This window comes from Vipera berus, assembly GCF_964194415.1.
Source record: "Vipera berus genome assembly, chromosome: 1".
Lineage (NCBI taxonomy): Eukaryota > Metazoa > Chordata > Lepidosauria > Squamata > Viperidae > Vipera > Vipera berus.
This window is the reverse complement of record NC_138202.1, coordinates 253,093,764-253,219,477: the sequence shown is the minus strand read 5'-3', so window position 1 is coordinate 253,219,477 and position 125,714 is coordinate 253,093,764. Positions and strand designations below refer to the sequence as shown.

General features: G+C 40.4%; 2 protein-coding genes across 4 annotated transcripts in view; both read left to right on the top strand.

Moving 5' to 3' along the window:
• Nucleotides 1–4,148: 4,148 nt before the first annotated feature.
• Nucleotides 4,149–103,061, top strand: PDSS2 (decaprenyl diphosphate synthase subunit 2). Of its 3 annotated transcripts, none has more exons than XR_014026613.1 (9): nucleotides 4,149–4,760; nucleotides 19,897–20,031; nucleotides 40,695–40,893; nucleotides 63,729–63,803; nucleotides 81,711–81,884; nucleotides 84,995–85,126; nucleotides 86,670–86,705; nucleotides 101,289–101,505; nucleotides 102,336–103,061. XR_014026613.1 is itself a non-coding variant. In XM_081329177.1 (8 exons), exons 1-8 carry the CDS (start codon nucleotides 4,468–4,470, stop codon nucleotides 101,445–101,447), a joined length of 1,203 nt encoding a protein of 400 aa, XP_081185303.1. In that variant the 5' UTR covers nucleotides 4,149–4,467; the 3' UTR covers nucleotides 101,448–103,061. The 3 variants fall into 3 exon arrangements, 1 of the variants encoding a protein (XP_081185303.1); XR_014026614.1 differs by having other exon boundaries at nucleotides 101,289–102,069; XM_081329177.1 differs by having other exon boundaries at nucleotides 101,289–103,061.
• A 16,606-nt stretch (nucleotides 103,062–119,667) lies between these two features.
• Nucleotides 119,668–125,714, top strand: part of BEND3 (BEN domain containing 3) — an 18,849-nt gene continuing 12,802 nt past the window's right edge. The window contains exon 1 of the mRNA XM_081315344.1: nucleotides 119,668–119,797. The gene's annotated coding sequence lies outside the window, so the exon portion shown is untranslated. The remainder of the gene's footprint in view (nucleotides 119,798–125,714) is intronic.

Here is a 125,714-nt window from a genome sequence, read left to right as displayed (position 1 = left end):
TATTTCAGTGTCTTGCTACAGTTGGCAGATTTTAAGTTTGAAATGAATTACAAGTATAAAGTTACCTCATTTGATTAGAAATCTCTTATATATGTAAGGTAAATTGTATAAATTTACTTATATGTAAGGGTGTAGGTCTATACATATGTTGTACATAGTATGTTTAAATGTGTGTTATATGTGTACACTTTGAGAGCAAACAATGAAATTTCATTTTTAATGTGTGCCATTGTGCCGATGGTAAAAAATGACAATAAAGGTTATCTATCTATCTATCTATCTATCTATCTATCTATCTATCTATCTATCTATCTATCCATCCATCCATCCATCCATCCATCCATCTACATTTCACCAGTATATTTTCTTTTCTCAATCAAGCTTCCCTGTGTCTGTGTAAAGGGTGTTTTATTTATTGTATGGGTAGCCTTCGATATACAACAGTTCATTTAGTGACCATTCAGTTACAATGGCACTGAAAAAAAGGGACTTTTCACACTTACGACCGTTGCAGCCTCCCCATGGTCACATGACCAAAATTTAGATGCTTGGCAACTGACTCACATTTATTTTGCAGTCTCCTGAGCACATGTGATCACCTTTTGCGGCCTTCTGACAAGCAAAGTCAATGGAGAAGCCAGATTCACTTAACAGGGTTACTAACTTAACAACTGCTGTGATTCACTTGACAACTGTGGCAAGAAAAGTAATTACGGTAATAAAATAGGGCAAAACTCAGCTAGCAACATAAATTTTGGGCTGAATTGTGGTCGCAAGTCGAGGACTGCCTGTACTTTATAATGTCTAAAATAAAATATAAAACTGTTTCCTCAATATTTCATACAAACTCTTTTCCTTCTCTTACTCTTTTGCTTTCTTAAGATATTTAGAATTAATATTGTGTTCCATGTGCCAAAAATGGGCCAGCTAACCAACTTACTTCTATTTTATAAATTAAATGTTATATAAGCATGTTGTGTAAACTACATGCTTGCTTAGGTATATGTAAAATAAACACATTAATCTGTGTGAATGTCAATACTTAGTTTTTCCTACATATAGGAATGTAGGTATACCCAGTGAACTAATTCTATTTTCCATTGAGACTCTTGTGAGTTAATAATCTGGTTAATTAACCTAGGCTATAAGGTTTTCATTAAACATATCAATTTACAATTTGTGGTGGCTTCAGCATTTATCTGGAGATCATGTATAGTATCATTATGGTGTGGGACTTTTTAGGAATAGGAGAAGAAAACTTAACATTACTGAATATATAAATCCTTTTAGAAAAGATGTCATGAAGTAAGAACTAAAATAATTAAACCATTCTTTAGCAGAAGTATGACTACATACCTCACTGCAATCTATAATACGCATTTACAAATCGTATCCTATAAAATAACTAATTATCTTTTGTTTAACAGGTATGATTTACATGTTAGTTGGTTTTACAATTTGTTCTTTGGGAATTCTAGTAGTTTGGAGGGTGTTTAGATGCTCAGATTGGGATATGATGTATTACTTTGGCCATCATAGTCTTTAACCTAGGTTTCTCTTTCCAGGAACTCCTTCAATGGGTTCAATCTGTTCCCATAATTCTCAGTCAGCATGAGGCTGATAGGGATGTGTAGGAAGTATCCGGTGCAAATTCCTAGTATAATTATTTAAGATTCATAAAAAACCCCACAGGAGATATTAAACTCTAAATTGTTTCAGAAAATGAACGAAACCTGGCAATTGTCTTGCTCTTAAAAGTAGTTGCATTACTCTTGAGGGCTGATTTTCCCCACTATGATGTTACACTTTGAAAGACTATGGCAATCAGTGGACTAACTAGAAAATATTACTGTAAGATATTAATGCATCCTTTAACCATGAATTGTGTTGAGTATATGTTCTCTATATAATTGTACTGTTCAGATGTGTACTATATGCTTCATTAAACTTTGTAGTATTTCAGTTTGCTTAAAGGAAACAAAATCAATAAACATAAGGTAAATAAACATACTGGAGCACCTGATGCCGGTGACACTTATTGAGCAGCATAAAAGTGCATTAAATAAATAATACAGCTTACTTATTTTCAATCCACACTTGAAAAGTGTCTGTGCTTTAAAAAAAAGTGTTCACCATTTGTCATGAACATCAGTTCAAAATTTTATTGGGGTGTGTGCTTCTGCATAGCACTGCTCAGTATGGTTTAGCAATATGGCGATATACAGTAGTGGCCAAAATTGTGGAAACCTTTTGGGAAAAGTGCACAGTAGAAATGCCACTTTTGGTTAAGTTTCCACCAATTTTTCTTTTAATTTCTTTATAACTGTAGCCTTGTTCACTTAATAATACTATTTTTCATCGCTTTCTGGGCAGTCAACTCTTTGCACCATTACTTTAATTTTATTATGTTTTACAAGCTCACTAAATGAAAGAAAAAAAAAACCCAACTTGATAGCAATCACATAACACACTGACAAATGAATACATGACATCAGTAACTAAATCCTACTGTGATCTGATTGGCTCATAGCCAAAACAAGATGACACCTGATTGGCTCTCTAAACACTCATGCTCACTGGCTACAATCAGATGAAGGAAAGCTACCTGATATCAACCTAAGCAGGTTGTGCTTCCTTTTTTTCTGGTTATTTGGCTATAACCTTTCATAGAGTATAGTACAGATAATTGAACAAACTTTGTTGCATTACATTCTTGATTAAATTATCTTTTCATTGATATATAATTTTATGGTACTACTCCATAAAATGTGTGTGTGTGTGTGTATGTATAGGTATATATATAAACAGCCTTAAAATTTGAGCACATCAGAAATTGTTTGAAGTTATATAAAAAGAATTGGAATAGTAGAATCTCCTCTACAGATAAAGTATATATGCTATAAATGAGTCACATATTTTTCTTTGTACAGTTTTATTCCTGGGATTGTTACATACTTTCACTAAACAACACTTCTTAAAAGGCAGCATTCTCCATTTTATTAGCAAACTAGTGGCATAATAGTGTGCCACTGTCACTTCCTGAACAAACATATCCAACTGTTTGCATAATACATTTATTTATGATGGACAGAATTAACAAATGTTGAGGGTTATGTGATACACGTAACCATAAATTAAGTATGCAGAATGGATTTACATAACATGCTATGAAAAATAAGGATGACTAGTTTATGGGTTAGGGTTCATGCAAATACAGCGTAGCAGCTGGGAAAACCTTTTACCATTCATTTGTAGAAATATGAACACAAGTGCAATCTATGTTCTCTTATAAAGAACTAAGGACATTTGAACTGATAGTATCTTATGCATAGGTAGACAGCTTATTCATGTAATACACCATAGATATATATGCTATAACTTTTTTTTTTACAAAAAGTTCCTATAGTTAAAACAATAGCTCATAATTTTGAGCTGGAAAAAGTGTTCTTCATGAGGAAATTTGTAACTTTAACTTTACTCTGAGTAAGTGCAATTGATTTCACTAGTATTTGCTGAAATGTAATTAACCCAAGAGTGACCGACTCCTGTCATTGGAAGTCAGATGTCATAAAATTTAATAATAACGTGCTTCAAGAGAATAATTTTAAGTATGGAGACGTTTCACTGAAGAGATTTACTTTAATCTAAACGCGCGCGTAACTGCACTATACTCAAATCAGATTCCTCGAGCTGGGACTGTTATTGAACAAATTATTCAGCGAGTCAATGAAACTAAAAAAGCCGCGAACTGGATGGGTTCAAAAATACCAGCGATCTAACGATGATTTCTCATGGCATCCTTCTTCTACGAAGATCCTACAGAAGAGGCGGTGATTCTTAGTAGAACTCAAGGAATAATTTCAGAATATTTACTATGTAGCCGGAATGCAGATTGTATTTCAGGAATCACGAACTTTGCGCTCCGCTTTACGGTGAGCCTGGAGGACCACACCTACGACAATTTGGAACTCAGAGCTCGACACTCAGGAACTGTACTAACTACTCGCCTTCCTCCAGAGATTACTGCGCTCCCAGGCAATACCGTAAGGTACAGAAACGGTGCAAAAAATGTAACTTCCCTGATTTTCCTGTCTGTCATTTTGCGACACTTAAGATGGCTGCCTCCAGGAGATTAGTGTGTGCCGCTTCGGTACCGGGAAGGCTACTTAGAGCAGCGTTTCCACCCCGCCCACCGACTTTAAGGAGTTTATAAAGCCGTAGTAGTGCTAATTCTCCTCTCTGGTAGGACGAAGAAGATTCCCAAGAAGGAGCGGAGCAGAAGCGTAAGGCGCGCATAAATACGAGCGGAGAGAAGTAAAACTATTAAGAGGTTGGAGGACCGGAGTAAGACTTGATACCGATGATCAGACCTGTAGCGGGTCCTGCTTGTTTGTTGTACAGATACAATTTGGGGACAGACAAGTAGCAGCAAGAGCTGCCTGGGTGACTTTGGCTTTCTGGGAAGTAATGATGCGCCCCGTGTTGCTGTCACCTTGTGTTAAAACTTGCTCCCGGATACTTGCCCAGTTCTGGGCTGAAGGAGGTGGAAAGCCCAGGCAGCGGCGATGCCTCTTCTCCACTTCTCCGTCGCTTTCTTCGGCTTCCTATTGGAGCAAAGTGGTTTCGGAGGCCGAGAAAATTGTGGGCTACCCGACCTCTTTCATGAGCCTTCGGTGCCTCTTGAGCGACGAGCTGAGCAACATCGCCATGCAGATGCGCAAATTGGTGGGAACCAACCACCCCTTGCTTAACACGGCCAGGTAAGCGTTCAACTGGTCTTTGTTGGCCAATATATTTCTAGTAAGCTTTTGAAGGAGTGCTTCTTACATCCAAATGCTCATATTCCCCTCCTTCGACTTCTGATAGCATTTTAACTATTAACACTGCCTGCCATAATTAGAACTCTTATGCTGTCCCAAACTCCTTGTATCTCTTGTATCTGAATATATAATACTTCCTTATTTAGAGTCTGATTATTGGTCTACCTGTGTTGACTGACTGGCTGTCTGAAATCGTTTTAAATTAGAGTTGCATGGAATTAACTCTAGAACAGATGTTATGTTGCTTCTGAATGTCATGCATGGTTTAGAGCAAAGAGCATTAAGATATGCTAACTTCCTGATAAGATTACAGTCTGGTGCAGAGGTTCATAGGAAATTAATTTTATCAAGACTTTTCTGCTGGAGATTTATAATTTTGTTCCCTCTCTCTTTGAAAAAAATAAAAAAAATGTTCATGTGACGTGGAGAGTTGGCACCGTGTGATTTTTTTTGACCATTGGAACTGCATTATGATAAGACTGCATTATAATTTGCATGCATTATATTATATACACTGACTCATCATTTCTATCTTTGTGTTTATTCTTTTATGAAATAGATGGGATCATGCTTTCATTTACTTACAATGGATTTCTAAAATGCTGACAAAAGTAGTTTGGGACAACTTCAGGTAGTCCTCAATTTACAACCACTATTGAGCCAAAAATTTATGTTGCTAAGTGAGACAGCTGTTAAATTGCCCTATTTTATGACCTTTCTTGCCAGAGTTGTTAAGTTAGTCACATAATGATTAAGTGAAACTGGTTTCCCCATTGACTTGTTAGAAGGTCACAAAAAAAGATCACATGACTTTGGGACACTGCACTCATCTTAAATATGAGCCAGTTGTCAAGTGTTCAAATTTTGATCACATGGCCATAGGGATGCTGCAAGTGTTGTGTGATAAATGGTCATAAGCCACTTTTTTCAGTGCTTCTATAATTTGAATGGTCACTAAATGAATGGTTGTAAGTCAAAGACTACCTGTATTTTCCAAAGATAGGTATGATAATAGTGTTATTGCATCATAAAGAAATTTATCAAAAGTACCTTTAATATATAATATAAAGAATCAGAAAAAATATAGGAACTAAGTACAGTGATTTCAAAAAATGGAGAAAAATACTATTTCATTCTCTAGCTTACATAGGTAAAATCATTTTATAAGGCTTTTTTGAAATTATTAGTGTACCAAATATATTTTCACTTTTTGTAGGCTTCAGTGGCACTTCTACACACTTGGATTAATTTCTCAGGAAGAACCATGAAACATAATATTGAGACTACTTTGCCTCAGTGAATTGAATGTCTTGGTATTAAGTTTGGATATTATGTCCTAGTACATTCTAAGGCAGTGGCCCCCAGTCTTTTGGGCACCAGGGACCAGTTCCGTGGCCTGGAGGAGGCGTTTCATGTGCTGCCTGCATCCTGTGGATGGGCTTTCGCTTGTTTGCACGGACTGGTTTTTGACATGCCAAGACCGGTGCTGGTCCATGGACCCCTGTTGGTGACCCCTGTTCTAAGGAACTTGATTTAAGGATATATCACTGAAAATTAAACTATTTGGTGATGCTCAGTAATTTGTTAATACAACCATTTTGGGGAAAAAATGTTTTATTTGATTCAGTATAATTGATTAAAAGCAGTAGTGGGATTCAAATATGTGAACAACCGGTTCTCTGGGTGGATGCTGCTTCCGTAAGTCCATTCTGGGCCTGGGCAACAAAAAATTAGCTACCGGTTCTGCTGAAGTGGTGCGAACTGGCTGAATCCCACCACTGATTAAAAGATAGCTGATGACCCAATGAATTTTTCTATTCCTTAGCATATATTTCCTTTTGTCATTTAAAATGGGTAGGTATGTAAGCACCACAGAATTCACTCTTGGTCGTTTCTTTTTTCCATTGTAATATCTTATGTGGAGAAGTATAGAGTTCTCAGGCAAGTATTGATCAAAGGTTAGCCATAGAAATATTTTCAGAATCTAATAAAGTAAAGCAAAATAGTTGATAAAATTAAAAGAATGTAAGCAGTTATTGGAGAGCACTAATTATAAAGTGATAGCTCCTCCCCCAATGGATATTAATGAATATATTAGTATTGTTTTATATTCTGACTCATTGTATTTACTTCATTGGTTTGCAGTTTTCCCATGTTCTTTAGCAGGAGATGTTGAATGTGCTAGTACATATCTCTACCTCTTAACTGTGGAATATTACAATTCAGTCATTAATAGATTAGAAATCTTAAAATTCTTACTAAAATAACTAGCTTTCATTTTATAAAGACAGTTACTGAGGCCTTACACTTTCTTTAAAATTTAGAATGTTAAGTTGTATAAGGTAATTAGTAAGAATCGCCTTCAGTTCTTTAAATGTTTCCCCTAAATATCTGCGTACTATTATGATCAGATCAAGAGCAGAACTGTTATTAATTTTCTATCTTTAAAGGTTAACTCCAATTTTTCTATGATGAAGGGTGGCTATGCTAAATTATTTGTAATGTATTTTGATACATATATTTAATGTTACTGTGGAATTTTAACCCTTTTACCTTGTTTTTGTTTGCTATCATTATTGTAAATGGCCAAGAATCTGGTGATTGTGGCAGGTGTAAATACTGTCAATTAGCAGGAGGTGTGACAAAAATGCCAATATTGGACTCGCCAATTTTGATGAACTACTTGTTGGAAGATATAAAAATGTATAGGAACACTTCTGGAACTCAAATGTAGCTTGGCCAACTAAAATTGGGTAGGTATGCATGGACATACAATTTTTGGTTTAGAATATAAAAAAATAAACCTGTAGTTATTATATATATATATATATATATATATATATATATATATATATATATATATATATATATATATATATATATATATATATATATATATATGTATATATATGTATGTATGTATGTATATGTATATGTATATGTATATGTATATGTATATGTATATGTAGATTCATATATATATATATCTCTAAATGAAAAGAATAGGAAGCCTGGGAGATGCTTTCTGAATAGAGGGCTGTTAGTGTATGTTTGTATCTTTCCAGGTAGCTTCTCCTGATCTTTTTGTTGCTTAGTAAAAAAAAGTATGTCTCACTGTGGGTGGCTCTTATACACTTGTTTCAGATTTCTGCGTGGGATTTCAGCAGAGTTCTATATAGGTGCTGTACAGTGTTGGTCCTCTTTCATTCTCTCTCTATGTGTATTCTAAAACAGCAAATATGGGTAGCAGAAGATTTGTAACTCAGCCTACCAAGACACTTGGAATGGATTGTACTGGGTTTGTTTATAGGACTGTGTTATTCACCAAAGAATTTGGCAGCTACTATATCAATATATAACACCATAATTCTTTACCATCCCAATTTATATATAGGATTACATAGCCACCAGAGAGAATATTTGAATACATTGTAATACAGTATTTGTCTCAAATCCATGTCAGGAAGATGCTCAGATGCCATAACTCATTTGCCCTGAAAATTTGTCTACATTATGAGCATGATTTAGTTGGATTTCATTTTAATGCACAAGTATATTTTGGTTCATGTGGCAATTGTGAATTTATATATTGACACTATATTAACATTCAATTATCCTAATTTTCTGAGTCTTGCAACACTTTGTTTCAGAACATGGTTTTCTAAAGTCACAACATTTCATTGGGTAACCATACTGATTCAGCCATTACCTGCACCAGCTTAGATTTAACTTGGCATTTAGATATATGAATAGTTAAACTTAAAGAATTCTAGAACTAGAAGTTTATTTGAATAACATATGTCATCTAATTTTGCCTTGCATTCCATTCTTATCCTAGAGATTCTTCAGATTTAACAAAGTTGCTTGAGGTTTTGCAGTTCTTTTCTTCTGATAGCTGGGTATGGTTTTTCAGGCAAATAGCTCAAGACTACTGGCAGATACTAGATTTTTGTAATAAAGTGGTTTTTATATTTTCAACTTTTCCCTAACATTTATAATAAACTTAAATTTTGCTTTTCTTTGTGGTGCCTCCTCAAACTGATACCCTTGGCTAGTTCAGTCTGTTTTCAAAGATCTTATATTTACACAGAGATTTGGTCAATTCAGTGACTCGCGTGGGATTTATACAGCAATAACATACTGGTACCCTTGAGAAAATCTATTAAAATTGCTTTTGTCAAAGTAAGATGACCAAGATGCAATGCCAAGTGAAGAATAGAAGAGGAAGAATGGGAATGTTGAAGTGAACAAAGTCAGCAAAATATTTGCAAAGAATATAGCCATTCCTCAAGTAGCAATTTTTTTTACAAATATGATAATAATAAAGTTTCCAGCTAATGTGTGCTCTTACAACTAAATTTCTCTTGGAGTGAAAGTAATGCTGACATCACTCTATAAGAGAACTTTATCTGAAAGTGACATCAGGAACCAGCAATCTTTTCTGTATCTCTCTTTGTCTTCAGTTATGTGGTTTGCTTAATGAATATTTCACTTGGTGACCATTTTACTTCTGTTTTAAGGAACAGATTGCAGTTGCCAAATAAGAAGAGGATATATACCAAACACTTTTTCTGAGGATTCCTGAAAAATTAGATAAAACAATTATGAAAAAAAAAGAAAAATCTGTAATGTGATGGTGGGAAATAAAGGGCAAATCAGAATAGCCAGAACCAAAATTCTAGAAGATTTTAACTCAAAATGAATGTTTAGTCTCAGTGTATTGAAGGAAAACTATAGGATTTAAAAACTGTTAATGTTATTTTTGCTTAAGGTACCATTTTCTTTAAGGCAATAGGTGTCAAGACTTTCTGTTTACCACTTGGAGCCTATTGAAACCCTACTGAAGTCAGGAATATTCCTTATCAATTCTGCTGTAGGTAGAGAAACCATGCATTCCTTCTACAGTAGCAGTAAATGCTCATGTCCTTGCTTCTTGCCTCTTTTTATTCTGGTATAGAATGAACACTACATCTTGTACTGGAATCAGATTAACACAGGTACATACATGCAACCAACCAGTAATATTTCCAAATTATTAGATAATATATATCCATACGTAGAATGGCACAGACGTTGGAGTTCAATCCTAGGCAGCAGCAGATGTTTCTCTATCAGGATGCCAAGAGACAATATTTGCTGCGAACTCCAAGTAGGCATCAGGAAGGGCATTTGGCTAGTAATCGCTCAACTTCATTCAGTTGGCCCAACTCCACCTCAGATAAAGGGATTAAAGAGTCATAAAAATAAAAAAAATACCTCCATACTTAGACAAAATGTTACAAATGAATGGAGAAATCTCATGCTGCTGCTACCTTTTCTTGAGTCCTTATATTCATATGCCTTTCTTTGAAGCCAAGTATAAATCTTGACTGGGTATCCTTCTCTATTCAAGTGAACTGCTGCTTTCTTCTATATGCTGCAGTCCTATTGTAGATTCATACTTTTATTAAAGATTTTTTAAAAATATAAAAACTAATAATTATATAAACTAAAGTTTCCGGTTTTCTGTACAGCAGTTATGAGTACAAGTGTAAGTTTACCTCTTACTCTAAGGTTACAATTTACCTCTTTTCTTTCTAAAATCTATTTGGTTTAATCAAACCATAAACCATACGTTCATTTTTTTCTGTTTCATGAAAAGAAATCTATAAGGGATTTCCAGTCAGCAATACATGTAGATACTGTATTTCCTCAGATCAAAGGAGTCAGTACGGCTGTTCCCAGCAAGATGCATCATTTTCATCAACCATTTGTCCATTGCAAATAATACCAAATTTTTCCCATTTTTTGCATACAATAATCTCCCTGCAGGTATGTACACAAAGTTCTATGACTTTTTCCAGCTGTTTGTCTACCAGTCCCAAAAGGAAAACTTCTGGTTTCAATTGTATATTAATCTTTTAGGATCCTCTGAATCCGTGTATGTACTTGATTGCAGTATTTTCTAGCTTATTTTAGACATGCACCAAAGACCCTTCTTCTCATTTCCAGCATAAATTTGAAGTGCCTTTATACATTCTAGACAATTTGTTTGATGACAAATACCAACGTACATTATCTTATAAAAATTCTTTTTAAGATTATAATATACATTTCAGTCCTTTCAACCACATATTTGCCCATTTCTCCATATGTGTATTATAACCAAAAATTTTAGCCCATTTTATCCTACAGCTTTTCAATAAAGGTGTATACATTTTAGCAATTACATGTTCACCATTTGTGTACAATTCTGTTTTATGCTCAGAATGTTTAAAATCATAAATTCTTTTGTCTATTTTACATCTTTCTAATAATTGTATATAAGAGAACCATTGATAATTATTGTATATCCCTCTACCACCAGTTCTCATGATTTTATTTTACATACTTCTTGACCAAATTCTGATATGATATTTGTGTTTTCTTATTATTTGCTTTTTGTGCTGAGAAGCATGAGGGTATTTGGGGGAACAACCTGGGTTTGTATCTATTTTATATTCTCAACAGGGCATATCTAACATAATGGTTTTTAAAATCTGAATTAACCTTAATCACAGATATCCACGCTAGCCAAATCTCAGGTCATGTCCTTTTACGTTCAAAGCCTTGTTTTTCAGAGTAAAACCAGTCCTCTTCTTTCCTTTGCATCTTGTAGCAACTTATATTTAACTCATAGTTTTTTTCCTATACCACATACATTTAGAGATATTCTTCTGCTACTGTTTAAATGGTGCAGCAATTGTCAAAACAGTTATTGTTTGAAATGAAAACATCATTCAAGAAGACATTTTTATCACAGGAATTCTCCCAAACAATGACACTTGTAATTACACCCATCTTCATTCCATATCTTAACTCAATTATTTTGAAATAGCATATAGTTCATATTTGTCATAATGATACCCAAATACTTTATCTTTTCAATATTAATCCTGTTTTATTTATCAGTTCTGTTTGATTTTCTGTTTTCATATTTTTGTTAACATCTTCATCTTCTGTTTACTAATTTTAAAACCTGCTAATGTACCATTTTTAAAATTTCCCATTAATATTTCAATCCTCTTTAAAGGATCTTCCAGAACCAGCACTGAATCATCTGTAAAAACCCTTAATTCATATGTTTCTTTTTTAATCTTTACTCCCACAATCCTCTCATATTGTCTTTTCCCTTTTCAATATTTCCAGAACTAAAATAAACAATTAAATTGCAATGTCTTTATAAAGCTGCATTGCCTTCAGAAAGCCTTAGGAAAGATAGCAGTGGGAGACTAGGCTGAAGCAGCCATACTGAAAGATGAAGCCAATATGTAAGCAGGGTGGACAAAAGCCAGGAATCTTGTCTAAAAGATCCCTTTGGGAAGGTAGTTAAGAAGGAATCAAGTTGTTAAGGAAACAAAGGGAAAAATATCACCTGAACCAGGCCAAAAAAGGTGGGTTTGAGTACATTGAAAATCCCGCCCCCCCCAAGTCCCATCGACAGCTACGAAGCTTGTAAGTTAATAAAGCAAATCCTGTGAATTAAAAAGCAAGGACCTTTGAGGTAAATGGGCTCCTGAAGCCTGTTCATTCTTCGAGTCATTTTTGAACCCAGACTTGGTGGCTTCCATCCCTCTAGCTCAGAGGTGGGCAACTATGGCCCTTTTATGACCTGTGGATTTCAACTCCCAGAATTCCTGAGTCAGCTATGGTGGCTCAGGAATTCTGGGAGTTGTACTTCACAGATTGTAAAGCGGGGGTCCACCTCTGCTCTAGCTAGGCTGTTGAACGGGACATGGGTAAGTGTGGATGAATGTGTGCATGTAAGAAAGAAGAAATGTACATTATAACCAGTAAAGTTTTGTTGTTATTTTAAGTTCACTGAGTCTCCGTGTATTCCAAATGTAGTGGGGAGAGGCCCGGAACCCTGGAGCTTTGAGGAAGAGGCGGAGAAAAGAAAGAAGGGGGATTCTGTCAGGTTTTGGGCAGGAAGACTTTTGAGGGGAGAGTTGGCTGGAATCATGAAAGGGGAAAGGAGATGGGGGAGGCAAGGTGACCCAGATGAGTAGCTAAGCAAGTGACCAGAGAGGGCGCCAAGCATAACACAGGCAAACTGAGGCGAGTGGGCAAGCCAGTGACCAAAGGGTGGCACCAGATGTACCAGCAGATGGCAGAGGCGAGCTGACCAGATGAGTGGGGAAGCCAGTGACAGAGAGGTGCCAGACACCCAAGTGGAGAGTGGAGCTGGGTGAGTGAGCTGGATGAGTGGAGGTGCCTGGGGGAGAAACCATAGTGGAGTGACATCCAGAATGATGGACCCGGTGAGTGACTGGGTAGCAGGGAAGAGCCTGGGTAGCTGTAGAAAGGGGATAGAAGAATCTGAGCTCGAACAGCCCTTTCAAGGGTGGTGCTTCATAAAGAATCCGTTGTGCCTCACTGTTTGGTTGAAAGTGATTTGAATGTGTCCTTAATTACTTCCCTGGCTGTTGATCAAAGCTGTGTGCCTAATATGCTCTAACCGCAACCTATCTGGAAAATCCAGGTAGAAAGTAAGTGGGGGGCTTACAAGATCGGCTTGCTTCAATAGGCTGAAAGTGTGACTGTAAGCCGAACATGGAAGCCTGTGTGACAGCCCAGCTTTATGAGGACTGCATAGCATTTTAAAAGCTCAGGGAGTCACATGTAGGAAATCTCCACTACGGAAGCTGAAGGAGAAAACAAAGGCAGTGAGTGCTTCTGCTTTGGCTGCGGTGACTAGGCACAAAAGGTGAGAGATTGGTGTGGGGAATTGGGACAAACAAATAATTGCTGGCATTTCGTGGGGCTGTAGCTTGGCGCTGCACTGCTGGGGTGGGGTGGGGAGTCATGTGACAAAGAAGTTGGAGTGTCAGGGGTAGCATGGTGGTTGCAGGTCCCAAAAGGAGACAGCAGTGAGCCATTTCTGCTTCAGTTATGGCGGGGTACGAGAAGGTAGCTGGGCAAATGAATGCTTGGGGTAGACTGGATTGACGGAGATTTTCTGGGGGATTGCAAACAGCCCCAAAACTGCATGATTTTGGGACTGTTTGCCGCCCCAGAAGGCAGAGTGCAGAGCAGTCAAAGAGCAGAGTTGGAGGCACTCCTTATCTCATTGAAGTTCCTAGCTGGAAGGGATCATGCCCAGAATGGCTTGGATGGGGCTGAAAATTGCTTAACAACTTGTGATTCCTGGTTCTTGACTGCAACTGGGGTGGGGTGTGTGTGTGTGTGTGTGCCAGGATTGCCACTGTTAAGTCACTGCAGTCACATGACATCTCACCTCACTGAGTTATGACAGCCTTCCCAGTCCCAATTGTGATTGTAAATCCACTACTTGTAGCTTCACATCATATCTAGCTAGAACATCAAATGGTTTGAGTTTGTAGATGGTAGATGAGCAGAGTGTGATTGTGAACAGTTTAGTTTCGTGTTCACATGAACATATTTCTTTTATGATTTTCTTTAAGAGAATGAAGCCTGCAAGGGAAGAGAAGAGGAAAAGAAGTGGTACTGCAGTTTTGAGGGCCCTTGCATTGTTCATGTAACTGTAATCCTGATTTGGTATTAAGTCTGAAAGGGACCAATTTATCAGCTCCCATTTCATTAAGTGTTCCATTCAGGTTTTTATAGCTCTCCTGACATAGATTCATTCTTTTGTGTTAAACACTTTATTGTGAAAATGTGGGTGTTAGAAGAAATTTAAGAAAAGATAGCTAATTAACAAAAGATACCTAAGAAACAAAACATTGAGAGAATAAAAATTTACCAACATTTGACTAACAGTAAGTTCTGTGGGTAGTATACCTGGATTGTTAAATAATTCAAATATACAGTACTATAGTACTAAAGTTTTTATTGACATGCTGGCAAAGAAACACAGGCATTCTTTTTTTGCCATCTGTTTATAATGCTATATAAAGAAAATGATGCTGGTTGCTGTGGAAACCAACATTTCCAAAACCACAAGTTGCTTAAATGTCTCACCTTTTGAAATCTTGAGCTCTCTCAGGGATGAACACATCTATGGGAAATGTATCAGAATTTTCAAGTTACTTTTCCACAAATTATTAACTGTAAAGGGTTCAATATCTACACTGTGTGAAAAATCGAATCTTTCTTCACAGTTAATAAATCGCTTGATATTGCGGAAACAATACTTTAGTTACTGAAACTGTCATCTGCTTTTGTACACAATAATATGTGGATGATGGGATTACGCAACAGACTAAAAGTATAATGTAGGTTTTACAACCTGGAATTTTTGCATAGGTGCTTTTTTTGTACATGTTTACTTTTTTTTTGTCTTTGAGCTTCTTCAGTAAGCATCATGTATGCTTGTGCTCCTGATTGCTTCATATTATAATCTGACTCAAATAAGAGGTGAAAATGGTTGAAAATGTTTTACATTTTGGAAACTACCAGATGTAACTCAGCTATAGTAGAGTCTCACAGCTCAGTATTTCTTAGTGAGATATCTTGAGTGACAGATATATTAACTGAGTAGTTTCTAAGCCATCACTTAAAATTTCTGAAAGACACAAATGCTTTAACAGGGCAAAAAGAAATGCTTTTTATATGTGCTAATAGAAATTGTAGAGCACTCTTTCAGATGCCTTCCACAGCTCTGATACCTACTAGAGAGCTGTCCAGAAATCCAAGTTCAGAAGGTAACTGTAGGAAACATGTTCAAGTAAGCTGCATCATTTACTAGGCTTATGCAGCTCCCCTCCACAGTTAATGTACAATCATTGTGAAAATATGTTTTGAATAAGAGGTTCCTGATAGTTCCTGTGTGTGCATTTATAACTGGTACAAATAATCTCAACCCAGCCATGGTTTCTCAGTCTTTCCTTTCCCTTTAATTCATTTGCTTTTCCATCATATATTTGTTTTGCAACTTCTTGTTGTTGTTAGCTGCGAAGTCGTTTCCGACCCATCGCGACCCTCTGGACAACGTTCCTCCAGGCCTTCCTGTCCTCTACCATCTTCTGGAGTCCCTTTAAGCTCACGCCTACTGCTTCAGTGACTCCATCCAGCCACCTCATTCTCTGTCGTCCCTTTCTTCTATTGCCCTCAATCTTTCCCAGCATTAGGCTCTTCTCCAGTGAGTCCTTCCTTCTCATTAGGTGGCCAAAGTATTTGAGTTTTAGCTTCAGGATCTGGCCTTCTAAAGAGCAGTCAGGGTTGATCTCCTCTAGGACTGACCGGTTTGATCGCCTTGCAGTCCAAGGTACTCGCAGGAGTCTTCTCCAGCACCACAGTTCAAAGGCCTCAATTCTTTGGCGCTCAGCCTTTCTTATGGTCCAACTTTCACTGCCATACATTGCAACTGGGAAGACCATCGCCTTGACTATACGCACTTGCAACTTCTAGTTTATTCTTTCTAAATAACCAATTTATATCCGTGTATTTCTTTCATACTGTTCACTCCCTGTTGTTTTCAGTCCACAGTCATTCAGCATCCATTAATTCGTGATCCTTTCTTCTCATGTTTTTCCAATACACTTAAGTACTTTGTTCCCATGTTAAATTTATTTTTATGTTTCTACTGACTCTTGACTCTGTACTACCCTCTTTGTTAGATATGAGACAATCTATACAGAGCTATTTTCGCATTTTTCAATATTTTATTCTTTATAAGAGACTATGTACTTACTGAGTATTATTCTACTAGCATTTGTATGTCTTAAAATTTCTTAATATTTAATGAACATTCCACTAAGGCATAGAAATTCATTTATACCCTCTATATTTTTAGACATATGTTGTAGGTAATTTGCAATTATTCACTTTATTTTCCTTGTCACATGCAACACAAATTTAATGTATTCTGTAAATGCTGCCATTAAAGTTACGCTGTATTTTTTAAATGTGGATGTGAATTGTTAATCATGTTTCAATTTCTTCCTTGAATTCTTCTAAAAAATTTAAAAAGTATGTCTTTAGTCTTTACACTGTACACTGATTTGTCTGATAATCTGTAGATATGATTGCTAAAATGTAATTGTTGAATGGCCTTTATAAAAAATATCCTCCAAATTCTAAATGTTTGCCCCTCCTTTTGCCAAAAATGTTTCAATGAGTGGAAACCACTGGAATTATAAGCTTATCTCTTATCTCTGCTGAGAAGAGAAATAGCTCTGAACATTGGAAGTTGAAGTACTGTATGCAGAGCTTCCATAAGAATGCTTATGCTTGGTTGATTTATTCTCTTAAACAGATGGACAGTAGTAGGAGGTGTAATTCTTTTAGCATAAAAAATATTATCCCGTGTTACTGCATGTGTGGGTGGTGCGAGTCTTTGTATCGGCACACTTCAGTAGTGTGCTTGTTTCTAAGCGAGGCTTTCCCTCTTCATTTCAAGTCAAGAGCACAAAAGAGTTCTGCATTTACATAGCAATTTGTTAATTTTAAAACTTATTTTTGTCACAAGAATAGCACTGAGAATAACTGTGGTTTTCCTCCAGTTGTTTAATTGCTCTGTAAACCTGGATTTGCAGTGGATCGTTGTACAGGTCTAATTCAATTTAGCCTGAAGGCATAGCGTTTAATAATAACAAGAGGGATAAACTAGAATTAAGCCAGCTACATTATATCTTGTGAGTTTATATTTACACTTGTGGTAATATTTTGCCCAAGGTTTTAGGAAGGAATCTGATTCTGATGTTAAGTTGTGCGTGTCTGTGCCCAGTTCCATTTGTGCTACTTCCAGCTGCTTTTTTCCCCTAGAGGAACCTGTCTTCTGCTACGTACCCATCAAGAATAATTGCACCATCTGGAAGACTTATGTACCTGTGACATGGGTTGAATATCTCTAGGGACATGGATTCAGGTAGAATGTGAATATGACCCCTGAAGCCATTTCAAGTGATTGCCGTAGCTTCTGATTACTAAAGGAGGATTACCGTAGGGCTTATTTGCTTCAAATCTCTTGCAATTAACTTTAGCGAAGACTGAGTCCGTGTCTTTAATATAAGTCTGTTTATAACTTTGGAGGGCTAGAAAAGAAGTTTTAATTCTTAGCTCGGATTTGGAAAGGAAGCATAAATAACCACATGGAACACTAGATGGTTTAGGTCACATGCATGGATATTATATGAATTTGTGCCTATGTTCTTGCTTAATAGTGTCCACTATTTCTCTGCACGGAGTTGCTATGAATTAGCTATTTTCTCACAAAAATGAAATATTTCAGAGATTGGTGCTTCACTGTCTCTATATTCTATTTTTATGTATTTTCTGTCATATGGTAATTGACTTCATTTACATTTTCATTCAATCTCAGTGAAGATGGATATGTAGACCGAACTTTGCTTCTAAGTTTAGAATTTTGAGCACCTAGTTTGAATACTGATTTCATTTAAATCAGTTATACAACTTGAAAAATACCTTCAGGGTTAACTGCTTAACTGTCCTGTCTCTAATGGCATAGTATATTAATTTTATTTGCATTTTTACACCCTTCTGTATATGCTATATAAAACAAAACTTCCTCTTGAATATAATGCCTCTAATACACAAACTGTTGCTTTAGGAGTTTCGTAACAATGAGAAATACTAAATACAGATACAATGAGTCAAAGATCAAATATATATCAAGAAGTTTGGAGGAGATGGATAAATTATATTCAAAACAAATATGGGACCAAAAAGTTCCATTTAGCTTATGAGTAGATTTTAGTGGGATATTGTTATTGGTACTTTGTTTGTAGTTATGTTAAAGAGGAGTTAAAGCACATTATGAATTTGGTTAATTGTATATTATGCATAATTTTTATTTAGAATATGATTATTGTAACTATAATCCTGTATTTAGCTCTGGGAAGTGGGGGGGAAAGTGGGCGGGTTTGGGGTGGGAGGGATTTGGGGATATATTGTAAAATTTTGTTTTTGTAAAACTCTTTAATAAAAAAAAGAAGTTCTAATAAGCAGAATCAAATGGGGGAAATACATAATGATTTTCCCAGAACCACATTTTATTCACTTTTCTTTTTTTCTGTTTAAAGACAACAAAGTCTGCTGCATTTGGCTAGTTTAACATTGTTATTTCAAAAAATAAAAAGATTTCCAAAGTTTATATAGTGTTCTTGGCAAATAATAATTAAAATTATTGTTGTTAGCCGCCCTGAGTCCTTCAGGAGATAGGGCGGGATATAAATCCCATTAATAAATAAATAAAATAAATAAAATAATTTGTCACTGCTTTTTGAATGGGAAACATTGAGAAAGTGGCCTGAATCATTGTTTAAAGTATCTTTACATGATCGAAAAATGACCATCATTCAGCATGTTCAAAATAACCTGCTCAGTATTCAAATGGTTATTCAAATTCAGGTACGGTAGTCCTCAACTTACAGTGACAACAGAGCCCAACATTTCTATTGCTAAGCAAGACAGTTGTTAAGTGATTTATGCCACTTTACAACATTTTTGCCACAGTTGTTAAGTGAATATTATGACTGTTAAGTGAATTTAGCTTCCTCCTTTGCTTGTTGTGAGCCAGCTGAAAAGGTTTCAAATGATGATCTTTGCTTTAGCTTCCTTCCTTTGCTTGTTGTGAGCCAGCTGAGAAGGTTTCAAATGATGATCACATGACCCCGGGATGGTGCAGCTGTCATAAATACATGCCAGTTATCAAGCACCCGGATTTTGATCACGTGAGCAAGGGGATTTTGCAACAGTTGCAAGTGTGAAAATGGTCATAAGTCACTTTTTTCAGTGCTGTTGAACAGTCACTAATGGAATTGTGGTTGTAAATCTGGGACTACCTTTAAGTGCCTTGCCATCTTTTCCCCCAATATCATTTACTGCAAAAGTAAGCAGTTTGCAGCTTACTGGCCCCAGAGCCTTGCAACCCCCAGAACTCCCTGGAATTGGTAGGGCTGAAAATAACTGTGCTGTTGTAACTTTGAATGGGCACTAAATGAATGGATGTAAGTTGAGGACTACCTGTGTAATTCACTGAAGCCTCCATTTGGGAATATTATATGAACAATGTTAATGCCTGATATTCTATGAAGCTAACACATTTGACAGAAAGTAAATTTAGGAGAATTCTATAGACTATTTAGACTTATTTTTCTTTTCTTTTCTTTTCTAGAGGCTTTGTGTCTGACACCAGGAACAATATGCAGATGAGAGGCTTAGTGGTTTTACTTGTGTCTAAGGCTGCTGGCCCCAACTTGTCCACAGAAGACTCCATTCAGAATGACATTGTCAGTGGGATATATTCCAGGCAAGTATTTGGATAATCCAAAGGGTCATATAAATTGTCATCTTTCTGTCAATATATATTTACTTTAGATGGAAGGATGGATGGGTGGATGGATGGATGATGGATGGATCGATAAATTGATAAGAGTGGTAAATAAGAATCAGCAGTGTTCTATTTTAAACATTTCTATAGTATGGAAAAATATTTCCAGTGTGTATCTAAATTATATATTGTTTGTGCTTTATATTGCACTCTTAAAAAGCATATTTAGTTGCAATGAGAAATATCTTCACAGAACTGTTCCTGAGGTTGTAGGAAATATTTTTAAAAATGTGTTATTAACCTTATCTTGTTTCATCCCAACAACCTTGTGAAATAGATTGGACTAATAAGTTCCTCGACTAACCATTGTGGTACCCTTGTCATATCTTAATTAGCTATGCAACTAGGCAATTACTTGATGTGTCTATTTGACTATATGTGGCTAGCTATGAAAACTTTCTTTAAATGTCAGTGATGATACATGGAAACTAATGCCTTCCTTACATACCCTGAAACCAGGCAAGCCTGTTATATTTCATGTTTAGCATGAAGCTATTTTTTAACATTCTGAGTAGCCTGAAAATTGTTTTATTGTAAATGCTGGAAAGCAAGAAAAAGCTTAGCTGTTAAAAATTCCCATCATTCTTTTGAAATGGAAATTAAATTCAAGCAACAATAGATTTTGCTTTTCATTTTTATTATTTCTCTCATAAAAGAGGGGAGAAGTATGTCAGGAAAAGGTCTGAACTTCCCTATAATTTGAAGAAAATCGTGTAAATGTTTGCTTGTCTAAAAATTGCTACAGTTTTATCACATTACTTTTGTTCTAAACACTTAATTCATGAACATTCCAGGAGAAATGTTGGGTGGATTATTGGCCAGTTGTTGGATGTTTGAAACTGACCAACTTTTCAAAATCCATGAACTGTCTCTAATATCCTTTATTGCTATTTACCAAAGTAATGAGTGTGAAATCTCATGTGGTTGTTTCAGTGATTAGTAAGCTAGGGGTCATCATTCAGGGCAATCACACATTACTTTCTCTGATTTTCGTTAATGAAAGCAGCAACAGAATGATGCTGTCTAAATAAAAAAGAGCATGGGGAATGGTCAGAGACTCACTTGACTAATTTTCCTATTCGAAATGTATTGCCCATTGCCTTTCTTTTAGAACAAAAATAAAGCTGTAGAAAGGTATTAACTTTATTTTTTTTGCTTTACTTAAATGTTCATGATATTTTCAGTTTAAAAGTAAACTGAAATCTTAGACTATTGCTATCCAAAAGATCTTCATTAGCCTAGATCAAGGGTCCCCAACCCCTGGTCCGTGGACCGGTACCGGGCCGCCACATGCCAGCAACCGGTCTGCACAAACAAGCAAAACCCCATCCGTAGGATGCAAGCAGCACACAAAACCGGGACCTAAAAAACCTGGCTCTTTGAGCTATCTGGTCTGGACTGAGGGGTTTAATGTTTTTAAATTGTGATTTAATTTTTGCGGCTAGACTTAATTTAATTTTATTTTAATTTTATATTGGATTGTTTTTAAATTTTGCCTTGTAAACCGCCCTGAGTCCTTTGGGAATAGGGCGGTATATCAACCAATCAACCAACCAACCAACCAACCAACCAACCAACCAACCAACCAACCAACTAAATAAATAAATAAATAAATAAATATTAAAAAAAAACCATGCCCCCTCTGGTCCATGGAAAAATCTCTCTCCATGGAACTGGTCCCTGGTGCCCAAAAGGTTAAGTGAGCAGTGTTCCTTATTGTGAGTACAGGTAGTCCTCGACTTATAATAGTTCATTTAGTGACCGTTCAAAGTTACAATGGCACTGAAAAAAGTGACTTATGACCATTTTTCACAGTTACAGCCTTTGCAGCATCCCCATGTAGTCATATGATCAAAATTCAGACACGTGGCAACTGGTTCATACTTATGACCATTACAGCGTCTCAGGGTCATGTGATCACTTTTTGCAACCTTCTGACAAGCAAAGATAATGGGGAAGCCAGATTCACTTAACAACCAGGTTATTAACTTATCAACTGAAGTGATTCACTTAACAACTGTGGCCAGATATGTGGTAAAATGGGACAAAACTCATTTGACGAATTCTCACTTAACAACATAAATTTTGGGCTCAATTGGGTTGTAAGTCAAGGATTACCTGTACCCCATTTCTAACTCTTATCTAGTAAAGGCTCTTTCAGTCTGAAATTAATTTCAGAAATAAGTATCTATAATGGCTTCATGAAGTCTTCTTAACCACTGGCCTTATCCATGCATATTTCTTATGGAGCATTTAATGTATAAATAATATATGCACCTTATTAATTTTAATACATACAAAATTCTGCAACAGCCAAATAACATTTTACGTGGCTCAATTTAATAATTTTATGAAACTGGGCCAAAGTAGTAAATTAATATTTAACTACGAACTTCTGAATTAATAGTATCTCTTCTAGTAAAATTCTAATTCTTCCGTCCTCGTTCATATCATAGTTCTAACGCTGAAGAGTAATTTCTGTATTTTTATCAGTTGATATTACAAAACTGTCTTTCTTCTCATTATTAGATGCTACAATTTTAGGAACACTAAAGTAGTCGACTGAGATTCAGTGGTTTGGTAGAGGGGTAGGAATAAGTGGTTAAAATTCCATGGTTAGCTAACTTTAAAATTAAAGCCAAAGAAATTTCTATTCTGAGTTTATACAGGTAGTCCTCGATTTATGACCACAACTGAGCTCAACATTTCTGTTGCTAAGCAAGACACTTAATTGAATTTTGTTCCATTTACAACCTTTCTTGCGACAGTAGTGGCCAAAAGTGTGGAAACGTTTGGGAAAAGTGTATTTTTGAGGTTTGATGGCTAATAACACCCCTTTTTTGGAGTAGTACCATAAAATTATATATCAATGGAAAGATAATTTAATCAAGAATGTAATGCAACATAGTTTGTTCAATTATCTGTACTGTATTCTATGAAAAGGTACAGCCAAATAACCAGAAAAAGGAAGCACAACCTTCTTAGGTTGATACCAGGTAGCTTTCCTTCCATCTGATTGTAGCCAATGAGCATGAGTGTTTAGAGAGCCAATCCTGTGTCATCTTGTTTTGGCAATGAGCCAATCAGATCACAGTAGGATTCAGTTATGGATGTCATGCATTAAAGCTGAGAGGAGGACATTTTTCAGTGTGTTATGTGATCGCTATCAAGTTGGTTGGGTTTTTTTGTGTTCTTTCATGTAGTGAGCTTGTAAAATGTAACAAAAGTTAACGTAATGGTGCAAAGAGTTGACTGGTTGCCCAGAAAACGATGAAAAATAGTAATATTAAGTGAGCAAGGCTACAGTTATAAAGAAATTAGAAGAAAAATTGGTGGAAACCTAACCAAAGGTGGCATTTCTACTGTATACTTTTCCCAAAAGGTTTCCACAATTTTGGCCACTACTGTACAGTTGTTAAGTGAATCACTGCAGTTTTTAAATTAGTAACACGGTTGTTAAATGAATCTGGCTTCCCCAATGACGTTGCTTGTCAGAAGGTTGCAAAAGGTGATCACATGACCCCGGGACACTGCAACTGTCATAGATACAAGACAGTTGCCAAGCATCTTAATTTTGATCTTGTGCCCAAAGGGATGCTGCAGTGCTTGTCAGTATGAAAAAGAGTCATAAGTCACTTTTTTCAGTGCTGTTGTAACTTCAAATGGTCCCTAAACTATGGTTGTAAGTCAAGAAATACCTGTATGCACTGTGTGGCAAATTTACAAAAACGTACTTGATTTGGTGCAGGGTTTGGTAAATTTGTAGACTTTTTTCTTTATAATTTAAAAGACTTAACTGAGAACCAGGGTTGTGTGAAAGAGATGTAACTTTCAGCTGTACATACAAAACTTGAAAAATGTAGAGATAATTTTTAAAAACTTAAATATCCTGCTGCATATATTATTTTTATTTTATTTTCTGAAATGTCATGAGCTATTCTTACTCATTTTCCTCAGAAATTAAACTGGAGACTCCCCAGAAATGCTCTGTAGCTAGGCTTCAACTTGGATGAAGAACGGTATTTCTATCACCAGCTTTTAATAGAATTTCATATAATTTTTGGTTATGTATTTCAAGCCTGAGTGTAGTGCCATAATAGCTGCTAGTTGACATTCATTCATTTTGTATGTTAGGAATTCCTATTTTTGGCTCATTTAATAGTTCTGGGTTTTGGAAAATGAGGGGTCTATGCAGTTTGTAAAAGTATGCATGATTTTCACTAGAACTGAAGTAATTATGAAGGTACTGCTGCAGTTCTGAAGAACAAGATGTTAGAGAAAGTTGAATTGTAAGACTGAGCTGCATATATTAGAGTAATATGTCACATTTATAGGGTTGTTAATTGTTCTTTGACCTCTAGATTTGTTAATGAAAGGCTATAACAGTAGATTCCAACCTCTGCTGCTGTATATTAGGACTCGTTCACACACACTGTTTTGTGCAGTTTTGTTGGCCTAATCTATCTCCTCAGCAATGTTGCCTTTTAATTAACATATATCTTGTCAGTGACAAGTATCTTGAGACACAATTACTAAGCGCAGAAATGTTTAAACTCTTGAGCAGTTTTTGGCACTAACCATTCCTCACAAAATAGATTAATTGAAAGACCTAAGTGAAAATGTTATTTGTACAGTGCATACCTTCTAGAAAATTATTGAGGGAAGATTGGAACAATTTTAGAACAATTTTTTCTTGCTGCAGTAGGTCAAGGGTCAATTCTTTCCAGAATTGCAAAACTGATAAGGATTGACTCCCTTTGGCAAGAACAGTTATTGTGATCTTGATCAGGGACTCATGGAAATGTCATTTTTTTAGATAAAGATCAGGTTACACTGCAGATAACAGTATTGCAGAATTACACAGAGATTTAAAAAATTCTCAAACTGTTGCTCCCCATAATAAGTACCCCGTATATACTTGAGTATAAGCCGACTCGAGTATAAGCCGAGACCCCCAATTTCACCCCCCAAAACTGGAAAAAGTTATTGACTCGAGTATAAGCCGATCCGCCGTTCTGCAAGCCTCCGCCGCCGGCGGAGGCTGGATCCGCGCTCTGCAAGCCTCTGCCGCCAGCAGAGGCTCGATCCGCCATTTTGCAAGCCTGAATACACAGGAATACCCTGTGTGGCCGCGGCTCTCGGGGAAGCCCTGGCTGTCCGCTTCCTCGCTCCACGCTGCCATTCGGGGCCCGCGCGTTCCCTGGGCAAATCGCGGCGCCCAGCAGGCGAGGAAACACGCCCGCTCCAGTTGCCCCCCCTTCCCTCAGGAGACGCGAAGCAAGTGACCGCCCGGAGCTTACCGAGGACTTGCGCGCGGCCGAGGCTTCGGTGCTTCCAGGATCGCGCGCACCTCTCCCAAGCCGCCGCCGTCCGGAGACCTGCCGAAGTTTGGGGAGGTTTGGGGAGGTGCGCGCGCACCTCCCCAAACCTCCCCAAACGTCGGCAGGTCTCCGGACCTCCGCGCCCTGCCTGCCTGCTTCTTTCCGCTGCGGAAAGAAGCAGGCAGGCAGGGCGCGGAGGTCCGGAGACCTGCCGACGTTTGGGGAGGTTTGGGGAGGCGCGCACCTCCCCAAACCTCCCCAAACTTCGGCAGGTCTCCGGACGGCGGTGGCTTGGGAGAGGTGCGCGCGATCCCGGAAGCACCAAAGCCTCGGCCGCGCACAAGTCCTCGGTAAGTTTTTTTGTTGACTGGAGTATAAGCCGAAGTGGAATTTTTCAGCCCAAAAAGTGGGCTGAAAAATTCGGCTTATACTCAAGTATATACGGTATATACTCCACATGTAAGTGTGGGCTCATATGGACACTGCAACAAAAATACTATACTGAAATCAATTAGGTAAGTATGTGTTTATTTTATTTATGAAAGTTGCCCAATTCCAGAAGATTCTGGATCAAATACTACATCAAAAGCAATAAAAACCAATACAACAAAGGAAATGAATCAAAAGGAAAAAAACAAAGAGCAGTGCACCTTTTGGAAGAAAACCCATCAACTAACATATAACATTCTAAAATTGCAAAGGTCTGTGGATAAAGCCAGATTTTTTAAAAGATTTTAAAGGTGGGGAGCATACAGGTAGTCCTTGCTTCTTGACCACTCGTTCAGTGACCGTTTGAAGTTACAATGATGCTGAAAAAAGGAGACTTGCAAAGTTGTGGTCTTCACAGCACCCCCATGATCATGTGATCATGATTTGGATGTTTGGCAACTGCCTTGCACTTAACAATACTTGCAGCCTACTGCAGTCATGTATTTCCATTAGCCAGCTTCCCTGCCAGCTTCCCACAAGCAAAGTCAATGGGGAAGCTGATAGGGAAGGTTGCAAGCCATTTTGGTAAGTCACTCACACCCTCCCACACCTGGCAGCTGCCACCTTTGCCCCTACTGCACTCACACTGCGCTTTACGTTCTGGCTTGATTGCAACCCATCTGTTGTGATTCAGGGTCAGCCTGTGGGTTCGGCAGTTGGGTCGGACGATTCAGAGGAGGAGGGGGGGTGTTGGAGAGCCTGCAGAGGACAGCCCTGAGGCTTCGCAGAGCCCTCAGCCAGGCCCCTTTCATCTGGTCACCACGCAGACCCAGCTGTGTGACCCTGACAGCGTGGATGAAGATGACCCACAGCTGGCCCTGTTCAAGGACGCCTGACGCAGGAGGCAGTCAATCAGGAGTAAACAGAGGAAGGCAATGGGGAACCTCGGAAGGAGGCAGAGAGAAGCCACGCCTTGAACTGTTTAAAAGGGGAATGTGTGGGAGGGCTGGTTTGCTGAAGGCAACCGTTTGAATAGCTCCTGTTTCATGGTTCGTGTTTTGGTTTTGCTGTGCTTGCTTTGTTTTGTTTCAATAAATTTGGCAGGCTTAGTTCCAGCCTCTTGCCTTTTTGTAAAGGGGTTGTCCCTGCCTTTTCTGCAGGGCCGGTAGTAGGCTGGTACAGAACACCATCTGGGACTCGCTTAGTGACTCACAATCCTCGCTTAACAGTGGCAATGGGGATTTTTCCATTTTCCATGTTTAACTGAGAACTACCTGCTGGTGTCTCCAGGGTACGCTGTTCCAAATGGCAGATACCATGATAGAAAAGGTCTACTTCCTATGTTCTGTCATTGTAGGGAGCCACATCATGCACACTGTGTCTGATTGTTCATGGTGGACAGAAATTATCAGAGAGAAGCAGCCCCTCAGATAACCAGGCCCTATGCCATGAAAGCTTTATAGCTGAGAACCATCCCCTTGAATTGCACTTGAAAACTAACTGGCAAGCGGTGCCACTTACAGTTCAGCAGCATTAGACTGCGCCACCACATTCTGGATTAGCTGCAGTTTCTGTAGAGTGCACTGCACTGGTCCACTAATGGGGTGACTAGGGCATGACTGACTGTTGGGAGGGCCCACGAAATGGATCGTGGCAAAGGTCCTCCTGGGTACACCTGTCACCTGCTCTTTGAATTGGAGGTTCAAGAAAACCCTCACATTGTCATGAATGGGGAAGTGCTACACTCTCTGATGCGAATGCCTGGATGAGCCCCCAGCTGTTTTCTTGACCAGGTTTTTCCAAAGGGGTTTTCCCTTCCTAGGTCAGACAGAATATGACTCACCCGAGTTAACCTTTCTGGCTTTGTGTCCAAGATAGGACTAGAATTCATAGTCAGATAGTTTACAACCTCATCCTTAAGGGCTCTTGATAGAAGATAGTTGCTTGAATATTTCAAGATGCATCTGATTAATATGACCTTGTCCTGAAGGCAGCAGCAGTTTCCTGGCTCACAAAGGGTTGTTATCCTTCCCTGCTGCTGATTAGAATGGTGCCCTGTTGATGGGGGAAGGAGCTCAAAGGCTATTTACTGGCTCCCTTAACTATTTACTATCAAAGCATTTATTTTATAAGATCCATCTGCTTCAGGATGACATTGTCCATAGAGCACAGAAAACTTATCTTTTGGTAGGGTAAAACCCCATACCTAAGGGCCTAGAAGACAACAAATGCTTAAATGTTGTGAAGAAAATGTGGGGTAATCTTGATATTTTTGTAGTTCATAATTTATGGTGTGCTTTCAGGATTTGCCCTTTAATGAATGCTTGTTCTCAAAGCTATAACCACCAAAGTGGTTTGTTGTTGTTTTTTACCGATAAAACACTCCTCTTGGTGCTCAGAACTGGCGAGGACCCATCATGTCTGTCTGAGATATTAAAATTTACAGGTTTAAAAGAAAATTAACATTGCGGATAGGCTTAAACTCTTGAAAAATAATCATCTGAGCTAAGTGGATTTTTTTTATATTTTTGTGGTTTGAACAATGGTCAATTAACATTTTAAACATTTGTACTGCTACATTTATCTCTTAGTAATGGAGTGAAAGGTCTCTATAAACAATTGAAATAAAAGAAGTTGTTTGACACTTGTTAGAAAGTAACCAGTATAATTGGGCAATTCACTCAGGAAACATGTTTTTTTTAAAGTTTACCCTGCAGCATGGAATTTACATGTACACACACATTTAAGAAAGAAATGTGTTGATAACTAGACCATTATCATTTGTGATTGAGTATTTTCTCCCTCTGACCAATTGTTTCATAGTTTCATAGCAGTGGCTCAGTGGGTTAGGACGCTGAGCTTGTCGATCAGAAGGTCAGCAGTTTGGCGGGTCGAATCCCGAGTGCCGCGTAGCAGAGTAAGCGCCTGTTACTCGTCCCAGCTTCTGCCAACCTAGCAGTTCGAGAGCACGTAAAAATGCAAGTAGAAAAATAGGGACCACTACGGTGGGAAGGTAACAGCGTTCCGTGCGCCTTTGGCGTCTAGTCATGCCAGCCACATGACGTCCTCGGACAAGCGCTGGCTCTTCGGCTTTGAAACGGAGATGAGCACCGGCCCCTAGAGTCGGAAACGACTAGCACGCATGTGCGGGGGAACCTTTACCTTTACCTTTACCTTTATTTTCTCCCTCTGACCAATTGTTTCATAGTTTGGAAATCAAGCAGTAAGTTTGGCCAAACTTGTGCTAGCATGTTCCAGTAATACATTTTTCCCTCATGTGAATAAGAGACATTTTTATTACACTGTTTTTATTATGTGTTTGACTCCTGGGATGCTTAGCTGTTTCAGTTTGCTTGATTTGAGGAACGAAACAAATATTTTGAAACAACTGCCACTTAAATCCAGAAATGTATTTCTGCTCATGCATTGTTAGAACTAAATCCATTGGTATTATCCCTTTTCAGTTACATTGATGTAGTTATGTATTTTAAAAAGCTGTGTGGAAATATTTCGGGGAAACACTTGGACAGATGAGCATCTGTTCACAGGCTTGGTAGTGTCTGTACATAATTGGCAATGCATATTAATGGGAATCTGTGTACTTTCATTCGGTTTGTCTAAGGCAGTCATTGCATATAAACTTAACTGAGTTGCTTAAAATTGAGCCTAAAGCAGAATGCCCTCCCTCCAAAGAAAAGATATAAACAAGGATCACACACAAAAATAATAAACGACCTGATTTCCAAATACTAGCAAATGTAGTTGCTAGTTGTCTAATTCTTTTTTTTTCCATTATGGTGAGGAGTTCACCATACACAAGCTCTGATGGCTGCTCATGTGATGAAGGCATTCACTTTTGTTTGTGTCAGCTTTGTTAAATTTGTTGAACTTGCTCTTTGGAAATGTTGGTCCCTGATTATCAAAGGAGTCCCTGACTTTTGCGGTCAGTGGGCACATTTGACACGCTGGTAGCTTATCCCAGGTAGTCAAAGAAAATAGCTGCCATGGAAAGGGCTGGGTGGGGGGTGGGGGTGGTCCATTCAAAAAATGGTTGCCACAGTGAGTGTCCATTGCAGAACTCTCATTTATCAGAATGCAGACCTGCACAATTTCTTGATACCATCTTCTAAAAAGGCCTTGCCTGGGACTCACTATCAACTCCTTTTTTTTCTGTCCAAGTTGCCCCATCTGCAACAAAGTGTTAGACTCCAGCCACTCACAAGTTTTACTTTCTAACTATGCCTATTGGCCTCAGTATAATCCAAGAATAGTTTTGAAAATAAAGATGACGAATATTCTTTGCTTGGGGCATGCTAGCATGCTTTCTGACTTTTGCTTAAAAAAAAAGTTAGGTGTCTTCTAGCACTAAGTTACAGATTCCCAGATTGACCTTTTGCAGTTTGCAAACTGTTGCAGAAGCTGTTCATATTTCTGGTTAAATGGTCCCCAGGGACTATTTTCCGGTGATGTTTTACTACTATTTTCAACATTAGGGCTACCATGTCTGGACTGCAAAAATGTAAACAATCACTAGATGGAAGCAAAGAGTTGATTTTCCTGTTATTCCTTTTCTGCTATTTAGGCAATCATAGAGGATATTGCAGTTTAGATATTGTAGCTCTCAAAATTATTGGTATTGTTATTTGACAATGTTGATATTTTTGAATTATTTTATCATATTGTATAGTTTGTTGTAAGGGACGCGCTGGCTCAGTGGGTTAGGACACTGAGCTTGTTGACCAGATGGTCGGCAGTTTGGCGGGTCGAATCCCGAGTGCCGGGTAACAGAGTGAGCGCCTGTTACTTGTCCCAGCTTCTGCCAACCTAGCAGTTCGAAAGCACGTAAAAATGCAAGTAGAAAAATAGGGACCACTATGGTGGGAAGGTAACAGCGTTCTGTGCGCCTTTGGCGTCTAGTCATGCCAGCCACATGACCACGGAGACGTCCTCGGACAAGCGCTGGCTCTTCGGCTTTGAAACGGAGATGAGCACCGGCCCCTAGAGTCGGAAACAACTAGCACGCATGTGCGGGGGAACCTTTACCTTTACTTTACCTATGGTATGTTGTGCTATATGCCATTTATAATTAGATTGAAGCAGCAGAAAAGCATTCATAATAAAATAAATAAAAACCGAGAGCCTTTTAAGACTCCAGCTGTGGAAATACATGAGACTGATATAATAAGTTGTCCTTTAAAGACAATATTCTACTGAAAGCTTTTTTGGATACAAAGGAAGCTCTTGATTCCTTAAATACGAGCATTTTCTTTCAAGTATTTCATTGTCAAAGCTGATCCAAGAAATACAGTATCACACTGCAACACATATGTCACACTGACTTTTTTGGTAGTTAGCAATTTTCATGAATTACGCATTATGGATGAAAGAAATTTCAAGACAGATAAAAAAGGAAATATTAATAACCATACTATACATAATATCTATATGTATGGTGGCTTGAATGAAAGTTGCAATTTCATTCAACTGAAATTGCCTACCCTCAGAGTAGTGGACAATTTCAGCAAAATTAAGTATTATATTATTTGAAAGATTGACGGTCTCTGAAAGAATGTGCCATAAACATTAATTCATCTTTATGATGCCAGAGGTTTCCTTATTGGGTCTGATATTTCCTTACTGTGTCTTGATTCTTTGTTTAGTAGTGAAAGATAATCATATCACTTTTGCTACCTATAATAGTGAAACACCCACATAAAAAGCAGGAGTGCCAAATTCAGTAAATCTTGAAGTAAATTCTTTCATAGAAAAATATGCTCCCATCCAGAACAGGTGTACAGTATACAATCATCTCCTTCCACACCCAAAGAGTAGATAAGATAGGATACTGTCTTATCTGTGATAAATTTCTCGTGTTTAGTTTTCTGTGAATGTATTCAAACAATAATACTTAGCAAGAAAAAAACATGACTTTTTTGAGGTTTTGCTAGTTTAAAATACATTTATTTAGAACAATCTGACTACTAACTCATTTTTAAAGTAAAAGAAACAATACGTGGTCAGTATATTCCTGTTGTACTTAAAACTCAGTTCACTAATTCCTTAAAATGTGCTAGAGCGCTTTAATCCACTATTGCTATATCATAAAAAGACAGGATAATTTTGTTCCTGACCGTAATGGTTTTAACCTTGTGTACTAATTTGAATTTGCTTGTGAAAGTAGAATCTTAAATGAGATACAAATGAAGAAAAAATTGCTACTGGTGGCAGTCTTATGTCTAATGAGTACTGTGTAATAAACCATAACCTCTTGAACAATGCTGTAGAAATCTGTATGATTATTTTGGATGGATAGTCCTTGTATACGGCTCATTACCATCTGGCATAATATGTATTGATATAGTCTGTAATTGTGAACTATTTGACATGCTGTTTTTAACAAATGTGACTTGCCTGGTTAGGACTTGTATATAGGGAAATGTAACAAGAGAATTACAGACGATCAGGCTTGCCACACATCATGGCTTGTAAGCCGCCCTGAGTCTTCGGAGAAGGGCGGGATATAAATGGAATAAAAATAAAAATAAATAATAAAATAAGAAGTAGAATGAAGGTCTACATAAGGTTCCAGTCCAATATCCATGTATCCAGATAAAGGCCATCTCTACAACTAACAACTGCCAACCTAGCAGTTCGAAAGCACATAAAAATACAAGTAGAAAAATAGGGACCACTACGGTGGGAAGGTAACAGCGTTCCGTGTGCCTTTGGCGTCTAGTCATGCCGGCCACATGACCACGGAGACGTCCTCGGACAAGCGCTGGCTCTTCGGCTATGAAACGGAGATGAGCACCGGCCCCTAGAGTCGGAAACGACTAGCACGCATGTGCGGGAGAACCTTTACCTTTACCTTTATACAACTAAGAACCATATAGGGATCCACCTCCACAGATCCTTACCCTCTTTCTCCTAGAACAGATGGTCTGCTCTGTCAGTTCTGAAAGTGAGGATTGTATTTTGGGAATAAATCTAGCCTGAACAGGTGATACTGATAGTATTTAGAGGCATCTTTGCCAACCATCTGTGCTGCATTACCTTGGCCATGCTGGATTAGGGCTTTCCCCTCTTTCCTTGTAGCCATCTGTTTGCAAGTGGCTGACTTGATGCTAGAATCATGTTTTCTACATCAGACGTGCATATTCTCATGTCTATCATTATTCCATGCCCACAAATTTACATTTATTTCATTTTCATATGTTATTTTCCAGAAGGGTGTATAAGTGAGGCTATCTGTCAGCGCAGCAGGCATCATTAAGACAGCAAGTCTGCCCATCCTTTGTAGTATTTTCTGAACCAGATGTGGAAGTTTGCAAGCAGACAGAAGGAATCAATAATCTTTTGAGGAAATCCCCGCAGTAGAATTTTGTTTGCAAAAGGGTTGAAGAGTTTCTGGTTAACTAGTCCAGCGTTTCTATTACTAACTTTATTTGTTAAGTTACATTATCTCATAGCAGGCGGACATTAAATACAGTATAGTAAAAAAATATCTAGCAGTTTCCTTTACGGTATTAATTATAAAAGCCCCTGATCTTGATGCAAATGCCCAAGGTCAGCTGTTTGCACTCTGAAAAGTTTATTAAGTAACTAATTGCACCTGAATATGGATGGCAAGGAGTCTTCAATAAGCATGTCATAGAAAGCGAAGACAGAAATCCTCCATGTAATCAGTAGTGAGACTGCGCTTGGATTACTATGTGTACTTCTGGTCATTATAATTTTTTATTTATGTAGCGCATGGCATACAATGCCAAGGAAATCTAGACATGCCAGACACAATGCAGTCCTGACAGCCTAGATTGCTAGTCGATGGCTAGCGTGCTTATCCTTTTTTTTTTAATTGAAAAGTTTTACAAAATTTTAATAATAGACCCCCCTCCCCATCAACCCTCTCCCCTTCCCTCCCCCCCCCCCCGGACTTCCCAAAGCAGAATACAGGGTATTACATATAGCAATCTTATGCAAACATATGCTAAATATCTATTACGTGCTTGCAGGCTTATCCTTGATGTACTGCAGGGAGGGGCGAAGTAGATTTACACCAATTAGCTATCAGCGCTCGGGTTGCTGGCTCGCCTCCCCTTGTGTTGCAATGTTCCACACCCAGCTGGGTCCAACACTCGCTTCTGCTCTCTGTAGACACGAACGCAGCTAGGTCATAACAATGATTAAGTGGAAATACATTTTTGTAAGTATGAATTATTTTCATGTAATTTGCAATGACATCTGGCTTTAACTTGAAAACTTTTTTTAATAAACAAAGGAAACAAACATTTTGCCAAAATAAGTTTTTGATCTCCTATTTACAAGGATATATTACTTCTACTAAGAGCTACGTTATTTGATTATGTATAGGTAGTCCTTCAGTAACAACCACGACTGGGACCAGAATTCCCAATGCTAAGCAAAGTGGTTGTTAAGTGAGTTACGCTTGACTTTGAGAGGTCCTTAGTGCTGTCATTTCAAACCTGAGCTACAAATATTCTCCTTCATTGATACTTGACTTTACAACTTCTTTGCCAGGGTTATTAAAGAAATCACTGCACTATTTAAGTGAATCACATGGTTATTAAGCAAACCGGGCTTCCCCCATTGACTGGAACAGTCGCAAATGGCAATCATATGACCCCAGGATGCTACAACTGTCATAGATATATGCTGATTGCAAAGCTCCCAAATTTTGACCATGTGACCCTGGGTATACTGGGATGAGCTTAAGAGTGTAACTCAAGGAATACTTTAACCCAGGCATGTCAAACTCACGACGTCACATGATGTCGCATGACATATCGTAGGTTTTTCACCATTGCCGGCAATGGGGTGGGCGCGGTTTCGGAGTGACGCATCCGGCCCGTGGGCTGGCAGTTTGACAGGCCTGCTTTAACCTTTTAAATAACAAATCCTAAATATTTTCTTTCTACCAGTATCTAGTATTTAGATTCACAGTAACCATCTATCAAATGAGCTGAAAAATCCTTGCCTATTCATAGTAGTACCACTTTACAATGTCTGTGCCACACTTGGAATATTGCATCCACTTTTGGTTGCTGTGATATAAAAAAAGATGTTGAGACTTTAGAGTGCAGAGAAGAGCAACAAAGATGATTAGGGGACGGGAGGCTAAAACATATAAAGAACGGTTGCAGGAATCAAGTATGTCTAGTCTAGTGAAAAGAAGGACTAGGGGTGACACGATAGCAGTGTTCCAATATTTGAGGGGCTGCCACAAGGAAGAGGGGGGGTCAACCTATTCTCCAAAGCAACTGAAGGCAGGATAAGAAGCAATGGATGGAAACTAAGAAATTTTCTGACAGTTAGAACAATTAATCAGTGAAACGAGTGCTTCCGGAGTTGTGGATGCTCAGACACTGGAGGTTTTTAAGAAGAGTAGTATATTTCTGGGGAAAGGAACAAAATGATAGTTGGTCCAAGCCTGGTACAGTCTATGGAAATACTAAGTAGTTCTTCTTTTTAAAGAAAACCCACTTGAAAATGTAACTAATAAAAATATCCAGAATGAATTAGTACATGTGTGAAATGTTTTGTTTGCCGTCTTCTCACTTGGAATAACCGGAGCTCAATGTTCCAGGAGTTGCTTGTTCATTACTGGAAGGCTATCATCCATCAAATAGTTTTTGATATCTCAGATGGCCCCCAAATAGGTCGACTGGAGGGGGAAATGAAACGTTCTGGGAAAAGAAGACATGCTTCAGAAAGCAAGTTATCTTTTTCATATACATAAAAATCCAGGACATACTTATTTTAATAATGAATACATATAACAAACATTGTGGCTTTTCCACTTTCTGTAGTGTTTACACTGGTTTTAAATACTGTACTTTGAATATATATATAGAATGCACAACATGCTGTGGTTGCATGCATAATTCTGCTTGTATGTGTGAAGAGTTGGCAAATATGTGTCTGTGTGTGTCTGTGTGTGTAAAATAAAAGTTTAGTTTTATGAATAGGATTACTTTCTAAAAACAGGCATATATTTGAGAACATTATAAAAGTGTAAAATTGATTCAACTTTTTTTTTATTGAAAAGTTTTACAGTACATTTTTAAATACAAAACCCCTCCCTCTCCCCAAACCTCCCCAACTCTCCCCTCCCCTCCCCTCCCCCAACTTCCCAGAGCTAAATACAGGGTATAAAAATACAAACAAACATAATCTAAAATATGCAAACAACAATAAAATATTAAATTCTATCGCACTTTAACTCTTAATAAAATAACTACAAGCTAGTTATACATCATATAAATCCACTACTTATTCAAATGCTAAGTGAAACTTTTTAGTCCCATATTTATTCTGGATATAAATTGATTCAACTTTTAATTTATTGTTTTATTCATATTGCTGCATTACGGTGGTTATGCATTTTGTTATACTGTAGTGAGGTTTCTAGAATGCATGCTGATGTATACATAATGTTTGATCATTGTTGTTAATCAATGCCATTGATTACTACATAACCTGGTACTGACATAAGACAGGGCTTTTCAAATGGAAGAGAAGAATAAATATTGAGAGAATTCAAATATTGATCAGTGATAGATTATTACAGTCTGAATTTTCAAGGTTGTTCCTTTCTTTTTGTGTCTCAAATATGTATCTGTAATCGTAGTTTTCATGCATAAGTTTATGTTTCCTTAATTAATGGTAGAAGTATAAGGTCAATTTGAGAGTTAGCTATGGTTTTGTTTGTGTTTAAATTTTCTCGCCATGTTTCTTCAACATACAATTTTTGGCACATCTATATACAAGTATTAAATCAAACTTATTGTATAGCAGGATACGAGGCAAAAGTTGTTTGCCTGTGGAATTAATGTTTAGGAATAATTAGATGGAGTTCAGTATGGAACTGTTTATTCTACATTGGAGTAGACTGAAAATATTTGACACAGTTATTAATTTTGAAGTAAAATAAGTGCAAAAGGCAAAGGGCTGCATATCATTGAATTAGTTGTTGCTGTTGTTGTTAGCTGCGAAGTCGTGTCCGACCCATCGTGACCCCATGGACAATGGTCCTCCAGGCCTTCCTGTCCTGTACCATCTTCTGGAGTCCATTTAAGCTCACACCTACTGCTTCAGTGATTCCATCCACCTCATTCTCTGTTGTCCCCTCCTTCTCTTGCCCTCAACCTTTCCCAGCATTAGGCTCTTCTCCAGTGAGTCCTTCCTTCTCATTAGGTGGCCAAAGTATTTGAGTTTCAACTTCAGGATTTGGCCTTCTAAAGAGCAGTCAGGGTTGATCTCCTCTAGGACTGACCGGTTTGATCGACTTGCAGTCTAAGGGACTCGCAGGAGTCTTCTCCAGCACCATAGTTCAAAGGCCTCAATTCTTTGGCACTCGGCCTTTCTTATGGTCCAACTTTCATGGCCATACATTGCAACTGGGAAGACCATAGATTGTTGGGGGCAATTAAGCTGACTTTGTAATAATGCCGCTTGGGGTGTGTGTGAAAGCCCTAATAAGCAGGCATATACATAGAATGAAGGCTACTGCTAAGCTTGTAAGCCGCCCTGAGTCTTCGGAGAAGGGCGGGATACAAATGGAATTAAAATAAAAATAAAAAAATAGGCTTGACTATACGCACTTTTGTTGACAGGGTGATGTCTCTGCTTTTTAGTGTGCTGTCTAGATTGAATTAGTAGTTTTATTCTAAAAATGTATGAAGAGTAGCATGACTATTTCGTGGCAAAGAAAGGAACCTCTGCTCTCTCTCTCTCTCTTTTCTTCCTTTAAATATGTCCCAGGATTGAATACTGATACAGAAAGATAGGGTGATAGTCCCCACTTAGTCAAATGGCCACTATGTAAGACTCTTGGTTTAGGCAATATTGTTTTTCTTAATGTTACTTCTTCGTGCCATGCATTAACTTCCATCTACGTACAATATTTTCTCTATGATTATCTTCATTGATTGATTTGTGGAGAGATCATTTGATAAGATTGCAATGTTATGTTTGTGTATTAATTATGAATGCCTTAATGAACTCAGCAAAGCTTGTCTTGGATTAAACATACATAGTAGGGATTATTTTTTTTCTTCTCTTTTACAACCAATGTCCAGAGTTGTAAACCTGAAGACATTGTAGAATTTTGTAAGCTGCCCAAAGTTACCTATGTATGAGTTGGGCAGCTATATAATTTTTTAAATAAATAATAAATAAAGAGAACAGAGATATAGAAGGGAGAAGAAAAGAGTCAACTCCATATAGCAGAGGTCCCCAACCTTTTGGACACCAGGGACCAGTTCTGTGGAGAAAGGTTTTTACGCAGCCTGGAGGGTGCGTGGTTTTGTGTGCTGCTTGCATCTCGTGGATGAGCTTTGCACAATGATGTCATGACACTAGTGAAATAATTGTGTCTTGTATTGGGTGTCTTATTTTTGCTTTCAGTTGTCCAATTACTGGGCAATGTGATTGAGAAAGAGGAGTTGCTTACAATTATTTTTCTATACATATTCCATAGAATTGGCTTGTAAATTATGCATTTAAAAGCTCTATAAATACCATACACTTAGCCTTCATTGATCAAATAAATAAAATTCCCTCTCAGTCTACGTATTTTGTACCATACTTAAAACTTGTGATTTTAAAAGTAATTGTTTTATAATTAATGTGGAGGTGGATGCAGTAATTATTAATTCCTTGAATGCTCCAGGATTTATATGGAAATGTTTTCCTTTAAAGATTAATCTGAATTGAATTGCTGAAAAAAAAAATCTGATGTTCTCTAGATCTCCAGATCCTTGGAAATTGCGTACAGCTATTTAATAATTTCTGACTCTACCAGAATTCTATGCTGTTTCAATTAAAAATAAAGGAACCTGAAGAGGAATTCTAATGTAGTTAGCTAAATGTTATAGATGCTATTTGGAGAGTAAACAGAAAGGAAGGGTAAAATGGAAAGGGAACGTTGGAAATTTTTTACATTTATACATTGTTGAGGGACGCGGTGGCTCAGTGAGTTAGGACGCTGAGCTTGTCGATCAGAAGGTCGGCAGTTTGGCGGGTCGAATCCCGAGTGCCAGGTAACAGAGTGAGCGCCTGTTACTCGTCCCAGCTTCTGCCAACCTAGCAGTTCGAAAGCACGTAAAAATGCAAGTAGAAAAATAGGGACCACTACGGTGGGAAGGTAACAGCGTTCCATGTGCCTTTGGCGTCTAGTCATGCCGGCCACATGACCACGGAGACGTCCTCGGACAAGCGCTGGCTCTTTGGCTTTGAAACGGAGGTGAGCACCGGCCCCTAGAGTCGGAAACGACTAGCATGCATGTGCGGGGGAACCTTTACCTTTACCTTATACAACACAACAACTTTATTGATTAGCCCTTGGGCCAAATCAAAGTGCAAAGTTCCAGCAACAAACCGTCACCAAAACTTGATAAAAGCAATCCAAAATGGAATTTGATAAAATACAATTTAAAATGGAATTAAAATAAAATACAATTTAAGATGAAATAGTAATAAAATACAATCTAAAATAAAATTGTAATAATGTACAATAATTTTAAGATATAGATAAAATATGATAACATTATATTTCGGAGTCGCCCTTGCAATCTACCCCAATCAGTCCCACATATGCAGATCTTAATCGGATCATTTTGTTTAAATACTGTGCTACGTTAAATGTTATTTTCAAGTTCTGACTGGACATAAGGTACCGGTAAGTTATTTTGATATGGGGATCCCAATGGGTCATTCGTTTGGTATATAGACCAAGATACCTGTCTCTCACCCTTATACATTGTTGAAGCTTTTTGTGATCAGCTGAACAATGAGAATTTTATTTTCTTCATTAAAAGCTTAATAGGGGAAGAAAAAGAACAGTAGTAATTTGGGTTCAATAGCTAAGGGTGGTTTTTCAGGTAAAAAAAAAAGAGCCTGTTCTCCTCAGGATATTAATATGTACCTTTGGGAAAAACAAGCTATCTGTTGAGGAAGCTGCAGCTTTATGTCCTCATCACTAGAGATCTCCATATGCCCTTGGATCTTCCGAAGTCAGAAATGGCAGATCTCACTTGCTGAGACCAGAGGGCTCTCATTGTGATTCATGGCAGGTATTCAGCTCAATCTGCCCAGAGCAAATCTGTTTAATGTTGATCAGCTGTCCATCTGATAAGTTGAATTGATATGGACATTTTCCTGGGAGGACTGCCCTGACAATGACAGCAGGAGCATCAGGATGCCTTATTAGTCTGTCTTCTTCCTCTCACTCACATCAACAGTAGAATATATTAACCCTTCCTTAGACCTTGGATTATAGCAGAATGCAGTTTTCTTTTCTAGAATATAAATGGTTTGTATTTCTGTTTCATTCTGGAATACAGCAAAGATTAACCATGATTAGAATGTTTCTGTCCCATGCCGCCCTGTGTGCCTCCATAATTTGATATATAGCAATACCAGCCTAGCTATTGAATCAATACTACTAACCGCTGAAATAGGATACAAAATGATGGTATGCCCATAAGACTACAGTATTTTGGTCAATTTTTACATCCTTAACTTTTTTTTCTTCTTAATAGTTGTTGACGCATTAAAGTTGTTAATCCACATTTGAAGAATGGAGGAAGGATTTACATTTTAAATTATTTCAGGTTTTCCAAGAAATAAAGATTCTGCTTCCGACAGAAATTGTAATCAAAAGTGATCACGGGCCAAATAGGGCCAAACAGAGTGAATGTTACATTTGCACTAATAAATACCCAGTTCTGCTCAAAGTTTTTTTTTATAATATCTGTGAATCATGCACTGGTTGTGCAACTAATTGTATTACATCTGATCTTTACTTTAAAGTCAACGAGCTCTTGCAGAGATCACAGAGTTGATCCACACAGCTTTCCTTGTGCATCGTGGAATAGTAAACATTGCTGAACTGACATCCTCAGATGGAGCATTGAAAGATATGCAATTTGGAAATAAAATGGCTGTCCTGAGTGGTGATTTTCTTCTAGCAAATGCCTGTACAAGTCTTGCTCAGCTGCAAAATACTAAGGTAATATGATTCCTGTGGTTTTAAATGAAAGCATTTTAGTGTGTGTTTTATTTCAAAAACTGCTCAATTGCTGCTTTTTGTGAGCTTGTTTTTTTAAAACCTTAGTGCTTTGAAGCATTCAGTGTCACTTTACATTGTACATACATCCCCCATCTGAAATTTTACTAGATATGAAGTGTCAGCTATGTCAGATGAACTGAATATGTACAATGTATACTATGACATTCTGTCTCGTATTGATTATCAAAGAATCACTAGTGCAGGGGTAGGCAACCTTGGCTCTTTTATGACTCATGGATTTCAACTCCCAGATTTCCTGAGCCAGAATAACTGGCTCAGGAATTCTGGGAGTTGAAGTCCATGAGTCATAAAAGAGCCAAGGTTGCCTACCCCTGCACTAGTGAGATTAGTAGGAAGATCTGTCTTTGCAGAAAGAGTGAATTAAAGTAAATGTATTATAGCAGTTTTGATTCATTCTTGAGCATCTTTTCAAGACATGAAAAAGTGTAAACATGTGGAACAAGTGAACACTGATGGGCTGGCAGCAGATGTTCATTAGTAGAATAGGATTTTTATGAGAAGAATGATCACAAGAATCACAGGCCATGCTACCTGTTTCATTCAATATAGCCAAGTTACAGTCTACAGCAGAGGTGTCAAACTGCCGGCCTGCGGGTCTGATGTGTCACGCGGAAGCCGTGCCCACCCCAGCTCCGGCAAAGGGAAAATAGTCATGATATGTCACAACGTGTCACCTGACACGGTAATTTGACAACCCTGGTCTACAGTATAAACATATTCTTTGCATGTCTGTCAAACATGTATTTTGTGAATTGGCTACTTTACCAAATCCGTTTTGGAAATTAGAAGAATAGCCATGGATTTTAATAAAGTAGAAATGCTTTATGTTATTCTGTATCAAATACTATTTCTAGGCAAAGAGATGTAATTATTTTTAGCTTGCCACAGTTCAGATTTTAAACACAGTGACCTACAGAATTATGTGACTTCTCAACTAATTAAGCTGCTTGTTCTGAAAGTTATGCCAAAACATATTATCATTTTGTTCCTACTTTAGACAAATGAAAACTTAAGAAACTTATACATAACCCTAGGTGGAATCCACTCAGTATTTATCAGCTCATTGTCTCATGTCTTAAAAATGTGATAAAATATAAACTATGAAAACCTTGATAGATTGGTTTGCTATTATAAAAGATACCTTTTTATTTATTATACAGTTATGTTCTTAAAAGCCAAAAGTTCTTCCTCTGTTGTTTTTCTGCCATATAAGATATACATGCAGCTAGTATATTTACTTAATTTTATTTATTTACTTTCTTAATTACTTGGGTTTATTATACCTTGGTTGTTACCAGTTCTCTAGCTATTCTAAACTACATTCTAGTTCAGAAAATAGATTAATAGAATAATAAATAATAATTACCCTAAAAATATGAATCTGGGTACATTCAGATTGAGAAAAATAATCAAACGTCAGGATAAATATAAACAAACTGTTTAATAAACTTAGCTTTGGTTGGCTAACTGCTGATGTCGTCAGAGTAAAATGCCGGAGGTTTGGGAGCTCGCTTATGAAATGGGCTGTTTTTGCGCTCTGCTCATAGAGCGAGTTACGGGTCTACCCAACCCGTTTGGCCGTATTACTTCTAGTTGTCTCGCATCCGTCCGTGTGCTTCTGGATTCAGGAATCGTCGCCCCTCTCGTTGTTACACTCCCTGCCTGCCTCGTTCATGTCTGAATACTCGTTACTGCCATTCTATGGTAAGGGATCCAGCTCTTTCATCCTCCTGTTTACCCGGAGGTGAGGTGGTTGGCGATTTGTTTGCTCTGATTCCCTGTGCAACTGTTCATGTTGTTTTAGCATTTGGAATGCTGGTAGAACGGCAAAATGTCACAATGAATGGAGGGGCGGAGGTACGAATAGGATCTATCACAAGATCCAGGGGAGGACAGCAGGCCAACTTAATCGGGACGATGCACACAGCGGGAGAGCCACCAACTGGCGCAGCTGCCGGCACAACCAGGCAAAACAATAAGAGGACTGATCCAGCAATGACGCTGGACGACCGTGTGCCTCAGGATGGACATGACCGGCAGACGGGGCGGGCAGGAGGAAGGAAAGTGACAAGACTGAAGCGGATGCTGGCTGGCATGGCAGAACCGGGATTGATGCAGTTAACTGGGAGAGCGAGGGGCGGGCAGACCTGTGACCCGCTCAATGACTAGATCATTAACATCCAAATAACTATAAGAATGAGTGTCTCCAGATACCAGCTCACACTTTGACAACGTTGACAGTGGTTTGATGAAAGCTCAGTTCGTAACAGAGTGAGCGCCTGTTACTCGTCCCAGCTTCTGCCAACCTAGCAGTTCGAAAGCACGTAAAAATGCAAGTAGAAAAATAGGGACCACTATGATGGGAAGGTAACAGCGTTCCGTGCGCCTTTGGCGTCTAGTCATGCCAGCCACATGACCACGGAGACGTCCCCGGACAAGCGCTGGCTCTTCGGCTTTGAAACGGAGATGAGCACCGGCCCCTAGAGTCGGAAACGACTAGCACGCATGTGCGGGGGAACCTTTACCTTTACCTTTATTGTCCTGGAGATCAGTGACTTTGGCAGTTTTAAATGAGTATACCTGGGGCTCACGTTTTTAGAACAATTAAGGATATGTATGTATGTATGTATGTATGTATGTATGTATATGTATGTGTGTGTGCATAATTACTAGAACTGCATAATTACACAATCACCCCCCACCGCGGAATGTAAAAAAGAGGAAGAACAACTATTTAGAGCCTCTGGCATGAAAACACAGGCAATGAGAAGAGCAATGACTATAGCTAACAGGACTGACAGTAATCTTCTTCCGACAGCAGACACTCAGAGAAAATCACACTCCATAGGAACGAATGCGAGGTGACTCGAAAGAATACGGCTGGTTGAAACAAACAGAGCGGTGACGCGCTCTATGAGTGGAGTGCAGAAACGCTGATAATATAAATGCAGTCTCCCCACTCCGATGATTTCATCCTGATGACGTTGATAGCCAACGAAAGCTTGATTTTTTAATAAAACTGTTTTAGTTTTCTACCTTATCCCAGTGTTCAGATTTCTTGTTCTGATTTAAATATGCCTGGGATTCGTATTTTAGTGTGTATGTATGTGTGTGTATTTATATGTATATGTGTGTGTGTTTATTAGTATAAAGTAATAATAAAGTGACACAATTCAAATTATACTATCTCAAGGAATAAAAAATTGTGAAAATAGTCACAAATGTTTAAGTGTTTAGCTATATACGTGTCAGATATCATGAATATTCAAATTACACTTGTCTTTTTAATGCTCCTCTAACATCTTCTCTGCATTATGCTTGCCTTTCCATTTGTTATTTATAATCCCTGCAGAACTTCAGTCTTAACTTGGGGAGCTGTTAGAGATAAAAACTGATTCCATGCTGTCCCCAGTTAAGAAAATTCTATAGACATATTACAGACAGATATAGAAAAACAGAATCAGCATTAGTTTTTGCATATAGGGGCAAAGAATACATCTTATCATTTTTTGTTCATTATTATGAATTGCTCACATTGGAATTTTCCTTCAAAATGGCTGTTAATCAGCATCTGACTGCTGTCATTTTAATGAAATATTTGTATCTTAAAGACTAGGCTGCTTTCTTTACTTGGCAAAAACGTGCAGGATAAATTCATGAAAGTTCTGCTTCATGCAGTTTTTGAACTTTTAAATCTTACTATACCACTTGTGATCTCTATATTTTGCAATCTGTTAACAAGGATAACTTAGAAATTTAAATGATTTGTGAATTCATTACAGTAGTAACAATGCTAGCCATGGGAATATACAGTGAGCGAATAAGTACAGGTTTGTTTATTGATTATTGTTGCAAATAGTATAATATATGTATCTAAGATTTCTAATGTTATTTTGCAGTACAAGTCCAAAATTAATTGTATCATGATCTTATACCAAATTGTCAGAGCTTTTCTACAAAGCATTTATCTTGTTTCTATCAAGGTTGACAATTATATGTGAAAATTTTGGCTTATAATGAAATGCAAAGCTATTTTATAATTATCAAGGGTAAAATTAGCAAAGTCAATTATTTTCCCTTCAGATCTTTCCCAGTAGATGTTAAAAGAGTGCATGGTAATTGCCTTAGGTAGCACTATGATTCTTAAATAATCATCACTTTAAAAATGTTGCTAATCTTGTCACAATGTATCTTTTTGCAAAATACTATATAAATATGTCACTGTTGAGTGAATCTATTGAAATGTCAGTTATAAATTGCATGCAGTTGTTGCAAGCAAAAACAGATTGTATCTACAATTTTAAATCATGTTATGACTTTTCTCAATTCTTACCCTGCACATATCCTTTTCATAGTAGCATATGAAGATCATGTTTAGAAAGTGACAATTTTCAAACTTTTTGGTCTAACTAAAATTACTATTTTCAGTTCTGGAATCCTATTTTCTTGTCTTTTCATTGTGCACTGTGTAACAGCTAAATTAATGTGTAATTTCAGAGTGTAAACAGGGCTGTCAAATTCATTATCTCTTGAAAAAATATATAGTTAACAGTGATAAAGTATCTGATAGTTGGGAGTACTCTGAAACAGAACAGTGGGATGTTACAGGATGGAAAGTGAAGAAAACCCTATACTAATGGATTTTGGTCTTTATTGCATATTTATTTCACTATCTTAGCATTTCTATTTATTAGTTAAACTTGTTCATTCTTAAATGGGTGTAGATTAGATATAAATTCTGAGTCGAAAGAACAATATATAACAAATATAACTATTTACCGACATGGTGGTTTGTTGTGTAAGTTTTGAAATCACATTGCATTCAAAGTGTAAATCATTTGCAAAGTGATTGGAATAGTTGTTATAAACTTGACTGAACTGTTTCAAACTCAAATGGGGTGCTTTCCATTCAGTTGGCTTGAGTTCAGAGTGAGTTGAACACTACTAGTGGCCTGCATCCAGTGGCGTAGCGTGGGTTGTCAGCACCCGGGGCAAGGCAAGTAATTTGCGCCCCCTAACCCGTGGATTTTAGCACTCGAGTCTCTTCCACTAGATTAGTTAAAGAAACCCTTACCCCCTAAGCACATGTATTGTTTGTTATGAAAATACTGATGTAATTAAAGTAAAATGCATCTAATGCGCCCCCCCAGATGTTGCGCCCGGTGCGCCCGGCCCCCCCTGCACCCCCCACGCTACGCCACTGCCTGCATCCCATGGCTATAAAAAAGGTGCTTCTTGGATTAATCCTCCTGAATGGTATACATCAGAATCTCTACAATTGCCTAATAAAGTAAAAATGTTGTATGGAACATAGCATTTCATATATATGGAATAGCTTCAATTGATTAATATGTGGCAGTATTGTTTTGTTAAGCATTAGTTGTTTAAAAATAACCAATTACACAGATGTACTACTTATAGAGTGGATGAATTTCCATATGCTAACTTTACATATTTCTAAAGGCAAAAATATGTTGCTTACCAAATAAACTGTTTGTTTACATAAATAGCATTGATTTATGCAAACAGTGCTTCCTTCCGCACAGAATCCAATAAACCATTTCATTTGTAAAGCAAACTGGCAGTGTTGGGAAGTTTCTGATTTTAAAGACAACAATATCAGCTGTATCCACAGAAGGGGTATTCTGTTTGTGAAGATACTTTGGATATAGACATGGTTGTGTTTGAAAGACATTGTTCTGCTTTTTTGCATAGCTTTTTTCTCTAGCTTGTTCCAAATGGAGCACTCTGGTTTGTATGATAAGCTAGCAAATTGTCCATATGGCCATCTGTGGTTTTCTGGCAATGCTGATTGGTAAGAGGGGAATTTTGGCTGGCCATGATGCTTGAATGTTCGTGTGGCAGGTCTAGCCAAAAATTCTATTATGAATGAAGCTGGTAGAAAATACTGATGTATCATAAATGGCCATGTCAATTTAAGAATCTGTAATATATGCCCAACCTTGCTTAATAATAAATAAATTTGATTGTGAAGTTAACTTCAGGATATTTAAAAAAGCAATAATTGCATCTTTAACATATTATCGTAACTTGCCATTAATTTTAAAACTAAATATGGTATCAGTAACTGGAAGCAAAAGAAAAGAAACAAATATTAGCTTTAATTAAACCAATTATTCTCATTCATATACAAATGTATAACGTAATCCAATTAGTTGGGCATATTTTTGATGAGGGATATTTAAATCTGTAGGTTCTCTTTTTATCACTTATTGTAGAAAAGGAACAAAACCATAAGTGAAAATTATATTTTTGTTAGGAATTTCATATGATCTGGAGAGGGACACTTTTGAATTAGTCTTGACTCCTGCTTGGAGAGGTTTATACAATTTTCTTGGCAAGATTTTCAGGAGAAGTTTGCTTTTGCCTTCTTTCTAGAGTGGAGAGAGAGAGAAAGACTGGCCAAGGTTCACCCAGCTGGCTTTGTGCCTAGGGTGGGATATGAACTCACAGCTTTCCAGTCTCTAGTCTGCTGCCTTAACTGCTGCTGCACCACTGTTTCCTGATGCAAGCAACAGGACTACTGCATAGACTCAACAGAGAAATAAGATTTGTGATTTAAAATTAAAACAGAGGCTGAATTTGCAGAGGCAAATAGATTTTTCAAATAAAAACCAGAATTTCAGTACCCTCTTCCATGGACAAAGCATATGCATAGCTATTGCAGGACATTTGGGGTGAAATTTCAGGAAGCCCGTCAATATTGACTGCTTCTCATATTCTTCTGCCTGCATGGAGATAAACAATATTCTGTGCGCTCTGGAGGCTCAGTAGAACATCTTGTGTCATATTTTTTTTAATAAAAGTTTCTTGCTTTATTGAAGATCTCAGCAAAGAAGAATAGATCTCAACTTCTGGAGAATTTATATTTGCAACTATACTGATCTTAGATTTACTGAGTGAATGACTACATCTACATTAGCAGTTTATTATAGTTTAATTCAAGCGTCTGATTTTGATTAATAATTATCTCTAAGATTGAATTGTGGTTTCTTCCAAAATTAATCCCATCAAATAAGCATTAGATTTTAAGCACTCCATTTAGCTAAATTGCATTGCAGTTTTCACCATAGTGTTAGCAATGTATTTCTGTTTGTTATACATCATGTTGAAAACACATTTTAATTTCTACTGTAATATTATAAACTTCATAATAAATTCAGGCCAAATTTTACTTGATGCTTACTTCTATTTTGAAATGAATAAATCTTATGTTTCACAAATTCACCGATGACTTACATGTTACATGTCTTAGGTATGAAAGTATGCGGAAGACTTAATACAATCAATATAGAGATATAATTATAATTACCATAGCATACTGGCACATCTCAGGTCAATAATAAATTTTACCTGAAATTCCATTATTTAGAAATGTAAATCATTACTATTTTTGATTGTTAGTATACTCAAACCCTTGCTCCAAGAAAAAAAGTATTTGGGGCGTACTGTGAAGAATGAAATCATGATCTAAAATCACCTATAAGATACTAAGGCAGACATGTCAAACACAAGGCCCGGGGGCCGGATCCGGCCCGCGAAGTGGTTTCATGTGGCCCGCGAAGCCATCCTGGAAACAGTGAGGGAACGGCCCCCACTGCCTTGGCCCTGGCCCAGAGACCCTCCTCCTGCCAGAGACCCTCAGATCTGTCCCACTCCTGCCCAGGCCCCCATAGGCACCCTTGATGCGAACGATGTAGAGCTGACCACGCCCACCCAGTAGGCCACACCCACTCTAGCCACGCCCACCCAGTAGGCCACGCCCACCCTGGCCATTACCCACCCGGCCCCTTGAGGGCAACCGCAATGCTGATGCGGCCCTCAATGAAATTGAGTTTGACACCCCTGTACTAAGGTGAACAACAAGCCAAATGCAACTATCTGGGAAAGTACACCGAAAATAGAATTAACACTTGAAAAAAAAGTATATTGATGCAATTGAAGCTTATGCCAGAAGTATTTTTTTTCATTAGTAAGTAGTATCGTTGAGCTTCAAATCATAAGAGAGAGACTCATTTGGCAGTTTAATGGTATTTTGTTTGAAGGGGGGAAAAAAGCTTTTTCAACACCTTCTTGTTACTGTCTCTGCATCCTTTGAAAAAATGTTCCTGATAGACCTTGGTACCATATGGAATAGTGTTAGATTCCGTGTGAATCAGCTACAGATGTATCATCAGTGGGGGAGAAATGAACTACCGCTATATCAGCAGATGACTTCTGCTACTGCTGGGACCTTGTTGGACCAAAACTAGTATTTTTCAACATCTCTGATTGCTCAGAGGGATTTCTAATGCATTTTCTTTTTCCCCCTCTCCTCATTAAACTCATAAAGACCAAAACCTGCTAAAAGTTGTAGTATTGGTTTCTGTACATTTGTAGTGCAATAACAAAATGACACCCTAATTTGTAAATGAGTACATTCACATACAGTATTATTAAACCTAGGTTACTCTAGAGTGCCAGCTGGAAGAGAAGAGGCGACAAAAGGAGGGAGAAACCTGGTATACTAAATTACTAATTTTGGCAGTCCTAGGGCCCAGATTGCTTTGTGATGAGAATCCTGGCCAATATGAATATGAGATTATTTTAGAGATCCAGACTATACAAATCTGGATTACCATGAGCTGTCAGCAAAGAGATACAGGGAACCTTTTGCTGTTATCAAGATTTTGCAGCTCAGATCTGGTAGTCCTGGCTTTAACAAAAGAAAAAAAATGTGTGGCCAGTTCCCTTACACCAGGGGTGTCAAACTGCCGGCCCACGGGCCGGATGCATCATCCAGAAGCCACACCCACACCATTGCCGGCAATGGCAAAACCGTCCCGATACGTTGTGCGACGTCACGTGATGTCACGAGGTTGACATGTCTGCCTTACACCCTTAAAGCAAACATACAGTTACATGTGTAAATAATGCAAACATATATTATGCTGTATGAAGGGAAAGCTCACTGTTAAGCATTATGAATGTCCAGCAAGCTCCAAAATGCAGATATGTCTAGCCATTTCTCTTCATTGCGGAAAATATTCCACACTGGATCTGCTGTTACACTCCACAAAATACAGATCAAAATTTTCACGATGAAGAGAAAGGCAAGACTCAGCAATATTATCCTCCACACTGATCATTCTAGGGATGACTAGAAAAAAACTCAGGTCCGAAATCTATATAGCTGCTGGCAACAGATGTAGACAGTATTGAGCTAAATGGCCCAAGAGTCTGGTTCAGTATTAGGTATGCTAACTTGATATAGGTTCCTGTTCTAAAACATTTGATCCATTTTGTGACAACTCCTGGGAAGCTATCAGCATTGCAAAAAACAACAACAACCCTACTTCTGTTTCTGTAATATACTAATCCACAGAGAACACACACACAAAAGGACTTCTGGGAAATAATGGTGAACTGAAAGCTAAAACTGAAACTAAACTAAATTAAACTGCATTAAAAGTGTAGCCAACAATCATAGCAGAATGAAGAGCCAGTGAGTAAATTGGTTTCATAATTTCTCTCTGGACAAAGAGATGACTTGAGATCATCCACAAGTGCTCCATACAGTTGCTCCACACAAAGAGGCTGCTGTTGAAAACTCGGAGACAAAGTGCCTTTAAGAACAAAGGGTTTGCATCCTTCCTTCTGTAATCACTTTCAGAAATTGCTTGTTCACTGCTTTTTAGCTAATATGAACCTTTGTATTGAATTTGGGAAGTACGGTACCTATTTCTGACTCATGGGTTCAACGTGTAAAATTGAATTGTAAAGTTTTTTTGGGGAGGGGGGGAACATTTGCTTCATAATGAATAAGAAACATAAGTGGGAGAGTAGAGAGAAGGAAATGAATCTCTGGTCTTGTCCTGCCAGCAGCAAGGGTATTTTTAATGGAGAGAGAGTCCTGGATCTGTTGTTTGCAATGTTCATTCAAACTAAACCACAACAATGAAAATAGCTGCATCTGGTGAACCTGAGCTAAAAGGAACTGCTTCAAGTAAGCTAGAAGGTACTCTTTGATATATTATTTTAAAGCCTGTATTTCAGGCTCAAATAAAATGATAATATAAGCATTGTTAGAAATGAATATATACATTTCTGCTACAAGGGAAAGTTAACATGTATCTCTCAATAATTCACATAACTTTTTCTAAAGAGCTACAAGAGTTGACTTGGGTTAGCATTGTCATTACAAGCGTGTGTGTGCACGCATGTGTATTCCTTCAACCGATCTCACTCTGAATACTAAACTCCTTACTTGAATATATTTCCCACCCATTCAGCCTATAAACAGAAGCTAAATCTCCCCTTGAGAGCATTCAACTTTCTACATGATAGTTTTTAATGCTGTTTTTATTAAGAGAAAAGTAATAAATTTGAACTTGATTGCTTCTACTTCTGCAGTAAATGCTTAAGTGCCAGTCAGCAGTTTCTCTCAGAAGCAGCTAATAGAAAGGATTGAAATGTCTTTAATCACTCACCATTTGAAATGACAGAAATCAGTAATATAGTTCATGCTCTGTGATATAACTTGTCTTCATTTCTTTTTGTAGTCAACTTTTAAGAAATATAACAGACTCCTTGACTGTAACTGTTCAGTGTGAACCAAATCTGACTAAATAAACTCGGCTTATATATAAATTTAAATAATATAATAAACCAAGGACTCCATAAAATAAAATAATCCAGCCTTCTAATAATTGAATGCTAGATATTATGATCCTTTTCGGGCAAGATCCAGCCAGTGTTAACTAATGATTAGGTACCTTCCTCCAATCTGTTGAAAACAAAACTCAAAACTCTTATCTTCAACCAGTATTATGCAAACTTGGGGATACAAACAAGCTGAAAATTAGCATACCTTCAGAGTGTTAGGTTGCCAACTAAATATATCTTCTTTTAAATTAACTGATGACTGCCTTCTCTTAGTACCTATATATTGAAATTCTAAGACTTCAGTCAGTGATCTTTGTAAGCTGTACTTTGAGATATCAGGAAGTTATTCTAGAATCATTTGAATGCAAAACTTGTGTTCCATCACTGATGAATGGTACTTCCTTAATTAATTGTTCATGATTGCTATATGTTCAATGATAACTAATATATATGTGTATCTGGACACTATGAGTGATATGGGTTATATATTTATATTTTATGATAAAAACAGCATTCTGTATGAATGCCTGTTCATAAAACCTAATGGGTGCTCATCTCCAGTAACTTCCATATGGTTTGCATCCTATGTTTTGCTTTTAAGATAACAACAGCTGATCCATTGCAGATTTGAATCCAAAATAATTAGAATTACCTCAAGTTATTACTTCTGACAATTTCTGTGCTGACAGGCTTTGATTTTAAGCTAGTGTGTCTACTTGTTTGTTCTGTTCCAAATAAATGCCACTGAAGAGTTCTGTTCTTGTGCATCTTGCTGATGATTCTCTTATTTTCTTTTCATAGCTATAATGAAGAAATAGTAATTGAACTCATCTATTAAACCAGAGGTCCCCAACCTTTTGGGTACTAGGGACTGGTTTCGTGGAGAGAGGTTTTTCTGCAGACCAGAGGGAGCGTGGTTTCATGTACTGCCTGCATCCTGCGTATGGGGCTTTGCTTGTTTGTGTGGACCGGTTTCTGGCATGCCATGGACCGGTGCCAGTCCACGGACCGGGGGTTGGGGAACCCTGCACTAAACGAAGTACAATTAATTTTATATTCCAGAAGAGCAAAAATAGCTATCACACAAACAAAAAGTCAAAGGAATGGGCATCCCTAACTAATACATATTCTGTGAACAGCCACAGCTAATTGAATACTAATATTTCTAGATAGATGCCCAAGAATGGTGGGGAAACTGCAATTACAGATCTAAATGATGGGCAAATATCTATAGCCCACCTGATCTACAAGACAAGTGGATTATAACTCTTAACAAATTCAAAGTCAAATCAGTCAGATTGGGTTTCATTTGAATTAAATGATAAATGATGTTTGGTAAATTATTTATTTTGTTTGTTTTTCTTTAATAGAAGTATATCCCACCTTTCTTCCTGGAGCTAACATACTGTTTTTCAATGTTTTCATTATAATAATCTTGTGAGGTAAATTTGGCTGAGAGAGAGCAGCAACAGGCCCATGGTCAACCAGTGGCTAGTGGTGGTCTTGTATCTGCATCTCCCTGTTGTCAACTTTACAACGAACCTGGCTGCATCCATCTTGCTTGTTCTAGGTTGCCACATGAATGGGTGCAGAGTATCTTTGCTAGTCTAAATAATTCTGTGTCCCATGGGAACCAAGGTCATTTTATTGGTTATGTTAGAGGATTGAGCGTTACGTTAGAAAGCGTGCCAAACTTTTCTGTTGGGGAACGTGGATGATTGCATAGCACTGGGGTGAGAAGTTTGAGTTTGTAATAGACTTTGTAACTCTTTGGAGGGAATTTCAGACTTGGATTCACTTTTGAACATGCCAATATTTTGTATCCAATAAACATCTTCTTTGAGGAATCTTCTAGCCTTGGATTTCTGGTTTATTTGGTTCCATCTACTGGAACTGTGACACCTGTCCTCGTTCAGCATTTTTAGTGCTATACCATGTAGGATGAGATGTTATTTTTCAAATAAAACCAGTATGTTTTGCTAAGTAGGAATCAGATGTGGCTCATCATGCAACTGAGTCATTAGCCAAAATTATGGAAACTTTCAGTATTCTACATAGCCATGTCTGGCTCTGTTCCCGTGGAATGATACTGTAAGCCAGGGCTGGAATTAGGTACCTTCTCTTTGATGAGAACAGATTACTAAACAATATGACTGAGGATATACTGCACAGGGTATAAAACCTTGAACAGCAACATACAAATTTGAAGTTGCAGAAATTTTGCTTCTCCCTCTCCTGCTGTTGGTCATTATGACTCTCTCACACCATGACTGAGGATCACCAGTCTTTCATATAGAAAGAGTATACCACACCCAGGGCCTTTCGCTGCTTGCTGGCACCATGAATACATCCTGCATACCAGACCCATCGTTGCCAGGTTCCAGGTGGCATCTTTGACTTTAATGTTGCCATTATTGGCTGTTCATGCACTGCCTAATTCTTAGATGAAGACATTATATTTATTTTTTCCAATCATTAGAAGCCTTACTCCATTCTTTAGATGTCTTATTACATTCAGGTGTTGTTGTTTTTTAATCAGGACATACAGCATTCTTTTCTTAGGACTGTTATTTATTTATTACTGCCCTTCCAAAGTCTATTTGAAATTTATGGTCTTTCTCTGTCTCTTTCTCTCTCTCTCTCCCCCTCCCCCCCATTCCCAATCTCATGAGCTGGTCAAATAACCAGGCTGCACATGAACAAGAGTAGCATCAGCAGCCTATCTCTGCTGATAGTCTGATAGAGTTCTGCTGGGTAATTCCAGGGGCTGTAAATCTGCATCCTGTAGCTTGTATAATTGCTCCCAATTTGATACAGCCTTTAGAACAGGGGTGTCAAACTCACAACGTCACGTGACGTGTCACGACGTATCACGACTTTTTCTCTATTGCCGGCAATGGGGTGGGCGCAGTTTCGGCATGACGCATCCGGCCCCTGGGCCGGCAGTTTGACACCCCTGCTTTTGAAGAACTATGCTCTCTTTCATTACCTTATGAGAAGCAGATCTATTCCAGGCCAGAAAATTTCTATGTACCCATGTATCTGAATCCCAGAGAGCACATTTAGGAAAAAACTGGGTACTTACCCATACTGAAGCACTTTTAAGTGATCATCTGTGAATCCACATAGCCATCTTCCTACTCTGCTTGGTCTCATTTGACCTTGCCTCTGAATCCATTGTGGTGTCTTAAGTACTGAAGAGGTCAGAACCTATGCTAATTCATGCAGTTCACATAGGAAAGGTGCTCCAGTTAAATATTCTGCAACCTCTAATAAATTTCAAAAGAAGTCTTCTGCAGAAAAATAAACTAAGTGTATACGTTTATAAATGACACTCGGGAAACTGCAATTACATATAGGAAAAGAACTAGTTCTTTTTCTATGTCGTGCTGGCAAGAATTTGAGTCTACTTGTTTCTATTTTCAGTGAATAGAAATGGGAGAGAAAGAAATGAAACCGAGGTTTAGTATGTCTTGCAGATCAGAACCATAACTATAGTGAGCTTTGTACAATAGGTGTTGAGTAACAACAACTGCTGAATTCTGTGCCATGATCAACATCCCATGCAGATTTTAATGATGCAAAACATGCATTTGATGGGGAGATATTTCCTTGTTGCGATTCCTTAAATGCTGCTTCAATACAGAAAAGTGTGTTTTCATGAAACTGATCTGAATTAAACCAGCTTTGGTTTTACCAAGTGAGTTTATTTACTTAACATACTTTTTACCTGCTAATGGAAAACATTAGTCTTGATTTACTTCATTGGCCCCTAGAGTAGAACTTATATTGCCATGATAGGAAGTAATGGTAGGGGGGAAAAAGTCTTTAGGTGGATGAAACTTCCTGTAAAATCGTTAGACATGAGGCAGTATTTATTTCAGCAGCTTAATACTAATATTATAATTCACATGCTTACTGAATATCTGATACGTTACTGCCTTGAGCTGCATTACCAATATGGATATGGGCACATATCAAATTCTCTATTTCCAAGAAGGCTGAAAAGTATTGTCCCAGATAGATGTCATTGTGAAGGTCTTTTTCTTCCATTTACTTATGACCAGAGAACTTGGATATGTAGCAAAACAAATAGTAAATGAGGAAGAGTTTTATTTTCTAGGAATATTTTCAGAAATTTTAAGCCATAGATTACTGACTTTAAGTCATTTTGTACACAATCCATAAATTAACCCTCTCTGAATTAGGGAACAGTTTGCAGCTTTGAATATCCACCAGCTGATTTATGTTTACCTTTTGTGAAAGAGCTTTAGTAAACTAAACTTAAAGAGATCATTCCCTTTTAGAATGATAGAAATGTATGTCAAAGTTTTTTAAAAATATAATAGGGTATTAAAATAATTAATAGGCAAAATAGTGGAAGTTGTACTACCTGGAGAAAATAGAACAAAAGAGAAAGAACTGGAGAAAATCACAAAATGTAAACACCTGCAAATAGAACGACTGTGGCAAAAGAAAACAAAGACAGTACGAATAGCAATAGGTGCCTTGGGTGCAATCCCAACAACATGTGGAGCACCATTTGAACACATCAGCATTGACAAAATCAGTTGCAAAAGGCAGTTTACATCTTGCGACAATACCTTTTTTTTTATTGAAAAGTTTTATCATACATTTTATCTTTAACAAACCCCCCTACCCTACCCCTCCCCTATCCCTCCCTCCTTACCCCTCCCCCCTCCCCCCCCCGACTTCCCAGAGCTAAGTACAAGGTATAAAAAACAAAAAAAAAGAATCATAAACAACCATATGCTAACAACCGTAAACTCTAAAATCTATCACTCTCTAGCTCATATAGGATGCGACAATACCTTTAATACCATCAAACAACATCTGCCTATTCCAGGTCCTTGATAGGTGGATAAAAATGCCAAATCCAGTCTAAACATCTGACTAATTGTGCAACCAACCATAATCATAATACAGCCAGTTTGTGTTGTGATTCAGGGTCAGCCTGTGGGTTCGGCAGTTGGGTCGGACGACTCAGAGGAGGAGGGGGGTGTTGAAGACCTTGCTGAGGGGGTTGAAGATCTTGCTGATGATAGCCCTCAGGCAGGCCCCTCCCACTTGGTCACCATGGAGACCCAGCTGTGTGAGCCTGACAGTGTGGATGAAGATGACTCACAGCTGGCCCTGTTCAAGGACACCCGACGCAGGAGGCAGTCAAGTAGGAGTAAACAGAGGAAGGCTGTGGGGCTTCTCGGAAGGAGGCAGAGAGAGGCCACGCCCTGAACTCTTTATAAAGGGAATGTGTGGGGAGGGCTGGTTTGCTGAAAGCAACCGCTCAGATAGTGTTTCAAAGCTCCTGTATCTTGGTTCGTGTCTTGTTTGTTTTTTGTAGTAATAAATTTGGCAGACGTTATTCCAGCCTCTTGCCGTTTGTAAAGGGGTTGCCTTTTCTGCAGGGCCGGTAGCAGGCTGGTACAGAACAGTTTGGTGTGGTGGAATCAGGCTTGAAACTGGGAGACTGTGAGTCCTAGTCCCACCTTAGGCACAAAGACAACTGGGTGACCTTGGTTGGCCCAGTCCCCCTCTTTCAGACAATTACCAAGAGTCAACACTGACTCCAAGGTACTAAATAAATAAGCAACCTGACTCAGAGTAACAGGGTTTGAAGGGACCTTGGAGGCCTTCTAGTATAACTCCTTGCTCAAGCAGGAGATCCTGACAATGATTGTCCAATCTCTTCTTAAAAACCTCCAGTGATGAAGCACCCCACACTTCTGAAGGTAAGCCATTTGAAAGTTTAATTATTCTAATTGTGAGGAGATTTCTTCTTATATCTTATGTAGGTTGGTTCTCCTGGATTAGTTTCCATCCATTGATTCTTGTTCTTCCTTCATGTACTTTGGAGAATAAGTTGACCCCCCTTTTCTTTGTGACAGCTCCTTAGATATTGAAACATCACTTGTAGTCCTTTTCATTAAACTACACATACCCAATTCCTGCGACAATTCTTCCTGTGTTTTAGCCTCTAGTCCCCTAATCATCTTTGTTGCTGTTCTTTGCTCTCTATTTTTAGGCTCTCAATATCTTTTTAATATTGTGGTGGCCAAAACAGGATGCAGTATTCCAAGTGTGATCTTACCAAGGCATTATAAAGTGGTACTAACACTTCATGTGATCTTGATTCTATTCTTCCGTTAACGTAGCCTAAGACTGAGTTAGCTTTTTTGGCGGCTACAGCACATTGCTTGTTGTTGTTAGCTGCGAAGTCGTATCCAACACATCATGACCCCATGGACAATGTTCCTCCAGGCCTTCCTGTCCTCTACCATCTTCTGGAGTCCATTTAAGCTCACACCTACTGCTTCAGTGACTCCATCCAGCCACCTCATTCTCTGTCGTCCCCTTCCTCTCTTTCCCAGCATTAGGCTCTTCTATTTAAGTGATTGTCATAGTGACTCTGGCCAGTTTACAATTGTAAACTTCCTTAGCAGATGGTTGGTTTTTCCAAGCACAACAAGTAACACAAAAGGTAAAGTTTTTGCCTTTTGCTAAAGTTGCTAAAATAATTGTCCATGTTCAACTGTATGTGTGTGTGTGTGTGTGTGTGTATGTATACACACACACACACACACACACACACATACACACATACACATATATATAAAGGTAAAGGTTCCCCCGCACATGCATGCTAGTCGTTTCCGACTCTAGGGGCCGGTGCTCATCTCCGTTTCAAAGCCGAAGAGCCAGCGCTTGTCCGAGGACGTCTCCGTGGTCATGTGGCCGGCATGACTATATATATATATATATATATAAATATATATATATATAAAGAGGTACAAATAATGAAAGCAAGTGGCTGAAACAGAGGAAGTTCAGAGTAGAAGCTTCTACTACCGTGTTTCCCTGAAAATAAGACTCATCCAGAAAATAAGCCCTAGCCTGATTTTTTGGGGTGGGCCTAATATAAGCCCTACCCAAAAATAAGCCCGGAGGGGGTGGGCATGGCCAGCACACAAGGCGGCAAGCGCATTAGGTTGACCATGTCTGGCAGCAGCTGCAGCCTGTTAGCTCCTTGGAGCAGCGCAAGTAAGCCCAAAGGCAGAGGCGGGGGGAGGCAGGCAATCTGGACATGCTACGCGGCCACCTGGCTCATGGGAGGCTCACGTGGCAGCTCCGGCAGCAGGCGAAGGCAGAGTCATGGGAGGGAGGCAGGCAATTCAGATGTGCTGCATGGCTCCCTGACTCACAGGAAGCTCGTGGGGCAGCACCGGCAGCATGTGGAGGCAGAGGCACGGGGGGTATGCGATTGTGCCATGCGGCTGCCTGTCCCAGGCAAGCTAAGAGACGGTGGAACAGAGTGGGCGGCGCATCAGGATCACCTGCCTCCCCCCCCCCATGCCTCTCCCTCTACCTGGCTCCACCGCACACTTTCTGCCCAGAGGGAGAGTGGAAGCTTTGTCTACTTGCAAATGGGGTGCTTGTAAACGGAGCAATTTGCTCCGTTTCCAAGCACCCTTTTGCAAGCAGATAAAGCTTCTAGTCTCCGTCACTTCTCCATCTGAGCAAAACGTATTTGGGTGCCTATAGGGCGCTTGGAAACAGAGCGTTCTCTCTGTTGCCAAGTGCCCCATTTGTAAGCACACGAAGCTTCCAGTGTCCATCATTTCTCCATCAGGGTGGAAAATGTATGGGCGCCTATGAGGATCTTGGAAACAGCGATTTGTTCCATTTCCAAGCGCCCCATAGGCACCCAAACACTTTTCGCCCAGACGGAGAACAGATGGAAACTGGAAGCTTCATCTGCTTGCAAAAGGAAAGAATGTGGCATGCGGAGGGAGGTGGCAGAGGAGGCTTGCACCGTCCCGTCCTTTGGTTTCTCCTGCCTGCCCGCACCGCTCTCCTCGCCTGAAGGCGCATTCTGCCAGCACTGCCCTCACCTCCAGAGCATCTGCTCTGGGAAGCCCTATAAACCATTGCGGGCAAGCAGACAGTGGGAGTCCTAATAACTTGATAACTTTATTGTCACTTTGAATGTACACCAATCGGCATACATCAAAATGAAATTTCGTTGCATACAGCTCTCAAAGGGTCACCACCTCCGATATATACTCCTTGTTCGGGGCCTGCTCAAATTTCACATTGTCCATTTTAGTTTCTAGGGAGTGAACGATGGCAAACAGGACAGATGGAAATGGGGCTCCATGTGGATTAGCCCTCAAATTCGCTTGTATTCTGACAACCTCGCCTTCTTTCCTTTTTCTGATCCTGACTCTTCCACCCTTTCCTTAAAGAGGCCTTGTTTCTTTTCGCCCCTGGAGCACGCTGCTGCCGCCACCACCAACTCCTCCAAAAGCCTCTCTTCCTCTGGGCCTGCCGACAGCCTCATCCAGTTCCTTCGCTCCATAAGCTCCAGGTCCTCTCTGCCTCCTCTGGAAACAGTCCTGATTTGCAGTAGAATCCATCACTGGGCTAGCAGTCAGATCTTGCTGCTGGTAGAACAAATTCAAACAGCGCCAACGACTTTTAACGGTCTCACCAACAGTTCCAAAACAACTAGAAACTCGCCAGGCCAGCCAAGATTGTCGGTCGTATGTCGTATGTTACCTTAGTTCCACCATGTTGCTCAAACACATTAAAATCTTCCTGATCATGTGGCCTATAGCCCTTACTATCCCTCTCAAAACTATTTGCCTTCAAGAGCCAATGCAGCCGCAGCCATTCCAGGCGCCGCCATCTTAGAATGGGTCTTTTGGTCCCCCCCCAAAAAAAACAAAAATAAATAAGACCCGGTCCTATTTGGGGGGAAACACAGTATCACTTCAAGGAATGAGAGAGATATTATGCTAGGCCCTGACTTCTGCATGTAGAGTGGGGGAATTTGCAATAGAGAACTCTCCATATCCATGAAGGCTCTTCACATGAATAGAGATGCAGAAATATTGAGGTTCTCAATCTGTGGAGAGTCAGAAGTCCATAGAGGCTCTTTATTGCAGATGCTCCTCCTCCATTCATGACAGAAAAAGGGATTAGCATATCCACTGACACAGTTTAAAGTCCAAATGGAAGTTACCAAGGAAGAAGAATTTGAAAAACTCACTGAGGATTTCTCTGTAAAAAGATAAGTAATGATTCCGTAAAAGCAGATTATTCAGAATTATCTATCACCATCTAAATGTGCAGCTTCAAAAGCAGATTTATCTTCCCCCCCTACACACATAATAGTGGTATTATGGAATCATCCAACAGTGAGATTCAACTTAAGGTAGGTTAACTTAGTTTGAGCCAAGGACAAATTTATATAACCCTAAAATGCTTCTAAGATTTTTTTCTGGTGTGCATATCTTCAGCATTTTTTCCCCCTGAAAGTAAAAACTTGAAAATTGTTGTTGCAGTCTCAGATAATCCTATATACTGAAACCAACTAAAACCCACCTCAAATAATCCTGTGTACGGAAACCAACTGTATACTAAAACCAACTAGAAACCAATGAAAATTTAACATTTTCCATGTTGACCAGCAGCAACTCTGTAATATTTCACAGAGAAGGTCTAGTTAGGCATTGGACAAGCCTGGGATTGAATTTGTACTCTTCTGCATGTGAATGATACGTTCTACCACTGAGTTATCATCCATTTTGAAAGATCATTTGTCTAGAACAGGGGTAGGCAACCTCGGCTCTTTTATGACTCATGGACTTCAACTCCCAGAATTCCTGGGAGTTGAAGTCCATGAGTCATAAAAGAGCCGAGGTTGCCTACCCCTGGTCTAGAAATTGGACCAAAGTCTGGGTGGCTCTTGTGTTACATCTTAAACACCAGGCCTTTAAATAATATATAATTTCTTGTTCCAACACACACTTTACTTTAGAGGGGGCTTTGTCGGGAGTTGAATTTGGGGAGGACAGAGATAACATGTGTGAAGCTGAAAGCACTTGCCAATCAGAATAAGGGCTCTTAGGGGTGAAGACATAGTTGTATTATTTAGAATTTAGCTTGCCAGTAAGTTAATACAGCGGTAGGCAATTTGTAGGACCTCTATTACTCATTCGCAGGAAAGGCATACTAAAATCGTACCCAAAAAAAATAGATTTACTTAGGTTCTTCTACAAATTTATTCTCTCCAAATCACCATAGCATGGAATTTGCTTCCATGTGTGTTGATTAAAGTAAAGGATTCTTCTCTGGGTCAAGTTCTGTCTAGAGTTTCAGAGAAGGGGGGGCTCTGGCTATTCACAGCTAGGTGCATTGTTAAAGCTCATACTATCACTTTGACATTTAGAGGTAGGACTCAGTGTCTTTGTAAATTCTTCTTCTTCATATTACTGCCATGTCTCTGGGCTCCAACCGTTTCACAAACCATAATATTTTTTAGTGAGTGATTGATCTGTATTATGTGTCTCGGCCATCAGAGGAATCTTGAGATGTTGCTTGTATAAAATGTAATACAATCTGACACTGAGTGTTTGGTTACATGCTTTCATAGACCCATTGGCGATACACAATCCTCCTGGATTTGGGCCTAAGGCTTATCTGATACCTTCCCAAAAAGTCCCTCATTTTCTCTGTTCCCCACTTAAATAACTCAACACATCTGGGTTAACACTGTAGGATCATTGTCCTTTCAGTTCTCCTGCAGCTCAGATTGCTACAATATTTCCTTAAGTATCTGATTACTGAAAGGGCAAGGCAAAATTTCTCTCTGAAAAGGAGGCTGTTCTTAAATAGACTTAGAAATTAATTCCCATGCATCATTTTTTTAAAAAAAGATTAATTGGTTCCATTTGCAAAGGTGTCTTGCTAAGCATGTTTGTTTAAGAGATCAAAAGCATACTGCTGTGCATGTTTACTCAGAAGCAAACCATATAAGGCTAAGTGTGGCTTTCTTTCATATCTAAAGTATATAGGCTTTTAATCTAAACATAATAGAATGAGGGGCAGACTTATATATCAAGCTATAATGGTCATCAAGAATGTTAAGAGGTTTAGAGAAGTTACTTTTGGGCCTTTATTTTCCATACTGGCTTCTGTTACAAGAATGATAAAAACCTGAAACTGAATACTCTTAATTCAATAATAAATGGACACCATTTTAGGGAAGAGGGAGGGAGAACTTGATACAGACCCATATACCTAGGAAATTAATCATGGAAGAATAAACCTATAGCAGGCAGGATAGCCGTAAGGTAGATATATATTATATATATTGCTCTAAATCCTCCAATACTGTTCTAGCTAAGGGGGTTCAAAATCAGAGCTCTGATTTCTTATACTAATTCCAGTGAGACCATAATCTAGCTGAAACTATGTTTAGGTGTTTTTTTTTTGGATTCTATTCAGTTTTTAATGGGAACATCTGAGAACCTTAAAGATAATAGTTTGCTAAATAACACATAGGCAAAAGTTTTTTATGCACAAGTCACTGTTCTTTCTGGGATAGGCTGCTAAATGCAAGTATAGTGTGTCCAGTATATGAAATGAGTTATAAAGATTAACTGTTTGAGGTTTTAAAAACAAATGCATTAGGTATAAGAGGCTGAATTTTTAATAGTTCCCAGAAGGTTGTTATGATCTCTGTATGCCTGGTAACTTATTTAATTTATATTTTAATATAGTGGTTTTCCAACTTTGTAGTACCATAACCTTCTAATGTGAAAGATGTATTTATGCAAAACTCCCCCATGAATAAAACTAATACTTTATTGGTGTTAGGTTTGGGCAAGAAATAAGTATACTGTTTTTAATAATTACATTTTAATCTATATATCACACAGCCTTGTAGTATAGCAGCTGCCCACATGGGCTTTTTCAAGCAAAATAAGGACCTACCATAGGGTGAATTTTGACAGTATTCCCATTTCCCTGCACAAAGCCTGATTTAGGTTTTTTTAATCTTTAATTGCTCATAATCCCCTGGGGGAAGTCTCAACCTATAATTTGAGAACTCCTCACTTTAATAACTTTGCTTTTTTAAAAATTAACTTGAAATGTAGTTTAAAAAAAATAAGGTGCCTTCAGGATACAGATGCTTTTTTATTTAAGCCTCCCTGTGTTCTTAGTTTAGCATCCTTTAGTAACTCTGTAATTATCTTGCTTGAAACTTGTTCTTTTTCTTTCAGGTGGTAGAGATTATGTCAAGTGCCATTGGCGAATTAATACAAGGAATATATTATGAAAATTCAAGCTCAGGAAAGGTAAATCGATAGTTCAGAACTGTACTTGTGTTTAAATCACTTTCTCCCTCTTACTTTAAAAAATAAAGCTTGGGTTAATCTGAGTAAAGACTTCCCTTCACGTTGTTATTATTATGGGTGCACAACTTTTCAGAGCATAGCTCCATCAATCAGATGCTTGAATGTATAAAATATCTCTTCTTTTTCTTGAAATGTTTTGTGTTTCTAAATAGAGGCAGTCCTTCACTTGTGACCACAATTTAGCCCAATGTTTCTGTTACTAACGAAGTTGTTAAGTGAGTCATACCCCATTTTACGACCTTTTTGACATGGTTGTTAAGCAAATCACTATAGTTCTTAAGTGAATCTGGCTTCCCCCAATGACTTTGCTTGTCAGATGTTCACAAATGGTAACCACATAATCACTCTGGGAGAGTGCAACTGTCATAAGTACATGCCAGTTGCCAAGCATCTGAATTTGATTACATGGCCATGAGGATGCTGCAATGGTCATCAGTGTGAAAACTAGTCATAAGTCACTTTTTTCAGTGCTGTTGTAACTTTGAAGGGTCACTAAACAAATGGGTTGTAAGTTGAGGACTACCTGCATAAGGCTGTCTTGTTAGAAGGCCCTTGAGAAGGTTGCAAATGGCATTCATGTTACTCAATGACCATTCAAGTTGAGTTGGAGTTTAAAAAAGCTACTTACGACCCATCTTCAAGGTTACAACTTCCAGACACATATCTGGGCACACTCGTGTGATTGCCATTTCAGGCAGCTTGGCTCACCTTAAAGACTGCAGCATCTTGCGATTGTGTGACTAGGATTTGCAATATTTTTTCACATTTTCCCACAGAAAATGGCAAAAACCCCATCCATTGAAAATGCTGGATTAGCTCAAGGACTGTGGTATCTCGTTAACTATCACAAAAGTCATCATGACATCAAGTCTATCGTGTAGTGACTTGCTTAACAGTCACAACAACTTACAACCAAAATTCCAGCCTTCACTGTAACTGTAGGTAGAGGATTGCCTATGTACATCTCTTTGGAAGTTCTGTATAGTAGTATAATTTTATCTTTGTAGTACCTGCCAAAGCCCTTTCAGACAAAGCTAGATTTCTTGATGTGTTATAGTAATTGTCTAAAAAAAATGGAGAAAAGATTGCATGGCAAAAGGCAGAATAGAATGAAGGTCAGCTTGAAGCTCAAGTTTACCTCTAAATAATAGTAATCAAAGAAAGTTGTGCTCTCTTATTATCTATCTTCATTTCATTTTTCTTTCTCTTTTTACATTTAATTTTCTCTTTTAAGGCATATTTCGTGATATAAGGATGGAGCCCTCTCTTTTTCTCATTTAAATATGGTTTTCTGTGGAATTTGAATAAAATACAATACATTTTATGCGTCCATTTATTCTAACCCTTTTTATCACAAACATCAAAGGCATATATTAATAGACCAATAAAATATGTCCTGTCATGTCCAACAAGCAGTAAGACATCTGCTAAGTGAGACATCAATCACATGCAAGTTGTTTGCAGGGTTACTGTGTTGCTGCTGAAGACTCACAATTTTATTGGCTTTTTTCCTACACAGATGGGAAAATAAAGATTGTTGAATCATCTCACTTATAGCTGAAGGACTGAATGATCCAAATTGCAGTGTTTTTTTCCCCAGCCTGTGCATTGTTCTGACTTAGATTTAACTGAAGTTTGTAATGCCATATTGTCTGTGTGACAGAGTGTGACGAACAGCAGTGTCACAAATTAGGATGTACTTCAAATCATGTAGAATCGGTTTTTTTTAGAAACTTTAGTTTATTGCAGTTCGTGCATTTCATTTTGAAACATTTTTATAATTACCGTATATACTTGAGTATAAGCTGAATTTTTCAGCCCACTTTTTGGGCTGAAAAAATCCACTTCGGCTTATACTCCAGTGAACAAAAAAAAGAACTGTCCCTTCGTTCGGGCCAGGCTGCTGAGAGAAGGGAGCGGCAGAGCCTTGCAGAGCTGGTAGAGGTGGCGGCAGTCCAGCGTTGTTTCTCCCCCTCGTGCGTGCGTGTGTGTGTCAGACCCACGGGAATGGCTGGTAGGGAAGCGGCATTCCGGCATTCCCCCCCTTCCTGTGTGTCGAGCCCACGGGGCTTGACACACAGAGAAACGCAAATGCCGGACTGCCGCCACCTTTACTAGCCATTCCTGCGGGTCTGACACACACACACACACACACACGCCGCCGGGCTCGGCTCCTCGGCAGGAGGGGCAGCCCCCGCCGCGCCCCCCTCCCCACCCGGCCCGCAGCGCCGCGCCGCCGCCGCTTCCTCCGGGCAAGTCGGGGGGGCTTGCGGGGCGAAGGCACTGGCCGGGGGGCAGGCAGGGCGGGAGGGCGGCTGGCTGGAGCGCACAGGAGCGCAGGGCAGGCTCTCTCCGCCGGGACACAGGCGGCGGCGGCTGGCTGTGGCTTTGGGGCGGCGCCGCTGGTCCCGGGCAAGGCAGCGGGCGAGCGAGCGAGCGGGCGAGGCAGCGGGCGAGCGAGCGAGCGAGCGGGCGAGGCAGCGGGCGAGCGAGCGAGCGTGCTCCGCAGGGCAGGCTCTCTCCGCCGGGACACGGGCGGCGGCGGCTGGCTGTGGCTTTGGGGCGGCGCCGCTGGTCCCGGGCGAGGCAGCGAGCGAGCGAGTGTGCTCCGCAGGGCAGGCTCTCTCCGCCGGGACACGGGCGGCGGCGGCTGGCTGTGGCTTCGGGGCAGCGCTGAGCTGCGCGGCCGCCCTCCCGCCCTGCCTGCCCCCCGGCCGGTGCCTTCGCCCTGCAAGCCCCCCCGACTTGCCCGGAGGAAGCGGCGGCGGCGCGGCGCTGTGAGCCGGGAGGGGAGGGGGGCGCGGCGGGGGCTGCCCCTCCTGCCGAGGAGCCGAGCCCGGCGGCGTGTGTGTGTGTGTGTGTGTGTGTGTGTGTCAGACCCGCAGGAATGGCTAGTAAAGGTGGTTTCAGGCCCCGTCCGACGAGCCACCCAAAGATTGACACCGGAACGGGAGCTGGTTCTTCTAAGCCGTGTTTATTATCCGCATAAACATTCGCTCAAAGACAAATGAAGTCAGCGTTGACTTTACAGCACAGTCAACGCTGTTAAATAACCGGCAAGGCTAACTCCCACCACCACACCCTTAATTACACCACCACGCCCCCACCCTACTTAAACCCCGCCTCCCATGGTCCCCTCCTTTTGGCTCCCGTCCCACCACCAATGCAGCCGGTAAGTTATCCCCCCAGCCTAAACCTCCCTCTTTTCCCCCAGAGCTCTGCCTAGACTCTTCTTTTCCCCCATCACCCCAGATCGCCGCGAGCTGCTCGCTCAACCCCTTCCCGGCCCACCGGTTGTCTCCGTCACCCCCTGACCCACCCAGGCACTCATTCTTGCCCTGCGGCTCGGCCGCTGGGCAGCCACCGCCTAGTTCTTCGTACGGCCCCTTCCCGGCCTGTAAGCAGCCTCTGGAACCCGGCTGGCTGGTCCGCGGCCTCCCCAGCTGACAGGCGGCCCGCTGCTGCGCCGTTCTTCTCGCTGACCCATTCCCCGATCCGTCGGAGTAGCGTGGGCGTGGCCAGCCGTTTCCGGAACCCGGCAGCATGGCGAGGAGGCGAGGATGCCTGCGAACGACCCTGCGGCCTGGCAAGTTGCTCCGGGCGGTTACCGGTCCGCTGGGGAGGGCCGTGCGCTGACCCGGCCCTCCAGGAGACGACGGGCGACGGCGGGAGGCTTTGGGTGGGTCAGCTACCTGTTGCAACAACCCCAAAGGCTTCCCAACTTGGGGCTTTGTAGTGGCACAAATATGGCAACGCCGTACATACTGCTCGATGTCACTCTTCATGCGGGGCCACCAGAATTGACGACGTGCCAGATGTAAGGTTTTCACAAACCCGAAATGTCCCGCCTGTTTGGCGTCGTGACACCCATGCAGAACGCGTGGCCGCACGGTTTCGGGTACATACAGTCGTGTTCCATGCCACGCTAAACCGTCCCGCATAGTTAATAGTCCCGGATTACTCCGCAACCAGGCATCCTCCTGCAAGGTCCTTTGGATGGCCTGGTTCAAATTCTCCTCCGATACCTGTCTAGCACTCTCCGACCCAATCCCCTCAGTTGCCAGTGTCGGGATGAGTGCCTGCACCACCTCCTCCCTCTTGCTGTCAAACTGAGGCATGCGTGACAAGGCATCTGCCAGAAAGTTCCGACCCCCCGGCACATACTTCAGCACAAAACGGAAGCGACGGAAGTATAAGGCCCATCGGACATGTTTAGGCGACAAGCGACGAGGGGTTTGTAGGGCTTCCAGGTTTTTATGGTCCGTCCACAGTTCGAACGGACGGGAGGCCCCCTCCAGAAGATGTCGCCAGGTTTCCAAAGCCCAACGGACCGCATAAGCCTCCTTCTCCCACACCACCCAGGCCCGTTCAGTGGGAGTCAGTTTCTTAGAGGCATAAGCACACGGCTGCAGGACCCCGGCACTGTTCCGCTGAAGGAGGACGGCCCCAAGAGCAACATCGCTCGCATCCGCCTGTACGACATAAGCCAGCTTGGGGTCGGGATGTCTCAAAACGGGCTCTTTAGCAAAGAGGGACTTTAGTTCCTCGAACGCCCGCTGACACGCGGTGGACCACTCCAATTTCAACCCCGGACGCGGGCGTGTCTTCAACTGTCGTGTGCGCAGTAGATCTGTTAACGGCAGGGCGATAGCTGCGAAACGTGGGATGAATTGTCTATAAAAGTTGGCAAAGCCAAGGAAACTTTGCAACTGCCGCCGAGTCTGCGGAGCCTGCCACTGTTGAATGGCTTGTACCTTTTTAGGGTCCATCTCCACCCCCGCCGCCGATATACGATACCCAAGGTAGTCCAGCTGGGCCTTATGGAACTCACACTTGGACAGTTTAACATAGAGCTGCGCTTCCAGCAGTCTTGACAACACCTGCCGCACAAGAAGCACATGCTCCTCCAATGTGTCCGAGTAAATCAGGATGTCGTCCAAGTATACCAAAACACCCCGATACAGGAACTCATGCAAGACCTGATTGATCAATTGCATGAACACAGCGGGAGCTCCCTGTAGGCCAAATGGCATCACTCGGAACTGAAAACTGCCAAGAGGACAATTAAACGCGGTCTTCCATTCGTCCCCGGCTTTGATCCTCACCCGGTAATAGGCTTCCCTGAGGTCCAACTTGGTGAATACCCGGCCTGTCGCCAAATGGGCCAGCATGTCCTTCATCAAAGGAAGGGGATAGAGGTGCTCCACGCACACCGCATTAACCCCCCGGTAGTCCACACACAAGCGCAAGCCCCCATCCTTCTTTTCACGAAAAAGAACTGGCGCCGCCACCCGGGATCGTGCTGGTTGAATAAATCCTCTTTCCAAGTTCTTATCTATGTACCGCCGTAACTCCTGCATCTCTTTTGGAGACATGGCGTACATACGGGGCTTAGGTAGTCTGGCCCCAGGTTCGAACTCAATAGCACAATCCGTCGGCCGATGGGGTGATAACGAATCGCACTCCCGCTCATCGAAGACGTCCATTAAATCCGAGTAGTCCCGGGGTACATGCACCTTCGAATCATCCGTGACCCCGCAAACCTTCTCCCGCGTCCCCGTGTCCTCCGGCCCCAGGAAGGAATGGTGGAGAGGGGGCTCGGGCCCCAGACCCACCCGAAGATGACGACTACCCCCCTCCCACCAAATCGTGGGGCCCCATTTATCAAGCCACGTAAGGCCCAGAATAAGAGCTTCAGTCATAGAGGGCACCACAACAAAACGCAAAACTTCCCAGTGGCCCCCAATTCCAGCCGGACAGGTTCGGTGACGTGGGTGATAGGAGCCCCCCCAAGGAGCGACCCATCCACTTGTTGGAAACGCAGAGGGGTTACCAGTCGTTGCAACCGGATACCCACTGCAGCCACTGTTTTCCGGTTGATTAGACACCGGGTGCTCCCCGAATCGACCAAAGCCCTAACCGCCCGCCTTTGCCCAGACACGGGGCTCACCAACACCACGGGGAACACAAAAGGGCACACCGGAGCGCTTACCATCGGATCATCCTCCAGCTCCAGATCCTCAAGGTCTTCCGTCGGCGCGGTCTGGGTAGTTACGGGCCCGGTTGCCAAAGGAGGTGTCGTGTCCCGACGGCTGTCGTCAGCGGCTTGATAAGCAGTTCGGGACCGCTCCGAGGTCTTCCTAGCAGGCAAAGCCCGTGTCGAAGTTGCTGGAGGAACCATCCGGGCTGGCGGGAGCGGGCATTCAGCCGCCCGGTGACCCGGCTGGTCACATCGGAAACACCTAATACCAGGACGTGGTGGTGGTACAGGGTTGGCCTTGGCCACCGGCAGGCCGGGCCGCTCCTCCACCTTCACCCTTTCGGCCGGCCGCCGGGCCCCGGTCATCCCCTCAGACCTTCCTCGAGTATCCTGCAAGCCAATGTCCAGCTCAATAGCCACCCGGAACCAGTCCTGCAGACGGGCCGGAACCCCTCTTACCACACAAGCTCGTCGCAAAGCACTATCCAGTCCAGCCTTAAAGTGGTGCACAAGAAGGCGTTCAGGCCATGACCGTAGCCTCCCGGCCACCTTCCGGAACTCCCCAACGTAACGTACTGCCGGTCTTCCTTGTTGGCGCAGATCCAACACTTCGGCCTCGGCACGGAGCACCCGTGAGATATCCTCAAAACGGGCCCGTAAAGCCTCCAGGAAAAGACCAAGGTCCCCGAGCTCACGGGCATGATCGCCGTATAGGTCAGCCGCCCAGGCCGCAGCCTCTCCTTGTAGACACGCTGTGACAGCCACTACCATCGCCCACTGGGACGTATAGGCCGGGCCGTATTGGTCCATGTGATTAATCACCTGCCCCAAAAACATTGCCAGGCGGTCTGGATGACCATCATAGACCACGGTCAGGGGCGGAGGACCCCACGCCAGCCCTTGACCCCAAGGACCCAGCGGCATCCCCTGGGCTGGAACCCCCCCATCTGGTCGTAACGGCTGCTGTCTTGGTCTTCCGGTTACGCTGTCCCAGGGAGTCGTGCCGCTTGGTACCGCCGTAGTGGGAGCCGAAACCCCGGGACCTCTGGGAACCTCAGGCTGGCGAGCTGATCCCTGGTACCTTGGGCTGTCCATACGAAAGCGGGGTGGGCTAGACCGCCGAGCAAGGCCACCTGGGAGGGACCACTGCCCCTGGTCAGACTCATCTGGAACAGACCAAAGCCCAGGCTCCCGACCCCTCACTTCCCCGAACCGCTCTCTGAGAACCTCCATAGTACGGTTGCCCGGAACGGTGGAGTAACTCCATTCTTCACCGCTGTCCTCCACGAAACACCGCTCCCTCCACTCAGTAGACGCACCTTTAGGCCGGTTCATCAAGCCTTGGCCGAGTCCTCGATGATCCCCATCAGAATACGTCCACCGATCGCTGCTGCGACTCCGCACTGCAGCCTCCTGAGGCCCCGGACCAGAGCCTTCGAGTGGAGGGGGTTTTTCCTTCCGCCGCACCGAGGGCAACGCCTCCTCCCCCACCTCCACCGACTCCAAGAGCCCAGCCGCAGCTCCAGCTTCCTCCTGCCCCTCAGCCAGTGGTGCAGCATCCTCCGTGCCTTCTGCCATAGCAAACTTCTGAGGAAAGAGCTCCCCGCAAAGTAAGAAAAAGGAACGCTGACTTACTTTCAGGCCCCGTCCGACGAGCCACCCAAAGATTGACACCGGAACGGGAGCTGGTTCTTCTAAGCCGTGTTTATTATCCGCATAAACATTCGCTCAAAGACAAATGAAGTCAGCGTTGACTTTACAGCACAGTCAACGCTGTTAAATAACCGGCAAGGCTAACTCCCACCACCACACCCTTAATTACACCACCACGCCCCCACCCTACTTAAACCCCGCCTCCCATGGTCCCCTCCTTTTGGCTCCCGTCCCACCACCAATGCAGCCGGTAAGTTATCCCCCCAGCCTAAACCTCCCTCTTTTCCCCCAGAGCTCTGCCTAGACTCTTCTTTTCCCCCACCACCCCAGATCGCCGCGAGCTGCTCGCTCAACCCCTTCCCGGCCCACCGGTTGTCTCCGTCACCCCCTGACCCACCCAGGCACCCATTCTTGCCCTGCGGCTCGGCCGCTGGGCAGCCACCGCCTAGTTCTTCGTACGGCCCCTTCCCGGCCTGTAAGCAGCCTCTGGAACCCGGCTGGCTGGTCCGCGGCCTCCCCAGCTGACAGGCGGCCCGCTGCTGCGCCGTTCTTCTCGCTGACCCATTCCCCGATCCGTCGGAGTAGCGTGGGCGTGGCCAGCCGTTTCCGGAACCCGGCAGCATGGCGAGGAGGCGAGGATGCCTGCGAACGACCCTGCGGCCTGGCAAGTTGCTCCGGGCGGTTACCGGTCCGCTGGGGAGGGCCGTGCGCTGACCCGGCCCTCCAGGAGACGACGGGCGACGGCGGGAGGCTTTGGGGCCTGGTGGGTTGCCCTGCGGGAGCCTGGCAGTCTGGTGAGTCACCCCGCGGCCCGTCCGAATGTCGGGCGTGCTCGGCCCGACAGGTGGTGGCAGTCCGGCATTTGCGTTTCTCTGTGTGTCAAGCCCCGTGGGCTCGACACACAGGAAGGGGGGGAATGCCGGAATGCCGCTTCCCTACCAGCCATTCCCGTGGGTCTGACACACACGCGCGCACGAGGAGGGAAACAACGCTTGACTGAGGGAAACAACGCTTGACTGCCCCCCCCCCACACACACACATGCGCACGAGGAGGGAAACAACGCTTGACTGAGGAGGGAAACACACACACACACACACGAGGAGGGAAACAACGCTTGACTGAGGGAAACAACGCTTGACTGCCCCCCCCCCCACACACACATGCGCACGAGGAGGGAAACAAGGCTTGACTGAGGAGGGAAACACACACACACACACACACACACACGCACGAGGAGGGAAACAACGCTTGACTGAGGGAAACAACGCTTGACTGCCCCCCACACACACACACACATGCGCACGAGGAGGGAAACAACGCTTGACTGAGGAGGGAAACACACACACACACACACGCGCGCACGAGGAGGGAAATAACGCTTGACTGAGGAGGGAAACAACACTTGACTGCCACACACACACACACACACACACACACACGCACGAGGAGGGAAACAACGCTTGACTGCCGCCTCCCTAGCAGACCTCCCCATTCCTGTTAGAAATGGATCCCAGTACTTCTAATCCTGCACCAAAACAAAAACGCAGGTCATACGAAGCTGCTTTCAAACTAAAGGTTGTGTCAAGAGCAGAAAAAAGCAATAACAGTATTGCAAGTAGGGAATTTGGTGTTGATGAAAAACAAGTGAGGGAGTGGCGGAAAATGAAAGCTGACTTGGAAAAGATTCCAAAGGCAAAAAAAGCTCGACGTGGTTTAACAACTCCATATGGGGCTCTAGAGACTGAATTGCATAAATGGGTTATGGAGTGTCGTCAAAATGGTTACTGCGTAACACGCATGGGAATTCGCTTACGTGCCCTTCAAATGGCTAAAGATGACAAATTAAAAGTACCAGGCATTGAAAATTTTGTTGCGTCAGCAGGATGGTGTACTGGCTTCATGAATAGGCATGGCCTATGTTTGCGGCAAAGAACAAAGATTTCACAGAAGTTGCCAAAAGACCTTGATGAAAAAGTGATGTCATTCCATTCATTCATCATAAAACAAAGAAAGATCCATAACTATGACCTGGGAGATATTGGGAATATGGATGAAACACCTATGACCTTTGATCTTCCAAGCAACAGAACCGTGGCAAGTTTGGGAGACAAAACTGTTTTACTCAGAACCACAGGTAATGAGAAAAACCATTTTACAGTTGTTCTGTCATGTTTGGCTAATGGAACTAAGCTGCGGCCTGTCATTATTTTTAAAAGAAAGACCTTGCCTAAAAAGGTCAAATTCCCACCACGAATTACAGTGCGCCCACATGTTAAAGGCTGGAAGGATGAAGATGGAACAAAAAAGTGGCTGGAAGAAGTTTGGAATGGACGACCAGGAGCAGCCTTAAAGAAAAAACCATCATTGCTAGTTTGGGATATGTTCAGAGCCCACACATCTGATGACATAAAAACATTGGCAAAGTCTTCTCAAGTTACTTTAGCCGTTATTCCAGGTGGGCTTACATCTGTATTACAGCCCTTAGATGTGTGTTTAAATAAACCTTTCAAAGACCGTGTGCGAAAGATGTGGTGCGAATGGATGTCATCTGGTCAAGCCTGACTAACAAAAGGTGGAAATATGATGAAGCCTGACATAGAACTGATAGCAAAGTGGGTTCGTGATGCATGGGAAGAGATTCCAGAGGACATGGTGAAGCACGCCTTCAAGAAATGTGGCATAAGTAATGCTATGGATGGCAGTGAAGACAGTGCTTTGTATGAGGACGACAGCTGTGATAGTGATGACAGCGAACTCTGTGACAATGTATATGATGATAACCTCACACCAGCTACAGCTGAAGCTCTGTTTGGAGATACAGATGAGGAGGAAGAATCCAGTTTTGAAGGATTTTGATGCTTGTGTTTTAGCTTGGTTGCTTATTGAGTTAAGGTTTTTGTACATTTAAAGTTATTGTTAATACTTTAATGTTATATATTGTTTTTGTTGAATATACTGATAATATATTGTTTTTGTTGACCCTCTTTTCCACATGCCTCAATTAAAGCAATTTTATTGTTATCTACCTGTATTTTTATTTTTGAAATTTACCGTGAGCTGCTGCATTTCCCAGCCTCGGCTTATACTCGAGTCAATAACTTTTTTCCAGTTTTTTGGGGTAAAATTAGGGGTCTCGGCTTATGCTCGAGTCGGCTTATACTCAAGTATATACGGTATTTTCTATTCTTTTCTCCACAGCCTGATGGCTTGGAAAAGTCACTCAAGTTCCATTGGCTGCATTTCATTGGGACAAAAGAAGTGAACTAAGATAGGGTAAAGAAGGCACATGTTGTGATACGGGTAGTCCTTGCTTACCGACCACTTGTTTAGCAACCATTCAAAGTTACGACAGTATTGAAAAGGAGATTTGCAAGTGGTTCTTGCAGTTGCAGCCACAAAGTTATGTGATTGCAATTCAGGCCCTTGGCAAACTGCACATTTATGATGGCTGCAGCATCCCATAGTCATGTGATCACTATTTGTGACCCTCATAGATGGCTTTTAACAAGCAAAGTCCATGAGGAACCCCAGCAAGAGTTACCTGTTGTGTTCACATGACATCATACTTAGTGATCCACAGTAATTTGCTTAACAACTGCAACTGGAACTGATGTTGTAAGTCAGCATTGGTCACAAGACATTTCATTTAATGACTGTATCCCTTAGCAATGGGAATTGCTGGTCCCTATTGTTAGTAAGTGAGGACGACCTGTACCTCTATATTTAAAATTATTTCAAGCTCAACTTTTTTTAAGTACGGGTAGTCCTCAATTAACAGTAGTTCATTTAGTGACCATTCAGAGTTAGAACAGCACTGAAAAAAGTGACTTACGACTGTTTTTCCTACTTGCAATTATTGCAGCATCCCCATGGACATGTGATCAAAATTCAAACACTTGGCAACCGACTCATATTTATGACAGCTGCAGTGTCCCGCAGTCATGCAGTCGCCTGTTTGTGACCTTCTAACAAGCAGAATCAATGGGGAAGCCAGATTCATTTGATAAATGTATGACTAACTTAACAACTGCAGAGATTCACTTAGCCGCTGTGACAAGGAAGGTCGTAAAATGGGGCAAAACTCACAACTACCGTACCACTTCACAACAGAAATGTTGGGCTCAATTGGGGTCATAAGTGGAGGACCACCTGTACTCTGGACTTCACCCAGGGTCTCTTTGTGCTTTCCCCCCCTCTACCTCCTAGTGTCCCGAGTCTGCCTGGAAAATCCCACTGACCTCCGGAAAGATATCTGGGGAGGGGGCACGCGTATTGCATATTCTTGGCAGACAGCCAAAAAATAATTTTTTTTGCAAGTGATATGAAGTAAGCTGAGTAATTGGGATCTATTACATTATACTGTAGCAGTGCTGGCAGAAAAGCCCATTTGATAGTCAGACTCGAGTGGCGTTTGATAGTCAAGAGAAAGTTGGATTGGAAGGATGTTTCAGGGCTTGAGGATATAGCTTAGATTGAGAATATTTTGCATGAGTTACAGGGACAGGAGACAAATTACCACAGTGACCGGCAGAGGGAGATAAGATGGGAAATCCTGGATGGAGTTCTAGGAGAAGGAGATGCCGTCCTCTTCAGAATTAATTGCTTCTTCCTACGTTCTCTGTGGTGCTGCTGGGTATCTTTGCTTCAGGCTTCTGTTAGCTAATACCAAGTTTGTTTGTAATAAGACCGTAATTCTCCACAACTTACTAATTGAGGAACAAGTGGACCTGCTTGGCCTGCATATGTGAGACCTATCTGTATGAGAATGGGGGCAATGCTTAGCCATAGAAAGGACTAGATAGAATTTACAAGAAAAACGAAAGATGGAATCAGAATAGCCTATTTCCAAATTCTAAATCTTTCTCCTAATACTTAGTCCAGTTTAGCCTGTATGTTTTCTGTATTTAATAATATCAAACAAAACAGTTTCACCCCCATTACATGAACTGTCATATTTTTGCTTTCATTTTAAAATGTGGTTGCAATAAACGTCGGCAGAAATGTTATCTTTTTATTTGCATCCTAAATATATTTTTGGAACTGTAAATTATACTGAGACTTTACAGACTACTCCTGAATTATGTATGTGTCATAACTTATCATACTATACGGTGTTTCTATTAGTACTGTGAAAGTTTCAGCTTCATTTATAAAAGATCTTTTGGCGTATATGAAGGTACAAAGGAAAGCAGAGTTGGGGGGGGCCTGTCCTGTATTGCAGAGGTCCTCAACCTATGGGCTGCGGCTTCTTGGCTACCGAGCTGCATGAGTAGCTGGGCAGTGCACACCCGTGTGCGCATGCTCACCCCCCCTCGTGCCACCGTTGCCGTAAGTGTTGTGCAGGCAGTGGCAGCATCACTAGTATTGCACAGATGGTGGCAGCGCCTCAAGTGGCAGGTGGCCCACAGTGTGATCCTTGCGCAGTGACGGTGGCGCGATCCTCGTGCCAGGGCATCACTGCGGGCCACAGCACGAGCCTCATATGGGGGCGCCATTGTTGCAGACCGCGGCACGATCCTCGCACTGGTAGTAGCATCGCCGGGAGCCTGGAGCGGTAGCGCCATAAGCCTCATACAGGCGCCGCCATTGCTGAGAGTCTCATGCGCATGCTTGCAGCCCCATTTGTGTGGTGCACATGCTCGCAGCCTGTTTTTACCTGCGTGTGCATGTGTGGCCACATTCACGTTTGCACATGCGTGCATAAGGTGCCTGCCCCTTCGTCTCTCACTGGGCCACCAAAGCAAAAAGGTTGGAGACCCCTGCTGTATTGGATGGGAGAGTATTGAGAGCATAGGGACAGTTACTGAAACAAAGCACACTTCCCAGGTCCCATGGGATGGCAAAGTTTAAAAGAGGAACATGGGGCAAATCCTCCCTATTGGAGCTGGTTGACTGGGCAGATATTCTTGGAAGAAGGTTGTCCTCCATGGTTTAGGTCAAGTGTTTTTCCAACTTGGCAAATTTAATATGTGTGGATTTCAACTCCCAGACTTCTCCAGCTAGAATATTGAATGAAGGCAAGTTCTATGTTCGTGCTTCTGGGCATTCCAAAATATCTTTTTGAATTCAAAAGTGAGGGATTGCATTGCTGTAATTCTTACACCTAATGAGAAGGAAGGACTCACTGGAGAAGAGCCTAATGCTGGGAAAGGTTGAGGGCAAGAGAAGAAGGGGACGACAGAGAATGAGGTGGCTGGATGGAGTCACTGAAGCAGTAGGCGTGAGCCTAAATGGACTCCAGAAGATGGTAGAGGACAGGAAGGCCTGGAGGAACGTTGTACATGGGGTCGCGATGGGTCGGACACGACTTCGCAGCTAACAACAATTCTTACAAGAGAAAATTAGTTCTTATAAAGTGTGAAGTTTAAAATATAAATGGCTAAAATCTCATGGGGTATATGAAAATATAGAAATCTCATAATATTTGGCTATCTTCAGGAAATTTCACCCATCGTATTTTTTCCCCAACATTGTAATATCAGAGGCATTATTGTGTATGCTGATGCCATCTTGCTATTCCTTAGAAATATCCTAAGAGAAAGCAGCTTCCCTGTTTTGTGTATATATGCACACATCTTTATTGATAGATAAGCCTTATGAAAAAATCTTCTCAGGACCTCCTACATTGGAGTGTACGTAGTGATCATTTTCATAGCATTTTATTCAGTAATTATTCTTTAAGGCTCAAGACAAAGATATTTTTATAACAGCAATTAGTATGGACTGTTAGAGAAATGTTTGGGTCTGCCAATTATTTTCAGGATGGGGACCACCCATTGCTATGCATTTATACTAGTTACTTTTAAATAAATTTGACATTATAGGAAACTACTTATTTCACATGTGGGCAGACAATCCTTGCAGAATGTTAATTAAAATAAATGAAGCAGTTGATTTGCATTCTTTATTAATAGGTACTCAAACTGAATGCCTTCTTTGGATGCAGTTCCTTTTTTTTCCATGTTTAGATCAAACTTTAAACTGCCAAAATGAAGCCACCTTCTTGGCTTTGTCATTAGCCAAAAATAAGCCATTCTTGGTACATGTTTCTGGTAGTAGCCAACATAACAGCTACCATGTTTCTCTCTACATTCACACAGCGTGTTATTATCTGCTAAGAGCCTTCACTTGGCATATTGATTGACACTTGACACTTAGGCACTCCAAATCTCAACCTATTCAGGGTCCTCCAAGTACTATAAGGGAGATTGGATTCTTCAGCCAGATCCTCCTTTAATGTTATTACTTGATGGTCTTCTTCCTCCATCTTTTTAACTTGATTTTGTTTTTGTGTACCCTCAAGAATGTTTGTTCGTGCCATAAAGCTGTTCCTAGATGTGAGTCCGCGGGCTTGGGGCCATTCAGAGGATGTCAAGGATCATTCTCTTGCTTAGTTTTCTCAGCATCCGCTGCTACCTTTTTCTTGATCGTGAGCAGTGCCAGCCAGAGGATATATCTTCTCAATTGCTATAGGTTTGAGACATCCTGTCACTGCTTCATTAATGGTGATATCAACTTGTTTCACATGTGCAGATGTGCGCCACTCTGGAGCAGCATATTCTGCTGCAGAGACACTCAAGGCCAAAGCTGATGTGCGCAACATAGATGGTTGAATTCCCTTCATGGTGTAATACATTCTTAATTCTACAAGGGCTACCATAGCATAGACTTCCCAGCTATCTCATCAAAAATTGATCCTTATGTGGCCACTGCTGTATCGTCTGCATAGATCTGTAGTGGCAAACCTATGGCACGCGTGCCACAGGTGGCATGCAGAGCCCTCTCCGTGGGAACATGCTCCGTCGCCCCATTCCTAGCCCTTCAGCTGGGTTTTATAAAACCTTTCCTCTTTAGGACTCCAGTGCCGTATGCAAAAAAAAAGGTTCAATCAATCAATCAATTTCAACTTCTCATGGGGAAAAAAAGATCTCGCAAAATTGGAATTGATTGATTGAACTTTTTAGTCCCACCAAGTCTGCAGTTACCACCAGAGCCACGCCCACCCAGTGGGCCATGCCCACCCAATGGGCCACGCCCACCCAGCACCCGACGATACATAAGTGGGTTTTGGGTTGCAGTTTGGGCACTCGGTCTCTAAAAGGTTCGCCATCACTGGCATAGATGAATAGATGTGTGTTGTTGGAGACTGGTTAATCATTCGTATATATGTTATACAATGTCAGAAACACTACATTTCCTTGTGGCAGCCTGTTCTTCTGCATCTTCCACTTCTCTTCTTACCATTCACATAAACTTTCCAGTTCTGGAGGAAGTTGCCTGATGCAGTTGCTACATTTCTGCAAATCATAACAGCAAGACATTTATACTGAGCCTAGTGAGATTATTCATTTTAGGTAAAATGTAAAAAATGAAAAATGAACATGTGCCTTACTTGACAACAAACTCGACTCCTTTCAAAATCTGTTCCTTTTGTCAGTCCTATGATTCTTCTGCATAACTAAAGATCAAGGTTTAACAGTGTTTAAATGAAATCATAGTCATTTAAATAAAAATGAATAAAATCACTTTTCAGAATGAGATGGTCAGCATCTAAATTAATAAGCAAATAGTAATTCAGATTTCAGGTGAACATGCAGTTGACTAACGGGTTTTTAAAGCACGTGTCTTGATACCTATTCCTGTGTTGTCCTCATTCACCAATTCCAAAACTTTTCATCTTCAAGGCTCATTGCATAAAATAGCAGATAATTAACATTTTATTTGGGTGTCCATTCTTATCTATGCTTGAAATCCAGGAAATGTTCTAAACTTAAACGTGATTGCCATTTACTGAACTACCACACATAGAAGACTAAATGTGTGGTTTCCCTTATTGCCTTCTCTTTTTCCATTATCACCTCCTTCATGGAAGTTGAAAACAATGAAATGAAATGATAACGTTCAGCAAGCTGGCTTTGAGGAATTGTACTACTTTTCCCATCAGTCTCATATTATCTCCTTGCAACACAGCACTCTTTGGCAGTGGCCACAAAGGAGGAAGATTACAACTGAATGCAGGGATTTTATATCATTTCTTACCAATTTCATGTCAGATAATACCTTGCTAGAAATTACAGTGTCATGCAAATTTAGTTCTCTCTTTTGAGCAACTTAATTGAAGTACCTCATAGAGCCAGAATTGTGTAGATGGCATAATCACTTTTTGCCTGGATTTTTAGCTGTCTTCCAGTCCATCCTGAAGGCAGTGACCACATAGATTCTGTGCTTTTTTGCAGTTATTTACTCTTGATAGAGACCATTAAATCTCTTCATGGTGGATAATAGACAAGAAAGAGGTCATGGCAGTAATAAAAAGTTCTAGATATAATCAAAATATTAGTGAACCATTTTGAATAATTATATCATATCAACCTACAGTGTATGGATATTACATTTCCTATAAAAATGGGCATGAGCGCAGGTTCTTTATGGGATTTTTCTTTATCAGGGGATCTCAGGTTAAATCAGTAGTATCTAGGGTTCTGAAAGCTTCTTCCTAAGATCTTGAGTAGCAGTAGTTGTTGTACTATCCAGGCAAATTTAAATGTGTTTATAAAGGACTTAGTATGAAGGCAGCTTTATAATTGTACAAATAACTCAGGGCCAAGATTCATAGCTAAGGCAGGACTTCAATTTATGGTTTCTTGCTTTCTAGCCTGGTGCCTTAACCACTAAACGAAACTGGCCTTTATTTGTATATTTATGTCTTATGTCCTGAAACTCCTTTTGTTACTATTCCTTTGAAGCAGCAGAAGGGGACGATTCTAGAAAGAAAGCAAGAAAGTGTTCAGTTTCCTCTGTCCATCACAAAGCTTTTCATGTAATCACTACTTTTTATAGACTTATATTTTCTTCCAGGCTAATATTTAAATTTTTGTTTTCTTTTGCTTTGTAATCATACTTACATTAGTAGTGTGATAATTAGTAGTTAGTTATAATTCAGTCACTTTACAATCCCAGCATAGAGATCGGTATAGAGATCACAGGAATTTATAGCTTGGTTTATAAGTTAAGGGAGACATATGCTAGAGGGAGAAAGATATTGAGAATATTCCTCAGAAGCCTAACGTTTTTGAAAACCATTTGTTTCTATAATTTCTGTTCCTTAAGCCAGCCAAATGAATTGCTTCAAGTGGCATGTATTAAATAAGTACATTGTTCTACCATTGTTGATTATTTTTAGAATGTGTAACATCTTTCTTTGTGTTTCTAGGAAAACATTCTTACAGACGACATCAGAATATCAGATTGGAAAGAGCAGGTTTTCCAATCTCATTGTGTTTTGCTGGCAAAAAGCTGCAAGGCTGCAATGGAATTGGCAAAGCATGCTGCAGGAATTCAGAAGATGGCGTTTAATTATGGCAAGCACATGTCTATGTGTCATAAGGTATCACTTCCCTCTTCTTTAAAAGCTTCCCAAATGGCCAAGCAGCCAGCATTCTTTTTCAAGAAGCATGTCTTTCTGTAGATAATATATGTTTCTTAAAAAAATAAAAATAAAACCCTTACACGTTTAGTTCATTTGTGGCTAAACTGCATGGAAAGATACTTATATGACGTATTTAGCATATCACAGCATTCATTTCACTGTACTATGTCAATATACTTACAGCCTTTAAAACTGAGACAGCTGTCAAAGTAGCCAACTAATCCCAGGAAGCTAATGTGAGTGAATAGGAAGAAAGAGCAGAAGGTTTACAGGGAGCTCAGTGTGGAATTAAAGAGAATTGGGGAGTTATGATAGCTGCTTGAGCATCTGTGAAAGGGGACGAAAGAGGGTGCTTGGCCGCCCTGGAAATTCTCAATGTATTTATCTAGAAAATTGCATCCCATTTTATTCATAGTATGTGTGGCAGGTAGTAACTGTAATGTATTACCACAAACAAATTGAAACCACCAGCATAAAGACTCAGTTAAAATATTAGAATAACCATAGTTCAATAGCCAGTGCTTTTTTTGTAAAAGAAAAAGGTGCCGGAACTCACACATGTCATACAACCCGCCTTGCCTACCCTACAAGGTTCCATCCAAAAAAGGTGCTGGAACTCCGTTCTGAGCGTTCTATGAGGGGAAAAAAGCCCTGTCAATAGCTATGTAAAGATCATCTGAAACGAGAAACTTTTTAACTGACATTTGAATGAGTGTTGAAGATGTTCTTCATGAAATAATTTCTGCCCTTATTTGGTGATTCTTAACAGACACTTGTTTCAATATAGTACACACTCACCCACCCCCTCCCAATTTGATCCGTAAGAGGCCAAAGCAACCTGAGGTTGAAAGGTTTAATTATAAAACAGGGAGAGAGAGAAAGGAATGACTGACTATTCTGGGTAAATGGAACCATTTCTCTCCTTCCACACTTGCTGTTTGGCCCTCCTGTTGCTCTGGCGGCGGAGGCCTTTATCTTCCTTTCCCAAGCAGACACTGAGAAGGGAAAGATGGCTATTATCACATTTTAATTTAGTCTTGGGAGCCAGCGTAACAGGGTTGCAGCATTTGCAGCTGCGTTGGTTTCTGCTGTCACACAACAGTCCCCTGGCTACCATCCCCTTGCCAATCTTCTATGCTAAATCTTGTTGAATTTGGAGCTGTATGCGATCTTGCCTTCACCTTTGAATGCTCAAGGCTGAGAAGACAAGAGAAGAGAAGCCGGATAGGGCAGATGAGGGACAACATTGATTGCTGCAGAGGTTGACAGAAGAGAGATTGTGTATCCTTGTTGAACTACCCATCTAAGGCATAGACAGTCTCCTCTTCAGATATCTTATATAGGACATAACTTGGAGTTTAGAGCTACCGTATCTGGGCTGTATTCTGGATGCCCATTAGATGGCAGCAATGAGCTTGACAGGGTAGCGTGGAGAGCATTTGCCTATAAAGTTGCCAAGAGTCGGCACAAGACTGAACTGTTAAAAGTAACTACAGTATGTATGGTGAAACAAGTAAAGATAGGGTCAAATAAGAATGAATGGATGATACACCTGAAGGCAGGACAAAAAGCAACGGATGGAAACTAACCAAAGAGAGAAGCAACCTAGAACTAAGGAGAAATTTCCTGACAGTTAGAACAATTAATCAGTGGAACAACTTACCTCCAAAAGCTGTGAATGCTCCAACACTGGAAGTTTTTAAGAAGAGACTGGACAACCATTTGTCTGAAATGGTATATAGGGTTACCTGCCTGAGTAGGGGGTTGGACTAGATGACCTCCAAGGTACCTTCCAACTTCTTCTTCTTCTTCTTCTTCTTCTTCTTCTTCTTCTTCTTCTTCTTCTTCTTCTTCTTCTTCTTCTTCTTCTTCTTCTTCTTCTTCTTCTTCTTCTTCTTCTTCTTCTCCTCCTCCTCCTCCTCCTCCTCCTCCTCCTCCATCATCATCATCATCATCATCATCATCATCATCATCATTATTATTATTATTATTATTATTATTATTATTATTATTATTATTATTATTATTATTATATAGATTGAACACAAAATTGTGCAACCAGTAGAAGAGAAATATGTTGAGCTTTGCCACATAAGGAGAATGAATGAGGGTCAAACAAATGTACAAAGTGAATAAGTTGAGAGGAAGTGGGAGAGTGACACAATCATGTTTGGATGGGATTAATGGGACTTTCAAAATGAGAGACAAATTGTTTAAAGAAGAAAAAGCAGTTTGTAGATTAGTGTGTACTGTAGACACAACAGAAACAAGGTTGGAAGTTATATGGCAGGGGTCTTCAAACTTGTCCCTTTTATGACTTGGCCCTTTATGACTAGCTGAGGAATTCTGGGAGTTGAAGTCCACAAGTCATAAAAGGGTCAAGTTTTGAAGACCCCTGTTATAGGGAATGGTGTTGGGGTAAGATTGGTTTAGTTAAATTTCCACTTCTTTGCTCTTCTGCCTTTGTTTTTGGGGTGTTTTTTTGCACTTTGTATTATATTGCTTAACCTGAAGAGAATAGCCCACAAATATATAGATAACAACATCTGAGAGCTGATTCAAATCACATATGATTAATATTGCCAGTAGTCTATATTACTTTCTCTCTGATTAATGAGTTATTGACATTCACTCCTACTGAAGGATAAAATAGGAGTTAACCCTCTTTTCAGCTCAGGGTATCCACATAAAAAAAAGTCATTTCAAATGTCACCAGATTTGGTTTACTTTTTAAAGTTCACTTTGTGGCCTACAAGTCCAAACCACCAAGATTTGAAGTAAAATTATGTATATGGAGGTAGTGTCCTGGCAAGAACAGAATCTGACTTCCATTCTGGATATTTACAGAGATCCTATTCTATTTATCTAGTATTGTACATGCTCAGGTTCTCACAGACTTCTTCAAAATTTGCATCTTGTTATATTAAACCCCTAAATAGTGTGCATTGGTACAAGGCATTTTTTCTTGTCTTTTGCAATTTGCATGTTTAAAACTTCACATAATATTAGTTGTTGTTAAATGCATTTCCTGTGGATAATTACTCTTAACTTTAATCCCCTTCTTTCAGCTAAATGCTGATATTCAGCCATTTATTGATGGAAATTCAAATGGTTCCGTGCCATTTAACTTAAATTCTGCTCCTGCAATATTCCATCAAGAGTTTGTTGGAAGAGAAGTCTGGATTAAGCAAATTAAAGAGGTAAATAAGTAGTTATGTCTATAGTGGCTATGTTTGTACATCTTGCAATATCATAATCATCCCCTCCTATTAATTTGTTTTTTAAAAAATCATAGTTAACATTAATCACAGCTATAGAGTCTGAATCCAACTATACAGTTCCACAAAAGGTATTATTGTTATAATTCTCTTTTTTCTTCCATTTGAAGAATATTAAGCATTTATAAAAAGAAACAGTTTTCCTATTTCTGCATGTTTATTATTTAGTAGACCTAGAAATTAAATGTGCTACTGTTGAGTGTGTTTATGTGCATAAAGTCTATGATTCTTATGGTAATTTCTTTTTAAAATTCATCCGGTTACACTCAATTTTATTAAAATACAAAAATAAATGTAATTTAAAATATGCTTGCCTTCCCTACAGTTTTAGTTTTACAATAATTGAATATTTCTAGCATAAAGCAGAGGGAATGAGCTGCTCATGCATATATGATTATAATTCAAAACACAGCTGGTTGGGCACGTGTTAGCCTACTAGCTTTGATATTATTGCTTGCTTATGATTGTGCTTCCTTCCCAAAAGCTATCTCAATAGGAGCATTTTAATGTAAGCCTTGATATTAGTCTTTTAATATATGACTCTTTCTTCAATGGGTAGTTTAAATGAGAAATAGAGTGAAACTCCCCACCTTGCTCCCTTCCTTCTTCTCTTTCTGGGGAACCCTTCAAAAAGTTTGACAGTGTGTATTTTCTACGTTGCAAGCCCTGTCTTTATAGAAGGTTGATCCTTCTGAGCTGCATTTGCTACTATAGGTTGCATGCAGAGGTGGATGTAATTTGCTTGTTCCCATTCTTTCTCATGAGACTGTAATTGCATAGAGGAAAGTAATGCGGAATATGGCTAAGGGCCATGCTTCATTGATCCATAAACTCATCACAGTCTTTCTCGGAAACGAAAGAAAGAGTTCCACTTGAGAAGTGGTTGAACGAACTACGGTAGTTTCTTTTGTAGCGTGTATCATGTCCATTCTCTGAAAGATGTCAGTAGAACAGGAATTAGTAGACACCTGACAAGCCAAATGTGAGTCCTTAAACCTGATGAAATATATATTTTCTATTTAGCACAGGAGCACGATGGCTCAGTAGTAAAAAGAAGCTGAACTTGTCAGCTGGAGAACTCATAGCCTGGGTTCAAGACCCGAGCTCCATGCGATGGGGTGAGCTCCTGTTACTTGCCCCTAGTCCTGCCCACCTAGCAGTTCTGAAGCATGCAAATGCAAGTAGATTAATTGGTACCACTTTGGTGGGAAGGTAACAGCGTTCCGTGCTGCCTTTGGCATAAAGCTGGGCTGGACACATGACCATGGAAATTATCCTCAGACAATGCTGCTCCCTCGGCCAAGAAACAGAGAGGAGTACCATGCCCTAGAGTTGGACATGACTGACAGGAAAACCTTCACCTATTTAGCACAACATGTTAGATCTTTCTTAGAGTTTTGTGCAGCTTATAATTTACAGGGTTGTAATAATGTAATTTTTATTTGTTTTTCTTACATGGTTTAAGACTCAAGGCAAAGGAGACTTAATAGACTATAGCAAGGTGAGTAGCTAAAATATGTCTTCGTTCTAAAGACTTGTTAACTTTTATGTTTGAAGGAATATATAAATGAGCCTTGCTATTAACCATGATATATTTTATTTCATCTCAGATTTCAATCACAAATTTCCTCGTAAAGCAGCTTATAACAATTACGGTACAATGTGTGTGATACAAGTATATAAAATGCAATCATGGGACAGGATCGGATTTTCAGCTGAGTCTGATTTCAGGCATGATAGACTCAAGAACTGGATGTACTTACGAAGTAGCACAACAATCAGGTGTACAGCCAGTGGTGGGATTCAGCCAGTTCACACCAGCTCGGCAGAACCGGTAGCTAATTTTTTGTTGCCCAGGCCCAGAATGGACTTTCGGAAGCGGCATCCACACAGAGAACTGGTTGTTCACATATTTGAATCCCACCGCCGTGTACAGCCAACAAATATTCCTATATCCAAGTTTGTTTCTTAATTGCTCCTGTGTATTAATTACTGAGATGCAATTATTGTTGTTCCTGTTTTTAGAAGGCTTATTAGGATCAGATTCGGAAGCCTTTAGGCCAATTATATATCTTACTTTTGGGGATCTCCTGCAACTTCAGCTTATATGCATCGCTACCAGAGATATTCTCTGCCAATCTTATTTGCCAGTCCCCTATCCCAGAATTTAACCGTAACAAAAGAGTTAGGGTTATAGGAAGGGCTTCCACTAGGTTGGACTTACATGAATGGACATATGCATTAAAATAACTGCTGCTTCACAACATTTGGTAAAGGAACCATTTTGCTGAGTCTCATTTGGCTGAGGAATTCTGGGAGCTGAAGTCCACAAGTCTTATAGTTGACAAGGTTGCAGACCCCTGTTATAGCTCAACCTCCTGCTGTTGTTTTTTTTAACCCTTTCTCATTGTTACTTTTGCTTTTGAGTGCTAAAGAGCACCTGGGAGACAGACAGGAGGCAAGGGTTTCAGCCGTAATGAGCAAGGCTTAAAGATCAATAGAACTGTGGATTCCATAACTGCCTTAAGGCATGGTGAATTTGCTAGTATAGCCAAATGATACAAAGATAGTCCTCGACTTACAACAGTTCGTTTAGTGACTGTTCAAAGTTACAATGGCACTTAAAAAAGTGACTTATGACCATTTCTCACACTTCACTACCATTGCAGCATCCCCACGGTCAGGTAATCAAAATTCAGATGCTCATGTTATGCAACTCATATTATAATGGTTGCAGTGTCCCTAAGTCATGTCATCACTTTTTGCAATCTTCTGGCAAGCAAAGTCAATGGGGAAGTCAGATTCATTTAACAACCTTGTTACTAACTAAACAACTGAAAAGAAAGGTTATAAAATGGGGCAAAACTCACTTTAAAATGGTCTCATTTAGTGACAGAAGATTTGGGCTCAGTTGTGGTCATTAGTTAAGACTACCTGTGTACATTTTGATCCTGTGCCTATCAGCATCCAAGCTATATCGTCCTGTAATTCCACAGTGAAAACTACAAATGACTCTTTGAGAAGGTCACCGTAGTGAACTGTAATAAGAATGCCTAGAGTGAATATTTTCTGACCTACATCCAAAACATGCTTCATATAGTAGTTAGATATACCGTTCCAAGCATAGCATTTAATAATAAAATAATAAATAATAATAAACCTTTATTGTCAAAGTACAACATGTGTACATTGAGATTAGCTGAGCCTCCCCCCCCCCGTGCTCTCTCCCCCCAACACACAGTGACAACAAACCCTCCATCCCACCACACCATGTAAACCAACTACACAACACACCGGCCTCCCAAGTCAATTCTGCATAAGATTATGTCCCATTTAAAAGCCTAACAGCCCACGGATAAAAGCTATTTTTCAGCCTGTTGGTACGGCTGGCTACATTCCTATATCTCCTACCGGATGGTAGGAGAGTAAAGAGATACCGTCCAGGGTGTGAGTCATCCCTGAGGATCTTCCTCACTCTTCCAAGACAACGAGCCCTGGCGATGTCATCCAGTGGTGTCAGGGAACAGCCCACAATGTCTTGTGCTGTGCTCACTACCCTCTGTAATACTTTCCTATCCGCGGCTGTCAGACCAGCATACCAAACCACAATACCATACGAGAGGACGCTCTCTATAGTAGACCGGTAAAAGAGGGTCATTAGCTGTTGTTCTACCCTGTTCTTCTGCAAGACCCTAAGAAAGTGAAGCCTCTTTTTCATACATTTATAGGAATGTATGAAATATAATACCTTTAACGAGGACATTTAGTTAAAACTATTGTCTTTATCACTTTGCTTGAGTTTTATGTATCTTAAGTTTCAAACCCTGTCTAATACTGTAGATTCGACTTAAGAACTGAGTCGAGCTGAGATTGACTGAGGAACCAAACTTACTAATGTTTAATTGTCTGAATCTTGTTGATGGAAGTTGAAGCAATTTTTCAATTCTTATTGTGGGACAGGAAGAAAGCATGCCTACCATTTAATACACATAGGGAATCCATAAGATTCATAATCCATATGGATAAAAAACCATGTTGAAATTGTGATGGAAATTCTGTGTTATGGTTAATAATTATAATGCTATATTGTTCCATAAAATACCCTGCTATTTTACTCATAACAAAGACAAAGAAAAGGGAAAGTGTTAACTCTGCACAGTTAATCACAGTAAAGATTACTTGAGACTGTAATCAATCCTACCGTCTATTTTCAGTTTGATACACATGATGCTATTGTGGGAAATACATTGGGAGCTAAAGTTTCTTTTGGCAGGAATGCCAAAATTGTCAATAACCAACTGCTACCTCACAATAAACATGAGGAACTCAGAGCAAGGTGTCCATTAAACCGTGGGAAAGGCAGGAGAAAGAGGCACTGGCTTAAATTGGGAGGGTGCAATAACTGTTGCATCTACATTTTACAGAAGGCAGTCAATTAATTTAAGTGGCTTCAGTCTAATGTGCAATAAAGATTCTTAATTAGCGCTGCCATATCAAATGTCCAGGTAGTTTCTGCTGAATCAGAGCTAGTTCAAGGAGGGACCCAACAGCTAGTTTGCCCCATGCTGAAGTTCCTCTTCCATAATATAGAATTGTTTAAATTAACAAGTTTTAACTTGGTTTTCTCACTCCAAAAATGCAAAGTCCCATTGATCTTTCATGCTAACATGTCCTTTGTATTCTGCAGGATCCTTTTTCTGTAGTTGATTTTGGCTCATTTCAAAAGCCCACTTGATTTGATTTGATTTGATTAAATTTATATGCCGCCCTTCTCCCTGAGGACTCAGGGCGGCTCACAACAATAAAAATTAAAAAACATAGAGTAAAAAATTTAAAAGAGAATTAAACAATAAATGCAAAATTATGAGACGATTTAACCCAGTAAAAAGCCTAATTAAAAACCGTAGTCAGTCCAGGCCCGCTTGTTGGAACAACCAGGTCTTCAGGTCAAGGCGGAAGGACCGAAGGTCAGGGGCCGTCTGCAGCTCCGGGGGCAGTTCATTCCAGAGGGTCGGTGTGCCCACAGAGAAGGCTCTCCCCCTGGGGGTCGCCAGCCAGCATTGCCTGGCCAACGGCACCCTGAGAAGACCGACTGTGGGAGCGAACCGGGCGATGGGAGGTTGACAATGGCAGCAGGTAGTCTCGCAAGTACCCTGGGCCTAAGCCATGTAGGGCTTTAAAGGTTATTACCAGCACCTTAAATCGCACTCGGAGGGTAACCGGAAGCCAATGCAGCTCGCACAGGAGTGGAGTAACATGGGAGTACCGAGATACTCCCATAAGCACCTGCACGGCCGCATTTTGCACTAGTTGAAGCCTCCGGGTGCTCTTCAAGGGCAGCCCCATGTAAAGAGCATTGCAGTAATCCAGGCGAGAAGTGACGAGGGTGTGGGTAACCGTGCATAGGGCATCTTGGTCCAAAAAGGGGCGCAACTGGCGCACTAGGCGAACCTGTGTGAAGGCCCCCCTGGTCACGGCCGTTAGATGATCTTCCAAATTAAGCCGTGAATCCAGGAGGACACCCAAGTTGCGAGCCCTTTCTGAGGGGGGCAATACCTCCCCCCCATCAAAAGAGATGGAACTTGTTGGACAATACGAGATGCCGGTATCCACAGCCACTCGGTCTTGGAGGGGTTAAGCCTGAGTCTGTTCCTTCCCATCCAGACCCGCACCACCTCCAGGCACTGGGACATCACGTCAAGGGCATCACTGGGTTGGCTCGGGGTGGAGATGAACAACTGGGTATCATCTGCATATTGGTGATACCTCACCCCAAAACCACGGATGATCTCACCCAGCGGCTTCATATAGATGTTAAACAGGAGGGGGAGAGAACCGACCCCTGAGGCACCCCACAAGTGAGGGGCCTCGGGGTAGATCTCTGTCCCCCTGCCAATACAAACTGCGAGCGGCCCGAGAGGTAGGAGGAGAACCACCATAAAACAGTGCCTCCCACTCCCAACCCCTCGAGCCGTCGCAGCAGGATACCATGGTCGATGGTATCAAAAGCTGCTGAGAGGTCAAGTAGGACCAGGACAGAGGAACAGCCCCTGTCCCGGGCCCGCCATAGATCATCCACCAGTGCGACCAATGCTGTTTACGTGCTGTAGCCAGGTCTGAAACTGGACTGGTATGGGTCCAGATAGTCCGCTTCATCCAGGAATTGCGGGAGCTGACGCACCACAACACTCTCAACAACCTTCGCTACAAAGCGAAGGTTGGAGACAGGATGGTAGTTATTCAACGAGGCTGGGTCCAGGGTAGGCTTCTTGAGGAGGGGCCTCACCACCGCCTCTTTTAAGGCAAGGGAAGACACCCTCCATCAAAGAAGCATTGACAACTGCCTGGAGCCAGCCCCCTGTCACCTCCCAGGTGGCCGAAACCATCCAGGAGGGACTTGGGTCCAGTAAACAAGTTGTAGTGCTCAGTCTACGCATGATCCTGTCCACATCATCCAGAGTCACAGGGTCAAACTCACCCCAAATGGTATAATCAAGACCTGCCCTCTCCACTCCACTGGATTCCGCCCACTCGGAGTCCAAGCCAGTCCGGATCTGAGCAATTTTGTCCTGCAGATACTGTACAAATTCCTCAGCCCTACCCTGCAAGGGGTCATCCCTTGGTCCCTGATTAAACAGGGAGCAGGTCACTCTAAACAGGGCGGCTGGGCAGTTATCTGCGGACACAATGAGAGCGGAAAAGTAGACACGCTTTGCCGCTTCCATTGCCACTAGGTAAGACTTAAGTTCTTAGCTGTGTTCGATCAGATTCGGATCCGCTGGACCTCCAACAGCTCTCTAGGCGTCTTTGAGTTACTACTATGGGAAAGCCATTTATTGATTCTTAATCAATCTGTTAAAACTAGTCAAATATTCTAGAGAATTGTGAAAATCAATTATCCTTGATGACATGTTTGATATTCTATTCCAGGGTGGGGTGGGGAATTCTTTGGACTTCCATAAACAAAAAGGAATAAAGATATAGGTTAAATGTAAAAACATTAGAAGCAGTGTTTGAAATTGCTCTACTGAAATGTAGGTCCTCAAAACTTGTATACTACCTGTGTAGATGTAGTCTTAGCAGATGTAGTCTCTTCTTTTGATCAGAAATTAAGAAAAAGAACAATACTGGTAATAGCTATATATAAGGAAATGACAAAGTGTTCCTGAAAATAACCTGATGTAAATAAATGTAAATAAATATAACAAGTATTGGTTGGATGTACATGGTATCTTGAATTGCAAGCATTTTAATTCATGGGAGAAATTTTAGTTGCATGATTAAATAGAAATTTACAGCACTGCTAGTCTCTTAATCTGTAGCAATAATCAGATTACTGATGATTGCTCAAAATAGTGATCTGTTAGTACCTCCATTTCCACGTTAGTTAGTTCCTGTGTGCAAAGCAGTCACTTTTTTTTTTTAGAAAGCCCAGTGCAAGTGTAATTCATACACACAGAGAGATTAACCAGGGACATTTTTTTCAAAGCAGCTGGGTTGGCAATGCAAAAATTATGGCTTCTGTTTTGAAAAATATAGTGATTCAAAAGGTGCTTTGTTTGCATTAATTTTTAAATACATGTTTAGTATTCTTCCAGAAAAGCACTAAACCCACCTTCCAAGCAGCCTAAACTACAATGAACAAAAGGGGGGGGAGGGAACGGGGTCGCAGTTTTGAAGCAATAGGGAGAAAGCCAAGTCTTTCCTGTTCCATGACACAGCCACCACCATCACAGCTACCAGATAAGTACTATTTGGGTCCAAATCTTCGAGCTGAGATTGACTTAAGAACCAAACAGATAAAGAGGGAGAGTTTAGTTTGAAATGGTTTTGGAAGACCATGCCCAGAGAGCTGAGGGGAAGGACTTTTTCCTCAGCAACAGCCCAAAATGGCTAATTGATGCCAGGCTGATCTGATTGCCCTACAGTCACCTTAACAGCATCACTGATAAACACAAAAAGCATATCAGATTGTGTCCACGGCTATGTAAAACGTCGTGCCTGCTTAAGCACTACTTTAAGTACACTAAGGCTGCCTTAGGTACGGTTGGGGATGAACTGAAGGCAGCACCATGGGGACTTAGAAATAAAAAGGTCCATTTTTGAATCCTCGTCCAATATCTAACCACTTCCGGACATGTCCACCATAAGTGATAATACGTGCCAATCCCTTTACCACACTTCCAACAATCGGCCGACAATCCGGGGAACATTTTGAAAAGTCTAGCCGGAGGGAGATGCCATCTATAAAGCATTTTGTATATGTTCTCCTTATATGACGTGGAAACCACCAGCCTCATATTAATCCACCAAATCTCTTCCCATTGCTCAAGTGGAAGTGCATAACCAAAATTCTTCCCCCAGGCAATCATCGCGTCTTTTACCACCTCCTCCCCTACTACCCTGGTTAGCAATAATTTATAGCACTTAGATATCATCTCTTTCTCCGGACCCAGCAGAATTCCTGCAGATTCAGATAAATACCCCTTCCTTCCTTATCCTTCTTATACCTTGACTGAATCTGCAGGTAGGCCCACCACTCCAGTTGAAACCCTTGCTGAGCCAAATCTTGTTGCGTTTTGAGTTCTCCCCCGCTATCTAAAAGTTCTTTGTAAGTTGGTCTTCTTCCCTTCTTGAGTAGGGTCAGATGGGTCAAGGCTTCCAAGGTCGATAACCAACACGGAATTTGCACATAGTACTTGGCCCTTATCTTATCCCAATTCCGAATCAGTATATCCCTTATGTAATGACGAGTAAACTGTTTGCTTGGAGGAGTACCTTCCCTCCAAAGAGCAGCATGCCATCCCTGCAACAAATCAAATCCTTCCAAACTCAACAATCAATTATTCCTTAAACTTATCCATTCCTTGCCCCATTCCTCAGGGAAAGGGCGGTATATAAATGCAATAAATAATAATAATAATAAACTAAAAGGGTAGCCTGATAGTAAAGTTCCCAATTCGGCAGGCCAAGGCCCCCTCTTTCCTTACAGTAATTTCTTGCATCATTTTTTCCCCAATCCTGGGCCATTTCCCCTGCTATACGAATCTAGAAACTACCCCCTCTGACTCTTTTAAAAATTTCATCGAAAGTTTAACCGGTGCTGTCTGGAAAAGAAAATTCCATTTCGGCAAAATATAAGATTTCACCGTGGCTACCCTTCCTAATAATGACAACTGTATCCTACCCCATTTTCCCAAGTCCATTTTTGTTTGTATCAGTAATTTAGAATAATTATCCTCCCTAATACTTGAATATCTTCCTGTCAACCAAATTCCTAAATATTTCACCTTCTTCAGGATTTTAAACCCTGTAATGTCCTCTAACATCTGTTTACTTCTATTTGAAAGATTTTTTGTTATTTTTGAGGATTCAAAAATGGATAGAGGAAATTACAGGGTGTTTAGTTGATCTTAAACCAGAGACGTATCTGCTTGGCTTCAGACCTGGAAATATTAAGAGGGGAATATGGTATTTAGTTTTACATATCTTAATGGCGGTGAGGATTGGGTATGCTCAATTTTGGAAGACAAATTATACACCACCGGATGAAGCTATAATTAGGAGAATACTTGATTGTGCAGAAGCAGATACATTGACCAAGAAGTTGAAGGGTAAAGAAGAGACACCAGCATTTCTATCATGGAATAAATGGTATATTTGGATGGATAAAAGATTAAAGAAATGAGGGTGGCTTGGAGGTTGGTCAAAAATGAAGTGATATAGCTTCTGTTAATGAATAAGCTTTGGAGTTGGATAGTTATAAGAGACTTAATGAGTGGAATATAATTGTCAGTTTAGAAGTAGATATAATTTGAAATTTTTGAAATGGTTTTCAATTTTGTGATTTCTTCGTTTTCTGTATATTGTAAATGTTTTTTTTTGTCTTTGTTGGTGTATGGTGTGTTTTTAACACGAAATGTAAATAAAGATTTATTTTTTTAAAAAAAAGAAATAAAGAGGTTGTTGAGGACTGTTTGTGCCATGTCTGGGTACACATGGGGAAAGGCCCAGTGGTGGGATTCAACCGGTTATCTGTGTAGATGCTGCTTCCGGAAGTCCATTCTGGGCCTGGGCAACAAAAAATTAGCTACCGGTTCTGCCGAAGTGGTGCAAACTGGCTGAATCCCACCACTGGAAAGGCCCTTGGATAAAATGGCATGTATTTTATTTTATTTTATTGCATTTACACAATTACACTGTCAGGCCATAATTAAAAGTAATGTTAAGAACTTGACTGTACTCAGTTTCACAAATAAGTACATTTGAATAGTTTGGGAATAATTTTTTAACTTTGCAGTATGATTCTATAAGCAGATTTGGAGCAGTGCTTTTCCCATATTAATGCATTTCTTTGATAATGTATATCCATAAGCAATTTATGCAACTGTTTCAGTTGGCTATTTTGTTTTTAAAAAATCAGTCTTATTGAACCTTCCTTCTTTGCCATTTAGACTTCATAGATTCACACTTTGTGATCCAAATAAAGATTAAGAATCCAGATTTGGCAGCACAAATCACCTGTAGATTGTTTCCTAATTTCCCTGGAGCCCTTGATACATTCTCATTAGAAGCGGAAATTCCTTTGAAACTTGAGGATGTGTTGCTGCAGACCACACTAGAAAAAGGAAATTAGCAAAATCCCATATCCTATTCTTAGTGAGAGAATCTCTTCATTGACTCAAAAGTTTTCTATAGCTCAAACAAGAATTTCTATTTTTAATGGTAAAATCTGGATCCAGCCCAGTAAGCATAGTTTTGTAGTAAAGTTATACTCCCTGTATATAATAAAAGAGCTAAACTGTTAAATATTTGGCAGTATCTTTCCAATTTTGTGTTTTAACAGGAAGAGCTGTATTATAGCCGAGCCAAAAAGTTGTATAAAATGAAGCACTTTAAATAAATGTTTGTCCAGCTGCCATTTAAAAAAGGAGGAAGAGGTTAAGGAGAGAAGCCACAAACACCAATCAGATCTGTAGTAAGAAATACGGAAACCTTCCAACTGTAACAAGGAAAAGTAAATCTATTAGCTACAAATTGTATTGGCCTTGTTTCAGGCTAACAGCTTGGTAGACGAAATATCAGCACTTAGCGAGGCAGAAGGTTCTCCACAAGAGAAAAACAAAATTAGAAAAGCATGGCAAACTCTTAATAGATTAGTTAGTTGCTTGACCACAAATCAATTTTAGGTTTGCTTTTCTCTCTCTCTCTCTCTCTCTCTCTTCTCTTTAGCAAGTTACGAGGTTTGATATAGGATGCCATGTAAGTGCCCAATAAAGAAGGTTGAGAGCTTAAATGAGAGTGCGAGAGAGCAGGGAAAATGATTGGTTTGAGTGAAAGTCAGGTCACCAATTAGAGCAGGAAACCCTTACTTCTGGAGAGCTATTTTGTGAGTTTGTTCTGTTCTAAAGATGGATAGGCTTGGATTCTATTTATATTTGAGAGACTCTTGTAGCTGTACACATTTGCTTTCATGATTATGGTAGATGCAGAGTTTATTCAGATGTGGGGGCAGCAAGAAGGATGGAGTTCCAAATAAAGAATGCACTTTTGCAGTGTGAGCTTGCAAAAAAACAACAACAAGGGTAGCTGGGTTTGAACTATTCCTTTTTCTACTTTTTCAGTTTGGACAGACTTTCGTAGCGCCCTGTCAATGTCTCTTCTATATAGGAAAATAAGAATCAACAGATTTTTCTCAATATTGGGCGTGAATTTTCTGAATATTTTTGTTCAATCTAGCTGGAACTGGAAGTGGAATTTTCATTTCAATATTCTCACCTTAAATAATAATTAAAAAAACCACAATTTTAAGGCAGTCAGTGCCACTGACAATCCTTTCTAGTGAAGCTTAAATGCATATATTTACTTCTAGAAATATACATTGCAAGAGTGAAAAATGTCATTTTTGGATAGGTTAAATATCAAGCACTAAAAATGGTATTAGGGAAAAACTAATTATCGTTCTAAATTACCTAAAGCATGTGGTATGCTTTAGGTAATTTAGAACAATAATTAGTTTTGTTGATTATGAAAAGCAGTATATGAAACTACTGCTTTTTTTAAAAGTTAGAACCTAATCCTTTTTGGCCATACAGTCTAGAAGAAAGGCTCCTTAAACTAGAGAATCGAGGCCTTAAAGCAGGGGTGTCAAACTGCCGGCCCGCGGGCCGGAGCGTCACGGAGAAACCGCGTCCATCCCATTTTCGGCAATGGGAAAAAGTTCCGATACGTCGCGCGACGTCACGTGACATTGCGAGTTTGACATGCCTGCCTTAAAGAAAATAGAGTTATGTTATGATAAAGTAGCCAAATCTCATGTTCAAATCAGTGTGTGCTAGATTCCATTCAATTTTTTGCAAAAACTTCACTTCTGCTAAGACTTAGAAAGTAATTCCTGTGTAAGTAAAAATTCTGTTGAATGTGACTTCAGACATTTGCTGTTAGAAAGCAATAGAGTAATTGTTTTACTTATGTGTACTGCTGTTTTTAGTTGATTGTAGAGATAATTTTTATTGTACTCTATTGACTTAGGTCAGCAATTTTGGTTTATTTAAAAATTAGACATGATATAAATAAATAGATAAAAGTACATTGTATCTCAGTTCAAGGACACTTGGAGAAAGCAATTATGGAACATCTCAGGTTTCTAAGATACATTAAATTACAGGATCTGTGGCTGGCCGTAACCTTTCTATCTGAACATGACCACCTCCCTAAAAGTGATATCTCAATCTTGTTGTTAACTCCATTTGAGATAAATGCCCTCTTATTTCAACAAAAGATCAGCTGCTTCTTTTAAAGTACAAGTGCCTGTTAATAGCTGAAAGTAGAAAACACATTTGTGGTATTAACTATCCATTTCTTACTTGAATATGTTTATTATATAAGAATATGACTTGCTTTGTTCACTTTAGAAGAAATAAGGCTATATGTATGTCCAATAATTAAATGCCCATGTGGCAGGATGATAAATCATTTATTTTGTATTCTAAGTTTTGAAATGGATGTCAGTTGGACACAGTTAAGAAAAAGGGAAAGGAAGATGATTTAGTATAAGTCATCTTTTCCTTGTAGCATATACCAATTGTCCCTTCGTGATAACTATGTATAAACAAACTTAGAAAGAATACCCATGCAAAAGCTTCAACAAATAGGAAACAAAGTCACTGGTTAACAGAGGTACTGGAAAGTCACAGCATCTCATCTGTAAACATCATCACAGGATTGTTGGGAGGATATAAAATAGAGTTGCTTTGTGAGGGAGATGCGTGGTTTCCTAATGAGAAAGAGATAAAGAGACATGATGGATGGATGGGTGGATGGATGGATGGATGGATGGATGGATGGATGGATGGATAGGATCATGGACATCGATTTAAGATCATTGGAATAAAGTACAATATAAATATCCTCTCTATGTCACAAAATTAAGCACACAAATAATTACAATAAAATTTAAAGATAATAAAAATAGAAGGCAAACATAAAAAGGTTTTGATCAATGCTATTTATACCTCTGTTAGGACTGTTTCACAATCAGAAATCCATAAAGGGTGGAGGATGTAAAATGAAATCAAGAGATCAATTGACTGCAGGGGGATTTAGTTTTCAGTGGTTAAGAGAAAGATTTAAGGTGGACAACATTTGGAATTGAATAGCACAGGACAGAATTTGAAACGTAACCATGTGCATATGAATATGTAACACTTAAAATTATACATTAGTTGAACTTTGAAACAGAAGAACAAGTGAAAGAGTATGATAAAATGGGCTAAGCACTCTGGATATAATTTATTGATAAAACTGGGAAAATATGTTGCTGAAAAGACTGAAATGTACATTATGTTATAATATAAAAGAGATTTATAAAATGATGTATTAGAACAGAGGTCCTCAACCCCCAGTCCGTGGACCGGCACTGGGCCGCGGCATAACAGAAACTGGGCCACAGAAACAAGTGAAGTCCCATTCATGGGGTGCAGGCAGCACACAAAACCACGCCGCCTCCGGTCCACGGAAAAACCTCTCCCCACAGAACCGGTCCCTGTGCCTAAAAGGTTGGGGGCCTCTGTATTTGAACAAATACCTAGAATGTGTAAAGGTACTTCAAATTTATGTTGGAAATGTAGAGAATATGAAGGGTCATTTTATCGTGCTTGGAGGATTTGCAAAAAAGTCATAAAATTTGGGGTTCAGATACATAGAATGATATAAATAATTTTGAAGATTAATATTCAATTGAAACCAGAACTGTTCTTATTTGTTCTAATGGATAGTCAATAAGAAAAGAGTTGTGGTAGATTGTTCTTGTATATGATAACTGCTGTGAGATTATTATATGCATAAAAATGGAAATGCTCTGAAATACCCACAATGGCTGGTAAAGATGACAGAATTAGCCAAGATGGCAAAATTGACTTGACTAGAGGAAGAACAGTAATTACATTTATTAGTGATTGGACATTTTGCTGAAGGAAGAAAAAATGAACTTTTGATTTATGGGTTTAATAATTAGAAAGGGTAAACCACTGAAAGAAGGAGGCTATTTTGTAAGTTTATGGAGACAGGGTAAAACATAAATGTACTTACAATTGCTACTAAGATGGCCGAAACCTTTCCCATTTCCCCTTCCCTTTCTTCTCTGCTGTATTTCTTTTCACTTTTTTTACTCATTACTTTTCTTTAACTTTCCTTTTCCCTTTTGAAATTCATATTTTTATTCTTTAACATTTCTTTAATCAAATTATATTTTTTAAAAAATAATAATCAGATAACCATGATAGAAAAGGCTTGTTGTCTGTGTTTCTCCTGATGTTGAAATGTAAGTTAGCAGGAAAGCAATGTTGTTTCCATTCAAGATGAAGGTTCCCTCTTCTCTTTTGCGGAAACAGAAGCTCATATAAGTGTGTTGCAAATTCCAACACTTCAAATACTATTTAATCCAGCTACATTATTAAACATATGCTTCATATTTTCTAGTTGAATTTATGATCCAAGAATATTAACTTAAGGTAGGCAAGCTGGTACCCATCTTATGTTTCAAACTACAGCTCTCAAATATTTTGAGTCTTGACTAAAATGACAGTTATAGTCTGAAACATCTGGACGTATCCTTAAATCCAAGAAGAAACTGTTGCTCATTTGTTCTTATGACTTTTTAATATCATTTCTTTAGTTTTTAGAATTTTTTTCCAGAGAAATAGGTGTATTAAACTTTTGCTGTGAAAATGCCAGTGTTTCGGCATTGTAAATACTAAGTTACTTATTTATAGCAAAATTTTGCACTGAGTACAACTTAGGATTCAGAAACCTTGTGCCATTATGTATATTTAACCTCTAAGGTGCCACAAGGTTGTTCTATGCTGCAGGATTGTTAATTGTTCATAATGAAATATTTTTACCAAAGTTTCAAAAAATTCTGTACAGTGCAAGATGAGCCTAAAGACCTGAATGATTGCCCTTAAAATAAAACAATTGTATTTGGTGGAACATTCCCAAGAACTGAAATGTATGTACATTATTTTTGGTTCTTGCTTAAACTTATTGAGTTTTTGGTTCAGAAAAAAACGTACTCCAGAGGAAAGAGCTTTGAATATTATTACCATCTTCGAAAATTTATTCTGAAATCTGTATCCACTTTAAATTAAAAAAATATGTAAATAGTGCAATACGTATTGTTTTGGAACATGCAACATGAAAATTATACTATAGTAATGTACTTGCTGGTAGTGAAATTTAATTCAAAATGTATATTCATGTATTCATTAAATACAGAGTACTTTGTTTTATCCTTTTTAGTTAATTACACATCACACAGATGAATATTTGAAACCTTTTAGGGTAGTTATGTTGTAACTGTAATAAAATGGCTTAATATCTTTGGTTATCTGTAAATGATGGGCTAATTTAAATCAATTAAATGGTTTCATTGATTAGAGGATACCAATATAATTTAAGTAACATAGTTAAATACGCCTTTGAAATCCAGTTCATGAAACTACAGAATCCACAGTGTTTTCTTAAACATTCTGCATAGAGTTATTTCTGTCCAAGCTGATAATACTCTGCATGTGTTTTCTCACAGTTGCAAGATGCAATCAAGGCTAGCAAAGGTGTGACTTCAGCTATTGACCTATGTCGTTGCCATGGAAACAGCGCACTGGAAGCTCTAGAATGTTTCCCTCCCTCTGAGGCCAGATCTGCCTTAGAAAACATTGTTTACGCTGTGACAAGATTTTCATAATGCAGAATTGGAAAAAAAAGACTGCTGTTCATTTGTGGAAACGAGCCAAACAGAACAGGTGATTGCAAAAGTCAGATCTGCCATTGCTAGGGATCCAAATGCATTTGTGGCTTTAAAAAAAAGTGTTTCTGTTCCATTCACTACATTCCCAAATGAACACATCTCCTTCAGAACTGCTACAAACAAAATTAGGGAAAAAAGGTCAAACAGTTTTCAGTTGTCATGCCAGAAGCACACTTGAGGCTGCACTGGTAGAAATAATTAATGACACTAGCTTCTGTGACCTCAGCAAATGGACAGGAAATAAGTCCTTATTGATTGGACATAGTCAGGGATGGCGCCAGCATGGTGGCCTGTGGTTTTCCTACAGAAGAGAAGACAGAGGGGGCCATGAAGCTGCAGGTGTTGGGAGCAGTGGTTTCCACATTTATTAGAAAGCTGGGTACTTAAAAGTAGAATTTATGTAGCAATTTATCAACACAAAAAGGGGCTTGCTGAATTGGCAGAAAGGAGCGGATTTTTATCCGACTACACGAAACGTTTCTGTAGGGGTTTCTCTGTGCACTGAAATATAAAATAACCTTGTAACTATTATGTTTAAACAGGTTGCTGAAAGAGCATTGTAAGTATGGAAAGCCCTTATTGTGATGTTGAACTGTTTTTGAAATTCTGTTCTGTTCTTTTTGTGTTTGTGCAATTCTGATTAAAAATGGAGCTTTAAACAGTGATCGCTTTTTCTATATTGTACAAAAACAAATACTGTATTTTCTTACACTTATCAAGAAATTTACTGAGTTTTCATTTTTGCCAAATGTTAAATCAATTTTTGCTTCAGTTCTCTATCATAAAGGATTAAGTGATAGTTCTTTCTCTCTTCCCTCTGTACAGGATTTCATTCCCTGAATGGATGTATAAGAAGTGTTTTAACCTTACTGTGTCAAATGTTAAAGTCCAATTACAGAGAGAATACATGGTATATCAGAAGCCTGCAATCAGACACTGTCTCTATTTTGTTCATAGGAGATGAATTTTGTGGTTTGCATGCTTGCAATCTGAGAACATCGTTGACAAGAAGGCTGAGTTTACATAAATGATCCAGATTGAGACTCAGCTACCTTTCTTCCTTGTGTGGTGTAATTACAGCCCAATCTGGAGACAGCTAGCACAGCAAACAGATTTCGTTACATTGCTCTTTCAAACACTAAGTGGAGTTATTTTAGTTATTTTTTTTTCTCTGTATCTCTCTAGTGATGTGTCATACACCTTCTGCATAATGGCAAATATTTCACCAACAGAAACATTATTTTTTAAAGTTGAAGATTTAGTTTCACTTAGGAGATGCACGTGAGGAATTAATGCATTTTCAAACCTTGACTAGCTAGACTGGACTTCTAGTACTTTTCTTGTTTACAAAAATATTATCACACTGTTAGTATTTAGTAATTACATGAATAAATCAAACTACTTCTGTCCTAAGGAACATTCAGTTTTGAAGGATGGATGGATAGACAGATGGATAGCAATTTTTTTGTTTCCAATATATTTTATCATTAAGGGTTACTTTTAAAAAATTAGCACATGTAACATAATAATTTGAAATTTATGAAATTATTATCAACATTAGACTACATGTGCCACCAATCTAATCTTACAGCAGTCCTTGTAATAAATATGTAAATAGTACCCACAAAAAGGACACAGAAACATTACAGCTAAGTTATTAAGATATTCAGATTCTGATAAAAGTAGATGGGAAACTGCAATAGCCACAAAATTGTCAGAATTTTTAAGTACTCCAGTTTTTATTTAACAATATTATCTTCTTAGCCTAACAATTGCTTGATCTATGGAGGACTTTGTGGCTACAGATACAGTTGCAAGAAAAAGTATGTGAACCCTTTGAGATTACGTGGAGTTTTGCATGAATTGGCCATAAAATGCGCTCTAAACGTCATGTAAGTCACAACAATAGTAAAACACAGTCTGCTTAAAATAATACTACACAAACTAGCTGTTGTCATGTTTTAATTGAACATAAGATGGAAACATTCACAGTGCAGGGTGGAAAAAGTATGTGAACCCCTAGCCTAACGACTTCTCCAAGAGCTAATTGGAGCCAGGAGTGAGCCAACCTTGACTCCAATCAGTGTGATGATATTGGATGTGTTGCTGACAGCTGTCCTGCCCTTTAAAAACACACACCTGTTTTGGGTTTACTGGTCTCAAGAAGCAGTGTCTGATGTGAACCATGCCTCGCAGAAAAGAGCTCTCAGAAGACCTACGATCAAGAATTGTCGACTTGCATGAAGCTGGAAAGGGTTACAAAAGTATCTCCAAAAGCCTTGATGTTCATGTGTCCACGGTAAGACAGACTGTCTACAAATGGAGAAAGTTTAGCACTGTTGCTACTCTCCCTAGGCGTGGTCGTCCTGTAAAAATGACTGCAAGAGCACCGCATAATGCTTAAAGAGGTAAAGAAGAATCCTAGAGTGTCAGCTAAAGACCTACAGAAATCTCTGGCACATGCTAACATTTTTGTTGACACATCTACAATAAGGAAAACATTAAACAAGAATGGAGTACATGGGAGGACACCACGGAGGAAGCCATTGCTGTCCAAAAAAAATATTGCAGCACGTTTGAAGTTTGCAAAAGAACACCTGGATGTTCCACAGCACTACTGGCAAAATATACTGTGGACAGATGAAACCAAAATTGAGTTTGGGAAAAACACACAACACTGTGTGGAGAAAAAAAGGCACAGCACACCAACATCAAAACCTCATCCCCACTGTAAAACATGGCGGAGGGAGCATCATGGTTTGGGGCTGCTTTGCTGCCTCAGGGCCTGGATGGATTGTTGACATTGATGGGAAAATGAATTCCAGAGTTTATCAGGACATTTTGCAGGAAAACGTACAACCATCTGTCTGCCAACTGAAGCTCCACAGAGGATGGGTGATGCAACAGGACAATGACCCAAAGCATACAAGTAATTCAACAAAACAATGGCTTCAACAGAACAGAATACGCCTTCTGGAGTGGCCCAGTCAAAGTCCTGACCTCAGCCCGATTGAAATGCTGTGGCATGACCTTAAGAGAGTGGTCCAAAATTACTCCAGATCGTTGTGCAGGTCTGATCTGCAACTACAGGAAATGTTTGGTTGAGGTTATTGCTGCCAAAGGAGGGTCAACCAGTTATTAAGTCCAAAGGTTCACATACTTTTTCCACCCTGCACTGTGAATGTTGCCATCTTATGTTCAATTAAAACATGACAACAGCTGTTTGTGTAGTATTATTTTAAGCAGACTGTGTTTTTCTATTGTTGTGACTTACATGAAGTTTAGAGCGCATTTTATGGCCAATTCATGCAGAGCGCATTTTATGGCCAATTCATGCAAAACTCCACGTAATCCCAAAGGGTTCACATACTTTTTCTTGCAACTGTACATATTTATCATCTGAGAAGATACACAAAGGACCTCAGGAGGAAGTTATGTCATGTGAACAGAAAACTCCTCATGCAATCTTAATTTTTCTATACTTTCAGGAATCTGAAAACAGGAGTGTTTGGTATTATACTGTAGTATTTAGCTTCCACTACATTTTTTAAAAAAAATCTGAATTGGATTCTGAATCTTCAGAATAATTTAAATACACCAAAATGAAATATATTGTAAGTCACCCAGAGTTACCATGTGGCAAAATAGGTGACTAATAGGTGGGAGCTTTGTACATCTACATACTTCAGAGGGAGGGGATATGTGGCTAATCATGGTTGTGATGACATTGATACTTGTCAGTAGTTGTTCCTTGACATTGACATTTTAGAAATCATGCTTAATTTTGATATAAACCTTTTATTCATCTTTAAAAGTTTGTTTTCTAAGTATTAATGCTAATAATCTAGTCAATATTGTATAAATACTGTAAATATAATGAATTAACTGTGTTTTATAATAATAAAGTAAAATTAAAGAAGAAAAAAACTCCCCTTGATACTTGTACAGGAGTACTACATACCATACTTTAGGCAGAGAACACATGCTAGATCAAGAGAAGCCACCAATATTAGCACCTAATAGCAGTAAGAATGCTTTAAAGAAAATGATCATTTTCTCATGGAAATAATTTCATTTTAGAGATATTTGCAGATATCTTGGAACAGATTGAAAAAATAATGCATTGGCAGGCAAAATCAAGTTTTATTGGAGAGTTCAGTGAAAAACATCTGCCAATTGAACTATAGAAAGTTGAAGATATATTTGAATAGATTTTCTGTCATGTCTTACAACTGCAAAATCATAAGTTGCCAATTTCTATACAAACTTGCTTCTAATGAAGTTTTCTTGCTCTGATATGTAAACCAATACCTGGTTCAATATATAACTGAAGATTAAAAAGGGCAAGAAAATCAATTATGTAAATAAGTATAAATTTTAAAAAATAGTACAATGCATCTGCAAAAGATAACATAATCTTCCACTCAAAGTTTGCTGGTGTGTATCATAATATTCTACTTATTCACAGGATTTTTATATCTGATTTTATTTTATATTTCAGGCATTGGAATCCTAATCTCTGAGAGCAAATCATAATCTCTGTCTCCTGAATCTATGATGGTTTCTTTCAAAAAATTGTTAACTATTTTAGGAAACATGACCAAGTGGCTCAGTTCTGTTGGGAATGTGTTAGAAAGCACTCCATTTCCTGAATTAAGTTTTTCAGTCTGTAACACTGTAATTAGTACAGGCAGAATGCAGAATCTGATCCATTCTGTAAATCTTTTTGAGATAGCTGAAACCTAAGAAAAACAATCAGCAGTGTACTGATGGAAAATGTAGCATATTCCTTGCTAACACCACATCTAAATCCTACTGACCTTTATTATGTTTACTTTCAAAGACAGATTTTTTTTCCTAAGTGGCACACTATTTGTATGGTACATGCAGAGTTTTTATTCAATGTTTCTATTAAAACACTTCATAATGAAAGTGTCTTAGGTTACTTCTGTCATTTATTAGGAGTGGTATTATATTTGGAAAGACCTCGGGGTGAAACCAAGTGTTTCCATATATAATTATTAACAAGGGACTCATAAATACTTCTGTATTAGGTCAATGTATCCTCTATGCCCAACAGGACATCAATATCCTTTTTGTTTATTGAAGGATTATTAAGAAATGAAATTGTCAAGCATGTAACAATTCATCCTCTAATTCTATAAAGTGTTTGAATGCAATACAAAACTTGGTGGCCTTGATCAGTAAATTCACATGGCTTAAATCTAAAAGAAAATAAATCTAATGAAGTGGGAATGAGTATATATTAAAAGAAAATACATTGTTTTTGTAATTGTTTTTCATACTCTTCTAAGATTACTCATATGCTGTATTATGGTCAAAGATCCACATAAGGAAAGAGGTACAAAGAATTAAAAAGCATAAAAATGCAACCAAATAAAAATATTAAAATTCATATTAAAAGCTGAAAATATATATTTTTGTATGTATGTTGTGTTATATATGTATTGTGATCTACACATATTCTAGACCCATTACCTCCTCCTACCCCTCCTCTTTTGATTGCTTTTAATTTTTTCTTTTAGCTTTTTAATATTTGTTATTAAATAAAAATATGTTTATTTTGATGTATCTTTTATGCTTCTTAATTGTTTGTACCCCGTTATCCTTTGACAGTGATAAAGATTTGATTTGGTGATATGCTATATAAAGTCATTCTCTGCATTAGTGAAAAGAATACTTTGGCTCCCCCATGTGTAACAGATTCTCTCACATCCACAAAATTTCTGAATAAATTATGTCAATGCCTTTTTAATGCTTGTGCTTGAATAATTTTTCCATAATAGAAAAAATGAGTGTTTTTTAAACATCTTTAATGATACTTGTCAATAATAGATTATTTAATTGTATAACCTGTGCTGCTTGATAAAGTACATCATTTTGTGAACACCATTTAAAATATTTTACTTGTTGCAATATAAGAGATTTGATAGTTTTAAAAAACAAGGTGGGGATAGACAGAATTTTATCTCCCTTCAAATCGACCAATGAAATTGATAGGAAAATGTACGTATAATTACAGAATGTAGTAAACCTATAAAATAAACCTGTACAAGATATGATAATTAGGGCAGCTAATTTTAATGGTTTTAAAAGGGAGCTGGATTAATTCATGGAGGATAGTCTATATTTGGATACTAGACTTGAGATTCAATGTTATCTCTGGATTTCAAACAATTTCAATTTCAAGCAAAAGCTGCAAGTCTCAAAGGTGCTTTTTCAAAAGGAACTGGACTACGTTTTTTTTCCTTGACGAAGAAAGCATTTCACTTATCATCCAAGAAGCTTTATCAGTTCTGACTGGATGGTGGGGAGAATGGAAGGGTTAGTTCTGACAGGATGGGGGAGGGATGGAAGGATCATATTTTTTTTTTTGCAGTCATCTGGTTGTTACCACTCTCTGAGAGCTGTTGAGTTTACTTGCGGCTTTATCTGCACCCTCAGGGTCACCTGAATCAGAGTGCAAATGGGTGTGGAGTCTTCTTGGAACTGCCGAAAGGACTGCATTGTAGACAGGAGATAAGTGGTGTATTTCCTCTCCCTCTGTTGTGGGAGAGCTGTTCAATTTTAACATAGATGGCCTCTTTTACCCTTTCAGACCAATGGCCCTCTCTATTCAGAATGTGGATAATGTCTTCAAAAGAGTGACCTTTGTCTTTCAAATGTAGATGTACCACTGAATCTTGTCCTCATCGTTGTGCCGTGTATCTGTGAAGTGGTTTTGTTTCTCCAGCGTACAGATCTGCACATCTCACTGCATTGAATTGCATTTATCACATTGCTCAAATTGTGTTTTATCCTTGGGGTGGACAAGCTTGTGTTTTAGTGTATTCTTGGATTTAAAGCGTGCATGTATGCTGTGTTGGTTGAAAATTCTCCAGAGCTTTTCAGATGTTCCTGCAGTATATGGAATTGACATTGCTTCGTCTGTTGTTCTCTTCTTTGTCTGTTATGGAGGAGCTCCTGCCGGGACTTTTGCTGGCTTTGATAAAGGCCCAGTTGGGATTGCTACAAATGCTGCTCTATGATGGGCTGTGGCTCAATGTAATATAGCTATTCTTAAATGTGCCCTGTATTTGGATGATTGGGCTATGTCCTCTCACTATTTAAAGATCAGGGAAATAAAATTAATTCTCCTGTTTATAATACAAAACAGTCTACAAAGTTGTTTCAATGAGAAAGGAAAATACATTTATGGGACCTTCTTTCAGCTTCCCTTTTTATAAAATAAATGATTGAGATTTCAGAAAAACCTGTCCAATTTCATTCTGTGTTTCTGGTAGGTTCTTATCTGAGCCTACTTTCTATTCATATGCACCCAGACTCTTCACTGTTCTAGTATTTATAATCTACTAAACAATGACAACGTGCAACAGTAAAAAGGTATGCATTTCATATGCAAATCAGTGGCAATAATTTTACACAATTGCTAACTTGCTTGCATCATTATGTTAACAGAAGCATAACAAAGCGGATGCCACAAAGAATGTTACCAAAATGTGCTTTTTTCTGAAAAAGACTTGCCCTCCTCTTTATGTTTTACTGTAGTCAATATTGCAGTTTAGACACTGATAACAAATAAGACAGAAATATATTATTGGCTGTATTCATATTAATAAACATACTTAATAGTTTAAACTATTACATTAACTTCCCAATCTGAAATGGTTCTGCCAGCACATCACCTTGCAGTAGTGGATGAACAATGAATGTATCACAATTATGTATAATTTGTTAAGTCTAGATTTCCCATAAAGCACAAATAAATGAATAAAAAGTAACACAATTATTTATAGTGATAGTGAACTTAGTTGTTTCAATATCAATATTTATGTAACCAAGCTTGCTATTATCCTAACACTTTGTGCTTGGTAAGGTACAGAAATATGTAAGGAGGATAGGGTCTTTCAAAGATTTTAAAAAAGAGCATAGAGCATGCTTAGCAGCAATGAGAGATGAAAAACTGAGATGAAAAACCAGACGAGGAAATTGTGTATCTGGAAGAAAACAGAATATTGGAAGATTTGGTGGGGGGAGATATCTCGCTTACAATTAATCTACAGTGTTAAGAGAGCAAAGAGGACATCTTAGATTAGAAGTTCATATAGTTAGAAAATTGTAATGATTTTATCTTTCCAATTGACAGTCCAAAGCCAGTTGAGGATATGCAGTTATGCATGATTTGAGGCCACTGTACTCAAAACATTTGGTCAAATTAATGGATATGTAAGGTATATTGCAAAGCGTAAAACCATAATTTTGACAGTGATAGCATTGAAAATACATAGGTTTTGTTTCATATTTAAATATTTGTTATAAATACAAAGCTACACATTGGTAGTTTTAACTGATTTACTTAAATAAGATTACCTTTTATTTTATTTTATGTTACAGATAGCTTCAAATTTTCAGTTAAAATAAACTAGTGTTTCCAGAGATCATATAGAGCACTTCTTGAATACCATCTTAGGTTTCCCTTCTCTCAGTGTGGAATTCATTGGCATAACTAAACAAGATGCGAAGGAAAAATATTTATGTATCTTTTCTACAAGTCTGCAACTGCCTTCCTTGATTTAAGGAATTTGCAGATAGGCGTCTCCTCACTCACTCTAAAATACATTACTTTCAAATCCAAAGCTTTGCATTGTCCTAGAACATTATTAATTTTTGAAGCCAAGCACTGTAGCAGATACATAGAAATCAGGCTACAACAAAATTGGCAAGATCACAGAACAACAGTTGAAGATGCTGAATATTGTCTGCTTTTAATGTTCTTTCAGTAGGCATTACTTGTGTCCATACTAAATTGGGAGTAAACAACAGGAGGAGGGTGTCCAAATAATAATACTGTAGTTCCAGTATTTCATCTTTATAGTATAATTGCAGGTTTCTTTGTGCTTTACAACCCCATTCAATGGTAACTTTTCAAGCTCTAGTTATGCAAATTACTTAGCTTAAACCAATCATACAGTCTTTTGGAACAAATCTATTCACATCTACTTCAAAAGCCACTGAGCTCAATGGTGCTTATTCCAAGATACTTGGATGTGAGATTAAGAGCATGAAATTATCCTCTTTTCTTTTGAAGCAGAGTTTAAAATGGTTATTCTTCTTAATAAGTAGTTTAAGATTTGTAGCATAGACTAGGAACAGGAAATTTCCATAGAGTAAAAAGGGTTCCGCCGGTGAGAGATTGCCGGCGGGTGACACCCAGGGATAGGGCCTTCTCAGTGGGAGCGCCTGCCCTCTGGAACCAGCTGCCGGTGGAGTTGAGGACTGCTCCCGACCTCCGATCATTCCGCCGGGGCCTGAAGACCTGGCTCTTTGAGCTCTCGGGCCCAGGCTGAGGAGAAAATTTTAACTGGGGTTTTTAGTGTACAGGGTGAATTTAATGCTTTTTAACTGGTTTTAACTTTTGTATGTTTTGATTTTTAATTCCCTGTAAACCGCCCTGAGTCCTCAGGGAAAGGGCGGTATACAAATGCAACTAAATAAATAAATAAATAAATAAATAAAATTTCATAGATTAGAACATATATTAAATCAGCAAATTTAGAATTGTTATTTTGTACATTGTAAAAGAGATTTAAATTCTATGGAAAAAAGTGACAAAAATAGAAATAGATCTTCCTCTGGAAATATGTAACAGTTCAATACCTCCAAATGGAATTCACAGATCTCTTGAAAGTAGAAAGCAAATAAAAATAAAGTAAAAATATTCAAAATGGTTGGCTGTAACCTAAAAACGTGCAACTTCGTTCTTTAGGCACCCAACACTTTTCTCTGCAGTTTCTCAGAAAGTGAAGTTGCCTGACACTTCCAAATGAAATAATTACAAGGCACAAATGCTACAGAGTTTTACTATGAAAATTTTAGAATGTGATTATTATAGTACTAATTTTATTTAACCGTGATTCTTTAAAAATTTCTCTTTCAATTACAGATCAGTTACAGATCAGTTTTTTCCTCTTAGCATCTAAGAGTAACTTAAGGGCATTGAAAAGGAAACAAAGCACTTCTAAATAAATGCTTTGATTAGAAATATCCAAATAACTTATTTTATAGACATGAAAATATGTGGAAAACAAACTTACAAATACTGGGCAGTATACCTGAAGTAGGCTTGCATATTATTTCCTTTCAATCTTAGAAAAAAAAATAACATTCTGGATGGATAACTAAGATCCTGCAGGGTCCCTTCTGGGCCTAAGTCTCCTATTAGCAGTGGTGCCTGAGGCCAATACTACATTGTAGAAATTAGAAGTAGTTCAAATTGGATTTTTTTTGTTTATTTCAGAAACATATTAGGTGTACAGAAATCTGCTTTTTTCTATTTTGTGGGTCCATGTTTTGCTAGATATAATGTAAAACACTTTCAGGTTAGCAAAAACTACAGAACTAAGTACAATTATTTTAATACACTAGTTACACTTCAAATTAAAGAAATGTCTATGCTTTCTATTCTTTTAATAGAAGCTGAAAAATATATCCTAACAAGTTCAGTTTATCATATAGGGGTAAAGAAAACTAATCATACTAAAATCCACTGCCTAAGAGACTGGATTTCAGTACATTAAGTTGTTGATATTTTCAATTTAAATTATCCTTATTTGGTTTATAATATTATGGTAAAATGAATTCACTTTAATGTTTGGAGTTTAGAAAATATATCTATGATATATTCCATACTAATGCCCAAGGCTCCTATTTGTTTATTTATTTATTTATTCGGCTTATATACCGCCCTATTCCCAAAGGACTCAGGGCGGTTTACAAGGCAAAATTTAAAAACAATCCAATATAAAATTAAAATAAACTAAAATAAATTAAGTCTAGCCACAAAAATTAAATCACAATTTAAAAACATTAAACCCCTCTGTCCAGACCAGATAGCTCAAAGAGCCAGGTTTTTAGGTCCCGGCGAAATGAACGAAGGTCGGGGGCAGTCCAGAGTTCCATTGGCAATTGATTCCATAGGGCAGGCGCGCCCACAGAGAACGCCCTCCCCCTGTGGATCGCCCGTCGGCAATCCTTGACCGGCGGTACCCTGAGGAGGCCCTCCCTGTGGGAGCGCACAGGACGATGAGTAATTGACGCTGGCAGCAGGTGCTCCCTTAGATAATCCGGGCCCATGCCATTTAGGGCTTTATAGGTCATCACCAGCACCTTGAATCTCACCCGGAGGGCAACTGGAAGCCAATGCAGCTCGCGGAGGTGTTACATGGGAGTATCGGGAGACTCCCATTACAACTCGCGCGGCTGCATTCTGCACCAGTTGAAGCCTCCGAGTGGTCCTCAGGGGCAGCCCCATGTAGAGAGCATTGCAGTAGTCTAGCCGGGAGGTCACAAGCGCATGGGTGACTGTGCGTAGGGCATCTCGGTCCAGATAGGGCCGTAACTGGCGCACCAGGCGAACCTGGGCAAAAGTTCCCCTGGCCACGGCTCCTATATGATCTTCCAAACTGAGCCGTGAATCCAGGAGGACACCCAAGTTGCGGGCCCTATCAACGGGGGGTAACACCTCACCCCCCATAGTTAAGGATGGAAAAGATTGGTTAGTCTGAGATGCCAGTATACATAGCCACTCAGTCTTGGCAGGATTGAGACGAAGCCTGTTTCTCCCCATCCAAACCCGGACCGCTTCCAGGCAACGGGACATCACGTCGAGGGCATCACTGGGTTGGTTCGGGGTGGAAAGAAAAAGCTGGGTATCATCAGCATACTGATGATACCCCACCCCGAAACCACGAATGAGCTCACCCAGCGGCTTCATATAGATGTTGAACAAGAGGGGAGAGAGGACCGACCCCTGAGGAACTCCACAAACAAGAGGCCTCGGGGTGGACCTCTGCCCTCCCGTCAATACCGACTGCGAGCGGCCCAGGAGGTAGGAGGAGAACCACTGTAAAACAGTGCCCCCCACTCCCAACCCCCTGAGACGCCGCAGTAGGATACCATGGTCGATGGTATCAAAAGCCGCTGAGAGGTCTAATAGGACTAGGACAGAGGAACAACCCCTGTCCCGAGCCCGGCAGAGATCATTTACCAGCGCAACCAATGCCGTCTTCGTGCTGTACCCGGTCCTGAAGCCCGATTGGTATGGGTCCAGATAATCATTGACCATTTCAGTCTTAGATGAATTAATGTTCATTTTGGATACTGACAAAATATAAACTACCGTAGTTTCTGGCGTATAAGACTACTTTTTAACCCATGAAAATCTTCTCAAAAGTCAGGGGTCGTCTTATACGCCGGGTGCTGAAAATTTAGGGACAGGGCTGGCTGGAAAACCTGGAGCGGATCTCCCATTTAGTCTGCGCAGGGAAAGCGGGACCAATTGGAGAAGAAGCTGCAGTCTGTGATTTTTTACAGGCTGGGGTCTGGGGGTCTTTCCTTCTAAAGTTGAAGAGCAGCTGTAGTCTATCCCAACTTGAAAGGCAGGTGGGGAAGGCAGCAGCCAGAGAAGCGGCTTAGCTCTAAGGACACATTTGACTCAGGAACTGGGCGGGCTGGCTGGAAAACCTGGAGCGGATCTCCCATTTGGTCTTTTTTTTAAAATCCCATTTATATCCTGCCCTTCTCCGAAGACTCAGGGTGGCTTACAATTTAAAGCACAAATCAATGTGCTTAGCAATAGCCTTCATTCTGTGTATATGCCTGTTTATTAGGGCTTTCACACACCCCCAAGCAGCATTATTACAAAGTCAGCTTATTGCCCCCAACAATCTGGGTCCTCATTTTACCTACCTTGGAAGGATGGAAAGCTGAGTCAACCATGAGCCTGGTGGGATGCGAACCTGCACTAATTGCAGGCAGCTGGTTTTACTTAAGGCTCTGCGCAGGGAAAGCTTTAGAGTGAATTAGGAAAAGTGAAAAAGTGAATTAGGAAAATAGGGAACGGTTGCTGGAATTGGGCATGTGTAGTTTAACGAAGAGAAGGGTGAGGGGTGACATGATAGCAGGGATCCAATATCTCAGGGGCTGCCACAAAGAAGAGGGAGCCAAGCTATTCTCCAAAGCACCTGAAAGCAGGACAAGAAGCAATGGATGGAAACTAGTCAAGGAGAGAAGCAACCTAGAACTAAAGAGAAACTTCCTGACAGTTAGAACAATTAACCAGTGGAACAACCTGCCTCCAGAAGTGGTGAATGCTCCAACATTGGAAGTTTTTAAGAAGAGACTGGACAGCCATTTGTCTGAAATGGTATAGGGTTTCCTGCCTTAGCAGGGGGTTGGACTAGATGACCTCCAAGGTCCCCTCCAAATTATTATTATTATTATTATTATTATTATTATTATTATTATTATTATTATTATTATTATTATTATTATTATTGTTTAATCCACTTGCACTGTTTTATGTTTACATGTTTGATGACAAACAGCCTTATGTTTATAAGTGACAGTTTTTCTACTAAGCACCTGCATGCATTTGAATTAAAATTACCATATTAAAATCAAATCTGATGTTTTTAAATTTTTATTTGGTGTGCGTTGGAAGAGGGGTAGTCTTATACGGCGAGTATAGCCCAAACCCTATAATTTGACAGGAAATGTAGGGGTTCGTCTTATACGCCCAGTCGTCTTATACGCCGGAAAATACGGTAAGTCATAAATTTGACTGGAGGGAGAATATAAAGATGAGGAATTTCTGGATTCTAGAACACAAAGTGACACTCAAATGAACTGGTTAAACAGTGACAGTAAAAATGCTTTAAAATTAGAGAGATCTATTGGGAGAAAAGTTAAAAGAGAAAACAGTAATAGAGACAATTGCATAAAATATACAGTCATGTATAATACACTTGATACATAGTATAATTTACCATATTAGTACATCATTTATTTTCATCTCTTTTATAATAAAACTATTCTATAAATGGGCAGCGTTGTCTGACATAGAGATCCCTACACTATCTGCTTTCTTTTGATAAAAGTGGTTAGGAGCAACTATCAAACTAAAAGAATAAATTGGCTGCATTTTAAACAAAAAATCTTAGTTAATTACCATAGTTGTGTATTATTTTCTGTTCATTATGGCATGTAATCCAAGTATTGCAGCTTCTTTGTCGCTAAGACCTTCTATTTTTTATCATAATTTGATTCTTAGTTTTTTAAGATATGCAAATATAGCAACAGATTCTGTAGCAATACCTGGCTTCTAGCAGCAAGGAATATAGACATCCTCTGCATTAGTGCAAGAACATGAGGAAGAACAGAAATATTTCATAGTTCAAGTAGTAATTTCTTAGGAAATTATTCTTTGAATTTTTGAAGTTAATAGAAATACTATAAAGGTAGACAAACTTTAGTACATACAATACTGCCCCAGAGAAAAGCTATTATCCCGAATAGGAGAAACTTTCCTCCAATATAGGTAGTCCTCTAAGTCAGAAGTCCCCAATCCCTGGTTCGTGGACCAGTACCGGGCCACGGCATGCCAGCAACTGGGTACGTGGGATGCAGGCAGCACACAAAACCATGCACCCTCCAGTCCGCAGAAAAACCTCTCTCCACGGAACCAGTCCCTGGTGCCCAAAAGATTGGGGACCTCTGCTCTAAGTTACAATTAGAATTGAGCTGACAATTTTGTTTATAAGTCATAATGGTCATTAAGCAGATCACATAACCGTGCCCTATTTTCCTTTTTTGCAGCAGTCATAAAGCAAATGTGATGGTCATTATTGAACTCCTTGGTTGCTATGGAGAGCTTTTTGCCAGAAACTGAAAGTAAATACTGGTTTCTGGCAAAAATGTACAACACAATCACGAATGCAGGTGCTGCAGCCATAAATGAGGGCTAGCTGCCAAGCACTCAAAATGCAGTCACGTGACTGCATAGAGGAGAAGCAGCTACTGGAACCTCAAATCTGGATCATAAGTATCTTTTTGGAGGGTCTGTCACACCTTTAATGGTTACTAAGCAACTAATCATAAATAGACGACTATCTGTAATCAGAATCTAGCATAAGTATTCCAAATGTGTCTACATTTAAAGCATTTAAATTTTACACTTGTATTGCCTAATAGTTATAATAATAGATTATACTTGTCTACATTTTGTATGGATTGAATACATATTAAAATAGATTAAACGAACAGCATATATTCTTTATGTAAATAATACCGATGTGCCAATGTAAACAAAGTTATAAATGTTAATAGTGTCTAGTTTCTGAAAAATAATGGGACTGAAATATTTAAGAAGGATATTTCACATTTGATTCATTTTGAATAATGCAGAGAAATGTAATTAGCATAATTATTAAAACTGGAATACAAAGAGCATTCAAGAACAATGCCCACTTTTCTTGGCAACTTAAAATAACTATTGTATTTGATACCTAAGGATAATATAATTAACATAAAAGGAATGTATATTCAATTGTGGGGTTAACACCTAGTTGGCTAATGAAATGTCTGCAAGCAAAGAACCAACTCAGAGAGCACTAAGAGCTCCATAAATTTGGAATCCCTCAGCAGATTGCAATCTAAACTTTTATACAAAGCAATGCAGCAAGGATATTAGTATTGTGTAAAATTGTTTAATTATATACAATTCAGGGCAAGCATACAAATATTTATTAGTTAAGCCCCTGTGTATTCAGTGGAATTACAGCAGCTAATGTCAAACTCTCAATGTCACGTGACATCGCACAACGTATCAGGATGGTTTTGCCATTGCCGGCAATGGGGTGGGCACGGCTTCTGGATAACACATCCAGCCCGTGGGCTGGCAGTTTGACACCCCTGCTAGGTGTATACGGCACAGTTGTTCCAGTTTCAGGTCAATACCTAATGGGGCCTAAGAAGTTAAATCAAATACTCCATGAGAAGCTGGTATTTTAAGATTCAATTTGAAGGGAGGATTCATCCTCCATGAACCTATTTTACAATTTACAGATACATGTTGTAACTAACAGTTATATATATTTATATATTTCTAAGTTTGTAAAGGTCTATTATATTGTGAAGATCATTGGGGGAAGCAAAAGATGGCACACGCAATAATCACATGTTCAGCTAGAGTTATGAAATAACAGCATTTGGATGATTTATGTCAAGGAACACTTCATTATTTTAGCATTGGAGTTTGCTATCAATACCAATGATTTATCGTATATAATTGAACTTTTATTGAATATCCTGCATTGTAAGTTTTTTCCTACACCGTGACCTACTGCAGTGCTCCAAATTTAATCCTTAAGGATTTGAAGGTATATAACTCCAATAAATAATATTGTAGATACATTATTTATTTAATTTCAATTAAATTATTGAAATAATATTATAGACAAGAGCCAGTTTGGTCTAGTGCAGACATGTCAAACACAAGGCCTGGGGGCCGGATCCAGCCCGCGAAGTGGTTTCATGTGGCCTGCGAAGCCTTCCTGGAAACAGTGAGGGAATGGCCCCCACTGCCTTGGCTCTGGCCCAGAGACCCTCCTTCTGCCAGAGACCCTCAGATCTGTCCTACTCCTGCCCAGGCCCCCATACCCACCCGGCCCCTTGAGGGCAACCGCAATGCTGATGTGGCCCTCAGTGAAATTGAGTTTGACACCCCTGGTCTAGTGGTTAAGTCACCAGGCTAGAAACCAAGACTGAGAGCTCTAGTCCACCCCCCCCCCCCACCCAATTAGGCACGAAAGCCAGCTGGATGACTTTGAGACAGCCACTCTGTCAGCCCAACCCATCTTACAGGGCTGTTGTGCAAAAATTAGGAAGAGGAATTATTAGGAACGTTTGCTTCCTCGAGCCAGTTATAAAAATGATAAAGGTAGGGTATTTTTTTTAAAAAAAACACACACACAACTAATGCCTGAAAACATAGTGCTTTAGAAACCTTACCACACAACTGTAATAGTATATAGTTATTACAAAAGTGGTAAGGTCTATAGAAATACTTTTCAACCGCCATTAGGGTATTTTCCAGCCTATTATGTTGCAAACGTCAGGAAGCTGCCTCCATGCAAGGCACCCCGTTTACGGCCTTGCAAGAGCTACCAAGCCCGAGGCGCCTTTCGCGTGCTTCTGCTTTCTCAAGATGCGCCTTAACCAAATAAAAGAGGCGAATTCTTCCACTTTTTCCGCTCACAAATCGGTGCGCTGCAAGCACGAAGGGCGACGGCAGCAGGGTTCAAAACCCACCCACCCCACCCCCACAAAAAAACCCTCGTCTTTCGCCCCACACGGGACAGGGTACAAAAGCGAGCGGGGACAGCTTTCCTAAGGAAGCGCTTCGCTTACAGATTAAGCTCATGGCGGATTCTCCCGACCTGTGCCTTCTGAAGAGGCTCAGCCGGCCCAATGAACTAGCCCAGGGGTCTCCAAACTTGGCTCTTTTATGACTTGTGGACTTCAACTCCCAGAATTCCTCAGCCAGGCATGCCTGGCTGAGGAATTCTGGGAGCTGAAGTCCACAAGTCATAAAAGGGCCAAGTTTGAAGACCCCTGAGACTAGCACTTGCAGGCGCCACAGCCCCTTTCTTCTTCCACTCGGGGAAACCACCATCTCTGCCTAAGGGCTCTAACGACACGGCCTCCGATCCCAAAGGGAAGGGAAGGGGGGGGGACGCGAACAAGCCGAGGATTCGGTGGCTTGCTTCCCACCGTGGGAAGAGGGGGGGAAAGAAGGCGGCGGGGCGGGAGCGGAGAGGGAAGAGCACACGAGAGTGGAAGCGTGTCCCTAACGGCTTTTATCCACCAGCTCATAACCACGGGGACGTGGGCGGGGCTCAAAAGTGCACGCGGGAGGAAGGGAAGGGAGGGGGGGTGTTCCGTGCATGCGTGTGGAACCGAAGAGGGCACTGAATTCTTTTTTCTCGAGCACGCGCGCGCGCGGCGGCGGCAATGCCTGGACTTCGTCAGCCAGCCAGCCCGCCCCCCCCTCCCCTCCCCTCCCTCCCCTGCACATTCTGTGTCCCGGGTGGCCGCAGCAGTTCCTCGGGGCCCAGTGTCCTTGTGCGGAAATGACACACGGTCCCGTCACGTCACGCGAGAGCGGAGCGCGCGGACCCTCTCGCACGCAAGATACACGCGCGCACTCACACACTCTCTCTCCACACACACACACACACACACACACAAAGCGCCAAGGGGGAGGGAAAGCCGGGGGGGGGAAAAAAACACCAGACACGGCCGTTCCTTTTTTTTCTTTTTTTTCTTTTCAGAAAAACCAAACCAAACACAAACCCACCCGAGACCGAGAAGCCAGGTGTCCCCACCCTCCTTTTTCTTTTTTTCCACAGTGCCTAAGACGGAGCCAGGTAAGCCCCCCCTTCCCTCTCCCAACTTTCTCAGCTCGGGCCCCGAGGCGGCCACCGCGCCTTATTCATTTGCGGCGAGCTGTCGGGACGACTCGCTCCGCGGGTCGGAGAGAGAGGCGCGTCGGGGCGGTCTTCCCCTGCTGGCTGGCGCAGAGAGGCTGGGGGAGCCATGGCTGAGCTCTCCGACCGGCGCGGCCGAGCAGCCCGGGCGACACCACCGCCGGTCAGCGGGAGGGAGGGCGGAAGGAAAGGCTAGTTTTTTTTCCCCCCTCCTCTCGCTTGGCTTCCAGCTGCCCACAGAGGGGGCTACCGCGGAATGGCGGGGGAGCGGGAGGGGGGGCAAGCCTTGTGGCAGCTGCCGCAGCGACGGGGAAGGAGAGGCGCCGCTTGCTAGGAGGGCTGGTTTGAAAACGCGCTTCAGCGGGCAGGGAGCGAGCGAGCGAGCCCGGCCGTGGCCCCAGTCCGCCGCCTCTCTCCAGTCGCTTCAAGTCCCACCTCCGCCGTTCCCGTTGCCTAGAAACTCCTCCCCGGCTGGCAACGGGAATCCTCTTTTTGCCATCGCTCGCGGGGCCTGGGGGTTGGCACCGGGGCTGCTTCTGCTGACCGCAGCGCTGTCGCCGATTTAAGTTTTTAAAAGTTTCTCGCCTTGCCGGTCCCAAGTTGCGAGGGAGAGGAAATAAGTCCCCCCTCGTCGGCCATTTGGTATGGGCGGGGGGCGGGGGGGAGGGAGGGAGGGAGGGAGGGAAGAAAGAATAGCCACGTGACCCGAAGCGCTGTCTCGCAATCGTGTTAAGGGAGCGGGTGCTGAATTGTCTTGGCGCCCCTGGCTTAGTTTTATTTTTTTATTTTAATCCCATTTATATCGCCGCCCTTCTCCGAAGACTCAGGGCGGCTTACAATCTAAAGCACAAATCGATGTGCTTAGCAATAGCCTTCATTCTATGTATATGCCTGCTTATTAGGGCTTTCGCCCACCCCCACCCCCAAGCGGCATTATTACAAAGTCAGCTTATTGCCCCCAACAATCTGGGTCCTCATTTTACCTACCTCGGAAGGATGGAAGGCTGAGTCAACCTTGAGCCTGGTGGGACGCGAACCTGCACTAATTGCAGGCAGCTGGTGTTACTTAAAGAGGCATTAGCCCACTGCTCCACCAAGGCTCCTAGTTTAGTTTATCTTACCGGGCCATTTCCTAACCTAGATGGTTCTTTTGGGATTAGCGCTGGGTTTAGTCACCATGGTCGATTTGGCCACAGACAGAAGAAGAAGAAGAAGCGTAGAGAGCCTAGCCAGGTAGACATGGAGCTCAGAGGAGCAAGCAGAGGCATGACTTGGAGGCTAACTTTTATGACAAATGGGCCTGTTCTATCCAATAACGGAGAACCTGCTGAAAGGATACAGCAGATGGTGCTGCTGGCAGAAATAGGGACTTGGGAGGGAGGGTTGGAAGCAGTGGGGTCAATTGGAGATGCTGCTGACTCCAGAGCAGGGCTTTTCAACCTTTTCACCCATTGTACCGCTTTTAGGATATGGCAACATCCGAGTACCACCAGTCGCCTAGCAGTGTGTCAAAAACTTGATGACCCACCCCCCCCAAAAAAGGAAAAAAAGTGATGAAGTACAGGTAGTCCTCAACTTACAACAGTTCACTTACTGACTGTTTGAAGTTACAATGGCACTGAAAAAAGTGCCCCCCAAGCCACAGCCGAGCAAGACACCTGCTTGCCTGCCTGCCCACCCGGTGGCGCTCTTCCTCCTGTCCGAGGTTTTCATTATTGTGAGCATTTCTGTTGAGGATTCGCAACTGGGGTGGGGTGGGGGTGTTTGGTTTTTATCCCCCCCCCCATCTGCTGGGTGGTTGCAGCAGGTTTTGGTGACTTCGCATGACCCTGGAACCGTCATATATATGAACCAGTTGCCAAGCATCTGAATGTAAATCACAAGGCCCTGGAGATGCTGCAACATTCCAGCTGATCGGTGCTGCTTCTGGGCTCAGCAGAAGCACCAGGATTAGCACAGAGCTCCAGCTGGAGCCTGGCACTGATCCTAGCGCTTCCGCTGAGCCCTGACAGCCCTGCATCTCCAGCCATCTCTCGCTCAGGCTTGTGCGGTGCTGCCACCGGTTCAGCTCATTCCCCTTCCCCACTACCACTTTTCTAGGATGGTCGCGTACCACCTGCCAGGTGCCAATATACCACAGGTGGTACCCGTACCACTGGTTGAAAAGCCCTGCTCCAGAGAACAGAAAAATGAATGAACAAGCTTAGTTGGTGTCCCATAGCCTCCAAGTTGCTGAAGCATCTGTGCATTGTCTTGAGGGCAGAACAGAGTAATGAGGGTTGAGTATCCTGTACCCACTTTCAGATGCTACGCTTCATGTGGCACATAGGCAGACAATTTGCCCCTTTAGTTAATTGCCCCTAATCAGTCTTGCTGTTCTGAATTCTTTTTACTATCGGCTCAACAGGTGCAAGCTTTTTAGCTGTGGCTGAGATTAGATTTACATGACACGATGAAGAAAAGAGTTGTTGCTTGAGGCTTCCCAAGAGGGATCTTCATTAGCTTTTCCAAGGAGTAGGACACATTTTAATTCCTTAGGAAGCCATAAAAATTTCATATGGCAAAAAAAGTATCTTCATTTGCTTGCTTTTGTTGTGCAGGGATAGACTAAGCAAGTGAATGTGACTCCTTCTTGCAATTGCCATTTCATTTGGTGATCAGATAGGCACACAGTAGCTATCATTATCACTAGTGGAGAGAATGATGTTTTTAATTCTGTGGGGTACACACCTAAGAGACTCAAGCTACTTGGGAATTCCTTTATTGTAGCAGCTAATGTTCATAAGCATCCCCTATTCAGGTAAATGGCAGTGGTATGGTAACTGGAGTGGCAGGGCAAGTAATACCTAAGACAGTTGGGTTTTTCCTTCTTGTCCTCTCATACTTTATTATTTATACTTATCTTTATTATTCTAAAAGTAAGTTATAGTTCTGTAGTAGTAGTATATTGTAGCAACAGTGACAGTATAAGAATATAGAAGAGATTTTGGGTAATGCAAACTGGCTAATGATAGGCTTCTTTATAAATGACAGCATCTATATCAGCATCTATATCAATGTAAGCATAAATAGGATTGCAGGCATAATTGCTTGCTGTACAAGTTTATCAAAGAGTTTTAGCAATTTATAATATTTTTGTTGTTAGTTGCGAAGTCGTGTCCTATCCATCGCGACCCCATGGACAACATTCCTACAGGCCTTCCTGTCCTCTACCATCTTCTGGAGTTCCTTTAAGCTCACGCCTACTGCTTCAGTAACTCCATCCAGCCACCTCATTCTCTGTCGTCCCCTTCTTCTCTTGCCCTCAATCTTTCCCAGCATTAGGCTCTTCTCCAGTGAGTCCTTCCTTCTCATTAGGTGGCCAAAGTATTTGAGTTTCAACTTCAGGATCTGGCCTTCTAAAGAGCAGTCAGGGTTGATCTCCTCTAGGACTGACCACTTTGATCGCCTTGCAGTCCAAGGGACTCGCAGGAGTCTTCTCCAGCACCATAGTTCAAAGGCCTCAATTCTTTGGCGCTCAGCCTTTCTTATGGTCCAACTTTCACAGCCATATATTGCAACTGGGAAGACCGTAGCCTTGACTATACGCACTTTTGTTGACAGGGTGATGTCTCTGCTTTTTAGTGTGCTGTCTGGATTTGCCATGGCTTTCCGCCCAAGGAGCAAGCGTCTTTTAATTTCTTGGCTACAGTCCCCATCTGCAGTGATCTTGGAGCCCAGGAAAATAAAATCTGTCACTACCTCCATTTCTTCCCCATCTATTTGCCAGGAATTGAGAGGGCCGGATACCATGATCTTGGTTAATGTTAAGTTTCAACCCAACTTTTGCACTCTCCTTCTTCACCCGCAACAAGAGGCTCTTTAGTTCTTCTTCACTTTCTGCCATTAGAGTGATATCATCTGCATATCTTTGGTTGTTGATATTTCTCCCAGCAATCATAATTCCAACTTTTGATTCATCTAGCCCTGCCTTTCTCATGATGTGCTCTGCATATAAGTTAAACAGGCAGGGCGACAGTATACAGCCTTGCCGGACTCCTTTCCCAATTTTGAACCAATCAGTGGTTCCGTGTCCAGTTCTCACTGTTGCCGAGTACTACTTGTATAAATATGTTTATTTTTATTTATTTTATTAGATTTATATACTGCCCTTTCCCGAAGGACTCAGGGCGGTTTACAGGGTATTTAAAACCAAACCAATACAAAAGTTAAAAACAATTTAAAAAAGATTACATTATCCCTAAAAAATAAAAAAACCCAGTTAAAAATTCTCAGCCTGGGCCAGAGAGCTCAAAGAGCCAGGTCTTCAGGTCCCGGCGGAATGAACAAAGGTCAGGGGCAGTCCTAAGCTCCACGGGCAGCTGGTTCCAGAGGGCAGGCGCACCCACAGAGAAGGCCCTCCCCCTGGGTGTCATCCGCCGGCAGTCCTTTACCGGCGGCACCCTGAGAAGACCCTCCCTGTGTGAGCGCACTGGACGAAGGGAGCTTGATGCCGGCAGCAGGTGTTCCCTCAGATATCCCGGACCCAAGCCATTTAGGGCTTTATAGGTCATCACCAGCACCTTGAATCTCACCCGGAGGGCAACCGGAAGCCAATGCAGCTCGCGGAGTAGAGGTGTTACATGGGAGTATGTTGCTATCTCTGATAACTTTCATGGACTTTTGTTGGCTTACAACCATTTGTTTAGTGACTGAAGTTACAAAGGCACTGAAAAATTGACTTATGACTGTTTTTCACATGACTGCTCCAGCATCTCCATGGTCACATGATCAAAATTCAGATGCTTGGGAACTACAGTAGCTCATATTTATGATGGTTCCAGTGCCCCAGGGTCATGTGTTGACCTCTTGCGACATTCTAAGAAGCAAAGTCAATGGGAAGCCAAATTCACTTTACAACCATTTTGCTAACTTAACAGTTGCAGTTATTCCCTTAACAACAGTGGCAACAAAGGTCGCAAAATGAGGCAAAAATCACATAACTCTCTCATTTAGCAACATAAATTTTAGGGTCAATTATCATAAATCAAGGATTACCTGTAATAGCCTTGATCAAATAAACCAACTTTATATATTTTTTTCTAGTAAATCATACTCTAGTCTGCTCAAATGACCTAGAATTTGATTTCTTTTCATTTTTCTTTGTCCCTTTTCACAAAATTCTTCAAAACTTTAACAAGCCTCTTTTGTAAATCCAGTATAGGAAAATTATCCAGGCCAGTCTTTTGGGGGTTTGTGTGTGTGTGTGTGTGTGTGTGTGTGTGTAAGTGTGTGTAAAGACATCCGCTGATTTCTTTTGTGTATCTAATATAATATATTTTTCCATGTCACTGTGATAGCTGTTATATTAAAATCCACTTTAAACTTAGTCTTGATCTTGTCAAGTAGAACTTGTTCCTCTTCGATAACATCTTTTAGACACAGTCTATCTATAGATGCAGACACTATTAAAATTAACTTTTGGGTCACTTGTTTAAAAATATCCTTCACTATGTCCAGTCTTAAGATATTTTGCTTCATTCTGTAACTGTAAGTTGAATTTAAGTGTTCTTCTCCTTTAATTGTAATCTTTAGATCTTTCTAGTTCCCTCTAGTGTTCAATTTTTAAAGTCTTACTTTATTACAGGTAGTCCTTTACTTATGACAGTAATTGAGCCTGAATTACTGTCATAAGTAATTATAGTCATAAATCTAGACAATCCCATAATCAGAAGTAATTTTCCATCATTTTTTGCAGCTGTTGTTAAGCAAACACTTTGGTTGTTAAGTGAATGCTTTAGTTGTTAAGCAAACACTACATTTGTTAAGCATGCCCATTCATGGGCATTTTTTGCCAGAACCCTGCAAAAATCCATCA

Coding starts and splice junctions, on each gene's coding strand:
- PDSS2 (XM_081329177.1), top strand. CDS start 4,468: ATGATGCGCCCCGTGTTGCTGTCACCTTGTGTTAAAACTTGCTCCCGG. Junction 81,885..84,994: donor ACATGTCTATGTGTCATAAG/GTATCACTTCCC, acceptor CCCTTCTTTCAG/CTAAATGCTGATATTCAGCC. Junction 85,127..86,669: donor GGATTAAGCAAATTAAAGAG/GTAAATAAGTAG, acceptor ACATGGTTTAAG/ACTCAAGGCAAAGGAGACTT.